Source organism: Lytechinus pictus, chromosome 1 (assembly GCF_037042905.1).
Source record: "Lytechinus pictus isolate F3 Inbred chromosome 1, Lp3.0, whole genome shotgun sequence".
Classification (NCBI taxonomy): domain Eukaryota; kingdom Metazoa; phylum Echinodermata; class Echinoidea; order Temnopleuroida; family Toxopneustidae; genus Lytechinus; species Lytechinus pictus.
The window spans coordinates 25,304,851-25,449,029 of NC_087245.1; the positions used below are offsets into that span (position 1 = coordinate 25,304,851).

Below are 144,179 nucleotides of genomic sequence, written 5' to 3' on the forward strand. Positions count from 1 at the left end.
CTGGGCAAAGGAACAAAAATTGCATATACATACTCTATATGCCAATTTTATATTCAATGTATTTAATAGAAATACTGTCTTACATATGTGGATTTTCATTGCAACCATTTATTCAGCTTTTGAATGTGAATGACGTTTTCCTTCGGTTATAACATTTTTGTTTGCTTGAAGTTAAAAAACATTTTTTGAGCCAGACACATTGTTTCTTTTGATTGTGTTTCATGAGTTGCGTTAAAATTGCGTTATTTCTTTTGAAAAGCATTATGACAACTTTCTGTGCAACATGCTCTATCGTTAAGTCATATCTTGCGAGAGCTAGATCCATGTAGAAAAATTTCCAATAGCAAATGACAAAGATTGGGCCAGCACACACAAAAGGACATTACAAAGGGTGGATAGAAAATCATCAGTCTTCATTTCATCAACATTCTGTGTATTTATAGACCATTACATCATCTGTATTCCCTGGGTATTGCAAACCAAGTTCAATTGTTGGTGTCCTAGGGGCATGAAACTTACTCGTTAGTGACCAGATGGAATGGTGTCCCAGAACCAGACCTGCCAACCAGTGCGTTTTAGCCGTATTTAGTACGTTTTTGCAACCAAAATACGGCAGTACGTTTTTTCTTTGAAAAATACGTTTTTTGTAATTTTTTTTTACTAAATCGTAATTTATTGAAAAAAATAATCTCTATTTCATAAAACGTGCACAAATATGGTTATTAGATCAATGTAATTTCAGGTAACTTGTTTTTTTTTTCAATCATTTTGTTCAAACCAGGGTGAAGATATACACATGTTTTAATGTTTTTTTTTTTCATCTGCAAGAGCAGTGCGCATTTTAGCTTGCATGCAGCTTGAACGCCGCGATGAGCGAGTGCGCCAAGCATTTTATTATGAAATACACTTTTTTGGGGAAAATACAGTTTTTTTTATCACAGAATACAGTTTTTCATTCCCAGAGGTTGGCAGGTCTGCAGAACTGACACACCCAGTCCAGCTGAGAGGACTCCCTCTCCCATTCATGATGTAATAGGGGAGGAATGTTTGACTGAATGAATGCAAGGAGATATCAACTCTTTTCGGATTTAATTTCAGATTTAGGACCCCGGGGGGGGGGGGGGGGGGGCCACTTCCATTGACGAGTGGATACCATGCGCGACCATGGGGTCTCAAAAAGCACCCTAAACACGTATTTTCCATATTCTGAAAGTATTGGCGTGTGAAACCCTACCCTTAACAAGTATTGGAAACAAAACGATACTCTTAATTGGCAAGTATATTCCCTGAAATGAACCCCTAAACAAGTACAGCGATATTTCATTGTACGTCACGGGTCCGTCGGTCATCGGTTTTACCTTTACACAAAGTTTGGTTTAGTACGGCCCCACCTTCCACAGCTCGCGCAAAGCGGACTCTAAACACGTGTTGGGGCAAAAAGGACATCCTTTATAAAACATTTTAATTTTGTTTTATCATCCCCGCAAATTAGACCCTAAACACGTAGCTTTCCTAGCGAAATAGATACCCTTTTTTCATTATTTTTGTGTTTTTGACACCCTTATCACGTTACGTACTTAACGTGCCCTATCTTGAAAAAGACATCCTTTTTACGTGTTTTTTTGGTCGCGCATGGTATCCACTCGTCAATGTAAGTGGCCCCCCCCCCCCTTGGGTTTAGGACTCAACTTGATTTCTTAAATTGTATGATCCCTCTACTGGCCATAAAGTAGTATTGCTAGAATGTTTAATTGAATGCCAATCAATCGTTTGAAAAGGGGTTTCATATTTAAGGCTCATTTTTATTTTATGTACGAGCAGCACTTTTGTTCTTATTACATATGATGACATGTGAATTGTTTCAATTATGCCTAGTATGTTTTATTGAGTCATAAATTTATGAAAAAAAGTTTTCTTGAACTGATATGAAAAAAAAAAACTTTTGAAATTATATCATTTATGCAGGGTATGTTTAAAATGAAATACATAATGTAATTTAGAACAAGAACCGTGTCTACATTGGACCCAGTAGACCTGCTAAAAACAAACATAATAAGTAAAACAAAGTTAATAATTGATAACATATAATAATAAAAAGAGTAGATAATTGATGTAAACTAGTTTTAGAGATGAATAAATACAGCAAATCTCCTAATAAACATTTGTTATAGATAAAATAACATTAATTTTTGTAATTGTTTTTTTTTTGTTTTATGCCAATGAAGCCAATCTTCTGTATGTGCAGTATGGGTTAATAGGAACCCAGGTGTTATGACTGAATGGTCATTTCTTTGAGCTTGATCCTATCAAACGACACTGAATTATTAATCTTCCATAATTGTGTTTGTCCAGCGGTCTGTTCACACTGTGACATGTATTAAAATGAATGTGCATGTAAAGACAACACCCCAGCGCCTTATGACTGCATTCTATGTACGCAATAGAAGATGACAAGTGGTAGGGACCCATTTTGTTTTTTTCCCTTAAAGATCCTTTTCATCAGAAATATATCACATAAATAACATAATGTCATATGTCCTGAAATAAATATTCTGGGTACCAGTATTTTTTTGTCTGTGAAGATGATTCTTTAGGTAATTTTATTTTTTTTCTTTTAATATATCAAATAGAGGAGTACACCTCACCTCACCCTACATTACAATGACATTACAATTGGGGTCAATATAAAATCTTCAGATGTCTCATGATACAAATTGTAATGATTTCATAAATTTCTTGTTTTTGTTGGATGTTTCTCCCAAATTTCACTATTTTGCATCTGTTTAATTTTCCATATTAGCTGGATTCCCCTTTAACAGACTTTAGGGAGAAGAGATACAGGAGAAGACAAGAAAGTATATACTAACACCTCAAATCAGGAAGAAGATTATATAAAATAAGGTAATTCCCCTAAATAAACTGAGAGGTAAAAGTTGGTGAAGGTGTATGAAAGGGTGAACTATAACCTCTTGAAACTTGAAAAAAAAAGGATTAATGGAGGCTTAGCCCTTATTTCCTTTCCCTTTATGATGATACGATAGACTTATCATACACCTCATTGTCTTCCCTCTGTACTTGTGGCTATGTGATATAATAGGAACAACAATAACAACAGTCCCAGCTCTGTTCTCTAGCTGTCTTCGAATTCAAAATAGGGGAGGAGCCTTATTTCTTTTGAGGAGCCCTTCCCGGTCCGAAGCACAAACTGAAAAAGATTACGCTTTAACCGTCTAGTCATATGTTATTGATTGGTAGCTCACTTGTGAAGGCTGCCTTTGACATGATGTCACACTGTTGTTCTGAAGCCATGCATGCACCTAATATACATGTGTCTTCACAAACTCGTTGCAAAACATATTTTTAAAGTTTATTATAGTGCGTACTGTTGGCGAGTATATGTTCTGAGTCATCGCAATATTAGCACTTGGCGTTCGTTCTAAACTTCAAGCGTAAAACAAAAGCCTTATCCAGGTTCATTTGTTGCTATTTGGACAGTTACACGTATTTGTGGAAATAATTTGAACAAGTATAAAGGTAAGAGAAAATGAATTCAATATGGTGCTCTAGCCAAAGGGAACTTTTAAAGATATTAGCATAGGCTACTTCCTGAAAATAAAATAGAATCTGTATAGGTCCCATATCATTTATTGTGTATTTATAGGAGAGACCAACCTGCCATTCACTTTCCAAAACTACTTGCTAAAATGGTAAACCATTGATTTTCGTGAAGTTATGTATAATAATATTGCATGATAGCTCACTCAATGAAGTCATTCTCCTGATTAATTATCATTTTAGCTTCTTTTAAAAATATGGAATCAATATTCATTCTAAAGATGAGTTCACAGCATAGCTGCCCCTTCTGGGCACTTTGTTTGCACCAAATTCATATTTAAAAAAATATTGTGTGATACATAGCTCACTCTTGTTGTTGTTGTTCGTTTTGGGCCTGTTTCACGCCCTTGGTAGACACTTGGTGTTGAGAACTCAAAGGTAGAAAAACTGCTAGGTAATTGTTTTGTTGGCTAGTGAAGATGCTGCTCTACTGTGCACGACACCTCGATCCTCACTCAATGAATCCATTCTCGTAAGCAATCATCATTTTAGCTTCTTTTGGAAATATGGAATCAAAATTCATTCTCCAGATAAGTTCACAGTATAGCCATCCCTTCTTTGTTTGCATCAAGTTCATATTTATTTTTTTGCCAGAGAGTTAGGGTGAGAGAGTGACAGGAGACAGGATCAGAGTAAGATCATGTTCATGTCTGTTCACAGTATATATCTCAAGTTTCTCCTCCAAACAGGTGTGAACGAATATTTGATATGCCAAGCTTTACACATGCTAATAGCCAGGTTTACACAGCAAGCTCTGAACATAACGTGGTCATGTTTTCATAAACTTTTGACCGAGTAGATCTTGGAGTTCGGAAATATGGAGATGCCCAAGTACTCAGTGGTTATTTCATTTTGGCTAGATGGTGAAGCTAAACATAGTTGGATGATTTTCTCTATAAATAGGATGTTGATACTTTTCTTTTTGTGTTTGAATGTCTTAATGGTAATTTTCAGTTTGGTAGGATTTCATCAAGAAAATTAGTACAGTAATTAGTTTTTTTTAGCTAGTTTGGTGGAAGTCGGGGAAAAGTTTTTAAACAAATACCAGAGATGCATGCTTGAAACCATGTATTCAATCATTTGAGTGCAATTACATGTATTCTTTTTCTCCCAAGTAATCTGTTCTTTAATCTGCCTGAGTAAAATCTAGAAGATGAGGATGGCATAAGAACATCGCTACTGATGATTGTCTGATGTCACAACAGGGAAGGAGGTTAATTTTAAAGGTTGTCTATTCTATTTGAAGAGTCTCATCTCGTATAATTGGGTTTTCTTGTTTTGAGAATGGTTTATATTAGTGCTCTTCTGTGAATCCATACTTGTAGCTGTTTTGAAAAAAAAATGGCAAACCATTATTGGCAATGATCGTTTGTTATGACAATCATATAATGGTAATGATAGTTATTAATAGCATTAACAATGATAATTAAATAAAAATAGTGATGATAATAATGATAGAAGATATGCTGATGATGATACTAGCGATGTTATGATAATTATAATAATAATACCCTACATTTACCTATGGTATTATGAGAAAAAAAATAAGATAAAATGATTATGTCTCAGTATAAAATTATCTTGAGAGAAATGAGATTATAATTCAAAACATAAATAAAGAAAACAAGTTTTTGATGTTTCACAAATTTACTGACCATTTTTTTTCTAGACATTCTGTAGTCATTGAAATTTGAACTTTTACCTAATTTACTTGCCTTGTCCTGAGTTTTGCAAGATACAGGGTATAATCTTTATTTCTTTTCATTTCTTATGAACATGAATGTACTTAGCATCACGTTGTCCCTCTTACAAGTTGTTTGCGGTAGTGATACATGGAGATGATTCAGTCCTGTATACATGTTTCTCATTTGCTGTGGTATACCACAAGAAATTCAACGGCAAATTACACATATCCCATACCATTGCCAACTAATGACACACACACAGAGTTTTTAAAGGGTATAGCGCTTTTCAACAAATGGCAGACAACTCTTTCTGAAGATTTCTGTATGTATTTACATTTACTCTGTGAGGTAAGGTATAAAAGGGGTTGGGGGCATGTTTACACAAATGGAAAACATCTCAGTCACTTGAAACTAAATGTCACTATTGCTGAAATATTACTCTCATAATTTTGTTTTTTATTAATGAGGGTATTATTGTTGAAATTATATAAATACTAAATTGATCTTTATTCTTATTGTGTGTGTGACAATTTTGGATGCCTTCAACCTCCCCTGACCAAAAAAAAAGAAATAAAGAAAGAAAAAAAAGAAACAATTTCACACCATACTATGTATTTTTCCCATAACTATCACCAAACACAGGGAACTGTATAGCCTTTATCAGGATTTTAAAATCTTGTAATATCATATCATTTGGGAAATTTTAGTTGATAAACTACGGTTCTTTAACGAGAGCCTACTCTATTGACACTTCATTCCAGGAAGCTATTTTGAGTTAACTTGTTACACGCCGGTCCTGAGGGGGGCATAAGAGCACCCATGATTCACCAAACTTCACCCCGCTGACCTACCTGTGAATAGGATAGGGTTCCCTTTACAAGCACCCATTTCAGACAAGAGAGAACTTGAAGAGATCTCAAATATTGTACTCATTGTATAGTAATAGAGTTTGTAGATTTGTGTTAATGAACCTAATTTGGTTTGAGTAATAACCTCATGCCATTGATGTAAATTGAAGTGGGGTATAGGAAGATGCATGGGATGGGGGCAGGGATGTTGGGTGGTGGAGGGGGGGGGGGTGATTCTTTCAGAATTTCACACTTACATCTACCTGTGATTTGAATAAAAAAACCGTGTTTTTTTTTTTGGGGGGGGGGCGGGCGTTGAAGTTGATATGGGACTTCCGTGGCAAGTTCTTTAAATTTTTCAGATTTAAAATGGTAATGTGTATTGCATAAAAAAAGAGATTCACACTTTGCCTCAGTAGTAGTCTTCGAACATTCTGACAACATTAATGCATGAGACCCTAATTCTTATTTTTCTGAATTGTTTCTGGATGTGATAGTTTTTTTTCTGGTTGTAATGTACATTTAAATCATTGTCATTTAAGAAAAAAAGCATTAATCTCTGGTCAAAAGGTCACCATTTAAAGAAAGCAATAACTCACAGAGATGCAAATCGGCTTACATTAGGCATTGCAGCATGGGCTGATTGAACCAAAGACATACATGGAGATTACAATCCCGAGGAGGTAGACGTGATCATGAATAATGTGCAACGTACCCTAGGTGAACCTCGTGTATGTTTTCTATACACCTGTGATTTTGGTATTCACTATGTCTGAAAATATTGCCATAAGTAATCCTTTTTCCTGAATCAGATTACAACTCTGACACCCCGGTGGGATAGAGAAGCCTTAATGCAAAGCTAACCAATCTCTCTCAGGATATACCAGTATATTTATAGGTTATCAAGGAAATATCTTTACTCCCCAAAAGTCCTAATGTTTATTTTTCAATTATGTTATAAAAAAAAAGAAAAGAAAAGCAAGCTGTAAATATTTTACTGGCATTTATTTCAAGTTTTGCTGTTAAGACCTGCTGGTTTATAATTTGATTTGTCATTTAGTAAAGATCTGAAATTGAATTGGAAAATGTCTCACCTGGATATTTTAAACATTGGATATTTCAAAAGCCTTGGGTAGACAGACTGAAAAAGGTGTAACATGAAAATATTCATTTTATTTGTAAATTTGGGAGAACAGCAGGTACAGGTCTCTTCTAACATGACATGATATTAGACCTTGTCGAATTTCTCGAGAGATTCTTTAATGGCCTGTACGTTTCAAACTGGTCATGCCTTGTCGCAGATTTAATAGGCTTAGCAGGTCATTAGCACCTTGGGGGCCATGTGGTAGAGAAAGGGGAAGAGATTGGCACCCTTTACACATCAGGTGTTGAAGATATATAAAGTCTTTACGATTCATTAATGTCCACCTCTAATAGGATGAGTGTGCAGAATGGTAATCTTAAAATGGGATAATTCTGTTTCCCAAATTGAAGAGAAAATGATGATTTAACTGGAGATACTATATGTCGTAACCATTTTCCTACAAGTCCTCGGGTATTAAACAATCATTACATGTGGCTTAAAATGTACAAAAGACAATTATATTATTTACAAGCAGTAAATAACTGTATAAAATTGTCCTACAAGTCATCAGGTATAAAACAATCATTTACATGTGGCTTAAAATGTACAAAAGATAATTTGCAAGCAGAAAATAACTGTACAAGTCATCGGGTATTAAACAATCATTACATGTGGCTTAAAATGTACAAAAGACAATTATATTATTCACAAGCAGAAAATAACTTTGTAAAATTTACTTGTTGGATTTTGAGTTCTAAGGGGAATTAAAAAGTCTTGCTGGTGAAATTGAAATAGCCATTATATAGAGCCAATGTTCAAAGATTGGATATTAGCTCACATGTTTCACTGTAAAACACAAGACTCAATTTCCAAATACCATTTTCAAGTGTCAATATGGATTTTAATAAAATTCATATGCAAACTGATGTCTTTAATGACTTTAATACAGTGACCATATAGTTCTTTTAGCCATGTGTACAGCAGGGAAATGGGAGTGAGAGAGCCGATGACTCCATTTTTACTGCCTTTCCCAGTAGCAAATACTTTAGAATAGATTGAATCATAATATTGAGAGATTGAATTTGAGAAGTAATAACTTCTACCATGTCTTATCAGATAAATTCAGTGGGTGGTTTGGGTGTAGAGGTCAGAGGGTCATAGTTGGATGGATATATGCTTTATCATTTAACCTGAACTTAGTGAGGGTTAAAAATGCCAACTTGAATTTTATGAATGTAGTCACTCTTCTAGAAAGGCATTTCTACAGTTTCAGCATTTTTGTTGCAATTTTGCTGTAAGGCATTTTATCACATGAACATAATTGAATACTACATATCATATCCCATTTTTTGAGAAATGGCATTTTCCTTTATCGGTGGGTTTCAGGAAATATTGGTTGATATGAACTCCCAGTAGGATAGATGTGGGTGTTTTGGGGGAAATGTTGCGTGGATACATCGTGAAGTAACTGGAATCAGCAATAAAGCGAATACCTTTCTTGAATTGACTGTGCAGCAATGTGGGTGAATAACAATTCTGCATGAATGAAGAAAAATAAAGTTAGACATTGCTTTAGTATAATTATTGCAATTATATACTGAGAGTGTACTGGGATTTTTCAACTAAGTTTTAGTCGGTCTGTTCCAAGAGAATGAACAAACCAAATCTAGAATGGAAGTATACCAGCCCCCCCCCAAAAAAAAAAAAAAAAAAATTATTACAAATTTCATCAGTCAAATTGATGTAGGGCAGGATTGCTTATAAGTCATGTTCACAGATTATTGATTGGCTATCATAAATAATTTGGACTGAGGAACCAATATAAGCAATATAATAACAAAGAACAAATATGAGCAATATAATAATGAGAATCACATGACTTAAATATATTTGTATGTAAATGTTGATTATATGGGATCACCCCTTCCCCTTTCCCCTCAACACCACCGTTATCTCTGTCCCTCAGCGTAGAGAAAGTTCAAGTAATGTTTCACCCCTCTAATGAAATGTTTCCTTCTGTGAGACAAGGTCATTCCCATTATGACCAGAGGGGTGTCAATCCCACTGAAACTCAGGGGACAATAGGATGTGTAAATAGTAAACACAGCTCACAGGGCACGTACGTGCATAGCGCCAACTTAATGTGTTCCGCCATCTTGCTTGTTGGTTGCCGATAAAATGCGCATTTTCAGATCTTTTAACGCTCAGTTATTATCCATGACTGAAACATTGACCAATCAAAAACTAGGATTCTACAAGAAATATGAATATTCATATACGAAAGTATAAACATAGATAATTCAGTTTTATGTGAAATTTAAACCCAATACTTCAAAATATGGTTAGTTTTATGTCTCTAAAATGACCCTTAAAACCAGAATTTTATTAGTAAAAAATAAAGGTTTTCCCAAGTTGCCATGGTAACGCGGTCTGAGATATAAAAGCTTAGCAAACACTTCATTTCAGTGATCGAGGATGTATTTGTTTACGGTATACGTCTACATAAATTATAACATTTTTTTCCAGACCATGGATGAACTTTCAAAAAGAGACATTTTAGGCAAGTTTTTACGATTTCCGGCAATTTTCTGACACAGGCACTTTGAAGAGGTAATTTTTACAGAATTAGAAGAAGACATCATGGATTTTCCTAATTATCACGACGGATATGCAACTTACTTGTAAACAAATCAAACAAAGTCTATGATACATTTTCGATAGTGCAAAAAGAGACATTCAAGTCTCTGATTGAGAGCCGCAGATTGAACATTCGCACGGCGCAATGGTAGCGTTTTCGCCGAATTCGTCGGGGCGAAAACTCCAAGAGAGCCGTACCACTCACCAGTCCCGAACGCTGCGCTGTATGTTTGATGATTTATCTGGTGCCATTTCGTGCTTATAAATTTGTTTTTTCTACAATGCCACTATCTCATTAAAATTGTTTGTCATGATAACATTGGAAATATTATCGTTTAATGGCCCAAAGGATCGACTGTAATAAAAGATACTTTGAAATATTGTCAGAGAGTGATTAGTTAGGTGATGTTTATGGTCAGAATTTAGTCATGGCTTCGGGTGAACTTACGCGAACGCGGTCACTTGCTCACGGGGCGAGTCGGCCTGGCCCTTTGGTGGAAGGCCGTTAGGCAACGTGCAGTGCAGCTAGAGCAGAGTTGGGGAGTTATAGGTATAAAAATACTTTGAAATAAGTAATCTGCAAATATTTTTGTCTTATCCCTTTGGATTACTTAGATAAGAAATTCAAATTCTCAAAGTTTAAATCAAATTTTAGACAGTGACAACAAAGAGTGGTGCTGTATGGGGGGGGGGTGGGTCCCCAATTCACGAACAAGAAAAAAAAGGAAAAGGTAAGAGAATCTTGCGAAATTGTTCAATTGGATTTTTGTAACCAAAAGTCAAAATTATGCTTATGTCGCTTGCTTGCAACTATATATTTTATAAATTTTGCCTGATACGCCATATCGTAGTACCCTCAATTATTTTCACTTGTTACGCCACTGACATGACTGATATAACATCTACATGTACTAGTTTATGATAACATTATTTGGTTGCGGGATCAAAGCATCAGCTATATAGCTAAACATTTATACTTTATGCCTGTTCAACTTCCAATACAGGTTTAGGCCTGTATTTATGAGATGTTAAGATCTGTGGGTGCCTTTATTATTTTCATTTTCAATTAAAACAATTATTAATTATGTATTAATTTAGTATTAACCTCGATGATACATTTTATTGTATTAAATCGTACAATTTCTGTTGTATTAAGCCCCTTATTAAGCCCTTTTAAAAACATGCTCAGTAGCAGACCCCCCCCCCCATATATAAAGACAATAGAAGTGTATATAGAATTAATTGAACCCCCCCCCCTTATTGAGGACAAAATGAAAAAAAAAATACTCAAAATAATCGACCGCCCCCCCCCCCCCTTTGACGAGGCAGCTGTCGGTGGCCTGATGTCTTCATTGACTTCTTTTTGCTTGTAAAAATAATATTAAAGAAATAGGGGCTACTCTAAGTGTCCCCTGTGAAAATTTATTTGGATCTGCAAGTGCATGAGGCTGCGCCCCCTCCAACGTCATAGCTACCCCATATCTTTAGGTTCTAGCTCTCATATTTTTCAGCTCCCTGGTTTTTTGGAAGAAAAAAAAACGAGGCGAAAGAAAAGAGTGAAATAAATGAAATACGATTAATCAAAATTTGAGTTGTTTGAAAGAATTATACTTATCAGAGAAACTAAATTAAATTCTACAACCATGAAGAATAACAGCAATCTTGATAAATTCTTTTTTTTTTTCAAAATCAGAACCAATCAACCTTTTTCTGATTATTCTGTCACTTTCCATATTTTGGAGAAAAAAATAAAAGTGTTCATCGACGCCCTGTACTGCATGATGAAACTGTATCCCCACTCGGCCCTCGTAACCCGGCCCCCCCCCCCCCTCTCCCTCTCCCCCTCCCCCACCACAATGCCCCTTGCTCATTTCTCTTATCTCACCTTGACCTTAATTAATTAATCTTAACTATTTGGCGGTACAGTCAAACGTGACTGGTCGCCATCATAGTTTCATCCCCAACAAACAAGGAACAAACAATAACAATTCTGTTTTTCGACCCAACATCATTCCTTTCAATGCGCGTAAGGCTATACGTGGGCATGCACAAACAACGTGGGTTAACAAAAACTGACCCGCGTTTGGACTAAAATTGTGATTAAAATAAAAATGTTATAAATATGAAAAAAATATGTGTATAATGAAGGATATCTGATAAACGGAAAAACATCAATCGCTAATTCATAAAAATGCTGGAAAAGATATGACAGAGGTTTTTAACAACGGTAATCAAGGGGAATTAGTGTATGGGTGAATGGCGTTCGAGCTTTAGCCGGAGAGGGCGCGGGCCAAATCTGCCTGAATCTGGCAATATGGCGTCGTCCATTAAGCTGACGTTAGCCAGCGGCGACTGCACGTACGTGAGGGAAGTTCTGTTACACAACACAGTCCGGGTTGGTTTCTGAACTGCGTGGTTTCTTTTTACAGGGTGTGCACTATTTCTTCCACTAAACTGTGCAGTGAGTACAGGTTTTATTCATGCTTTGTTGGTGTAGGAGTAAACATTGCTGTGAATCTAGTTCAGAGTTTTGAGCTTTCCAGCAGACATACTTCAATCGAATGGACTGGGTTCAGTATATTGTGAGGTTGCAAGCTTCTTGAAGTTACAGTTGTCCTCCAGACTTGGCCCTCTGACTGCCGCAAAGTGGTTGATCCACGCTCCTGCCCACTCAAGCTGTCTGCCAGCTGGCCGGCCCGGTAAATTTGGTTGGATCTTCCTCACAAACGGGTTTTTGTATACATTGGAGTCATATTGTGCATGTGCAGGCTGTATAAAAAAAAAGTGAGTGGAATATCATTGTTGAGTGTAGTAGGTATATATGTACATGCAGATTAGGAATATAAAAGCATTGGGTATATAAAAAAAAAGTGAGTGGAATATTATTGTTGACTGTTGTCTGTAGTAAGTATATATGTACATGCAGAACAGGAATATATAAAGCATTGGGTATATAAAAAAAAGTGAGTGGAATATTATTGTAGAGTGTAGTAAGTATATAAGCAGAATAAGAATATAAGCATTGGGTATACTGGAATATGAATATGCATGCATGTGCATGTAGGCCACTTTCAGTTTAATACCAGCTACAGGCTATTCAGCATTCTATTTCTATGCAAGTGACAGATACCGGTTTAGTTATGGGTAGTTGTGATACAAGTGGATATATTTGAAAGCTATTCAACTATATAATTACCTCACATACTGAAAGGGAAAGTTTATAGTAAGTGCTGAATATTGCAGAATTTTTAGCAAGCTACACTGAATGAAGGGTATTTTTTCCCCAGCCCAAGATGTCAACATTTTCTGTTATCTTGAATTTTTGCTCCTTGACCTTGTCATGAATAATTTTTTTGTATGCTTATTAAGCCTATACTATATGGATAATGATATAGACAAATAATTATATTGGACCTGGTGTTGTCATAAAGGCATAGACCTCGATTCACATACAAAAGCTGTCACTTTCCATTATCTCCTTTTGTAGTGATTTTCACACAAGATGTTCACCCTAGCTATTAAAGGCAACGTTGAAGTAGCCCTGCACTTAAAATAAAACATAGTAGTGAATACATTTACATCTTTGTTCAGGTATGATTTAATACAATTTCTGTATTTGATTTAGTTATTATCCAGTATATACAGTAGGCGGAGAGTACAAAAATTACTATCATTTTGGAATAAGAGTGGCATTGTAAAATATGCTTGTCGTAAATGTAGTCATGGATGATGTTGACAAATGATCACATGTAACAAACAGACTGTGTTGTTTTCCAGAAAACAGTCATTATACCAACGAGGAGTGAGTACAAAGTATACCTTTGTCAGTCAGTATTCATGACTGAGCTCAGCTCTATATTTCAACCAAGGATTTACCAAGGTTTAACCACAGGCCTGTGTTACACTGCACTTAGAGTTCATTCTTCATTTACCAAACACAGGCTAGAACTGAAGCCAGCCAATTAAACGTTAATCAGGGGATATTTTATGCAAATAGTCAATTATTATTCTGGGTGTAATAGACTAATGTATGCAATTCCAGTGTGCTGGGATTGTTTGCTCAATCTAGAGTAGAAAAAAAGGGGAAAGAATCACTTCTTCTGTTCCCAGTCATTCCAGTGGAACCAATTATTGCTGCATTCGGCATTATGCAAACTTTGTAAATTTACTGTCTGTCTAAAGCCAACAAAGATATGACAATGTATACGTGGGGCTGTAAAACGAGATAAAGTAATCTTTTATTTATTTACAGGAGGAGAAAAATTGAAATCGCTCACAAATTAAATGTTTTTATTCTAATGCTATAGGCATATATGTCATCAAGTCATAACATTTTATTTGCATTGGAAGTAAATAAATATGAATGGGCTCTGTATAATTGCAGTGCATTTATTTGTGTATGTACTGTAGACCTTACGCTCTCCTTGTTGAAGTGGGTAAAGTCCCATGCTAAATATAGACATAGTCTGGTAGTAATCATGTGGTAAAACTCAGTAATAAGTGACTGTATCATATGTATATAAGTCAACATGTATATTTATGAGACTGTGTTGATTCAGGCCTCTTAATTACAATTAGCATATAACAACTGTTTTGAGGAAGTGCAGAGTGACTGTATTTGCAATATGGGTCTAGGGGGTCTAGCCTTAGTATGCCCATGGACCCCAGTTGGTGATGTTGTATTTCCAAGAACCTTTTCAGAGGTGATGTGGTATTTCCAAGAACCTTTTCAGACGAGTGGTTTCTACATGTATATGTTACCAACCTTGCTTGTCTTGGTGCATTAACAGACTGAACTGAGAACATGAAATTGATATGTTGAATCATGAAACAGCGTGAGGATATCAATGGGCCTAACTAATAATTGGGATTTGGGTGTATTATTGTGCTGTTGCATGCACATCGCTCAAAAGCTGCGAAAGCTGTTGCAATTGCTGAGCATGCATTGCGATTCCAGCTTGCATACTTGCTGTAATACACAATAGTGCGATTGTTATACTCTGAAAAATAAATTCTGCATATTATTTGGATGAGCTGTGCATTTAATTGGAGCACATTGTAGTATAGACACAAGTTGATCCAGGCACCAGCTATACTGTACGTGTACCTTCCTTAAAAAAATCCTTGATCTGTCCATAGTACCTCAAGATAAGAGAAAACTTCTCTTTTTTTTCAACTGATCATGATGTCATTTCTGTACTATGTAGAGGACAAACTTCATGCTAGGCTGTCAAAAACCTGGGGTAGAGCCAGAACTCTGGGATTATCATCAGTTATGTATCTTAACATGATATTTTGACTAATTATGCGAGAAGATTGAAGCTGTCATTCATGTATTCGATGCCCTTGTAGTAGTACTGGAACAGATATCGCCTTGAAAATCAAGGACCAAGAGGTATAGTATTTTTGTTGTAATTTTATACCCCAAGAAAGATCTAATCTATGTGTATTGTATAATCTGTCAGGTAAACATGAATGATATATAATTCATGTAGGCCTAATAATCTGTCATAAAGTGGATTTTCTCCTTGATTTCATTCAAACAAAATGTATTTAAAATGACATGTATGTGCACTGTATGTGTGTGTAGTTTTATTTTTTAATCTTTTCAGTGAGTCTTCACTAGTATTGCTAAGTGCACTGTTTTTTTTTTGGGGGGGGGGGGGGGGTGGTGAGGGGGAGTCATACATGTCCATCGCATCATTGCTAGTAGGTCCATGATTGCATTCTTTGCTTCATTTGCTTGTAAACCAGGGTTCCAGGCCAGGGTTATCAGGCTAATATTGAGTTTTTACGACCAAACAAATATCTACAAACTCTGCTGCTGCTTCTCTTTTACCCTTTTTACACAGGATTTTCTTAACCCCGGACTATCGCTAACCCCGTACTATCCTTAACCCCGTACTATTTTTTTTCCTTTTCACACATGCCAAATTGTTATCGCTAACCCCGGATAAGGAATGCTTGCTTTTCACACACGAAACTCGCTAACCCCGGACTAGTGGTTTTTGTCGATCATTCGTAGTACAAGTACTTCACTCGTACCTTTTTACACACGCTAAAATTTCCTTAACCCCGTACTATAGGTGGGGCTAAATTGCCATTTAGCCCCACCTATAGTACGGGGTTAAGCTTAGCCCACTTTCGTTTTACACTAGCGATCTTAACCCCGTACTATCGCTCTTAGCACCGCAATTGCTGGGATAACCCTGCTTTTTTGCAGGGCCAAATAATCCCGTACTAAAGGTGGGGTTAGCCCACTTTGCAAAAATGCTGTGTAAAAAGAAAGTGGGCTAAGCTTAACCCCGTACTATAGGTGGGGCTAAATGGCAATTTAGCCCCACCTATAGTACGGGGTTAAGGAAATTTTAGCCTGTGTAAAAAGGGTATTTTACAACTCTTTGCTAGTCAATATTGCTGTCTGTCTAAAATGGTCTTATTGTGACTGGGCGATATTTGTTTGTCCGGAAGGCTTTACCTCCATTTTATATGATTACTTGTATAAACCTGCTGGTAGAAATCTATGGGAATGGTTAGTCCTCTTTACAAAAGGTTTAGTGAGGCATCCTTTGGGGGAGTCAATAGGAAACATTCCAGTAGTTCCATACCTTTTGAAAATTTATGATAAAGTGGGGAATAGATTTGCTATGGATCTGTATGATTTCTGTTTTTTGAAGTTGCGAGGTTATCATAGGTGAAATTTTCAGATTAGTTTGAAACCTTCTTGTTGTTTTCGTTACTTAATTAACCCCTCCCCCATGATTCAATAAAAATTAAGGGATTTTTATTTCAGTGGAAGATCATGATGATTTGTAAAGGGGGGGGGTCAGGTATTTGGATAACAGTATGCCAAATATTTCATATTTCAGTTGTCTATTGGCTCCAAGACCGAATTTAAAAAAGAAGGGGGTGGGGATAAAAAAGAATTTTCCATATTATCCGTCTTCATTCACTATCAAAGAGTATCAGGAGGTTAAAATAATCATGCACAATTTGTAAGGTTTGAATGTGTTATTTACCCTTTTTCTACATGATCTTACAAACCCCTATTTAAGATTACTTTCTAAAATCTGAAATGATTGATTTTGAATATAGATGATTTAAGTCTCAATCCAGAGTTTAAATAACTTTGAGTGTAACATGTGATCATTATTTTACCTCTTCGAAATTGATTTTTATTCCCATGTCAAATAGATTTCTTTAGTCGGTCTTCAGTCAAAAGTTGTATGTTTCAGCTATACCTGGGTTTCATGATGCCCAATGATATTGGCAAGGGTTTGCTAGAAAATTATGTAGACCTGCACATTTTAATAGGGAATACTAATTTTGTCTGTACAGAAGTCTAATGAAACAGTAGTAAAAAAATAAACCTCGGGTAATATCATATCCTGGGTGATAATACATTGCACTAAACATATATCAAAACTATCGTAGTAGAATCCTGGAAAAGACATATCACAACCTATACCCACTTTCATGACAGGATTTCTTGTATTTAAGGCCAAGTTTTGTCTATGCTGTCACATGATACATTTCATTCATGATCATGAGAAACGCAATACCGGTTGAGTGTCGACGGATGTTCTAACTTCTAAAACATACCAGGATGTAGCTTGTGTGTATGAACTTGAAATGAAGTTCATGGGCAGTTGATATGTATACCAGCAATTTTGCTCAGACATTTTATTTATATGTTCTGTAGTATGATTAGTTATATTTATTCGTTTCGTGATGGGGAAATGACTAGTGGTGAGGTCTATTTTACTGATACTATATAGCTGCTTTCAATTATCACCTTTCGAGCAATAAAATATGGATTTCAATGCGTTAACTTTAAACTATAGTTGCATGAAATAAAAAATTACTGTCTTTCGAAAGGTCAGAGTATCAAAAATGCAAATTCTGTTAGAGCAACGAAATGGCAGTTCTCTGAACTATCCTTTTTCACCCTCTCTCCCTCCCTCTCTTGTTTATTTTCTCTTCTCTCTGTCTTTTCGGTAGTCATCTGTTCAGTTTTTATTTTGAACTTATACAACAGGGCCTACAGTAGATGAATTTATTGAGAAAAAACACCAGAAATCTGAATAAGGGCAGTTGAGGCAAGAGTAAGGTCATTTCAGGAACTTTTGATTCAGTTTAAATGTAAAGTAATTGGTCCCAACTAAGAGGATCCAAAATTATGTGAGATCTTTCTGATCTTTGGAATAGAATACTCATGATTGAAACTAATTACCACACAGGATATGTAATATCCTTCCTTACACAGCTATCATAGAAAATTGGAAAAGATATATTTGTGCCAACAATATTCAAATTATTGACGTGTGTTTCCTGATGATAGTCTGTAGAGAACTTATGAATAATTTTCTGATTAAATTTGCATTTTATAAGTTTTACAATCAAGCAGAGTTTTTAAAACATGAATGAAATATAAAAATGTATCTAATTATATTTTTGTTATATTTTTCAAAATCAGTTCGATTACATTCTTTACCATTAAATATTTTTTATACAATTATTTTAGATTTGACATCATTTTGGAAACAAGAAAAGTTCCTGATTGTGTTTTATTCAGCATAATGCTCTCATTAACGTTTCAGCATAAATACATGTATGATCTTGATAACATTTTCTGAAGATTGTTACATGAATCAAAACAACTCTTGCAAAGTGATATGATTTATGTGATCAACCTCCACTATATGGAAGTCCATCCACATCATTTTTTTTTTTTGCAGGAAATTTGCACAATGTCCTTTGTAAACAAAGAGAAGCACACTGAATTGTCAAAACATTGATGGCTGTATGAGTTTCCATCTTATCTAGAAAACATCTTAAACATGCATTTTGTACGCTGACTTTGCTGGCTTTCCAAGTTTCCATACTTGCGAATGATCAAATCAATCGTAACTCTATCTTTACTGTATGCTCACTACTCTTTTCAGTGTTAATCACCTGTTGAAAGTTCTGTTGGGACTAATGTTCAGATTGGGAAGGTTGAATCATAGAGAGAAAACATACATGTTCCTTGTCATTGATGGTTGCATTTGATTGTAAATCAAGGGCTGTGACCATGGCCACATTATCTGGACTTTGAAAGCAGATGCTTTTTTTTTTGGGGGGGGGGGGTGTCAGAAACTTTAAGGATAAAGCCAGGTTTAATGGTATGAATTTATATTACAAAATGAATTACAACATAATCAAGCAAATACCCCTGCCATTACCACAAAGTGTTTGTAAATGATTTATTTGTATCTACAGATGAGTAGATATTTACCCTTTAAATTAACAAGGTAATCAAGATGTTCAGTCAATGGATATACATGTACATTCTTTTATTTTTCTTCCAGACCATAGTCTTACATCCACATGTTGTTTTTCAGTGTATTCTCTATTCAGCTAGTTTTGCTTTGTAATGTTTTGTATGTTAAGACTATTTCAAAACCAAATAATGTTTTGATAATCCTAACAACTTCCTCTCAAAATATGAATTGTTCACTACCACTACTTAAAGGAGAATGAAACCCTTGAAACCAGCTGAATCCATATTAAAGAGAAAAATCAAAGAAACATATTGTTGAAAGTTTGAGGAAGATTGAATGAATGATAAGAAAGTTATGAGCATTTGAATATTGAGATCACTAATGCCATGTAGTTCCTCCCATTGGCAATGCGACCAAGATCTGTGATGTCACACACGTACAACTCCCTCATTACTTTAGAACTTATTTCACTTATATTCTCACTTTTATAGAGTCTATCACAAGATGAGGTGTTCTATTTATGAGAGGACAAGTACAGAGGTTTCACAACTTTATATCATTGATGAATCGTTTGTCATATGATTAGAATGAGCAAAAAGAGATGTTTTGGGGTATATTTTCAGTGTCCAAAAGGGGAGAGTTGTTCATCTGTGACATCATAGATCTTGGTCGCATTGCCAATGGGAGGATCTCCATAGCATTAGTGATCTCGACATTCAAATGCTCATAACTCTTCTATTGCTAGTCCTATTTTACTCAAACTTTTGTTGATCTTATTCTTTGATTTTTCTGCTTTCACAAAAGCTAACTTGCTCCAAGTGTTTCATTCTCCTTTAAGTCAATGATGCCAATTTATCACTAATATTTCTTTCCCCTTCAATTGAATGAAAATTAACAAAAGGAGTCATTAAAAAGAAACAAAATTACATAATGTCCCATGAAATTGAATTGGTGTCATTTCAAATGTATGATGATCATAGACCTACCTATCGATACTAAAAGTGCAATTTGTAGTTTTCAGTTGAAATGAATCATTTGTATGGTACACTTTACGTGGGTAATTTCTCAATGCCAGTTTTAATGAAAAACCAACTAACTGATTTTGAAGCCATGTTTAACATCACATAAATGACCTCCCTGTATTCATTCACATTCTAGGTTTGCCTTCATTGCTATTGACATAAGGTTCTAGCAAATACTCAGATAAAGAAAGGCAAATTTGTTGTTTGTAATGTTTCTGTCATGCCAGTTGTATGATCATGTGATGATATTACAGGCTTCTGTATGTGTGACCAAATCTGAAGGTTATGCTAGATTGATTGTTCATTAATCAATTATTTCAGTCTGCATTCTGCTACATGGTATGAAAGTTTCACCTTCCTTTGTAAGACAATCTAGGGTCTTTCATACCGACACAATTGTGAAAGAGTACGTGGTAGTGTGAAAGTGAGTACATTTAGGGCCAATATTAATAAATCGCCTTTCAAAATTACTTGAAATTTTGCAGTGAGTTTTCAAAGCTCTTGGGAATGTTAAGCAGTTAGACTACTATAGTTACAGGTATTTGCAGGACAGTGGCGTACACAGGGGGGGGGGGGGGTTATAAGGGTTAACCCCCTTTAACTTTTTTGAAACCCACTTTGTATGCAGGGAGGTGGTCACCAGGGGTTCCAATCCCTCCCCCTAATAATTTCTTTGGTAAAAAAATAAATTTTGGGTAAAGACCTTTTCCTTTATCTTTTTTTGGCTTGTAAGTTGTAAACTTTTCATTCAGCTTGAAACCCAACTCCCTTTCAAAAATCCTGCGTAATCTACTGGTATAGGAACTTATGATGTGCAACAAGAAAACTGTGTACCCTGTACTCCAAGAATACTTCAATCTAGTTTAATACATATAGGGTTGCCACTACATGCAGGAGAATATTATCTGGCTCTGGGCAGGTGTAAATATACCAAATACTAAATAAGTTATCATAATGTAGTCCTGAGTGTGTAGATGTGAATAGGCCCTGTTTAGTTCACCCAGAGGATTATGGGTATAAAAAATATGGAGAAAAAAATGAGGAAAAAATCTTTTATCAACCTCTTCAAGGTCATCACTGTTGACATAGGTCACTCCCAGGGTTCCAAGGGTGAGATGGGTGACACACTTTGTCTTTCAACCTGTTCTTGCCTTTAAACACCTTGTTTGCTTCAATTTCAAAGAAATAAAGCAGAAAATTGAAGGAGTCAGGGTCAGTGTATGTGTGTACTTGAAGTTCTGAAGTGCATGTAATGGCCATTATGTAAACATCTGAAAAATTCCCAAATTCTCTGTTTGCTGAGAAAATAGTGTGCAAATTTGTTTTAATAACAGAGAGCCGCTTTAGCATAATTACCTTTACCTACATGTATTCCCAGTATTCATGCAAGGGGCCATCTTATTCCTTTCTATTGTTATGTTTGGTTAATAGTTACTCATAATCCTATCATCTATTCAATTATTATAACTTTTAAGTATGATTTATTTTCAAGCAAATACCTTTTTCTGAAGATTAGTTAAGCAAATGATGGTAACGCCAGACTGTCTGGCTGGCGGAAACATAATCAATTTGGGGATGATGACAAAATAGTATTGTTCCATTTTGACAGCTGACATGAACTTTGGGCTAACTGGGAGGGTTTAATGGAGTATTTAAATAATCTTGATTTTATTTCATTTCATTTTATTTCTTAATATAATAATTATTAATGTGCATGGACCAGGAGGGGTTTTAGCATGTTTTCAAGATAGACTGTAATTGCAAAACACAGGCTTCAGGTACAATCACTATATCTTTTTTTTCCATTTGGATTGTTGATTTTGATGAAATTCAACCATTTGTGGACTTCCTCTGTAGTGTAAGTTGGCCTATATCTATTTTAGCACTTTTCATAGGCCGATTATTGGCCAACATTTTTTAATCAAATTTTGGAATGGTGTAACAATAATTCAAATATCATAACCTTTGCATCATACATGTATGATGAGAACATATTCATACTTGTAACCAATGTACTTCTAATTTAATTCTTAAATTGTGTTGAATTGAATTGAATTGAATGGACCAGGCCTTTGTGTGGACATCATACATGAAGTCCCATGAATTGACTATGCTCTATATATTTCAAGGATTTTGAGAGATCGTTCAGACATTTTACGATGTCTGGACATCCAGAAACTCCTTGGTATCATGGCAATGAGTCTGGTAACTACAGGGCATTATCAGAAAACAAATATTAGAACAGACCAAATTATACCACTGTCGTATCTTTACTTTAGACTTAGAAAAAAATGTTTGAGATAAAATGAAAGAATGTAAACAGATGTCGTTCAATATGGTCCATGCCTAGTGTCAGGTTAGTCGGTATTCACATTTGTCATTTTATCATCCCTACTTTTCTGAGAATCTTTTTTGTAGGAAGATATCTTGGTTGGAACCTTTTTATTGTGCCTTATATCAGTCTAGACTAATACTTTTTTGCTTAAGATTTTTTTTACTGCTGATTCATACACCAAACTAAGGAACCTAAGCTTCCTGACCAAACTAGTTAGAAATATGACATTATGCCATGTATCACCCCCTTCAAAACGTAGTTGTATAGGCCTTGGCTTAGAAACATTTATCTTTTATTTAAAATTGCATGTCCTAAAGGTAAAGACAAGTGTCACATACTAGCCTATGTACCATATTCAACTTTTTTCTACACCCAGAGCTATAGTTTGAAATACAAAAACTGATCAATAATGCCATTTTATGTCAATAACAGATGATGCTCAAAACTATATAATTTTATCATTTACAGATGAACAGGCAAATTGAATAAACTGTCAACGTTAACTCAGATTTAACACCTACTTTGTTATTCAGCTGCTTCTGGTCTACATGTATTTCATAGTGGTTGTTTAGAAATGTTTATATTTTTTCCTGGTTTTGGAAGATCAATAAAATATACTAGGATTTGGTAACACAAGTCATATGGGTTATCATTTGAATCAGATGATCATAATGATTTTTCATTTACGGTACTTTTAGGTGTATGGTTGAGTTTGTTCTCTGCTTTCAGGGCGCGACAAACCCGCTTGCCCGGGGCAAGTGAAAACTTTTGTATATTCCTGCAATTGTGGCTGCCTTGTGTTTCATTGCATCTTGAGAAGAAAAATATCAGTTTCTTGTATGGACATTATTCATATCCAATGTTGGAAGGTTCTTGAGTTTATATACACAAATTTGGGATTACTAAATCATGTTTAAGATAAGCTGGGGTTAGGCAGAAAATTTGAGAACAAAAAATAGTATAGGGTGAGCGATAGTATGGGGTTAAAGAAAATCCAATTTAAAAAAACTTTTTTTATGAGAAAAATAATACAAATGTAGTTTAATCCCGCTACTGTACAATGGGAAATTAAGAACTGTGTTTAGATTTATAATTGAGATTAAATTGGCTTCCTAAGCTAAAGACATAAGTTCATTGACTTCAGGAACAGGACGATCCATGCAAAGCCTATGTGAATACAGAATTCACGATTGAGTGGGTTTATCTGCTGCCTTCTGCAACTGAAAGTTCCTTGTGCAAGCTACGTAGATGAGAATCACAAAATTCAGTCTTAGTCATTGCGTTGCATGGTTAACAGCTCAATTTTGTAAGACTTTGGGCCCGTTTCATAAAGGACTTGCAACTGTTGTAACTTTGCCGTTATGGCAACTACCATGGTAACAGGGCTCAGCAGCGAATCAAGGTTACCATGGGAGTTGCCATAATGGCAGAGATACAACAGTTGCAAGTCCTTTATGAAACGGGCCCTTGATATTAAGATGACATGATATTGAAAATAGGCCAGAAACCATGGAAGGTCCATGATGATACTGACAAGAAGGCGAGACACTCTTTCACCCTCCTTTCACCCTTGATCTTTCTGTATCCTGGGGAGCGTTTCATGAAAGGACTTGCCTGACCTTTTATCCGACAATTTTCATAGTAACAGTGCTTCTCAGCCAATCAAAAGATCTGACAACTTGTCGGATAAAATGCTGATGAAACGCTCCCTTCAATCAGTTTGGTCCTTAGTAGGTACAGGTATGTGTGCCACATGTAAGCCTATCTGCAGTTCATTGTCCGACGGTCTGGCCAGCCTGTACCTATGCTCAACTCCCTGTTCAGATCCGCTCTTACCTACTGTTTGAACATCAAACAGTAATCTTCCTGTGTCTAGGGCTTGGCACACAGTAGGTGGATTCGCACTGACTCCATCACCAAAATATACCTGTAATTTGTGGAGAACTTGTTCAGTCCTAAAAAATACTGGATGATAAGACCCTTGAGGTGTATTTTAAATTCACAAGTTATCAGAATGTTCAGTTGGTCTGAATCGTGGATGGTGGCGCACGATTCAAAATCACTAGTTCAGCAAACTAGCAACCCAAGCACTCAGCATACTTGCTGGGATGAGAAAGTTCTCGTAATTTGCTTTCCCAATGTGAGAATACCCTTGAGCTTGGAAACATCCCTGCAAAAGCTCCTGTAATTTTTAGGAGTACCTAATATCTAGCAGGTATTTTAGTTCAGGAATATTACAGGAAATTTGCAATCACACAAAATATCTGGTAGGGATCATAGGAACAACTGGTTCTAGGAGGCAACAGCTTATTTAAGACCCAGTAGTAACAGGGTTCTTATTAATTTCTTATGGGGTCTAGGGCTATGTAGCCCCCACTGAGGTTCAAGGGCAGCCCTATTTTCTCATCGGCAAATATCCTGATCAGAGAATACCTGGTATTCTCTGTTTTTGGGTAGGTATGGAAGCACCTACTGCTCTCCTTCATCCCAAGTGAGCCTGAATAGCACAGTCTTCAATCACCACGGCGACCGAGTTGTTGGATTAAACTTCCATTTGATATGGAATCAAATATTGCTCCTTTTTCGGCAGGACAAACTGTTTGCAGATCAATTGACACATAGTTGGGAGGTTAATTCCCTTGATATAGCTTTGTTATGTTGTAACAGTTTTGGAGGCACCCCTCTCCCTCTTGCACACGGCCATCTTCATGTAATCATTGGAAGTGTTATTGCTAATAAGTTCCTGTATATTTGTGTTGCGGTATTGCTTTGAGATATATTTATGTGTGCAAAGTCTGATAGATTGGCAAATTGCTGATTGGTCCAACGTCATTTGGTCCAATATTGTCTAATAATTATAGCTTGGATATTACAAAAAAAACTACATTTAGTATTATAGAACAAGTTATGTTGGACCATTTGGTCAATTAACCTTTGATTGTTGACATTTGATAATTTTCATCAAAATAAAGAAGATAGCCTAACAAACATAGAGTTTGAATTATGATTCCTATACATATTTTAGTTCAAGTTTATGAATGGAACAATAATGCACCAGACCACGTTTCTATGTAAATTCCAACTGTCTTCTACTCTGTGCCTGTTGTAATAGGAATTGTTAGTTTGTAGGCCTATATACCATACATGTACATGCCAGTAACTAATGTTTTTTATCACATACCATCTCATAAGTTAAATATATTTATTTTGGTGCACTCAGTCAAATCTGTTTATCTGCTATTATAATATTAAATTTGTTCTGTTCAATTCTATCTCTAATCCTTTGTGACTTGAAAGTAGGGTAATCTGGAGACGTGCATGTCCAATGAGATCATTATGACTCTGATTTCTATTTCTGGCTGGCCCAAGAAGGCAACTTACCAACATAAAGGTGATTTAAAAGGATTTTAGTGGTTGCTAAACATGTCAAGTATTTGCAAGATTGTATCATGGATGACCTCATCCAAATCTAATTACAAGATTTAAGACTTGACAGTATTAGTCTATATTCAGAGACAGTTGTCTGCGCACACTGGTGTATCCCCATGGGCCACTGTAATTTTGAATATTGGTGAATGCCTAGTCTGCTATGCAGACTCTGAATGGCTCGTGAGGTAGGCGCTGCTTACCAGCCTGAAAGGACGAGCCATTTCAGCCACAGTAGACCCAGTCTGCTATGCAGACTGCTTGAATCAGCTGTGGTACACACACTGCAGATGTGGGTCTACATTTGTAGACTAGTGAATGCCTGTATGGTCTGCGGCCCGTTGCAGAAAGAGTTGCGTTTAAACGCAAGCCAAAAAATCAATCGCAAGACCCAAATGCGCACTGTTCATTGGTTGAAAAGAAGTTGCGCATGATTTTTAGAGTTGCGATTGATTTCAACTCTTTCTGCAGCGGGCCCCTGGACTATCAGATGTGTGCAGAGAACAAGACTAGATGGGTAGAACTTGAGAATCTTGTGTTTGGGTGAACTCCTGCTGGGCACAAGGTGAAGGTCACATGACTAATGCTGCCATGGAAGCCCCCTAAATTTGGTTGTTTTTATACTTACCAACCATCTTCTTTTTTGGTCAGGAAACCCCCTGGTTATTCATGATGTCAGTTCAAAGAGACTTTAAAAAGTGGTTTTTATGTAAAATGGAAAACTCCAGTTAGGCAAAACAAACTAATTTCATTAGGCCTTAATTCTGAAATGGTCTGTACTGTTTTATCAAGTGCAGATGGGAAATAGTCTGGATTATTGTCATGGTAACAGTGGGTGATAAAACACATAAAACTTGAGGTTTTATAAAATGATTTGCACAAAATGAAGGTACTGAATGCTTTAAATTGACCAGATAGTCTATAGGCTTACTACACTAAAATCCTGTTCATGAAATCCAAAGTTTTTAATCAAGTGTGCTTAACTAGTGCAAACCAAGTCATCCTAATACCCGCACCCCAAAAGTCCAAGCTATTCTGGTCCTCATGCTCTCAGGAATGGTCTGCACCCAGTCAGCACCAACAAATTCATGAAAGGGGTAGGCCTATTAGCCACCATTTTTCCCCAATAACAAGTGCCCTGCATCATTTGAAAAATCCTGTATTTTTATTGGCCCCTCTGCTCTTTTCAAACCATAAAGGCATATTCCATCTCCCTTGAAACCATTTACTCACAGAATATTTTCATGTTTATGATCAGCTCCATGTAGGTAGGGAAAAATGAAATCAAGATTTGGAGAGAAATGGTATTTGTTTGCAATTTTTGACAGATAGTGCTTTGACTCCCCGACCTCCTGGGTGTTCCTGAAGTTGATAACATAAATCAGAATATCCTGCTGATAACTGATACATTTTATTTCTCTTAACCATCAAATTGTATCAACAAAATTTGGAGGAAAAGTTTATAGTTAACATTCCAACTTTAAAAGTATTTTATTCTGAAGAAAGTATCCCATATTCCCATGTTTTGAAGAGCTCAGTCTCAGGAACCTTTTCCTATAGGATTTTTTTTTTTTTTTTTTTTTTTTTTTTTTGGGGGGGGGGGTAACTTTATTGGTGTCTTCCCAATTGCAGATAGATCTTTAATAAAACTATGAAGCAACTGCAAATACAAATATCAAGTACAACTGATTTTCATATGCCTTTGCATATTCAGGTCTTGTCTTTTATTTACCTTGATTATTCCTATGACTTGGTAATTTTTGTTAGTAGAACAGGAACTGAAATATGAGATTGAAGAAATTATTTCCTTGCTACTGAATTGCATTACAAAGAGGAGTAGGTTATTCAGCAAAAGGATAAGTATATAAACTGTTGGAAAACCATTGACATGCTTTGTTTGGAGATAGGAGAATTATTCAACTTGTCCAACAGTTTAGTCTATGGATGAATAAAGTTTGCTGGTAGAAGGGTGAGGTGTGTACCTTCACCACGTTCTTTGAATTTTGTTGGTTTACTGGGGATTTTTTTAGTGATGGTCTCGGTATTTTATTGAGAGATTAGATGCAGTTACTGGTGGGTGTAACTGGTAAGTCTAAAAGAAAAGAAAAGGGATCTAGGGGAATTATCCCCCAAAGTATGTTTGCTAAAAAGGTCTGCTTTCTCTCTTTTTTTTTGGTGTGGTTTAATTGTGTATTAACTATAAAGGAGGCAAATGTAGATTTATTCTCTTCAACAAATGAGGTATAAAAGAGGCTCTACATGTATAAATGGCTGTAATTTTGTTCAATCTTTTTAAATGTAAGCTGTCACTTATCATTACATGTATCACATATTTAGGCCTATCATAGTGAAGTTTTTTAAAAATCTGTAAAAACATCCCTTCAATAAAAAATAGAAAATCATTCTTGTCTTCTAGCCCTTTCACCATTTGCCCCCCCCCCCTCTCTTCTGTTCTCACTTTTTGTTGTTTATATTTTGTGAGAGGTTTATCATATATTTTTAGTAGGCCTATATCTTGCTCATAGGTTTCTTGTTTTGAAACCCTATTAACTTCAGGAAGCAAGATCAGATTTCTGTTTTAGTGTCAGTCATGAGAGATGACCTTATACTGATACCCTTTTCGCTTGTAATCAAAGAAGAAGCTACTGGTATCTTTATTCATCCTATCATGGTTCAGAACCTTTTCAAACCTACCTTAGTCAGCAATTTGACATCAATCTAAGAATAAAAATATTATATGTTATGATTGTTTTTGCAGAGGGAATTGCTGTATTTAAATCTTCTTGACCACCAAATGTCAAAAATCCCTCTAGATGAATAAATCATGACTCTTTGTATAGCATCTTATTTAGAAAGCTATGGAAAGAGATCATATCCTGAAATTTTTAGCCCATTACTTGCCTGAGAAGGTGTTTTAAAACAGGACAAGAATAATGCAGATGTGTTGTCTTGTTTGGGCGCCCAATCAAAATTAATTGAAAAATCTGTAAATTTATCCAATAACCCACATTTTTATTTTGTATCTTTTTCATAACCAATATAGATCACACAGATTTATGTATTATGATTGGAATACTGGAATAGTGACTCTGACTTTGGGGGGAGATTTACAAGTACCAGGGTTTAAGAATTCATGTAAATTTTCTATAAAATATTATGCTTTCAAGGACAGGTCATGTTGACAGCATACTTGTTTGTTGTGTTTTCACTGCAAGGACAAGGACATCATGCCCTGCATATAGTTCACAGAAGGGGGGGGTGGGTTGTTCTTTAACAGCGATCACGGTTCTTTCCCCCAGTGAGAATGGGGTCAGATATTCTCCATAGTAATTGCTTGTAATGGTGGGGTGTGTCCAGGCAAGCTGTGATTTGGCCCAGGCACCCCTAGGTGGAGGTAGAGATGATGATGGTGACAGCAGTGCAGCTGTGTGGCAATTCACACTCCTATGCACACTAAGCAGTAATAGGCCTAGATGCATTCTGCTGTAGCATATATTGTACATGTATTATATTATAATTCCATGAAAATCAGTACTAGTATACAGAGTACGAAATGCAGCAGTGTTGCTATTGCACATAAAAAGAAAAAAAAATATCTTCTTGTCATGATTTCCAAAAGTGGTAGACCTAATTACCAACTTGACATTTAAAAATGAAAAGATTAAGTAAAAGATATATTTTTGAAAATTATTTTGCTTTGATTATCTTCACTATAAATTTTGCAAACCATGAACGATGATCCTTATTGAATTCTTCAGTTTTAGAAATGGCACTTTCTTTGAAATCCTTTTCGTTTGTGCATGCCGCCAAAGACACTGTCTATTTGTCTTCTAATGTGCACTTTTAGAGCTGGCTATGTTGCAGGGACACTTCCTTAGCAACCAAGAGATGCAGTTAGTCTTCCAAAAATCAGATACTGTTCCTGGTAAATATCACTTACTAGATGTGGAAAGGTGCCATCAGGGATTTTGAGGGTGTCATCATCTTTGCTTCATTGTGGTGTAAAATTCCAATGCAGCTGTCAATTTGTGTTGCATGGAAAGGTCATCTTGATCACAAGCTGGTCCATTGAAAGTTATTCCGCTTGCTTGATCTGAAATGAGGGTAAACTCATATTTGCCCCCATCCCCCCTCCACCCCAATCTCTACGGTATTACTCTTTGTACCCCCTACCCCATCCCTCCCTGAAATAAACTACTCTCAAAGGTTTTCATGAGCCTTTTACTCTATAAGGGTTAATCTGTTAAATGATTCAACTGCAACTGATACCTCAGAAATCCACATATTCCAATTATTGCAAGATAATATAGAAAGGATGAAACTAACAATAAGTTGGTGCAGGGAGTTTTTGAATGGGTGCCACTATATATTCCAATGTGTTTATGCAAGGAAGAAAATGATTTCCAATAGGTGGTTTCAAACCGCCTCGATCACAAGAATCCCCGTTAAATTACGAGAACATTTTTAGGCTAAAAAATACCCATTAATTATTCCTGCATTCAGACCGCCTCGAAACATACCCTTTCGGGATAAATTCCTGAAGTTAGGAGCATGCGCAGTATGGTCTAATAAGCAGGCAAGGCGCGAAATTCAAAATCACTAGCCCAGCAGCAACCCATGCACGGCGCCGCACCCAACGACACGCTTGGCTAAAAGTTCCCGTAATTTGCTTTCAGACCGCCAAAATACCCACGACCTTGGAAAAATCCCCGCGAAAGTTCTCGTAATTTCGCCAAGTACCTACTATTTATCGGGTATTTTCTTTCGGGGATATTACGCGTAGTTTGCTTTCAGACCACCAAAATACCTGGTATTTTCTGATCGGGGTAAATTTCCCGATCAGAGAATACCTGGAACTGGCGAACTTCGAGGCGGTCTGAAACCACCTAATGAGGAAGTGTGGATTTATCCTTTCCACTCGAGCGTGGCCCAGGTTATAACAGAGTTGAACAATTTCCGCAGAAAACCCAAATCAAATTTATAAGGTCACAGCTAGGCCAGATATTCATGTCAACATTCCTTTTCTAGAGTGAAAATCAAATGATTTTCATTTCATCAAGGGCATTGATCAAATGTCTGGTTGAATTCTGAACAGGATGGGTGACTCTTTTTATCAAGGGGCCTGGGATATACACATTGTTTAACGATAGAAAGGTAGATGGTACTAGACAAAATTGAGGAAGTAGAATTTTCCAAGCTTATATAATGATTATATAGCTAAAACAGGACACAAGTTACATGTAGTTTGTTTGATTTGAAAAAAAAAGGGGCGATTTAGATTAAAGCTTTATTAACATCAAATACAACTGGAATTTCAAATAGATAATAATGCAAATAAAGCATCCATGAATTTTGGGATTTCAAACATATCAATTGCTTTGCAATACATTTTGCATACAGGTACTAAAAGATCTTTGATGTATAGGCCCTTCTAGTTTGTATGCCTCCTGACTGATGTCATGAAGAGGCAATATCTCCGTTCATAGATCACTTGAGTGACTCTTGATGAAACTCTTCATGTGTTTTCAGCATTGTCTTCTTTCATTTACAAGGCTGTCATAAATTCGCTACATATAAAGGCGGGGACATTAAAAGAGATAGTTATTGTCTATTTATAGAAAAGCACTTGATCCAAAACAGAAATCATTTATGTTTGAAGAGTGTGATATGATATTGCAGTATTGGACAATAAAGAAGTTGATGTACTCTCTGGAATAAAACTTTCCTGGTGTATACTTTTGGAGTAGGCCTATCCTTAAACATGTCCCATGAATGGAATTAAATGCAATTTTAAAAAGGCTTCAATTCACTTTGTCATGAAATGTTCAGAAAATACTCTACTCTGCCTGAAAATAATCTTTGGTCCAAAATAAGGCTATAATGTCATTGCTGCTTTCTTTCCCATTTATGTATTTTTTTTTTCTTTTTTTTTTACAGTAATTTTCACTGTTCTCTTTTTTTCTTTAGAGGAACCACCCCTCGCCAATCTTTCTCTTTTTCATTTCCCACCAACTTACCTGCTGCCCAAGCATATCTTGATCTCTAGCCTGTCCTGAAAAACAACCCTGCTTTACATTTTATCTCGCTTCTGAATTCTAATAATAAACCCAGAAAGGTGAGATTTAAGGAGTGACGTATCCCTTATATTTCACTATCAATCTTCTTACAACTCAATATGAAGGTGTCGACCCGGTCCACATTCTGGTGTATTTGATATAAAGCCTTTTCTATTACAGGAATGGTATTGGCTTTTTAAGAGAGATTCTGAATTGCTTGATATACATGTAAGAGTTAGACCCCTTTTAAAAATAGCTATCAGCTGATCAGGGCCTATCTGCCCTACAAGCAGAAAATGATAAATAAACTGTTAAAAAATAAGAATAAATAGGATTGAATCTCAATCTCCCTTCCTCCCCCACTCTCTAATTTTATTTCTTCTTTTAACCTTTTGATTTTTCACCCCTTTCTCCCTCTTCTTTTTACCCCCTCCCCATTTTCTACCTATAGAGGCTTATCCCTCCTCTCCTCTAACACTCCCCCTCCCAACATTTGTTTATTTCTCTGTCTCTGTACCCTCATCTGTAATATAACCAACATGGCATCTTCCTGCATCCCCATTTTCTTTATTTTCTGAAAAATCTGTCACCTGAGTATTTTACATCCATTCCTTTCCTCTCGATGCCGAGATCACCAATACAAACCATCATTTTTTATTGAACAACCAAACAAGTGAGCTAGGCCTGTAGGCTACACACTCCATAACCTCTATTATTAAAAATCGTTATGCCTCCGAACGGGGCGGGATCCCGGAATACACCCCTGGTAACGTTCACCTCATCATGGAACATGACATTTCAATTCACTTTTCTCTCAATCTACCACGGTTTATTCCTCTGGCATCGGTGTACATGGAGTCTATTTTTGGTGATGGAACCATGCCGAAGCAGCACACCTAGTTCACTGTACTCCTTGAATCTTCCCTGGTTTCCCTTCTATCCAGATGTCCGTAGCCTACGGCGAGAAGAGCAGATAATTTCATTTTCTGGTGTCTGTAGTGTGTAAGGTGTACACTGTAACTCACCCTTGGCTCCAGATTTTTCTGAAGCTCATAACCAAACAGGCGAGAAGAAGGATTGAATTGGATTTAAATCATACTGCACTTAGGGAATGATTTTATACTTCTTGTTTACACATCATAGATATGATTTCCTGCCCTTCCTTGCATTGCAAGTGTTGTTTTGCTGCAGCTCTCAAGATTGTGTCGTGTATTTCCTTTTTTACTACCATCCTGACTTGAAGTAGTTTGTAAATATTTTTTGATGTCCTTTATTTTTGCTTCATTTATCATGTATGGTCCATCTTTATGCTCCTTTGTCATTTCTGTATAGTCTTTGTTCTTTTTTTCATTTCATGATGAAATACCACAGACAAGTGGTCTTTGTTCATGAAAGATATTAAGGTTATCTCCAAGCTTGACTGCAATGACTGAAAACGCATTATTTATCAAACTGAAGAGATGATACCCGACTTAAAGAATTTATTGTATATTACCATGGACCTACTAGCAATGGTGGGAATACAATAGGATGCAGTTAATAGTCCATTCAGAAAGTTATACTTCAGAAATTGTAAGTTTCCTTGTGGCAATCACTGCAGAAAGGACAGAAAATGGATTGCACATTTTGAATATGGTTCATCTATTCTATATTTTGTGTGGAATAAGTAGGCCATTAAACTGATCTTTTCAGTGAGTTGAATTTCAATTCTTGTCTGCCAGGTTTTGTTATGTATTGCCTTTGGTGTTTAACAATTTTTTCCATTAATAAAGCACATTTAAAAATTTCTCAGATAACTTCACAATCATAAACAACAACCACGAATGATTAATTAAACTTAAAGCAATTAAACAATTTTACCATTTTTGTACCACTACTAACAAGATGCCAATAATACGTCCGTGTTCGATTAGCTTGCCGATGATTTCTCATCTCTTTTCTATTGATCTTCTTGTGTCAGTATGGTTTGTTTAAGTGATGTTTAAACATCTTGTTACAGAAACCTTCGCCTTCACCCCCTGGAAGTGCTTCCTGAAGCAAGGGGCTAACTTCCTATAGACTATGATTAACCAACAACCAAGGTCATAAAGGGGTACAAAACTGATCAAAACAGCAAGAAAAATGGCACCTCTATATACTGTCCTTTGGTGTTTCAAGTTTGCTCTCTTTGTGTGGTGATATACTTTTAAATGACCAGACCTTATGGCCTCTTCTTTAAAAAAGATTTGCAATTGATTTATGTCAACATCAAAGCAACAGTGCTTTTGAAACCTTTTCTGAGGAGTAGGTAGGGCTAAGATATAGCACTTTATTCTAAGAACAAGTTTTATGATGGAAATTTGGAAGCGGATGATGGAGAGAGGGAATAGTGAGCCAGTGATACAAGATATATTAGAATGAAGGGAGATAGATTGAAAGAAAGAAGTAAAGAAAGAGAGTGAGTGAGAAAGAATGAGAGAGAAAGAATTATTAAAGAAGGATATTGAGAAAGGGAAAGGATTTAAGAAAACAAGATGGTGAGAACTCCCCTTCAAAAGAATATAGATTAAGAAAAAATAAACAAAGAAAGGATGAGCAATGAAGGAATGCCCTTCAGTGAGAGGAGTAGCCCAAGAATGTCGCCTTGCATGTGATATAAAAGCATTTATGTAGAAAAAAACCAATTGTGGTTATTGGGGTCCACATCTTTAGAAAAAATCTTTGAATTCATCTCATCATATCAATATTCAAAACAATAATTTTTTTTTGACAAATTGAAAATATGTTTGTATAATATGAGTCTTTGTCATTATATATTTTCATTTCACAACAAGTAAATGAGGTATTGTATGTTTGTAATAATTTCAGAATGATTATTGATCATCTAAAAATTGTCTTCCACTCCAGCCTCACTTATAGCTCATTGTCATTTTAATTTGTTATTGACTTACAGGAACAAGACACAACCAATCTCAGCAGCCTTTGAGGAAGCCCAGAAACCTGTGACTCCCAAAAGGGTGACATCCCAGAGTCTGAGGGCGAAGAACCCTGATAGGTTCAAGACCCAACCGGTCACACCCGATGAACTCCATAAGATCAGACAGATGATGGACCCAGTGCAGACCACCAGTTCTATCAAGGATAGGTAAGAGCGTGGGAGACAGTTCATGTGGCACATTGCAAGTAAAGAATGTCCTTTAGATAGGGTAGGCAGTTCATGCAGGTAAAGGACATCTATGAGAGAGCTGGGTAGGCAGTTCATGCAGGTAAAGGACATCTATGAGAGAGCTGGGTAGGCAGTTCATGTGGCACATTGCAAGTCAAGAATGTCCATCAGATAGCAGGATAGGCATTACATTTGGCGCATTGCAAGTAAAGGACTTCTACAGTGTATGAGCGAACTGGGTAGGCAGTTCATGTGGCACATTGCAAGTAAAGAATGTCCTTTAGATAGGGTAGGCAGTTCATTTGGCGCATTGCAAGTAAAGAATGTCCATCAGATAACAGGGTAGGTAGTTCATTTGGCGCATTGCAAGTAAAGGACTTCTACAGTGTATGAGCGAACTGGGTAGGCAGTTCATGTGGCACATTGCAAGTAAAGAATGTCCATCAGATAGCAGGATAGGCAGTTCATTTGGCGCATTGCAAGTAAAGGACTTCTACAGTGTATGAGCGAACTGGGTAGGCAGTTCATGTGGCACATTGCAAGTAAAGAATGTCCATCAGATAGCAGGATAGGCAGTTCATTTGGCGCATTGCAAGTAAAGGACTTCTACAGTGTATGAGCGAACTGGGTAGGCAGTTCATGTGGCACATTGCAAGTAAAGAATGTCCTTTAGATAGGGTAGGCAGTTCATTTGGCGCATTGCAAGTAAAGAATGTCCATCAGATAACAGGGTAGGTAGTTCATTTGGCGCATTGCAAGTAAAGGACTTCTACAGTGTATGAGCGAACTGGGTAGGCAGTTCATGTGGCACATTGCAAGTAAAGAATGTCCTTTAGATAGGGTAGGCAGTTCATGCAGGTAAAGGACATCTATGAGAGAGCTGGGTAGGCAGTTCATGTGGCACATTGCAAGTAAAGGACTTCTACAGTGTATGAGCAAACTGGGTAGGCAGTTCATGTGGCGCATGGCAAGTAAAGAATGTCCATCAGATAGCAGGATAGGCAGTTTATTTGGCGCATTGCAAGTAAAGGACTTCTACAGTGTATGAGCGAACTGGGTAGGTAGTTCATGTGGCACATTGCAAGTAAAGAATGTCCATCAGATAGCAGGATAGGCAGTTCACAGGGCACTTGGCAAGTCAAGAATGTCCATCAGATAGCAGGATAGGCAGTTCATATGGAACATAGCAAGTAAAGGACTTCTATGAGAGAGCTGGGTAGGCAGTTGATGTGGCACATTGCAAGTAAAGAATGTCCATCAGATAACAGGATAGGCAGTACATTTGGCGCATTGAAAGTAAAGGACTTCTACAGTGTATGAGCGAACTGGGTAGGCAGTTCATATGGCACATTGCAAGTAAAGAATGTCCATCAGATAGCAGGATAGGCAGTTCATTTGGCGCATTGAAAGTAAAGGACTTCTACAGTGTATGAGCGAACTGGGTAGGCAGTTCATATGGCACATTGCAAGTAAAGAATGTCCATCAGATAGCAGGATAGGCATTACATTTGGCGCATTGCAAGTAAAGGACTTCTACAGTGTATGAGCGAACTGGGTAGGCAGTTCATGTGGCACATTGCAAGTAAAGAATGTCCTTTAGATAGGGTAGGCAGTTCATTTGGCGCATTGCAAGTCAAGAATGTCCATCAGATAGCAGAATAGGCAGTTCATATGGAACATAGCAAGTAAAGGACTTCTATGAGAGAGCTGGGTAGGCAGTTGATGTGGCACATTGCAAGTAAAGAATGTCCATCAGATAACAGGATAGGCAGTACATTTGGCGCATTGAAAGTAAAGGACTTCTACAGTGTATGAGCGAACTGGGTAGGCAGTTCATATGGCACATTGCAAGTAAAGAATGTCCATCAGATAGCAGGATAGGCAGTTCATTTGGCGCATTGAAAGTAAAGGACTTCTACAGTGTATGAGCGAACTGGGTAGGCAGTTCATTTGGCACATTGCAAGTAAAGAATGTCCATCAGATAGCAGAATAGGCAGTTTATTTGGCGCATTGCAAGTAAAGGACTTCTGTGAGAGAACTGGGTAGGCAGTTCATTTGGCACATTGCAAGTAAAGAATGTCCATCAGATAGCAGGATAGGCAGTTCATTTGGCGCATTGCAAGTAAAGGACTTCTACAGTGTATGAGCGAACTGGGTAGGCAGTTCATTTGGCACATTGCAAGTAAAGAATGTCCATCAGATAGCAGAATAGGCAGTTTATTTGGCGCATTGCAAGTAAAGGACTTCTGTGAGAGAACTGGGTAGGCAGTTCACAGGGCACTTGGCATGTAAAGAAAGTCTATCCTTGAGCAGGATGGGAAGTTTATAGGACAAGTAAAGAAAGCCTAGGGGAACTTGTTTTAGGGAAGGGCTAGGAGGAGATGAGAAGTAATAGGATTGCTTAACTGACAAAGTCCTGTCTTTTGCCAATATGTAGGAATAGCCTTAGAAATGCAGCATCCTCAATAAGTCTGACATTCTGACTTGCAGACATGTGTAAACTATTTGTGATGACACCTTCATTTTGATGCTAACATAATTGTTGAAAATAAAAAAAATTATCCCTCTGTAAAGGAATTAAACCTGAAACATGTATAGTGCTCATTTGTCATAGGTTTACAAACCATGTAGTTTAGACTTCTATCACTTTTTACGGCATTCTATATTTTTCTTAAAACGTGGATAGTTCTAAATATTTTGCTTTACTAAGAAGTAGAGATTGTAAAATAAGAAATTCATTGATATTGCCAATTTGCCCTCTGGGTGGCACAGTTAACTGGTAAGGATCATTAGGCGCATTTATTACGATTAATGCCTCTCAAAGGTGATTCAATCATGGATAGGACAACACAATTATAATGGTATGGGCTGAATAATATATTGCCTTCTTTTCAGCCCCATCCCTGATAGATCTTTCAAAGGCTGTTGCACCGGAGTGGATTTACATTTTTTTCCTCGTTTGATGTATCGTACCAACATCAAAGTACCAACAGAAAAAAAAGCTATTTTGAGATCTTTTCAACCGCTCCCCCTGTTTCTCAACCTGTCTCCCACCCTCACAAAAGTGTTGTCATAAACAAGCATGCACCAATTTTCTGTTTTTTTACTTTAAATAAATTTGTATATGGAATGCTAAAAGGGAAATTAATTCAACCCAATTTGTACCCCTTTAGTGCATTTTTTTAAAATAATAGGGTAACACTGTTTAAAATGTACATGGTCACACTTTTTAACACGGGGCCATCCACCAATAAGAAGAATCCAGTTTGTAGATCTATTCTGCACATGATCAGAAGTCATAAGTACAAAGTACTTAAAATTATTCTTAAACTAGCGAAATCTTGAATTTATGATAAACATTGTCTATATAAACTCTTTATGACAGAATGTTTGGTTTTTAACAGTTTAGTCATTGTTTGAATTTGATTTTCCTTTTCGTCCATACAGATTAAAAGCCTTGCAGATAAATGGGGAGGAAGGATGGAAAAAGAGAATCAGCAAGTATGAGGACTCTCCTCAGTCAGGACTCAAAGAGAGATTAAATCTTCTCAACCATAACAGTAAATTTGAGAAGAATGATGAGGTAATTACAAGCAATGGTCCAATGCATTGGTATTGATGTCAGTATTTGACTGTTTAGATGTTCCTTGTTCATAAATATATTGCATATATTTGATCATGCTAAGAATTACTGGTCTTGTATTACATTTCAAAGCTTTGTAAGATTTATTTACTTCCAGAATGAATCATTAAATAAGAATGATAATGTAAGGTTCCCAGTCCCATTTTTTTTCTTCGTCTTTTTTTTTTTTTTGGGGGGGGGATGGGCCAAATACTTTGTTTTATATTTCTGTAGACTGTCTGAAGTAGTGATCTGTTTTGATCAAGTTTTTCAGTGTACAGGACAAAAATAGATGCAGCCATTTTCACGCCGACTTAAAACTGAGAAAACCTGGTATTCTCCGATCAGGAAATATACTCCAATCACACGATACCCAGGGGCCGTTTCATAAAGCTGTTAGAGCAACTTTGAGAACGACTGGTGAACCTTTCTTGTGCACATAACCATCGCCAACGAATATACCATTTTTACCACAAGAAAGGATCACCAGTTGTTCACATGTGTATTTGGGTGATCGGGTCGGTATGAGAGCACCTTTTCAGATCTGTTATCTTGCAAATTCATGAGCAATCATTATTGCAGCACTGTTCTCACAACCAGTCAATATTGTTTATTGGTAATATGGTGTTTGATTCTGTATGCAATCACTTTAGTTTAAAAAAATCAATATTTTAAAAATTGAATTGATGTTTTTTGTAGGTGGATGACTTGCCAAACAACCAGGGTAGTATATCAGAGAGGTTACAAGCCCTCAAGGAAGACGGGACGGCTTGGAGGAAGAGGATAGAGGAGAAGGATGTCGATAACTTCACTGTCAGCGGGAAACTGAAGCAAGCGGGTAAAGTGAGTTCCGATGAAGCCGAAACGAAACCACAAACCAAACTCAAGAGGGCAGGTAGCAATCGTAAACCCAGACCGGGATCATTTAGGAGTGAGTATTCAAATTTAGCTTTTATTCACTGTTTTTTTAATGCCAGTTGTATTGATCTTAAAGTGAGTTTGAAGAAAATCCAATAAAATTTACCACTCAAGTGCTTGTACATTTGTATACATGCAAAATATGCAAAATGATTCTGGAAAAAATGTGTAATTGCTGAGAAATGAAATGACAATTATGTGTACTTTGTTTTACTGATTTTGTTTTTAATCACCTGCATATTGATTGTTATCTTTCATTACAGTAACAATAAAAAGAACAGATAGCGATGCCAGTATAAACAGCGATTCACAATCATGTAAGTATTTATCTTTGCTTAATCTTTATGCATTACTACTAGAAACATACATGTACATGTCTGGGACCCCGGATCAGCTGTGGATGGAAAAAAAAATATATTGTGACCTTACTTTAATAAGTTATAAAAATGTGTGATAGTGGAGTATGTATTTCAGACTTGATATTAATTACTGTTTATGTTATACCTGTGGTAATATGATAATTTAGCAAAGTGCAATTTTAAGAAAATACTTCTGCAGTACTAGACCTTTGCATAGTTGTATAAAGCTGTTTTTATGATAATTCCAAATGTTTATTTGCCGCAGTTTCTAGGAAACACAAGAGGTCATATCAGGATGTCCTTTGGAAGGTGTACAAGTCATTGTTAAATTGGTTTCTTTTCCTTTTCTTTTAGCAAAACAAGAAAATGGAATGACGAGCAGTGGCCTTACAACGACGACGACAGAATCTGAGGACTCCGAGCCAGACTTCAGAATCATCAGAAAAACAGTTACTGTGATGAAACCAGATGATGAAGGCTTCACGGATTTCTTTGCAAGCTCGTCGCAGTTTATGGAGGAGACAATCACGCCCTCATCGACAGCGAAGACGACAACGACGATGTCATCGAAGAGCATCACTAAGAAGGTAGAGAAGGATACATTGCAGGTCTCAGTCTCTGATTTTGATGCCCTCACAGAAAGCACTGGACGCAGCAGGTAAAAACTTGTTTAGTTTTTTATCTTTATTAATCGTGGAAATTCCCTTTAACTTTCCTTCTTGATTACAAGAATCACAAGGCTTTTGTGTACTGAGTCAGCTGTAATATATAGTTTTCATTTCTTGGAATTCAATGCAAAATTTCCTGCAGTCTGTGTATACAGGCACAGCTGTTCATGTTTACTTTTCTTGTTGTGAAATGGGACTCATGAAAATGTATCAGTTAATATTATAAAGATTTTTTATTTTAGAAATGTGTAAAAATTTACATGAAAAGCATAGCAGAGTATAATATTCATAGGCCTGTGGGTCTTTTCCTAATGATTAAAAGTAGAATATACAGTGAACAAATTGACCTCTACACTAGAGGAACATTTGAGCCAGGTCGAAGTAAAAAAAAACCTACATTTTTCTTAACATTATGGTATTCAGACAGTTATCTATCATTTTAATCTTATTGTTTCTATATCTTATTTTGCAAATCAAAACTTTATTTCAATATGGTCATTTAACCATGCAGTAGTCATGTACATTTAGTTTGAATCAATTCTATAAAGTTGTTACCAATCTCTTTTTCTTGTTTGTTTAGTAGTATTAGTCACCAGAACTATTTTCAATATGTCTTTTCTTTGATTCTGTTTAGCCTTGGTGTAGCCTCGTCACACAGAAGATCCCTTAGGCCACAAAGAAGGACGAGACCTTCAGCAAACCCCCTAAAAACAATGAAAGGCAGGCCCAACATTGTATCCGAATACACAGAGGAGAGGGTAGAACTGGCCGAGGTCCCAGAGAAAAAGAAGTCAAAGTCTGAATGTAAGTGGGCTTTGTGAATGAAAATCTTGAATTTTAGCTTGTAGATATTGATGGTTTGTGTGCTATAATCACCTAATTTTCCGCATTTATTATGATTATATGGTAACTGGGAAGACTTAAAGATATATTTTTTGAATGATAGGAAGAGAATAAGTTGCATTACATAGAGATAAGAATGATGATATATTACTGTTAGCGCTTAGTAGATTTGTTTGTCTGATTAAGAATTTTACAGTTATAAACATTATTGTTATAATGCATTGTATGAAGAAGATTTTATTTGAGTAGTAAGAGAAACAATGAATATACCGGTAGCTAAATATAACATGAGAGGGAACAAAAACTATCAGAAACATTCCAGATGTTAAAAAAATTCTTGGTAGATGTATGTGTAAAGGCGGAGTAATTTCAAAGAAAATGTTTGCCTAGATATTGGTCAACATTGATTTATATCTCTCTTTTTTTCTAGCACGCAAAGAAAATGCAAGCAAGGCTGCTAGGGCGGGTCTAGCCAGTAAGGAAGACATAGCACAAGGGAAGACGAAGCTCACTACAGTGAAAGATGTAAGGGAGATGGGCGGTACTTTATCAGAGCTATTACCATACAAAGAACTCATGCTTATACATGTCAAAGGTAAGATAATAGTTTCACTTTGATTTTTTTTTCTCCACAATTTCATCATATTTACATGATAATATTCATTTTTACTATTGTAAAATCTGTGTATAAAGACTGCTCAAGGGTGCTAGCAAAAGTATTTTTTGTGTGAGCAGGCGGTCTTAATGGATAGGTTCTTATAGTACATGCTTCAATTTCGAAATCTATCCAAGGGGAACCAACTTGATATTTGTGTAGCTAGGTGGTCCCTTTTCTCTTTGGGGGGGGGGGATTGGTTAGTTAAGCTGGTTCTATTTAATGTAGCATATTAATCATATAACATATTTAACATATTTAATGTTCATGTTTAGCTCTTTTGAAACTGGGAAAAAACCAACCAAACACAAATTTTGATAAATGTGTAATTATAAGGTGGTTTAGAGTATATACTGACTCTTTTTTCTCCAAGGTGAGTTGTTGCTAAAAAATTTCATTCAATTTTTTTTTAATGTTTGGTTTCGAATATCATCCTCATATAAAGGGAATAGGTATATATATAGTTTTTTCAGAAGATAAGGATAAATATCTTTAAACTCTTTGTGCGCTGGACCATGAACCCATCTGTATTTTCAGGGAGGGAAACAATGCATTTTTTGTTGAGTGTGAAATGCGAAGTTCGCACGGCACCGAGTGTGCATTGGTGCGAAGTACGCGTGGAAAGGGTTAATGGAATGAAGATTGCCATGCGTGTCAACATAAGGATGTGATATAAAATATAAGACTCTGCTTAAAGCCAGCAGAGAGGTTACAGAGAGAAGTGTCTATGCTTCAAGCAAGTTTTTGCAAGTCAAAATTTCTGTTTGACACTAAATCCTATCCTGTCCTTGGTGGTGAACAGGTCGAAGGTTTGTCCAAGTGCGATTGGTTGAGCCGAAGATGACATCACTCAACAGCGGGGATTGTTTTATCTTGGTGTCACCTGCAGATATCTTCCTCTGGATAGGAGAGTATGCCAACGTCATTGAGAAATGCAAGGTGAGTAGGGGGAAAGGATCTTCAGATTACAGAATTAGATAGCTAGTAGCGGTGTTGCAAGAAACATGCAATCGATTGCAAGGTAGTCCTAAAATTAATCACAAGTTTGTGAATTGGGAATTTGCAATTGAATGCTGTTCTGCTTCTAGCATTGAAAAGTTAAAATTGATTTGCTTTTAGTTTAAATCGATCTGTCATTTGTGAATTAACAACTGAAATTTGGAATCAATTTCATAATGTTTCCTTGCAATAGATTACAAATATTTTCTTGCAATACCCCCAAAGAACGAGGTTAAAGGGAGCCAAACCTGATCAAGGAATTGCTCTTTAATAGATAAAATAATAAGTGGAGTAGTCAAAGTTTGAATGAAATGAGACACAAAAAAGCATACTCTTTGCTACTGGTATGATGAAGATTGTTTCTAAGAGATATTTACTTTTCAGAAGAGCAAAAATGATAACTCTATAGCACTCTATCCGATGTCTTTTCTTGCATGGGCAGAGATTACAGCATGGAACCTTATGTTGGGGGGGGGGATAATAGTTATTGTGTCATCTCCACCTCCCCCTCTGAATAGCTGTATGTCAGTGTCTCTGACCATGTCCCTTTGATATATGTAATGGCTTCACCTAGTAGATAGGAAAGGTGAATATTGCCCATATATGAAATACTAGGCCTTGTCACCCCGCCAATATGATTTTGAAATAAATTATAATCACTACACTTTAGGCAGAGCTGCCAACCAGTACGTTTTTGGCGTATTTAATTAGTTTTTGCAACCAAATACGACATTGCGTTTTTTCTTTAAAATTACGATTTTGTTTAAAAAAAATTATCATTTTATTATTATCATTTTTTTTTTACAAAACCGTAATTTATTGAGAAAAATCATCTCTCCATGTCTCTTTTTCATAAAACTTACACAAATATGGTTATTGGATGAATGTAATTTCAGGTTTTTTCAATCATTTTTTAAAATCCAGGGTGAGATATACACATGTTTCAATGTTTTTTTTTTTTTTTCATCTACAAGAGCAGTGCGCATATTAGCTTGCATGCAGCTTGCAATGAGCGCAGCGATTGGGACTCTTTTTTTTTCTTCAAATGTTAGCAGGCCTGCTATCTGCAAAGCAGTGCGCATTTTATTATGAAATACAGTTTTTTTTTTATCACAGAATACAATTTTTCATTCCCAGAGGTTGGCAGGTCTGTTTAGGGCATGTCAAATCTGATGACTTGAAAAGTTATTGATTTGATACTGGACTACTGCATGTATTTCAACCCCATAATAATCCAGATATTATTTTCTCAGAGTGTACTTGTATGATTCAGGATCATATATTTGTTTCAGAGGACATATAGTCATATCCTTTCCAAGTTTGAGTTGTGCCCCAAGAGAAAAAAAATTGGGTTAAAATGATGACGGTTTAATACATCATAAAATAGGGGAGCTGCAGTGTGACTGTGAGAGTGAAAATCCATGTAATAAACTCTCAATGTTTTTATATTTGCATAGATAGAAAATGGATTTTGACTTGTCCAACAGTTTGTACTTGGTAGAGAAAATGAACGTGAACATTTTTTTTTCAAAGTACATTACAAATGTATGATTTTATATTCATATGATTCATGTGAAAGGCAACAGGAGATTACACCTCATGTAATATTCATTCCGTCACTTTATATAGGCCACAGAGATTGCTCTGCATATACAACAGAAACGGGACCTAGGATGTAAAGCGCCCTCTGTGACGGAAATCCAAGAAACCAAACAGAAGACAAGTCATTCCAGAGGCTGGAAGAAGTTCACAGCGTTACTAGGAGGAGAGACCAAATATAAGGGTGAGCCATGGATCAAACCTTTGTTATCAAACCTTTACAAAATCATAGCAGTTACAAGTTTGTGAACAAATGAAGCTATAAATGTTAGTTGTAGACTTGGAAGACATTTCTAAATCAAAGATCTTTCTGATACTGCTTTTATCTTGAAGCTTGTCATCATTTATAATAACATTACAATCTTTGATTTTTTTAATTAAAAATTGTAATGTGGTTGAATTTGTAAGCCCAGTTACCATGTATGTAGTTTCTTTTGATAGCAAAATTACAATTGAAGGTAGGTTTTAGCAAAAGGGACTAGTTCATGTGTTTTTTTGTTTGACATGATACAATACACCCCAGCGTTGTTCAAAAAGATCATCTGAGTTTATATTTACACTGTGGAAAGAGGGGGTGATGGTGATGATGACAATTATGGTAGTGATGGTGATGATGATGGTGGTGATTATGATGGCGGTGGTGGTGATGGCGGTTATGGTGGTGGTGACGATGACGATGGTGATGATGATGATGATGATAATGATGTTAATGACGATGAGGATGGTGATGACAATGATAGTGGTGGTGGTGATGATGATTATGATATTGATGATGATGACATTTTGATGGTGGTAACTACCTCCTTGAACTGTTGATTTAGGGTAGTAGGTGGATTAATACTTTTAAAAAATTGACATTTTTTGTTATTTGCATAGATGTTGGAGCTCCAGATGAGGATGAAATGCATGAAATCTACATCACAGAGACTAACATGGTCTACAGGGTTGAAGGAGATAGTCTAGAGCCATACGAGGCTTACTGGGCATCACCGGGCAAGTTCAAAATGCTTGATACCAATGAGGTAAGTGTTACAATGGCGGGAGAAAGGATGGGGATTATGATGATGGTGGTGGTCGTGGTCGTGGTGATGATGATGATGATGATAATGATGATGGTGATGATGATGATGATTATGGTAATGGTGATGATGATTATGGTAATGGTAGAGAGGATGATAATGTTGATGATAATTTTGATGGCGATGAAAGATAATTATACTCATCACCATTTTGACCATAGTGAGGGCGGGGAATAGGATGGAGATGATGGTAATGACGATATCGAGTGTAATTATGATTACAAAGTGTTAAAAATTGAGCTTTTATTTCTAATCATATGACTGTATAAACTATTCTCATCCAGAATATAAGAATGTAAAAGCAATATAGTTTTGTTAGGTCAACAATCCAGTACTCATTATCTTTTTGTGTATGCAGGTGTTTGTCTTTGACTTTGGAAGTGAGATCTATATATGGAGGGGCAAGGCTGCATCCAAGAGGAAAAGGAAAGCAGCCGCTCAGCTTGCCCAGTTGCTATGGGAACGAGGTTTTGATTACTCCGAGTATGATGTCAATCCCATCGATCCCCATGATACCAAGAACATGGTGAAGAATGAGAGACCAGACTGGACCCTCATAGGAAAGGTATGTTAATTAATAAAAAAAATTGTAAGTATATTTCGACCTACCCTTTATTTATTTCCTCGATTTCCAAGAATCATATCTTCAAAGTATTGATTTGTTTTACCTAATTGTTGTCCCATACGTGCAGGAAATGCAACAGATTGAAATTCCATGCTTTAATTGACAAGTTACATCATATGTGCATGGATGTGCAGATATGACCACTGTGACCAATGAATGTAACAGGTGTATATCATTAAAATATAACAAAAGTCATATATAAATATTAGAAGCTATAAGAGTTCTTTCATTATCCTGAAACATTCATTATATCATCAATCTTATGAATAATACATTGAGTTGATATGAATTTATCGCAAACCAAACATCACTAAAAAGTTGCAATTTATTTTGTCACTGATTGTTTCTGTTATCAATCTATTGCAAAAAAAAATACATACTGAGGTTTAAAGTTACAAGTGATCATAAGATTTATAGGACCTCATTATGATGCAAGGTGCTGTACTGATTCTGATAATCTTTATTCTCTGGATTGTTTGTAAATGTGCAGGCTACACAGCACATGGAGACGATTCTCTTCAGACATAAGTTCATTGACTGGCCGAGGGAGACAGATTCATCAAAGAACGGCCAGGATGAAAACCAAAAGGTAGGCAATGCTACAAGTTAGCTACATGTACATGTACTAGTACTAAGCATCCTTGAATTTACTTTGAAGAGACTACTTGTTGATTTAATATTGCTCTGTAATGTAAAATGAAGTGTGAGTTAGAGATGGTTTTATATTTCACATCTTCTTACCAACTCCTGCCTTTCTCTTTTTTAATGTAAAAATTATATTAAATACTTAAGTTATTAGACTTAAAATTTTCTTTTATGGTAAAAAAAATACTGTGAAGTCCCAAGTTTTCCATGAGAAAATTAACAGAAAACACAATTTTCAGGCCTTAAAAATTGAGTAAATATTAATGCAATGAAAAATAATAAATATTAAAGCAAAGTGTTAAACAACAAAACCCTGCATCAGATGAAAATCTGCCAATCAACCATGTCTGCAGTGTTTAGCACGTGTTCACCATACAAAATAGAAACTTAAGGTTTTCCTGTGATTTTCAATACATTATTACTTTATCATGTGATCTATGCATGTCACAGAAGAAAACAGAATAACACAGACTTTGCATTTTTGAGAACTTAAGAATATAGAAAATTATTTCATGGTAGGCCCACATATAAAAATAACGTACATGTACTTGTAGAAGCAATGTCCCTTGTGTTCAGATAATTCAAGCTTCTTTGTTTCCTCTTTTTTTCTGAGCAGTCTGAAAAAATACCAGAGCTTGTTCCCTTTGATGCCAAACTCATGATCCAACCAAGTAGAGAAAAATCTGATCTCATATTGGAAGGAACCAATCTTGGAAGAGGGGACGGTAAGTCATCTGTTTTTGAGGGACAATGCACGTTTGTTTGTTTGCCGTGGAAAGGAATGTTGTCTTTGTCTTTTGTGCAACCTTGGATTGAAAAACAAAACACCAAAATGCTTTGATATAATTTCGATGATTTCAAATTAAATGTTTTCTTAAATACGTACTTCATTTTGATATTCCACTTGAAGTTGAAATCATCTAACAATTGATTTTCTTGTGACTCAAGATGAATTTCCTTGGCGGGGACATATGAATTGTTTAGAATAATTGTTGATCATTTTGTAGTATACTGTATTTACCACTGATACTTTAAACAGGAATATGTTTCCCCTACTATGTTTGTAAATTCGATAAAGATCTTTAGGAGACTTTGTTCTATTATGGGATATGAACTTCTTTGTTTATGATTACAGACGATACTATCATACATGTATGTCTACTGGATATATCAGATATCATAACTCAAATATTGTTTGAATCTTCAAAATTTATGATAAAAATTATTCAATCAGTGCTGAAACGTTATGTATGGGTTTTTGCAAACAATATTTCAAGTTTACATGAATTCTTAAAGTTAAGTGAATTCTTGATACAATCTAGATACTTTTACTGATTTTTGTGAAATTTCAGACTTTTTATTCAAGGATTCATTCGTTTTATAAGAACTGTGAGCACTTGTAATATTGACTGAGATAATAGAGTTTTCTGTTCTTTTGACAACTTGAAAGTATATAGTCTTTCACTAATGTTTTCCTTATCCCTTCTGGAGTAGAAAGCATCTGAACATTTTGCTTTCTCAAACCATGGAGAATTTAGAAAAGAAAGTACTGTTATTTTGAAGATTTGTAAATGAGATTGTTGAATCTTGAAATCTTAGCTTGCTGTAGGATGTCTCATGAAAATGACCAAGAAACAGCATATACCTGTGAGACTTGGTTTCTTCTGATACTGTGAATTTCTGTTAATCATCACTTTTTGTCTCTTATAACAAACAAATCTTCCACACCAACTTCTTGTTATTCTTTTGTTCTTTGTTAATGGCACATAATAAAGATGTTAATCATTCCAAATAATGATATAATCATGTCACTTTGTTGGTGAATTGCATTAAATGCACCAGGACTGGATACTTCGGGTGATAATGAGAGGGAAATACCAGGTGATTTTCTCTAATTTTTCTCTAATTTCTCACCCTAGAACTACCTCTCGCGTCATTTATCTTCACTCAGTGCACATCTTTTTGTTGACTCACCTTATAGTTTCTGTGCTTCTGATCAGAATCACTTTGTTTAACTTCAACTCCACCTTTTGTTTCTCTTCATCCGTTTCACCTGCTATTTTACTGTGAAAGTGGAATATTTGAGTGATCCCCAATAGTTACCTTTTTTCAGACATTCAGGTCATATTTCTAAACTGGTTTTATTTCAGCTGTGTTTTAAAGAAACAACAAATTTAAAGCTCATATACATGTATCCTAAACAATACAATAATGCAAATTTGAGGCATTTTCATTGATTGCCATTTTAGACCAGTCAACTTAAAAGAGTAAAGATTTTGGCAAATGTCCAGAGCCAATTTAATCCCGACCTTTTTTTTGGTGAGAATCCCAATAGGTTCTCTTCCAATATAGATGTAGGTACAAAAATGAGGGATTGGGAAACGCTTGCTTCACAGCTAATAGATGTGGCCTTTAACTTAAACCTGTAGTTCACAATATGGAGCACCACATTGTTTTGCTAAATGGGGTTAAAAGAGAATTGAGAAATGGTGTCTTGTAGGCAGGAAAATGATTTCAACAATTTTTAAGACCATTCAGGCAAAAATTTGCACTGTAGACTTTGTTGGTATTACACTTTGGAAAAATGATTGTTCACATCAGCTTTCATTCATGAAAGGAAATAACTCATATTAAAAAAAGAAATTAACAAACAATTTCCATGTTCATGTCTTTTATGTTTCTTTCGGCGTCACAATAGTAGTATTCCGCTTTCACATGAGCTATTTTTCTGTTTTATTTTCAGTTTTTGCAATTTGCTGAATTCCTCTTATTTTCAATTTAAGGCAGCATTTTTTTTTCAATTTCATTTTGCAATATGATTTGATTCTACTGGTATTGTATTATGGACCTCTGGTTTTATATGTATTGTTACATATTTCTGAACTAGTAAATTGACAATGTAAACATGTACTTGTAACTTGAAATTCTGTCCTTCGGAAGTAAATGTATGTTTTTATCTTTGATTCTATTTGTAATAGATTTATATAAGTTTTAAGGGTTACAGAGACAAATACTGATAATTTTCTTGGTCATGCCATTTAAATAAATTTGCATCGATCTACCCCCCCCCATCCCCCCAAAAAAAAAGGAAAGAGAATTTTTGTTTTTTCCAAGTTAATATTTTTACTATGAACAAACTTTGAGTTCTTAAGATTGTCAGCAAATCATCACGATTAAGCTTTTCTTTAAAGATTGCATTTTTAGATTTCATCAATATTTTTTTTAAGTTCAACATCTGTATCAAATGAAAACCCATTACCTTTCTTTCATGGTATATCATCGGCAGATTGGGTTTGTTTTGACAAAAATTAGTGATTACCAATTCATTTTCTAAAGTTGAATATATTAGTAACAGATGACATTAATGTACTTGTTCAGAAGGGTATCTATTCAGTTTGATGTCTTCCTACAATGTAAGATATAATGTTACGCTGTCATAAAATATTCAACAGAATGACTAGTGTTGAAGAATATTTTTGTATTTATAAGCCCTCTTGTCAATGTACACATATTTACAATCACTATGCAATGCATGCATTATTGAGTTAACAGATACTTATTTTGTTCTTATGTGGCTTTTTATTATTAAAAAAGGAATGGTTGATGGTACTTTAGATTATAGTATGCATGTGATTACATGTATTTGTGTTATGGAATAGAGGCTTTCATGTTGTGGTACAAATGTAGCATGCTCTTCAGCATATCCCTCGCTGCACGTATAGGCCTTCTTAGCCCCCTTTCATCAAAGTGTGATTAAGCTTGTTCTATTGTTAGAAACAAAGGCTTGAATTTGAGGAATGATAATGAAAGCTTTCTCGTTTAATGAAAGGAATTCTACATTTAATTTCTCTCAATAGTTATTCAGATCTATCTTTAAATATTCACAATTTGTGATCACAAGTTTTGGAATGGTTTAAGGATATTACAGGTTTTCTGTTTCTATTTTAGTTCATTGTCATTAGTAGACTTAAAAGAGCATTAACATTTACTTTGGAAGAGGTTTATTCTCACTTCATATTGCTATTATTTCTTCTAATCATCATTACGATAGGTTTCATTTATACCATGGTCACATTTGATCTACGGCGGCCGTACGGCGAGTCGAAAACAGCCGTTTTATTCATTTTTATTCAAACCATCCATGTATAGCTGGTACAAAAAATTTTGAAACGGCTGTTTCCGACTCGCCGTACGGCCGCCGTAGAGTGAATGTGACCAAGGTATTAATGTTATATTTCTGTAACTTCAGGGCAAAAATCAGCAAATAATACTAATAATTTGCATTTTATTTGATTTTTTTTTAATTAAAAAAACTGGTAATTTTGAGCAGTCATTTCCTTTTTTTTTTTAACTTCCACCATAAAAGTAATACAGTAACATTATTTACATAATTTTGTGTTCAGCATGTTGTCATTGTCAAAGAAGCATGCAAAATATGTTTGCTCATTTTTATTTTGAAGGGTTTACATAGCGAGTGTCGAGTGTTCATAGTTTTGATTTGCACATCCAGAAATATCATCTTTGATTTATTATATTTTATTACATTAGTAGTTTTTCATTGCAAATGATTTGCTTTACCCCTAAAGACCTTTGTGCTTACCAAGACACATCTTGTGATCTAATCTGAAAAGCAATTGGAGCCTACATCATGGATATTTGAAAATTGAAAGAATATTGTCAAATGTTGATCATAAAGATAATTGTTTAATTACTATATGTACCGCTCAAATTTTGGTTTATGTGAGCATTTCAAATTCTAAATCATGAACATAAATGCCAAATCAGCTTTAAAATCACCAAAATAAAATAAAAATGTTTTCTCACTTTTTGATAAGATTGTATTTTACAGAATTCTGCAACCAGCTTGGTTCATACAGTGTGAATTGAAATATTGAAATGTGACTTCTCTTGCGTCAAATTGTTCCAAAATATGTTTCCATAAAAAATCAATTGAATAGCCAATTTTGATTGCACTGGGCTTAAGTGTATCATTAATCCCATTGAGTCTTACTGATAACAACATATCATTCCTTATTCATCTGAAGTTATTATATTTCTTCAATTGATTGAATACAATTTGAATTTAACTACAGTTCCATGAGGATTTTTAATCATGTATTAATTTTTTGTGTGCACTCAAAACAAACTGTTTTAAGATGTAAGTTTAAGTAGCTCATACAATATAATTCAAAGCATTATGACACTGCATGAGATAAAATTGTGATTGGTTTTATTTTTGTCTTTTATGTGAATTTCTAGTCTGAATACCAACTATACTTGAATTTGTTAGAGTACAAGAATGTAATTTATTAATATTACCAGTGTAAGATACCAATCAGAGTAATTATTTTTCATATCATGAATTCAATCAAATCAGTAACTGAGTGCATTGAAAAAAATGGCTTAGATTCAATCTGTATCTGGTACAAATTTAAACTTAAAAAATAGCATTTATACTGATAATACACGTTTCGTGTATAGTACATGTCAAATTATGATATTGTCATTATGCACTTCCAGAGGACTTGGATTTCATTACCCGACTAGCCTGTAGGCCTTTTCATACAGTGTGCAAGACTTTTAAGAATGAATCTTGCCATGTCCGCATTTACCTCACCTGGGTAGAGTGCAGTAGCACTCAGACAAATTATTTGCTGAAGGATGTACTTATGTTCCAATCTGTGTTCACCTTTGCAGCATTCTTCAGCAAGGTCGACAGGAAGGGACAGAGGATCAACACGTTATCGGTGGTCGTATGGCATGTCTTAGAGTATGAACACAGCGTTGTAGGAGAAGAGAGCTTTGGGCAGTTCCATGAAGGGGATACTTATGTCATCAGGTGGCTATACAACGTAGAAAACACTGGTAAGTCTTAGTTTGAACACACTTATTGTAGTTGTGTATTAATATATGGCATCTGCCAGTGTATCAACTCACAATAATATGAGTGAGGGACTTGTTTCATAAAGAAATTGTAATTATGGTCAGAAAGTCATGATTATGGTAACTTTTTTTATTTTTATTTATTCATTTCATTTCCAGGCAAGAAAACATGACAGCAATAGAAACATTACAAAAGAAATGTAAAATTGAGCACCAGCCAATGCCTGGGGATCACCTAAAAGAATTGAAAATTCTGTCGAGAGGTTCTCCACATTGTCTGGTGTCTACATGGAATAACACAAAATAGCAATAAATTCAAACATGTAATTACAATACTTCTATATAAATTAACCTTCATCGTAATAAATATGAATAGAGAAACAAACAAAAAAACGAGGTTATCAAACTAATACTTTAAGAAAAAAAAAACCAACATGGCATATGGTTCAGCAGATGCTAATAAAAATATTCAAGGTTTCTATGTTTGTTATCCATTGACAAAGCTACAATGATAAAAATATTTTTCATGACATGTGTGCCAGCAAAAAAACCCCAAACTTGATAAAGTTTCATGAAGGGTATGCATTTTTAAGATAGAATGATTGATAGAATAATGCCCCCAAAACCCTACCATACATCCTGAATATTATTTGTTTGGTTGGTTTTATTGCTTTAATTGAAACGATCACTTTGGTAGATTTAATTGCAGAGATTGTGATATTCTATATTTTCTGTTTAAAGATGGAAATATATTTTTATAACACTTTAGTTTGCAATAAAGACCTATGAAAGTAATTTTATGAAATGGATTTTATTGATAATACTCGAATAGTATCATCAAAAGGTATCAGTATCATCAACCACTTTCCCCTAAGAAAAAATATAATTTGCATCATGGGTGAGATTGGTGAATATTCTTTAGAAAGAAATGCATGTACATTTATGCACATTTGTGTTTCAAATATTAACAGGTATGAAGAGCTTAAAGGGTACCGCATCAAGGTGGGGAGGGACCCAGGGGAGGGAGAGGTGCGCCTACTTCTTCTGGCAGGGGCAGCAGAGCACCATCAACGAGAAGGGGGCATCGGCCCTGATGACGGTGGAGCTGGACGAGGAGAGGGGTCCTCAGAAGCAGGTGGTGGAGGGCAAGGAACCGGCTGCATTCTTCCAGCTTTTCAAAGGGAGGATGGTGGTCCATGTGGGCAAGAGAGAAGACGAGCAGACAAATACTAAAGGTACAACATTTCAACATTTGAAATTGAAAAATACCCCCCCCCCCCAATGGGAGAGATACGGCATTCTCTCTTGGAATGAGTAGCAAACTAAGGAAAAGAGCAAAATCAAATCAGAACACTTTGCAGTGGCATGAAAACGGGGGAGAGGAGTAGCAATTGGCTGCCCCGTCCCCCTCCCAAACAAAACAAAAAAATGGGAAAAAAGGAAAGAAAGAGGGAGAAAGAAAGAAAAAATTGGTAGGAAACTAAAAGAATACATGCATATGATATGATAGGACCACATTCATTTACTTCAATGCAATCGCATTGGTGATAAGGATTTAGGAATTATCTGAGATAGGCCTGCCTGGCCATATCTGAATAAGAATTCCTCAGAAATTAAATTTATGAAATAAATGCTTTTTGGAACAGACATAGTGCTTCCTTTATACTTCTCCACATCATTGAAAGTGTTTATCTTTGTTAATGCAGGCCCCTACAGGTTGTACTGTGTGAGAGGGGAACACACCAAAGAGACTAGTCTAATGGAAGTTCCTGCTAAGATGAGGAGTCTACGGTCCAGGACCTCTTTCGTTCTTCTTACCCTCAGTGGAGTCCATAACAAGAAGGCTAGTCTGCATCTTTGGCATGGGGCCAAGGTTTCCAAGGCAACCAAAGAATGTGCTCAACATGCTGCTGCTGCTCTGAAAGAAAAGTGAGTTTGGGTATCTATCTGGTGTGAATGGATGATTGAATGAATAAATAAACAAATAAAATTACAAACAACGAAAATAGAAATACTATTTAAAACAGAATGTACTGTATGTAGATCTCTGTATGTTTCTGTAGCTGAGTGGTCCAATATGGACAAAAATCAGGGTTTCGGCAAAACACAACTATGCATTTTATTTGTTCTTTTATCTTGTATCATGTAAATGAAATGCAATGGGCATTATCTGTATGAACATGCGCACCTTCAAAACATTTCAATTTTTTAGATAAAGGTATAAAATGTTTTTGTTGTAGTCCTCTTTGAGGGCGTAACATGGACTTCCAAGCTTATTGTAATATAATTTTTCAGTACTTTTCAGGTTATTCAGTGAAAAATTCAAAATGACTGAAATACGGTGCTTATGATTATTGAATTTGTTTTTATTTATATTCCTGTGAAGCTAACTATGTTCTGTATATTCTGATTTTTGTCTATCATATTATAAAGTCTTCCACAAGAAGCGGGGCTATCAACCGATTGCAGCATCACATTAGAAGAGATGGAGGAAGGCAAAGAATCAGCTGCCTTCACCAAAGCTATGGGCAAAGATAGGAATACATATGATAGTGCAATGAGTGGTAAGTCTCTTTTGCTTCTCTTCCATCAACTATTTATGAAGAACAGATTAAAGGTAAAACAAAAGTAAAGGACCAGAATAATGTTAAAATGGTGCAGATAATTGTTTAATGCAAGGGAGATCCTAAGGTGCGCCACAACCGTTTTACACATTTTAGGATCATGGTAGATCATTTATAAAGCAATGGAATGAAAGAAGCTTTTGAATAGGCTCATATCAAAAAGAAATTGTATCAAAATATAATCATGAATTTTTCTGTGAAAATCTCATATTTTTCTACCCAATATTTTTAATTTCAATGGTTATTCTGTGTACTAAATTTACATATGAAAATTTCATATGCCCTTTCAGATCCTCTCAAGTACGATTATACCCCAAGATTGTTTAATCTGACCAGCGGCTCAGGAGTGTTTGTATCCAATGAAATTCTCTACCCTGCAAGGTCAGCAGAATACCCTTCTCCATACCCCTTCCTCCAGTCAGACCTGTATTGCGGGGAACAACCAGGTAAGATTCTTAAACTAGATAGATAATGGTGGTGATAAGGATCATGATGATGTAGTCATAGACAGTGATGTGAGTATATCGTGCTGATTTCTGGTGATGATGGTAGTGTTGATGGTGGTGGTGTTGATGATGATGATGATAATGATGATGTTGATGATGATGGTGGTGGTGGTGGTGGTGGTTATGATGATGATAATGATGATGATGGTGGTGGTGGTGGTGGTATTGGTGGTGGTGGTGGTGGTGATGGTGATGATGATGATGATGGTGATGATGATGATCATCATCATTATCAATATAGGATATAAAAACAAGTCTTTTAGTGTAAAACATTGCAATAAGTTATTTGATTACTACTTTGTGAATATATTAGCAAGAGCTTTGTGATGTTATTGTTTCCAAGAAAATTATTTATTGAGTTGTAGTTATGTACCATCTCTATTCATTTTCCTTTCTTTCAAATTCAGCTCTCTATGCCTTAGACAACCACTATGAGATATACCTCTGGCAAGGTTGGTGGCCCGCTGATCACGAGTCGGCCTCAGGGACGACCAAGACCGGCTCAGCAAAGATCAGATGGGACATAGACAGGAAGCTCGCAATGGAGACGATCATGGCCTACTGCAAAGGTGTGTAGATTCCAAATGATTGTACTACCATATTTGAAATAAAAAGTGTACACATCGCTCCAGAAATTCCGTGAGTTCTGCAGAATCAATGTTTAGTATTTTTTATAGTATTTACTGATATTTTATAGTGCTGGTGTGTACAGTGTGTATTTGAAAAGCTGTCCTTATTATGTTCTGAATGTGAAGGTTTTTTTTAATCGATTTTCTTATTCTTATTGCAGAAAAGAGGCCGAAAAACCCACCCAAGGCTTACCTGGTGTATGCGGGGCTTGAACCTCTAACTTTCACAAACCTGTTTCCTTACTGGGAAGTCAGAGAAGATGTCATGAAACTCAACAAAGAGGTAGGTTCAATGCATTATGTAATCTTCCAGTGTCGGATCTAGACGGGGGCACAAGGGACGAGCACCCCTTTATTTTTTCTGAGACTTGAACATGCACTTTCAATTGCTAAATCTAAGAAAGTTGTCATCGGCGCCCCCCTCTATTTCAAAATACTGGTTCTCCCACTGTTCCTTGATCCCATATTCATCTACTACCCCTTAGGCCAATAATGGAAGATGGTGTACAAAGAAGAATTAGTCATGTGTTTATGGTGTGTTTCATGATAAAGTATTTGAAGTGAAACGTGGTGAATTCTTATCCCCTATTATCACAATGTATCCAGCTCTGTGTATGATAATTATGATGGTTATGTTACTCTTGCAGCGACGCATTCGGGTACTCTGCTTTATTTGTGAATCATTTTCTATAATCATTCTTATGTTTTATTCTTAATTTCCCTTTTTTCAAGCCTTTGAGGCTTTTTAGGACACCTTTTTTTCATTATTTTTTTTTTTAATCTCATCTTATTGTTTCATGATTATATTTGTATATATATTTTCAAATGTATGATATTTGTATGTTTTACATGTATATATTGTTGAAAGAAATAAATGAGAGTATTTTCATTCTCCCTCAACTCAAAATAAGTTTAGGTATAATTCAAGCTATATGAAGTAATGGCTAGTGGCTAAAAATAGTGCCCAAGGATGAGCATGCATGGGCGTTGTTATTGTTTGGAACTCGGTCAATCAATTACAGTTCTCATTGTCGGACTAGCTGCCCTCTTAATGAATTTCATATTGGATAAGGCAGCATACCTCTCTCCAATCATTTTACTTTCTCTCCTGTTCTATCCTTCATCAGTCCTCCTCTCTCCATCTTCCACTCCACCCCACCCACCCCTCCCTCTCCTGCCTGATTCCAATACTTGTCTGGTTTGGTATTCCAAGAATGTACATACAACAGCTGGTCACCTTGGCTAAGTAGATGATTTAAAGACAGGGTCCTCCCTGCACGTCAGCAAATAGATGTATGGGTTTATTTTTTACCTGAAACAATGACCATAGGGAAATATGAGGGACTTTTTAATCTGATGAATTTCTACCCCCACCCCCTCATAGTGTATTCTTCTTCATTAAAATAACAATCAAGTGATGTAGTTACTCACTGCAAGCATACACTGTGAATTCAGTTTGAACATCTAGGCCCGTATTCTGAAGTCGGGTTTAACTTAAACTCAGGTTTAAAGTTGTGGTTTAAGTATGGACAGCCAATTGTTACATAAATCACTAACAGTAGAGATATCATATTTCAGCTCATTTGGCTCTCAAATCATTCATAATTGTCTAGGAAGTATATATAGATTATTGTCTTCACCATCGATGAATCAAGAAAGAGCACAGCAAACATAAGAAACGTACAACTTAATAAAAAAAATTGATACTTTTGGCTGTCCATACTTAAACCACAACTTTAAACCTGAGTTGAACTTAAACCTGACTTCAGAATACGGGCCCTAATAGTTTTCATTTGCATGCACACAAAAAAATGAGAGCACAACATTTTATGCACTATCTATAGATCTTTGAGGGCTCTCCCCAATTAAAGGCATGCAGTTTACAGTTAAAAACAATACACAATTGAGGAAATTACATGCATATAAAAATGAAATGCATATTTCTACTCCCATTATAAAAATTGCATCATCCATCTCTACTTGCATATTCTCTCAAATTATAACATCTCAAGTAGCCCATGTAGTGAGGTAGAAATTGAGCAAACATAGGGGGAGGTGTCTGATGTGACTGTTTGTTGTAATCATTACTCTCATATTATCAGGTCTTAGAACTAAGGCATCCTTTTGATTTTGAAGCAGAATTATAAACTTATTATAGTTTGGTTTATTAAAGTTAACCTTTCTTTCCACACTGAGGAAAAATGCCCAAAATGTTTTTTTCAACTTTGTTATTTTCCTCTTTTCCTCTTTTTTTCTGATCATTCCATAGAGTGGGAAGAAAAGTGACAAAGCCATCTTGGTGAAGGATGTACTGGCTAAACTAACCAAAGCGACGTATACCATGGAGGAGATTAGTAAGAGGCCATTACCTGAGGGTGTTGATCCACTCAAACTGGAGACGTATCTATCAGATCAAGAATTCAAGGTCAGTAATTACACCACATTTAACATTTATAAATATTTGTATTAAGTGTTACTTAAATGTCGCATGTTATTAGAATCATTAAATTATTATTATTTATGTTATTATTATCATCATCATCATCATTATTATAATATTATTTTTGTTAGTAGTAGTAGTAGTAGTAGTTAGTAGTAGTAGTATCATCACCATCCTCATTATCATCATTATCAATCATCATCAACCATCATCAACATCATCATCATCAACCTCATCATCATCATCATCATCATCATCACCACCACCACCACCATCACCATCAATTATATGAAGCATTCTATGATCACCTCTTAATCTTCAAATTGGCAATATCATCATTTTTCTGCCATTATTTCATCTTTATTCTTAGGCTCCTTCATCTGAAAAAAAAACCTCAAACATTTTTACCATAAAACGATATATACATGCATTAATATACTAATAACAGACACAGAATATGTAAAATTGTCAGTATTACTGAAGATTGACTGGTAATAAAAAAGTTTTTTCCCCAAAACACAGAATTTGTTCACTGTGTCTGGAATTAATCAGCTTGACACATTTGTTGTTTCAGAGTCAGCTTAACCTCTGGCATTCCCCTTTAGATTCTCCTTCTAATCTTGTAATACTTCCTATTGAAAGTGATAACATTTATTCTTTTAATTGGTGTAAAGTTTTCTAATTATATTTCATCAGTGCAAATGAGCATTTTTTTCAGATGCAATGATCTAAATATAATTTCAGTTAATCAAATTGTAAAAGGAAAAAAAAATTGGTTTAACTCTTACTATGCCATGCCCAATACCCCTATAGTGCCAGGGATATTCGAGGGAATCCTAAATTGACCGAAACGTAAGCAGAGACCGATTTTAAAACGGTCATATCTCTTTACCCGTACGTTGTATAATGAAACCTTCTACATATGAAATGATGCATGGTTCATGAACTTTATGATCATGTTATGACCTTTCATATTTGCAATCGGAAAAATTGAGAAAAGATGAAATATTTTACATAGTTTTTTTTCAATAAGTAAAACCTAGAAAATTACGGTTTCATGAACATTTCAAAGAGTAAATAACCTGAGTAATTGTAGAGATACCAAAAAATTAAGAGGATAAAATTAAAGTTCAATGTTTACCCTTTCAAATGACGTATCTATTGATGAAATTGAGCAAACAGAAATATGAAAAATAATGCTCTTTTTAATGAAATACTATTTTGCTATTCAAGTTATTTCCTCTGAAATGTGAGAGGGTTTATACACACGAAATAGAAACCGACCTTTCCAAAAAAGGGCATTGTCGTCGATCAAGTGACCAATCACAACACAGCTGCGATCCCCACGCAAACACACACAATAATATATTAGAGCCATGTATCTTCACAGTGCAGCCAACCGTACCCTTACATTCGTGTAGTCTTCAAAACAAGACCCTGTAATTTTTCAGAATGCGCGGTATTCCGAAACAACCGCTATGGGGGAAACAAAATTATTAGCGCAGTGTAAATTTTATGTCATTTCAATTCTTGTCAATATTGTCGTAATGCAAAACATGTTTTTAGAAAAATCGTAACCTGGATACGATTTGTGGTGTGCGATGCACTCAACTATATACTGTTTTGGATAATGTAGGCGATTTCTATCCAGTGTCGGCAACAGACATTTGCGACCCTCTCAACTATCGATCAAAAGCATGAATCAGTGTAAAGTTTGGCCATATTTTGTCAGGGTCGATTCGTCGTACATACTATACGGGCTTTCGTACTGTAACAAAGTTATTGCCAGTCAGAAGGAGACAAAATATAGAAAACTAAAGATGATATATTGAAATATAGATAAAGAGGGATCGGACAGATTCAATACTAACGGGTTTGGGGTGTAAAATCCCACAAAATAATATGGGCGTTTTTGGCAAAGTACACAGAACTAAGAAAAAATGTTTATTTTTCGTGAATCAAGAAGAGGAAATACAGATCAGTTACAAACTAAAAATAAATTCAATACAAATTTTCAAAAAGAAATTTTAGTTCTATTTGTTCTGTATTTGTGGTCTGACCCCCCCCCCCCCCTCGCCTTACAAAAAAGTGAGGTCAGGTGGAAATGTTTATGTTGATTTTTAGCCCTTTTTGTGATGACCAAGGTTGAATACACAATTAAATGTATTTATTACAAAACATAATTCTAGCATAATATTCATACGTTATCATTATTACGTAAATAACTGATCTCACATCTCTCTTTCTCTCTCTCTCTCTTTCCATCTATCTATCTATCCATCTCTCGTAATCTCTGATCTCTCTCTCCTTTCTTTTTCATGCCGTGTTTTTTTTTCACTTTTATTTTACTTTTATATCTTTGCATAGATTCTGTGCTTAAATGATAAACGATAATTTACAGTGAGCTAATGAATTATAATGAGAGTAACAAAACTACTACTACTACTACTGCTACTACACTACAACTACTTTTTACAGCAGTACAAAAACTGGGTGTCCTGGTCGGACAAATGAATCGCTTAAAATATTATGAACGTTGATATTTGTGAACACTCATTCTTAAACTGTCAAAAAATGTTAAGGTTGATCCGTTTTGAAGTAAGAGACCCCCCCCCCCCCCGGCTTCCAGGGTAACCAAAATTAAGATAAATATAATGAATAATTACGCAATTAGAATTTTGTGATTACAGTCATTATAAGACTGGTATTCTGACAATTTACAGACTGTAATCTGGGCCAACTATGCATCTCGTACATGCCAAGGAATGGACAATACATGCCGGATATTCTTTTTCGTGTGGATAATATCATGCAATATGAATATGAAAATATAATGGCAATTTTAGACAAGAAAAGGGCCCCATTGCATATTATGTCTTTGAATAATTGATTATTTTCAAACTTTAGGCTTCATTCATTCCGCAAGCGAGCAAAGTAGCCACCTGTCTGATAGCGACTGCATTTTTATTGTTCATGCCACCAAGTCATGAACAATAGATGCCCAGACTCCCTTTCACGAGGAATGTCTAATCCGCACTCCCTCCTGACCTATTATCGAGGAGAGCAATTTAGCACAGGATGTTCATAGAAATCGGGCCACGCGCGCGTCTTTTGATTCGAATACTTTCAAAGGTTCCGATACGCACAATAGCTTTTCTCTCCGTTGAGATCAAGATTAAGATTCCTCCGTCTCTTTCCCCAACACCTTCCATTGACTTATTGCCATTAAAGTACATAATTTTTATTCAAATATTTGTTTAGACTTTAAGACATTTAGCATCGACAATATACGTCAAATTTCCTGTAATCTAAATGATGATGATGATAATGATAGGGATGATGGTAAAGATGGCATGGATAATGTCGAGAATGAGAACAAGAAATCACGGGGAAACAGCACACCTTGTAGCTGAAGCCTATTTTGCATATTTAGAAATAAAGGATAAAGATAAGATTTATGATTGAAGAAATGTATAGGCTATATAATCCTTGACAAATCAAAAATACAGGAAATTGAAAGATAAAAGATGGAACATAAATAACGAAGCAATGGGGTTTGAAGGTAGAAATTACTAACAATTTGGAGAAATTTAGATCTTTATAATTTGTTGAACCTTACGATTGTTTATTCAAATAATATGTTTGTAATGGATCATCTATCAGAAAAGTAAGATATTGCTTTCGACAATATCAGAAATTATATTTTCTACACCTCTTTATTTGTGATATTTATAATTACCCCGTCATTAAAAATATCAATCTAGTAAGGATTAATTTTACTTCCCCTTCCCTGAAATAAAAATTAAATGGACATTATTTGCTGTTCAAATGATATATAAGTGACACCACTAAGTTTCTTTATACCGTGCATTGTCAATATTCATGCAGTAGGACTTATGCACAATCAACATACTCGATATGTTAGTACAATTTACATTTCCAATTATTAAATTTGCTTGATATATTATTTTTTTTCCATTTAGTAGTAATCCAGTTTATGCTTCCCGATTTGCCATATGAGCTCAGCGTGTAGGGGAATATACCCATTATATTTTTGCTGGCAAAAAGGGAGAAACAAAAGAAAGTGGAACATCGGAAGAAATTATGCATTGATTGATATAAATTATTTCTCGCTAATAAAACAAATGAGGAAGAATAAAAAAAAACGCATTACGGAAAATGCATGACATTCACAGAATTTTGTAAATAAAAGATTATGAAAAGTGCGTTTACTCGCTTGATTCGCTCACTCACACTTTTCTTTTTTTTTTAATCTTCCTTACACCCATCATATTTTTATTTCACCCTTGTCACATTGACAACATATATTTTGTTGATGATCAAAATAATATTTAGGTTTCTTACCGTAACCGATGCAAATTTGATGTTTATTTTTTCCACCAAAATTGGTACGTAATTTGGTGTTGTTATCAAATTTTCCTGATCCATTTTTTTTTTCATTTAGTAGTATATGATATCAGATTTGACATATGAGCTCAGCGTGTAGGGGAATTTACCCATCATCGTTTTGCTGGCAAAAAGGGAGAAACAAAAGAAAGCGGATCATCGGAAGAAATGATACATTGATTAATATAAATTATATCCCGCTAATAAAACAAATGATGAAGAATGGGGGAAAAAACGCATTGCGGAAAATGCATGACATTCACAGAATTTTGTAAATAAAAGATCATGAAAAGTGCGTTTACTCGCTTGATTTGCTCACTCCCATTTTCTCTTTTTTTTCTTCCTTACACACATCATACTTTTTATTTCGCCCTTGCCACATTGACATCATATATTTTGTTGATGATCAAAATAATATTTAGGTTTCTTTCCGTAACCGATGCAAATTTGATGCTTATTTTTTCCACCAAACTTGGTACATTATTTGGTGTTGTTATCAATTTTGCTTGATTCATTTTTTTCGTTTAGTAGTATATGATATCACATTTGACATAAGAGCTCAGCGTGTAGGGGAATTTACCCATCATCTTTTTGCTGGCATTGATTGCCCTTACACATTTTTGTACACATTGCCTATTGACTTGGGGAAAAGCGAAGATTTTACAAAATAACACGACTTTTTCCTCGTAAATTTCTTAACTATTCTGTTGATTTGAGAAGCGATACCTTTGTTTCTAGAAAGAAAAAATGTCTGCTCTTTCATATTTACATTTACTAAAAATCCTGAAAACACTTCAGTTTGGCGCAATTAGCAATTGATTCGGAAAACACCGCCACAGATCCAAATACCAGCAATGTACCAAAACGGCTCCGCCGCAGGGAGAGGTTAATTATCACTTTTTTTTGCTTCGTCCTATTTTATTCGAGGAGAAAATTGAACAATTCATATTTTTGTGAGAAGTTTGAATATGATATTAATAAGCGTAACAATATCAATAATTCTTTTTTTATAATGGTAGGGCTATAAAAACACAAACGAATATGAACCATTATTTACCTGATCTTAAGTTTATAAAGAGAGAGTTTTGCTGCAGGAGAAATGCAATTAATATGATTACAATCATTTTTATGACATAATATGTAATTATAATATTTATGACTGTTTTCACAAAATATTACTAAACTTTGAAATTCAATAACTTTGTTATTTGTTATCCGATTTTGATGAAATTTTCGGTATTTTGCTCAGTGAATTCTGCTTTGTATATAAAACTATAAATACTTTCAGCCGGGACCATCCCTTTTATACTAAAAAAGAAGGTGAAAGAGAAGAATAATGATAATAATAATTATAATAACAATAACAATAACAATAATGATAATAATAATTATAATAATAGTAATACTAATAATGATAATATTAATAACAATAAGAAACGAATAAATAAATAATGAGTGTGATGATTGCAGTGCGCAGACGAGAGTTGGAAATGACAGGCTTCTTTACTCATATATTTATAACGAGAACAATTTTGTGACAATGCTAAAAACAATGTATAAGACCTTTCCCCCGCCCCCCCCCCCCCAAAAAAAAAATCCCCAAACAGTGCACATTTGCAGGCAGAAAAAAGCCTTGACACAAGAATACTACCATACTGGCCTGCAAAAGACCCGATCGATAGCTCATGAATATTCATGTAACAATAGCGAATGGGCGAGTAGTGTTGGGTGAGGAACATCGTACCGCTCGGTCATTGGTCAATTCCGAGCTGAATGTCTTCACACATTCGCCGTTGCTCTGCCCATAGAAGTACGTGTATTGCTACACACAACCGTTACTAGTATATCACACGTGTCAATAGGGGAAATCTTGATTCAGATCGCGGCAATATCCGAAATCAACTCTTGAAAATAATGATGCAAAAATACAATTTTACTCAAAAAATGTCTATGTAAACCACTATTTTTTATATGATAAAATGAATGGTGAATTCCTGGCCAGTATAACAACATAAAAAACAGAAAATATGGTGTTGATTTTCTGGCTGTAAAATTGGTTTAAAAAAAAAAGTTCTCTGGGCACGCATACGTGCCAATGGCATTAGAGGGCTAAGGGCACGTATAGCTGCCAACGGCATTTAAAGAGTTAACTGAACTTTTTATGCACAATTCACTATTCTAATATTACAATTTCATTTCTCTTCAATTTCAGTCTGTCCTGAGTATGACCAAAGATGAGTTCTACAAACTGCCAATGTGGAAACAGAAGAACCTCAAGAAAAACAACGCCCTTTTCTAAGCAAACTGTTGCTATGCCAGGCAATATTTCAAAGACTTATGTTACATGTTCATCTGTGACGGATGGGACTCCTGCAACTGTCTTCAAACAAACCCAATATTTCAATCTGGGTATTTTTTGAGAGGTTTGAATGAGTGAGAATTATTCTTTGGAAGGATTTGTGTGGATGTACATGCTGTCTGCTTCCCTGTGAGAGGGCAGTTGCCGAATAGCCTTCCTGAAGACATCAACACTTAAATCTCGTTTGAATTTTTCAAAAAATTCTTTGAACCTTAATATTTACTTCTTAATTCTTTATTGGTATTGAGCCTCTACAGTGGAATTGGCACTCACAATGTTATAATAATTATGATGATGATAGTAATAGTATATATAATTATTATTATTATAATTATTTTGATGATGATCAGAGAGAATGCAGTCAATGGAAATGGAATGGAATGCATATCTAATTAAGGAGTACCTCGTCCTCTGTATTTTCCAACAATAAAATATCCCTTTCAAACCCCTTTTTTAAGCAATCTCAAGATTATGATTAATAGTATTTGTTTTAAGGAATTGTTTTAAGGAGCTTCCTGTGATTAATTCTCAATGAATAAAATGTCTTCCATCTTATTAGCTGAAATTTATTTCAATTGTGACTTATCATTTGTAGCAAATTAAGCAATAAAACTGATTCCTTTCGTTTCATTAAGATAAGAAGACGTGCAAGAGTATCACTATTTGTTTATCAAAATTATTACGGGCATTCTTATTTCGCTCTGACATACTGCTTCTGAATTGTATTTGCTTTTTGGGGAGCCTGCCAGCCATACTCAATAATAAAGTAAATTTTTGGAAACTTTTTTTAGGTGATTGAACTTAGTTCCTAAGTAATTTTGAGCTTGAACTAATCAATACAAATTCAAGATTTAGTTGGGCTATATACACGAAGTGCGAGATTCTTCTCTCAAAGCAGGAAACTTCTGTCTTGCTTTCATAGAAGTTTACTCTAAGGGTAGTACCAGCAGAATGGATTCTTTTTTCATGAGATGGGGAAAGGGTAGAAATGTCTAAATATGAGAGGTAAATGGCTATATATTGTGGGAAGTAAAGTGTCAAGAAATTGACTGAACTAGATCAAACAAATGTTGCAGATCTGACCAGATGATCATGTACACATACAAGCATCTGAGGCAGGGTCATCGTGTGAAATTGCCGAGATCAGTGTGATCATGATAACAATGATTATGATGTAAACAAGTCCAATCATGATGGAAACAAAATGATTGTGAACAAAAAAATTGTTGTGAACCAAAAAAAAAAAAACGATTGTGAATAAAAATGATCGTGGTTGAAAATGTTTTCATGTCAGTCTGCCAATGAAAAACACCTTGTGTGAGTGAAATGAATGAATGTAAACTGAAAGAAATCTGTTATATATTCTGCTCATTGTAACCCGGGGCTCTGTTACACTGTTCAGAATGATGCGAAGAGAATTGTAAATAGAAATGGCCAGAACTCCTTGAATTGACCTGGATATTCACATTAATCATTCAGTATCATTTCTGTGTCTTTGTGAAAAAGGAAAAAAAATATTTTCTTGCAGATGAATTTCTGTATATTCATTAATCAGAATTTTTCTTATATCTATCCTTATCACTGTCCTGAAAGAAAGTCTACTTACTAATTATAGTATTTATATATATTTACCATTACACGAGGGCAGGAAAAGGAATAGATTCATGATGGTGGTGGTGGTGGTGCTTTTTATATATCAGTGTATAGATGACGTGATGTGGCTACTCTCCTAATGCCCAAATAATAAAGAATGTTTTATTGTAACCTAAAGTGCAATCTGGCTTTGTATGGGTGCTTCATTACTTTATGAAATGTAAGGAACAGACAGATGGTGATATTTGATTTCAATCTTGGTAGTAATGTGTGTCTGATACATATCAGAGACTGGCATCTCACTCTTTTTATGATTTTGATATTGATTATCATGGTGTGCTTCCGACTAGCAAATCAAAGTTTGTGCATTTTATTTGTTTGTTATTGTAAATATATAATATTGAGTAGTTGCAGTTGATTCAGTACACATGTAGTGATATTGCAGTACAAGATATAATGTTATTTAGTCCTAATAATCAACACCAATCAATCGACAAGTTAGAGAATCGGAACTATTTTGATAAAATCCAGCAATTGGAGATACATTGTCTTAATACTTGGTGTGTATGACAAATCGGGAGTTGGAAGTATGAACAAAGCCTTGTTACATTCACCGATAATCATTTGAAGTTAGACAATTTTTCATGCAAACTAGTGCTGTATTCACATTTGTCAGGTGACGACTGCAGGAATGTTAAATCATGCATACATACATTTGTAAGCAAGTTATATATACGACTTGCTGATAGATTGAATTATAGACAATATCTTATCGAGAACAATCCAAATATGAATGCATTTATAAAAATATATATTATCATACATTTGTCAATGAATTTCTATTCCTTATATCGCAAATCCATTACTGAAACACAAAATAGGACTACATATTTGTAAAAACGAGTGTATACAGTATGAATCTTTTATTATAGATTTTTGAGATAGCATCACTGCCTATGATAATTATAGAATTTGCTTGAATGTTATTTGAATAGAGCAACCCTTTAATCCTGTTGATTGACCAATGGCAAATCAATCGTATTTATATATTTATTTTAACGTCTTTTAGCTTATTTATTTTGAATTATTACAGTGTATCTATGTCTATTGAAGAGCGTGGGAACAGGAAGGGTATTAATTTGTATATTTCACTACCAACTTTATGCTCTTCTAGTTTCTGATGAATGAGGGCGCCATTCATCAACCTCGATGATAGCTTTAACAAATCGACAAATACTTTATTACTTAATGTCAACAATGAATAGAACAAACTGAATCAAATCTTCTCGTAATATTTTTTATTATGCAACTCAGTGAAATGTTTTATACAAGATCATGCCTTGTCTTATTATTGATTACTGCTTTATGTAACATAGTTTGATTTTATCCGAAGACTTTGAAGCTTTATTGTGTTTAATGAATATATCTTGAGTTGTGCTATCTCTCGTGTTGAGGGAGACAGAGGGAGAATGTTTGTATTTACTGATAATAAAGTGATGTTTGTATTTTCTTGACTATTTTCCTGTGTCATGAATGCCGCATTTTTAGTAGGGCTTCTTGTATAGAGTTGTCTTCTTTCAATAAAAACTAGGAATTGTCTTTGAAAAGAACAAAGCTTGATTTTGTTATATCTTTTTTATTTTGTTTCGAGAGTATTGTGATGATATTTTGATATGCATCTTTCACCTTCCATTTTGGTTTTCATTTATTCATGAATATATACAGGCCAAACTAATGGTTTGGAGGTTGATTTCAACATTGATTCGTTTAACTCTTCTCTCCTTCCATTCTGGTACATGCACACTAATTTGGTCCACTTCAGTTCTTGACAATCGCTTCCTAGTTACTTCTCACTATATCTCTACTTCATCTTTTGAAAACTGCAGCGAATTTTTAGACCAAATTCGCGGTTTGCGGGTAGTGCATCGCGACGCCGATTACTTTTCATGAACTAATGTCATGGTAAAAAAATGGCTCAATTTCACTGTAAATATGGGGGTCCCTCTTTCACAATTATAACGGGGGAAAAGGGTGAAATGAGATGGAAAGATCCAGTAGACATAAAAATTGTGAAGGTGAATCAGTTTTAAAGCACGGGTTGGAAGAGCAAAGAAAGTTCATGGAATGATAATGTGATCGAGGCAAGAAATGATAGCTAGCTATTGATCTATGCATACCTCCTCCCCTCAGACATACCCTGGTATTACGCCGCAAGTAAAAAGCTCGTACGATGACGTTTCGTGACTTTTCTTTCTCGCGCAACTTTTTTTAAAGACTATTTTGCGACGCCTGCGGGTAGCATTCCCGAAATTGCCCAACAATTTTAGATTTTTTTTTGAAGGGGAAGGGGTGGGGGGTGGGATAAGCCACTCAAGGTTGTTTTAATATTAGCTCTTGAATTATTCAATTAGGAAAAAGTAAAGAATTCATATTCTTTTTCTTTTCTTCCTTCCTTTTTATTTTGTTTTCTTGGATGCAAAACCAGTTTAAAGGTGCTTCAACCAATCAAGCTTTAAGCTTATGTTGCAACACCTTTGTATTTCATTATTTACTTGTGTTTTATATATATTTATATATTATCTGTGTATTATTTTACATTGTACATTGTGAACATGCATGCATGAATAAATAAATAAATAAATAACTTATACCAGTTAATAAATAGAGGAATAGCTTTAGTTAAATGAGATGAAATGAAATGAAATAGTTATTAAAAATGGAAAACCATGGTGAGATTGCCGTTCCACGTCTTTCGTTGCGTTCTGACTAGTTGCCCTAGTTTTTTTCTAATCCCCTTGGATTAACGGCCATGAGTGATGTCGTAATTCTGCTACAAGGGTCCAGCTGATTATTCTGTGTATTCCCTGTGAGATCGTAAATTAGCTTCTGCAGACATTGAGCGCTGACGATTCAATACCTTGATACATTTAAAGGAATTCGCAATTAAAGCATCTAGCAGAGTAAACAAAGTTATAAATTAATTTCAGATTTGTCCTCGGTTACTTTATATAGCCTACTAGTACCAAAGAAGTGTAGTCGGTGAATTTAGAGATCGGGATTATTTCTTATATGAAAGTTTTCGAGTAGTAAAAAGATAAATAAATAAGAAGGAAAATGATGTAGGCCCGTTTAACTTGTTTTTTGCTTCATTGTGAATTTGAAGATTTCCCCTCGGGTTTAGTGCTTCTTGCCTTTCTTCATTTAAAATTTACCCACCCCTCTCCGATTCGCTCTCTCCTCAATTCTTCTTGGCTCGGTGTTCTTTGGTGTGTGTTTTTTCTAGTCCTTTTTGACCTCATATGGCCCTGTTTGGGTGTGAACGTTCAAGACCACATGTCACCAGCCTCACGCTCTGAGGGATGAGATAACTGATTGTTTCATTTCAACATTAACGATCAAAAATACGTTTCGAGCTTGATTACATACACCGCTCACTTCATTCGAGTAACCTTTTTTTGCTCTGCTACTTCGGCACAGATGAGATCAGATGATCAATATAGGCTGTCCGAATCAACGATTTCTGTCTGGAAATTTGAATGATTTGATGATTCAACTTTGTCACGTGTGTATTTGGGATTTCCCCTAAACCATTCAAGAAAAGATCACGGGAGGAAAACTTCAACTCTTTCTTGAGAATTTGTTAATATTACTGTTTGTCTGTTCAATGGAGAAATAGATTTCAGACATTGACGTGGTATAATGTGTCTACGGTCGACGTCATATGGCATTAGGCATTACAGTCAGTATTTGATTATCGACAGAAACTGTTTGCGAGAGTGTGTTGTCAAGCTTCGTTGAATGTGTACTTCTTTAAAGGTTTACGTAAAAAAGTCAAACTCTTACTTAGCAGGTCTTAGTATTACATGCATCATAATTATTTCGCAAAGGGTTATTTTACATTTTACTGTCATTGACGATGAAAGTGACATCAAGAATCAAGCGCGGTTTTTAATTCATTCAGTGACGCAAATGGTAATCTTTAGCGTCAAGTAGAAAAAAAAACTTTGATTACTAGCTTCGAAATTAATAACAATGCGATATGTCGGTTACAGTCAAACTGTTCGCCACAATCGCAACCTTGTGTCTCCTCCATCGCTGTTACCGTTGCGTCAGAAGATGGTCCCGTCTGTATCAACGCGCCAAGTACATGAACCAAAACGTCCCCTCTGTCCAACCTCATTGGTTGTGGGGCAATGTTTTTGACAACCCGGGAATCTTCCAAGCAGGTCTAGATTGGCACATCAAAGCAGTGTCGAGATGCAGACGTATGCTTGTCTATTGGGGGTTCTGGACGCCATGTTTAATTCTCAACCATCCGGACACGATGAAGGAAATCTTAAAGAGCTCCACCATTTCTCGACGGGTGAGAGGTGTTCTTCTCATAATTCTCGTTTTTATATCTCAATTATCATTTATCATTGTATAGGCATACTTTACCTCAATCGAAGAAGGGAGAAAATGACAGCTATTTTATACGAATTAAAAATAGTCTAAATGATCTATCGAAATTATGTTGAGAATATACTGAAATGGAACAGGAATGACAGGGTAAGGCATAAGAAAACAATTGTAATGAAAATGAGAAACGAGAGTTTATATAGGGCTACCTCAAAATTAATACGGAATTAGACGTAATCCATTATATAAACCATTTTTAAGAATTAGATTTATCATAGTGTTTATTGAACTCAGGTCCCGGCATATATACAGACCTGTTTTATGTTGACACTGAATCTCACTCTTTCGTTTTATCCATTCAAGCATTTACGAATTGTACTATTTTTGCAGTAATTTTCTGGTTTTACCAAATTCATCTTGATTTGATAGCCAGCTGGCCGGACTGGTTACCATATTCTCGGGGAATGGCTAGGCCAAGGTATCGCTACCTCTGATGGATCTCATTGGAGACGGAATCGTAAACTTGTGATGCCGTTTTTCCAGTCGAATTGTATAAGGAAACATCATGTGCCAGTTATTAATAAGGTATGGAACAATTTCTTCTTAGGGGCTGGGAAATGTAGTTGGGGGTCAATGTTTCATTTAGATAGTCAATGAGTTTCATCATAACAACAGGAGATAACACATATGGTAAAGATATATAATCTATATTTCAATTACATTCGTCATTGGAGGAGTCATTGAACCCGGGCATTGTCGGAATAGTGTTTGCTTCCAGTTATGCACACTTTCTCCGGCTCTCCATTTTTTTTGTATGTATCATCCTTTTTCCTTTTCCTTTTTACTGGCATATAATAAGAATGAAGAAGAAGTTAATATGTATTAGTTCCGTATGTTAACTTTTAGAGTCAGTGGTCTGGGTTTTTTTTTATTCAACGTAATCGAATAAAGTTTAAAATCAGAATAACGATACTGGCATACATGTATAAAAAGAATGAAGAAGAAGCTAATATGTATTAGCTCCGTATGTTAACTTTTAGAGTCAGTGGTCTGGGTTTTTTTTATTCAACGTAATCGAATAAAGTTTAAAATCAGAATAGCGATATGTGTTAGGGCATTTCATATGTAGGAAAGGGGGGGGGGGCGCAAAGGACGTATTGGTGACGAGACCCTTTTTTTCTCAATGGCCGCACCATGGTAATACATTTACCCGACCTATATGCCTATCTTTTTTATTCTCTTCTTTTTGTTCCCCCCCCCCCTTTTGTCTCACCTGCATAGCAGAGTGATACTATAGGCGCCGCTTTTCCGACGGCGGCGCGGCGGCGTCAACAACAAATCTTAACCGAAGATAACGTTTTTGAAATAACAGCATAACTTATATAGACCTAGTTCATGAAACTAAGACACAAGGTTAATCAAGTATTACTTAACATCCTGCTTGAGTTTCAGGTCACATGACCAAGATCAAAGGTCATTTAGGGTCAATGAACTTTGGCCAAGTTGGGGGTATCTGTCGAATTACCATCATAACTTTAAAAGTTTATGAATCTGATTCATGAAAATTAAGCATAAGCTTAATCAAGTATCACTGAACTGCCTGTGCGAGTTTCAGGTCACATGATCAAGGTCAAATTTCCTTTAAGGTCAATGAACTTTGGCCATGTTGGGGGTATTTGTTGAAAAGCCATCATAACTCTGAAAGTGTATGGATCTTGTTCATAAAACTTGAACGTACGAGTAATCAATTATCACTGAACATCTCATGCGAGTTTCAGGTCACATGACCAAAGTCAAAGGTCATTTAAGGTTAATGAACTTTGGCCATTTTGGAGGTAATTATTAGATTGCTGTCATAACTTTCAAAGTTTATAGATATAGTTTATAAAATGTGGACATAGGGGTAATCAAGTATCACTGACAAGTCTTGGGTCGCATGATCAAGGTCAAATGTCATTTATTGTCAGTGAACATATTAATGTATCTTTATATGAATGGTGTTTTTTGTGAATTATTTTATAGTAGTTTTCAAAATCAGCACTGTTGCTATATTGAATCGTGTGATGCAGGTGAGACTGCCAAAGGCGCTACACTTGTTTTCTTTTCACTATAACGCCGGCCCTTGATGTACTCACAATTAAACTAATTTCATTTTTTCCCAGGCTACTGACATTCTCCTAGATAAGCTTGCAATCAAAGCAGACTCTGCCACACCCTTTGACTTCAGTCACATGATGTTCAATTTATCAGGTGACATCATATACCGCGTGGCGCTCTCTCATGAGCTTGGTTGCCAGCAAGGTGGTTCCCCGGTTCTTGATTCACTCAATGTACTTACCGAGATCGGGACTTCCAGGTGAGAAAAAAATAAAACAGCTATGAACATACTTATTTTATTCTTTTTTCTTACTATTTATTTTCGGAAAGTTTCGTTTCATTAAAAAAAAAAGAAACATTTGTCATTTTCATTTAAAGGAAAATGGAAATAAGAGAAATAATGATATTATTGCTCTGTCAAAGAAGCCCGTGGGATCTTATCGGTGAAAAAAATGTTCCCAAGCTGATTTTAGTGGTATCATCTTTTACGCCGGTTTTAATAGGACACAAGCTTGGTTGCCAGCAAGCTGGTTCCCCGGTTCTTGATTCACTCAATGTACTTACCGAGATCGGGACTTCCAGGTGAGAAAAAAATAAAACAGCTATGAACATACTTATTTTATTCTTTTTTCTTACTATTTATTTTCGGAAAGTTTCGTTTCATTAAAAAAAAAGAAACATTTGTCATTTTCATTTAAAGGAAAATGGAAATAAGAGAAATAATGATATTATTGCTCTGTCAAAGAAGCCCATGGGATCTTATCGGTGAAAAAAAGGTTCCCAAGCTGATTTTAGTGGTATTATCTTTCACGCCGGTTTTAATAGGACACAAGAAAAAGTGATCAAACTTAGGTATAGGTCCCATGAAAATACTTAGGCCTACTTTTCCATTTCCATAATCGTTGATTATCTTTTTTATAATTCAAAGAATCTTGAATCCAATCATGGCGAATGACTTTCTTTTTCGGATGACATCGAAATACAACATGTGGATTGAAGCGTTGGAAGTGGTGAACAAACTTTCAGAACAACTTATACAAGAGAGGAGGCGACAACACACGCAGGAATCGTGCGAGGTGAGGGCCTTCTCATACACCTGTCATATTTTGGTTCCTAGTATGATATGAATCTATGCATAGGAAAAATTATACAGGACTTTCCAGAAAAGGGAAATCCATTTGGTCAGATGCATAAAAAGTATCTTTCGCTTTTGCTAGGCTTTTGCTTGATTCTGTATGCATAAAATGAGCGAGCAACTGCTTTTTTTCTAGTAAGTTCAAACAATCGCTAATTGACTGCTAGCATTTCTTTGACTGTTAAGCTATTGCTAAAAAGCATATGCATAAAGCGAATATTTCGTTTGTGCTTTTAAGCACTTGCTTGTGTTTTTCAAGCTCCGTCAGAGCAGCTTGAGCGTTTGCTTGATCAGGGCGTTCGCGGTTTGTAATCATGTTTATGCACCTGAGAGAGAACCCCAATGTGTACTGTAGCCTACATGTACATGTTTAATTCCTAAGTGCAATCCAAATGCCAAATATATAAATTTGTCAAAAAGAAACAAGTTGCCTTTTCTGTAAGTCGTGTTCGTACCGTGACGTCGCTATTGCTCAAACCGGCTTTGCTTTCTGAAGGCAAGAAAAGGATTCCAGCACTAGCAAAGTGTTATGCATATGATATTTGTATGAAATAAAGCAATTGCTGATGCATGATCTATTGCTTGCCAGCATTTGCTACTTTTTATGCATCTGACCCATACTCAGACCTCTCATACTTCTCTTATTTCTTACCTTTTCATCCTCTTGTTTTGTTTTGTTTTTTAACCCTTTAACCTTTTTTTTCTTTAAATTTCTTGAAATATCACAAAACTGGTCGCCCCTCCCCTGTCCTGTGGCGCCGCTCTCGAGATCTGTCCTTGACAATGGGTCAGATGCATAAAAAGTAGCAATTGCTTCAAGCAATAGCTAGTCAAGCACAAGCAATAGCTAGCCAAGCAAAGAATCATGCATCAGCATTTGCTTTATTTCATACAAACACTCGCGTTTGAATCTGCATCCAATCCCATTTAAAGATTTAGTGAAAGAAAAATCACAATAGAAATGTTAAAAATGAGCCATCTTTTTTCTTTCTTTTAAGCGTAATCTCATCCTTTCCAAATCTTGACCACTTTCACTGTGCTGCTAGATGTTGACAGTGAAATTTCTAGCTATTCTTGCTCATCGATGCGTATAATTTCAATATCATTATCATTATATCAAATAGAAAGTAAAACTAGACTTCATGATAGCGTAAATGAAATATCATAAAATCATTTTCATGGGTAATGGTGGGGAAAATAACTGAGATCCTCTGTTTTATTTTGTTTTGTTTTGGGTTGACCTTCTAAAATCTAAATCCTTTGAAATATATGGAATTGTGAATACTTTCCCTTTTAATGAAATGACAAATAAGATGCTGATACCCGGCAAGCTTTTGGCATAAGACAGATTAGTACGTTGAATTTCACTTCACACTTTATTATTACACCTCTCCACGAGAGATATGAAAAATAATATTCTATTTTAAATTCTCTTTCAATTAGGCAGCGACGAAATCAAGTGACCTGCTTGACACTCTTCTTCTCTCGACCTACTCTGATGGAAAACGACTAACGCATCGAGAAATCCGAGACGAGGTAACGGTCAATGAATATTCTTGACAATATTGTTTTCTACGGAGCCCGGGAGGGGACATGCATGACAATTTTTTTTTAATAAGTCGTTCCCACCACTTATAAGTCGTTCCCACCACTTATAAGTCGTTCCCACCACTTATAAGTCGTTCCCACCACTTATAAGTCGTTCCCACCACTTATAAGTCGTTCCCACCACTTATAAGTCGTTCCCACCACTTATAAGTCGTTCCCACCACTTATAAGTCGTTACCACCACTTATAAGTCGTTCCCACCACTTATAAGTCGTTCCCACCACTTATAAGTCGTTCCCGCCACTTATAAGTCGTTCCCACCACTTATAAGTCGTTCCCACCACTTATAAGTCATTCCCACCACTTATTTATAACTACCACGTGATGTCATATAATTATGAAGAAGGGAGCAGTACGCCGCGCCCGCTAACTCCGGGAAGCTCCGACGCCGACGCCGAAGCTCTCAAACCAAGCCTGGCGAAAATCATCGAAATCGATGGATATAGCGCCAACGTCAACAGACCCGGGTACCCAACATTATAACAACAACAAGAAGAAGACCGGCAGGAAGTTGGTTGGATATTCGATATTCGATATTAAAAAATTAGGGGTCTTGAAAGCTAACTAGGGGGTTAAACAGGTGCAGCACGTCTCGGGCAACCATAACAACACTGTCACTGGCCTGCCCTAGTAAGAGGACATTCAGGGGACAAACGTCAGTGAATAAAAGGGCAGAAAATTGTTATTTTTTTAATTTTTCTTTTCAAGGGGCCCCCAGGGATATCCCGACGGCCTAGCCAGGGTAACCATGTATCCTATCTTGTATAACTGGACTCGGGCAACAAGATATGCACTAGTTTAACCCGGCGCATGCACATTTAGGGGGCTCAAATTAAATAAATTAAAGGAATAAAGGGCTATTTATCGCATCTTTTCAATTTAAAAAAGTATTTTTTGCAAGGGGCCCCCAGGGATATCCCGACGGCCTAGCAATGGTAACCACGTATCCTATCTTGTAGAACTGGACTCGGGCAACAAGATAAGCACTAGTTTAACCCGGTGCATGCACATTTAGGGGGCTCAAATTAACAAAATTAAAGGAATAAAGGGCTTTTTATCGCATTTTTTCAATTAAAAAAAACATTTTTTTTTTCAAGGGGCCTCCAGGGATATCCCGACGGCCTAGCAAGGGTAACCACGTATCCTATCTTCTAGAACAGGACTTGGGCAACAATATACACACTAGCTTGACCCAGCGCATGCACATTTGGGGGGGGGGTAAATTAACAAGGAATACGGGCTATTTCAAGCATGGGGAACCACGGTCCCCCCATCCGTTAGGGTTGCCGCCAATGGGTAGAGTAAAAAACAACAAAGAAAGAGAGAAGACAAAAATAAAAGAGAGAGAAGCGAAAGGGAGAGATAGGAAAGAAAAGGAGGGGGAAAGGGAGAGAAAGAGAATGGAGGGGTCATATTATTGTATGACCAGGATATTTTATGATTATGCCCTGAACATTAGGGCGAAGCTCAATGCGAGATTAGAACAAAAAAGAGGGGGCACACCATGGCGCACGCAGCAAATATTTGCTTAATAATAAGTCTCGAGCGAGCGAAGTGAGCGAAAAAAATCACCTGTAATTTTGAGATTGATTTTGACATGAAATGCAGAAAATGACATCATATCTTTCATCTTCCTTTTCTTTCTTTCCTTTTATTATTTCTTTTTTGTTCTCGGTTGTAGAACTTTTTTTTTTTGGGGGGGGGGCAGTGCTATGCGGTTCGGGTCCGGGGCAATGACGACACCAGGGTTTTTAACCTAGGATGAGGCAAACAAACATTTTGGGGCCGGGGGGATGACACACATTTTTAAAAAAATCGAGCGAGAGTTGCGAGTTAATTTTATTTTTATATGCAGTCCCTACTGAATGAAAAAGGGACCTGTTAAGGATCAGCTGTTTCCATTAATTGGGTTATGAAGATGATATCTCACCAAATAAATAGTGCGAGCGCGAAGCGCGAGCCGAAAATTTTTGATATCCGGGATGATACCTGGCCGTTCTAAGCTTTTTTTTAAATTATGAACTGAATGGCTATCTAATTCGCTGAAAATATATCATTTTTGAAAATTATGAATTCGCAGGATAATGTATCTTGCTAAAACGAATAATGAAAACTCTAATAATATTGGATTTTTAAGCCCCATGTGAAAAGATAATCATTAATAACTGCGAGCGCGTAGCGCGAGCTACATTTTGAATTTTATATAATGGCCTGAAAGATTTATGTTAGTGACTAAAATTGTTGGGAGCTAAATGCTGTGACGGTGAATGGATGAGAAAATTGTTAAAATTTAAAGAACTAAAAACATTTTTGGAGAATTATATACATTTTTTTTCCTTCAAATTTCGGGGGGGGGGCTCAATGGGGCCTCCCCATTCGGTGGCGCCATGCACTGTTCTGGGGCGGAGCCCCCGGAACCTCGTGATATTTTTAAACATTGCAGATGGCCATTTTTTATCAAATCGCGGGTACATACACCACATATTATATTAAGTTCAACGCAGTTGCGGATAATAAACAAAATATGTTGAGGCAGCACACCAAAGCAAATGTGGAATAATTAATTTTGAAAAAGTAGCCAGCGAGCGAAGCAAGCCAGAAAATTTTGGCCTTTAAAATGATTTTGAAATCAAATTCTAATTATGTGATAGTAGCTTTGGAAATTTAGTCGATCAATCAATCAATAGATTTGGAATTAGTCACGCGATATCGTCTAAAAGAGACATTTTAGTTCATTAAAATTTATTGGAGGGGTATAACTCCTTGCTAACTAAATAAATTGAAGGCTAAACATGCAAAATAAAATGTCTCATGAGAATCATTCGAAGATCATAGGAGCTTTATACTCATATTTTATATCATGACAATACGTTTTGTATCGATATACGCCCCCATCTTTTCTCCAAGAGATGACGATCTACAACAGAAAGCTAAAGATATTCATTCGACCCAACCCATTCTCATTTTTTTTTTTGGTAAGTTGATTACAAAAAAGAGTATGTATAATGATTAGACTGATTATATAAACAAAGAATGAGCAACCACTGAACAAATTTTGTGCAAATGAAAGAAAAATACAGGTGTCACTAAGATTTCGGAACTATTTTATTGGCGGAGGAATTAGGACTTAGTATAATACTAGTAGATGAATAAGATCTGCTCATGAGATGCTTTAACGAGTTGCCCCCTAAATGTGCATGCGCCGGGTCAAGCTAGTGTTTATCTGGTTGCCCGAGTCGAGTTCTACAAGTTAGGATACGTGGTTACCCTGGCTAGGCCGTCGGGATATCCCTGGGGGCCCCTTGAAAAAATACTTTATTTTAATTATAAAAAATGCGATAAATAGCCCTTTATTCCCTTTAATTTTGTTAATTTGAGCCCCCTAAATGTGCATGCGCCGGGTCAAGCTAGTGTTTATCTGGTTGCCCGAGTCCAGTTCTACAAGATAGGATACGTGGTTACCCTTGCTAGGCCGTCGGGATATCCCTGGGGGCCCCTTGAAGAAATACTTTTTAAATTAAAAAAATGCAATAAATAGCCCTTTATTCCTTTAATTTTGTTAATTTGAGCCCCCTAAATGTGTATGCGCCGGGTCAAACTAGTGTTTATCTGGTTGCCCGAGTCCAGTTCTACAAGATAGGATACATGGTTGCCCTGGGTAGGCCGTCGGGATGTGGGGGCCCCTCGAAAAGAAAAATAAAAAAAATAACAATTTTCTGCCCTTTTATTCACTGACGTTTGTCCCCTGAATGTCCTCTTACTAGGGCAGGCCAGTGACAGTGTTGTTATGGTTGCCCGAGACGTGCTGCATCTGTTTAACCCCCTAGTTAGCTTTCAAGACCCCTAATTTTTGAATATCGAATATCGAATATTGGTCCAACTTCACACGCGTTTGAATATCGAACCTGAATATCAAACCAACTTCACAGTTTGAATATCGAATATCGAATATCCAACCAACTTCCTGCCGGTCTTCTTCTTGTTGTTGTTATAATGTTGGGTACCCGGGTCTGTTGACGTTGGCGCTATATCCATCGATTTCGATGATTTTCGCCAGGCTTGGTTTGAGAGCTTCGGCGTCGGCGTCGGAGCTTCCTGGAGTTAGCGGGCGCGGCGTACTGCTCCCTTCTTCATAATTATATGCCATCACGTGGTAGTTATAAATAAGTGGTGGGAACGACTTATAAGTGGTGGGAACGACTTATAAGTGGTGGTAACGACTTATAAGTGGTGGGAACGACTTATAAGTGGTGGGAACGACTTATAAGTGGTGGGAACGACTTATAAGTGGTGGGAACGACTTATAAGTGGTGGGAACGACTTATAAGTGGTGGTAACGACTTATAAGTGGTGGGAACGACTTATAAGTGGTGGTAACGACTTATAAGTGGTGGGAACGACTTATAAGTGGTGGGAACGACTTATAAGTGGTGGGAACGACTTATAAGTGGTGGGAACGACTTATTAAAAAAAAATGTTCATGCATGTCCCCTCTCGGGCTCCGTACTTATCTGCTTCTTCAAATGATACCTCATTCAAAGAAAACACCCAAGGAAGAACAAAAAAATGCAATCTTTTCCATGAAACTATTATTTTTAGTATTCAGATATGCCTACCGCTCGGCAAAAGACTTTTCGGTATACATATCGTGATATTGTTTATGTATCAAAATAAAAAAAATTTAGATGAAAGAAAAAAGATCCAAGCTTCGTTTCTTTCTCGGACATGTTGGATGCGCTGTATATCAATTGACCCATTTTTCTTGTTACGTGTTTCATCATGAATCCTTCCCGAACTCTTTTTTTTTAGGGTGTTGCAACCGCAGATGCAATGAATGATCTACTTGTTGAGCTGTTAAAAGCTCTTAGGATGAGGCGGATAGGTGGAGATGAAATTAATAATACAGTGACAATCTTGTGATTTTCTTTCAAGATTCTTTCCACGAATTTCGTATTATTCCCCTAACCAATACGTCACGTGTTGTCTCCCCTCAAGTAGACCAACTAACCTTACAAGAAAGCCTTCTTGTGGGGGTACACTGGCACACACACATGTATCACATACACCCTCATGCACACGCCCTTAAGTACACGCACATGCACACCCTCACACACAAACAATCACCCTAACACACACCGAACACAACATCACGAACCGCACACCCTCGCACATGGAAATACATTCTCATCCACACACGCACACCCCCACACACGCATCACACATATACCCTCACGTTCAAAATTTCACACTCCCGATGAAACATTCTCGCATTAATACACATCCATCCACCTCTCTTTACTCCACTGGCGTAGATGCATTACGTCGCAGTATTTAAGGGGGGTTGGAATGACAATATAAAAAATAAATAATATAGGATTTGTATAGCGCACTATCCACCTTGCTAGGTGCTCAAGGCGCTCCTATATTACTCCGGCTAAGTTAGTCTACCGTTCCCAGTGCGCACAGCTTTTTTGAGGAATAACTTACTGCTGGTGCCCATTTACCTCGCCTGGGTTGAGTGCAGCACAATGTGGGTAAATTTCTTGCTGAAGGAAAACACACCATGGCTTGGAATCGAACCCAAGTCCTTCAGATTGAAAATAACCCCTCCCCTCCCCGAGCAAAAGAGTCCGCTGCCAGAATCTACGCCTGAGTGTGCTTGACTTACTTCTTCCATAACCACATTTTCTCACTTTCTCAGTTTCGTGTCATCTTATACCCTCCTTATCGTCGTATTTTTATTTCCATCTTTATGTATATCATTATCATGTACAGTCAAACTTGGAGGATGGAGCTGAACAGTTAAAAATAACTACCGTCTATATAAACACACGGAAAACATAACCGGTTTGAAACTGTGTAAACCGTTCAAACCCCAAACTTCTCGAAAATTCACTTTTCATATATTTCCTTCATGAAATGCCCCTCTTCAATTTGTAATTCCTTGAAAGCAGTTTTATTTAGTACATAAGGGTTGTGCGTTTTATTTCTAGGAAGGGATGATCTTTCTATTCCGTTCAATTTCACCCTCTTATGAGAAAAAAGCGAAACAACATGAATTATTTGATTTCCTTCATAACTTTTCAGGTAAATACATGCATTTTCGGAGGCGTTGATACAACGGGAAGCGCCCTCACATGGTTCTTTATGGACATTGCAAAGCATCCTGACCATCAGACACAGGTACAGGAAGAGATAGACAATGCTCTCCGTGATCATTCAGAGGATGGCACTGACTGGTAGGTCCTTGAGAGACATTATTACAATTAAAATAATACCTATTATATCAGAAATAGGTTAGATTCGCCATTCTTTCATCGAATACTTGTCTTCCATCTTACGTTTGCATTGATAAGATTGGGTAATAAATGGATATCTGAATAACTGATACTAGATCATTCGGGTAAATCATGATTAAAGCGAATTATGATTAAACTTATTTGATATCAGTTGATAAGACTCGGAGGAAATAATTTTCCCGTTTCCAATTATGATAGGAGTATTACGTGCCTGACCAAATAATATTAAACGTGACTTGTTCTATGTTTTGTAATTATGGCTCGGTGACACATTGTAAAAGATGACAAAAGACAAGGTCATTTGAGATTATGATGAAAAATACGTGACTCTTTTTTATCTGAGGCTCGTTGTATTGAATGAAGTTCCTTGCATGGCTCACTGAAATTGATAATATATTGTCAATATCATTTGTTATTCGACATGTCAAAATGTTGTACATGTTACAAGTAAACGTCGTTCTTCATGTTCTTGTTGCCCTTTTGCCCTAATGGCTGAGGGTACAATTTAGTTATGCCGTTTTCAGGATTGTGAAATTAAGCATTTGCTTCAGTATATTATTTTGTAGCCTTCAACAAGCATTTGCTTTTGAAAATATATATGCCTCTGTGACTTAAAACCCTGGAAAAAATTGTTTTCCTACAAGCAATAATCATTTGGGATTCAAGCAAAATGCTAAGAAAGATACTTTTTGTGCATTTGGCCGATTATCGAAAATGGTCGAAATTATGTTATTTAAAGAAAAGTTTTTTTCTTATCTTTGTAATCATACAAACAGCACTATACCTATCAAGATGCTAAGGTCCGTATGCTGAAGTCGGGTTTAACTTAAACTCAGGTTTAAAGTTGTGGTTTAAGTACGGAAAGCCAATTGTTACATAAATCACTAACAGTAGAGATATCATATTTCAGCTCATTTGGCTCTCAAATCATTCATAATTGTCTAGGAAGTATAAATAGATGATTGTCTTCACCATCGATGATTCGGGAAAGAGCTCAGCAAACATAAGAAACATACAACTTAATAAAAATTTTGACACTTTTGGCTTCCCATAGTTTTAGCACAGAGTTAGACCATGGTCTAAGTTAAACCTGACTTCAGAATACGGGCCTAGGTAACCAAATTAATTCATGTATCATAGGTCCTACAATAATACAAGGTACAAACGAAATGCTTGTTTTATACGATGGCTGGATTGTAATGACAAGTGTGAATAGAAAATGGTACAGAATGAAGCAGGTTAACGGTCTTCTGCAACTTTATTAACTGGCATGGACATAGCGTGGAGACGTATAGAGATTCTCAGGTTCACTGTATCGTTCGGGGGCCAAGTTTAGCCTCTCCCTCCGATCAGAGACGAATTTCTTTGGATATTATATCCAAAGAAATAATTGCCTTTCAGAAATAAAAACAAATCGAAAACGGGCAATCGTTTCATGCAAATGAATTAGATAAAATATTTATAGATATGTCTTATTGTCATTATGCTTATGTCTTTCCAGTTATGATGAACACAAGCTCCCATACCTGATGCAGTGCGTCCGAGAGTCTCTACGTCTCCACGCCATGCTCATGCCAGCAAGGGCTCTGCTGGGACCACTCACCGTAGAGGGCGTCACAATTCCTCCGAAGACCGGCGTCATGATAGATTTTTACCAACTACATCACAATCCCGACATATGGGGTGAAGATCACATGGAGTTCCACCCTGAGCGCTTCGACCAGGAGATATCCGCTAAGCGCGACCCCCATGCCTTTCTTCCGTTTTCCATTGGTCCACACCAGTGTATCGGGCAGAAGATCGCAATGCAGGAGCTAAAGATAATTGCCATTCGAGTTCTGAGAAGATTCAGTCTCCGTCTTGTCAAGGAAGCTAAGACAAAGTTTCGGATTGTTGGTAAACCGGCTAGTGAAGTCGTATTAGCAATCAGACATAGAAAAGGTCCCGATATTTAGATTTCATCTGGAGCCGTGGAACGAATTTGAAGGGGGGGGGGGGGGCTGAACATGAAAAAACAAAAAAGTGCGTACGTGTATGAATACATGAACTCTGAATTAAGGTATATCCTCTTCTAATAATTTTTTTTTAGTTTGCCCCGACTAAAGTGAGTTGTTAAGTCTTTCAGTTTCCATACATGTTAAGTGATAAAGAAGATGCACGCGAAGATAAATTCATTTCAATTTTCAGTCAACGGCAGTAATCACTCTTAGCAGCGGATTCAGTGACATTGTAGTTGAGGAAAATAGGAAGATTTTTTTTTTCATAGAAATTTGCTTAATATCTCAAATGGTTATCCACATGGTGTCTGTGAATCAGTTCTCGTTAAATTTCCAATACGTGACGACGATTGAGAAGTTTTAATGTTAAACTCGGGAAGCTTTGATTATGTATTCTACACGATTTAAAACATTTTTTGCCACAATTGCGAATCAAACAAGTAAGAATTTAATGAATCTTCACATAGCTTATTTGAAGAATACAATGCAAATCATTTGTTTCCATTGCAAAGACAGGTGCAATATGTTTAAGTGGGGTTTATATTACTAACAGCAGGTTCAAATTAGGTGTCGTTTTCCTTATTTTGTAACGCGAGTATATAGGTTCCCCCTCTCCTAATTCCTATCGAGCGAAATGCGATGTCAGCAACTATCTTGATCTCTCTGCATCATTCTATACATGATTTAATCACCCGTAGGCCCCAATTTAGGTATTGTCAGGAATGGACAGAAGACGACACTCGGTTTCAAGTTCTTCATTTGAATAAATATTGTTGACCGCAATATATTCTGTTCAATAATTAGTGACATAATATTCGTTGCGAAATAGAATAACTTTCCCCAAAGTACACTATAGGCAATGACATGACGTACATTATGATCATTATCATTAAATCCCCGTAATATTGCATTTCCTCTTATATTCACTATTTTCCTCTCTATTCGCTTTAAGATGAAATATAAACCCAACGATGCAATATCAATTTTTAAACGTTTGTTGTTAGTAAAGTCCGTGGAATGTCTTTCGCGTTGGAAGGGGTCGATTTCTTTGAAATTTTGCGTTCGTTTGTTTTAATCAAGTTTAATCCCTCGAAAACGAGAACATTATTTCTCCCTGAGTCCCTCCCTGTCATAAGGGTGTCTGAACAAATAAAAGCTCCTGGTCAAAATGTCTTCTCTGTCGACTAACAACTAAATAAAAACGGAGTATCCGCCCTTAATATCCAGAGAGATTGCTTGTTATTACACCTTCCTCGCCTTGTTTTGAGTTTTTCCCTCTACTTTTTTTTTCCACTCGTACAGTAAAAGCCGGAAGGGTTCGTGGCAAGAGCTAAGGTAAACCAGTTACCTCACTTCTCTCCCCGCTCAAAATTATTCTTCAGAAGATCACTGCTTGTTATTTCAGTCATGTTTCACGATACGGCGAGACTGTACAATTTGCAGTCACCTGTTTAGCCCATTCCATGCCAGTACTCGCTAATTGCAGCATAATCACCCAATAAAAACGCAATTCTGCCGAGCAAATTGTAGACCCTTCAACCTGGATTTGATAGTGAAGCCATATTTGATTTTCCTCTCTTCTACATTAAACATTTTGCTTTTTTTCATGTGGCGACACCATTTTCTCCACATGTCATACTGCAATGGCGCCGCTATCGACGTGCGCCCCGCCTCGCATTTTCATTCAAAAATCAATTGTTATGAGCAAACAGACGATGTCGTACGGGCAAACGTCATACATTATTAAGATGCATTGTCAGAAACACCTGGATAGCATTTCAACTGATCACTGGCATACAACCAGGGGCCCTTTTCAATGATCAGGGGTCTTCTATGAGGGGGAAAACAAATTATTTCGCATTTGTAACTTTCTAATTCATTTTTCGAAATGCTGTTTCCAACAAAAGAGTGTAAATGTATGCTGAACCGTTTCTCTGTCTACTTCATGTCCTCAGGCATTGGCTTGTGCATTTAAATAACTTAATACTCTCATAGATGAGATGATACTGATAGTTCTTGAAAGATGGGCCATTATTCTGAGATATCGTTGAAAAGAATCAAATTACAAATTAATAAACAAATGTCAATAGATATGTAAATAAAAAAAATGAGTAAACATTAAAAATGAATAAATAAAATAGCTGAATATATATGAACAAATGAATAAAAAGTTACCTCACTCCAATTCAGTGAAATTCTGTTCGATACCATTGCAAAGTATTACAGGTAAACTTATAGAAGACAGCGAGTACACACTAAAATCGAAGCATCTGTGCAAATTAAGTGATGATTTGTTACGATGGGTCTATGGCAATCATATTATATATGGCTTGGGGTATATACAGATTTATTCGTTTAAGTATCAGCTGATGTGCAATTAGAATAAAACATAATAATAAAAAATGGCAGTATACATATTGATCGTCACGAACCCCTGGAACCGTTCGTGAAAATCCCCTTTCTCTGAACTTGAGGGAGATGGTGGGTTGTTCTCTTCGAAGTACTCAATGTAAGTGCCGTTTGAAAACCTGTTTTTTAAATAGGACAACTCGTTTTTCCAATTTTAAATCGTTTGAAAGGTTCACAACTTTGATAGGCAGGACCTTAACAAAAAGTTCAAACAGACAAAGAGCAAACCGATTAAAAACATGCTCTTAGGGTATTAAGACGCTTTCAGAAACAACATCGGCCAAAATAACCCTTAACAAATAGCCCTTTTGTCTTGATTTAAACTTCGTATACGGAAACAGACATTTGCAGCAGGTTTGTATCGTCTATTTGATTCCACCACAATCATCAGTGACTGCAAGGATAGTAAAGAAGAATTGTTTTGATTTTTAAGTTAAAAAAAGATGGTGAAAGGTTGAACAAAATTGGACAACTATTGGGAAAAAATGTATTTTCAAAAGTTGTAAAAAGTTGCAATCACTCTCCCTCCGGGGATTTGAATTCGGATGTATAAATAACCGGATTCTGGTGAGGGGGAAAATGAATTATTGAATAATTGAATCATTTTATTATCAAGGTTGAATTATTTTTATACATTTATCTCGTTAGCACTTTTTATGATGAACATCTGTCTTAAGAATATTTCATCAATTAAAATATGTGTTGGTTTAATATTACAAAATATGTTTGTTTACACTGAATGAATACATGCTTAGAATTCTGGACTCTTGACTTTCAAAGTAGAACACACGATTGATCAGGAAACAAAATGGAAATAAATAAAATGGAAGCTGAAAGTCAGTTTGATCCGTGGTACCGTACATCTTTCCGGGTTTTTTTCTTAGCAATTATTAGCGAGTTTTCTCATAACTATGCAGAACAAATTTTAGAACACAGTAAATGTATTGAAAATGCCTGTCAAATGACAATTAACAGCTTGGAGGTCTTTGGCATTAATAATTTATGAGTCGGCACAACATTTCGTGCTTAGTTTTGAACCTGGCGAAAAATTACAGATATGTCGTTTGTCCAAAGTCCAGGAAAAAAATTCTGTTTTGATTTACCAATTTTCGACAAAGATTTATTGGTTGCTCATTGTCATGAAGGTAATTTGACAATACATTTTCTATATTCGTAAACGCGTTCTGCGTGGCGGTGCGATAACTCGCTTCTGTTTTATTCTGCGAGCACAGACCCCGATTGGAAATAGTGTCAATTAAAGAATTGTAAGACGATTGCGCAGATTTCCATAAAACAATTTCTAGGACGTCCTATCAGCCCTGGACCCCGTCTTACAAAGATTATTTTACGATTGATCCGATCAACCTCAAGTGTATGGAAATCCATCAATATCATAATTTTTTCTTCAGGAACGTTGTACAATATCCTTTGTAAACAAAGAGAAGCACACTGGATTATCAAGTAAAATGTGAATATAATATATACATCATATCTAGAAATTATTCTAAATAAACATGTATTTAAGATGTTGACATTGTTCGCTTTCCATAGATGTGGTTGATTGGATCAATCGTAACTCTTAAGGGATGTTGCAAGAAAACATTTGCGATCAATTGCAAATATTCTGTTGCAATTTTACAACTGATAGATCAACGTTAGCTGTAGCAAATCAGATTAAACTTCTTGTTTCAAGGAGCAAATTAGCAATCAATCACTAATTTGCAATAAACTGCAAGACATTTAATTGATTTAGGGACCAAAAATTGACTTGCAATTGATCGCAAGTTTCTTGCAACACCCCATTAGTGTAAGACGGGGCACTGGTATGCATGCACGTAAAAATATGTCCCTATTTTGCTTTATACAGCGGAAGGTGTAATGGAGTGCTGAAGAGCGATTACTATTTATCTGAAGCTATTTATCTGAATAACAATAAACACACAATGACAGGCAATTTTGTAAATAAACGACGTCTTTTTCAATTTATTTGTGGGGAATTCTAAGGAAATATGAATATACAGCATTTATGAAATGTACAACCATTTACAATATTTGATCCTTCTTGGAATTTACTAGCAGCAGATTGCATGTGGTTTATTCTGCTACATGAATGCGATATAATTACACAATTATAGGCATTGTTACATAAATCCAGATCGTTGTTTTTTTTACTTCTTCTTTTTTTTTTATTCTAGACTTACTAAAGAAAGGCCTGAAGAATAAAGCGAGTATACCTTGATGAAATTAATGGATGTAATCAAATGAACTAGAAATAACGTTCCATTATACATAATGAAATTTGCATTCTTATCATGATTACAGATTAATACGTTTGGAAAAGGAATACCCGTTTAGATTAATTCTAAAATTTACCGGGTGACAGGCGCTAATTCTGGGGGAAAAAGGGACCAATGCCGAATGAGTAGGGCTTGTTCATTGAATGGTATTAAACATTTTCTTGTTTGGTTGGCTATCGACAATTACGACATTCATGCACTATAGTATTTAAAAATTATCTCGGATTATACATGTTGACCAACAATTATACATTACATAGTCATCTGATGCAAGCAACATCCATAAAGAAAATTCTTTTGTCAAATATACATTGAACTTTCCTTTAAAAGAACAGTATTGTAATTTACATATTTTGCATTTACTCCCACCCCAATCGGACATGCATCTTGAAATGGTACTCTCGAACTTTTTCCTCCAAAGAAATATGATATTGTATTTATCTTCATAATACACTTTATCGCCATTGCCTACATTCATTCAGTAATATAGATCTGTATTTTGTAGGGGGCACCTCTTTATAAACATACTTAGTTTTATTTGAAATAAAAAAAAATGAATGTCAAACTTTTTAACGAATTTTCGAATATATATATATTTTTTATTTATTTATATCTTGAAGAGTCATTTAGATTGTTCTTACCTATGCATGACTTGTTTTACTGATTCCTCACTTTTACACAAAAGTTAATTAGTGTATAAACACGTCAATTTATTAAAGATAGGAATATTAATTACTTTGGAGAACATACTTTCTGCATTATACAAAGCCCACCTTTAACAGTGGCAAGGCAAACACATCAAGACAAGGAATTTTGTTTTAACTCTCGGTGTTTCGGTATCGTTTTCCTGATTCCTCGGCGTTTTGTAATAATTCTTACCTTACTATATTTCTAATAAAGGCCTATTAAAACAAGAAGTATATACATATATTGTTGCTTCATCCAAAGATCGAAATGTTCAGTACTTATGCATGACTACAGCACACACCAAATCTTGAGTTATAATTTTTCTCCATTTCATATACATCTTTGCTCCAGTGCATCAATTCCTTTTCCAATCTGATAATTGACCAGAAATATCGTTTTTTTTTTTATTTGAACTGTTGTGATATAATTAAATCATACCAAATGTTATGATTTCCTTTTTGTTTGGTGCCTAACATCGAGATGAGATGAATATTATTGAAATGAAAATACATACTATTTCGCATTTTAGTTTTACTTTTAGTCCTTCTGAAAGATGCATTCATACATATATCATACTGACAAACATTTTAGTTACAGATAATTATAGATTTACAATATACTTTGAAATCGATTTATACTAAATTAATTCTACTCCTACTAACATGATTGATAGGGACAATGTGTGGGCAGAAAGGAACAAAGGCTTTACTACGCAATATAATACAGTATTATATGAGTGATATAATCAGCAAAATAGTTAAACATGACAATATTACAAATTGATAATGAAAAAAAAAAGAAATTCCAAGGAAAAAAAGGGCTAACGCTATCGATCTAATGACTGTGATTTCTTGGAACCTCTAATGCCGTAGTTGAAAAGAAAATTTTTATACATTATTTGTAGTAATAGATGACATTTGTACACTAAATGAGGGACGATTGTTCGTTTAACAGTATTTGAGAAATTATAAAGGTGAAGTACTTATGGACGTTAAGCTGCAGTATACAATGATCCTGCCACCTAGGGTAGTAAAAGTTACCCCAAACGAAAATGAAAATACGAAAGATAAGTAATTACAATATCATTTAATTTCACAAGGCCTTTTTCTGTGCACTTTCTTATTCAACGAAATGTCATCAATCTGTGTTCTCGAAGAGGTCAGCGAAGTCGGTAAACCTCTGCCTGGCAGGAAGTAGGTTGCCCTCTGACGGTGACCTCCTGCTAAAGATGGACCATCCGTAATCTGTCTTGTCCTTGGGTTTATCCGCTAATGACGCAAGGAGTCGCTGACGCGTTTCCGGCCTTGGTTTGAGCTCGAATGCCTCCTCCAGCGTCTGTCGTAGGTCATCGTAACCCTCGCGACCAAGGGGTGTGGCCGTGACTACCAAGAGTAGTGTGCATGCGCAGTAGAGGAAGGCTACGACCACGTGTGACTTCATGTTGTTGGTATAGTCCCTGATGTAAAAACACATACAAGTTAAAATGAGTGAGAACACCATTAGAACTTAACCTACTCCAAATTACAACATATACCGCATAAGGTCATGCGCACAAGAGCATGCATTTAAAACTGACCAATGAAGTTGCATTGAACTGGAAATGACAACTTGAGGTAACATCGATCAGTGGATTAGTGGTCCGAGATGCAGTGATACGCGTCCGGTGAGAACTAACCGAATACATTTGACATCAGATTGCGCTCCCCCTTTCGTGAGAGTAATGGCCGGGGGTATGACATAAATTTTAGCAATTGATTTTGGAATTGATTTCAAAATTTGATTACATTGATTATTGTGTATCATCAATCGTAAAATTCACGCATCATTCGCCGAGCTTTGAGTTGCAAAATGGTTTGCGTAAAGCAGGCCCATAAGTTTAAACATTTCATACGATAACTCACATTAGTACGTTTATCCTCCGTTTCAGAAACTACTATGACTTTCACGCACATTAACGCTAGCATGGGGTTCAACACATTTCCGTAATTATTTTCATTTTAATATCATGGTCCTATACGACTATGTGTCAGGACAATTTGTGCCATTATATCTAGATATTTTGCCAGATGTGATCATTCTATCAAATCAACATACATGACCTGTTGCTTATGAAGAGTTAGCTAATGAAAATCAATTAAATGAAACTTTGAACATAATTTCTAGTAAAAATAAGGAAATGGGCCTTATATAAGAATAATAAAATTGGGCAAATATACCATAAACACAAACGCAAATATAGACATATCATAACATTAGCGTTTTTAAAGATTTGTGCATTTTATTCCCCCAATGATATCTAAAGAAATACTTGTTTCTGCACGTGACAATTTTTTTGTTATTTAACTTTTACAGGGATTTCTTTTTACATAAGTAGCGAAATAAGTCATTTGAATAAAAAAAATGGCAATGGGTAAAATCGAAATGCATTTAACAGTAGACTGGCCGTTCGAAAATTTACTTCATGTTGATAATAACAAAAATACAGAGCAGTTTTGAGATAATTTATTTTTAAAATTCAATTTACTAGGAATCGAAAATTAATCTAACCGCAGAAAAGACTAGAAATATCAAGCTGCGGAGAACAAAACGAAATATGAGATGAACTTGAGAAGAGTTTGTGGATATAAGATAAGCCATTGTGTTCTCACTTTTTACCACAACCACTTAACATTAAATCCTTTGCCTAAGATCTGATGTTAAAAAAACGAGTAAAATTTGTGAGAGTCTAGTAGAGAGAGAGAGAGAGAGAAAGAGAGAAAGTATGTGGAGAGTAATGTAGAGAGAGAGAGAACAGAGAGAGTAGTTTTTCATCAGAAAATGAAAACAAGTAATGAGAACGAAAAAGCTGGATACTTATGTTGGTAAAGGTAGGCCTGGGTGAGGGTGTGGGTGTATGTGTGTGCGTGTGCGGATGTGTGTGTAAGTTAGTAGATATGATTGTAGGTGTTCCTGTGAGTGCGCTCGTGTGCGTGCTCGTTGTTATGCTCGTGGGTGTACGCGTGGGTATGCTCGTGTGTGTATCGGGTTGGTATGATCGTGTGTGTGCGCGAGGGTGTGCTAGAGGGTAGTAGTAGTAGTAGTAGTAGTAGTAGTATTTATTTCCGTATTAAAAGCATAATTATATACAATAGAATACGGTGGATAGCCCACATTCAGCTTGACTGTGCCAGTCACGCTGGTCTTCCGTGGGGTCCAAAAACATTCAACATTAACATAGCAGTTAGTCACAATAAAACCAGATTAAAATAACAGATGTATAGAAAATAAATGAAAACAGTGACGAACATAAATGATTAAAAATACAAATATCAACAGAAAACATATTTAGATAAAACACAGCAAATAGAAGAAAAAAAATGAAGGGGTGCAAACCTAACGGGGAAGGAAGAAGGGGTACCGGGGTCCATGTGCTACAGATCAACCATCCTAGATTTAAAAATAATAACACTATGGGATGATTTAATATGAGGAAGAAGGGAATTATAAGCCATGGCGCTTTTATACTTGAAGGATCTTTTGAAGTAATTTGTTTTTGGTTTGGGTAATTTAAATTTGGTTCCAAAACGGGAGGGATACGCGTGTGATACAAACTCAAATTCATTTCTTAACTATTTTGGGGATAGATTATTCATGATTTTATACATGAGAATAAGGGAATGATCGCTTCTTCTTTTGTCCAGCGATTGCCAATTAAGTGTATTATGCATTTCTAAAATAGATATATGGGATTCGGGTTTAATCTGAAGTATGATACGGCCTGCTGTTTTGTAGTTTTTTAAGGCGGTCTGTGTATTTCCTGAAGGATGCATCGTAAACAACACCACCATAATCATAGTAGGGGGATCAATGATCTATACATTAATTTTAGAATCGATTCACTTAGGGATCGCCGCAATCTTCCCAGAAAGCCGACTAATTGACCTATTTTTTGCAACATTAAAATTCAAATAATCATCATTTATCATGCCTAGGTATATGACATGATGAACTTGTTCTAAAAGGGTATTATTTAAGGACACATGAAGGATATTTTGTTTAGAAATCATATTCTTGCTTCCAATGAGCATACAGACCGTTTTTATTTGGACAGTTAACACTTAACTTGTTCTGGCACATCCATTGGTACATATTTTCTAAATCTGAGTTCAGGGCCTCGTTGATTCTATCAATGGAGGGGTGTGAAAATTCAAATCCGCATCCGCACACAATAGGATATGGCAGGTCTTTAATACATTTCACTAAATCATTGACATATAATGTAAAGAGCAGTGGCCCCAGGAGTGATCCCTGGGGCACACCGCAATTCATAACTGATTCATAAGAGAGTTCCGAATTAGTAAGAGTCCTAAGATCCCGGTTTGACTTGTAACTCCGAAACCATAAGGATGGTAAGCCCAAAATACCTAAGTTATTCATTCTTTTCATAAGAATATCACAATTCACGGTGTCGAATGCCTTTTTTTAAATCGACGAAGACGGCCCCAATGTAATGTTTCACATCGATTGGGTGAAACCAGTCATCAGTAACCTTTAGGAGAGTAGTAATGGTTGAGTGCCGTGGCCGAAAACCGGATTGGGCAGGTGTCAAAATGTAATTCTTTCGCAAAAAATCTAAAACTTGCCGTTGGACAGCCCTTTCGAGTGTTTTTAGATACGCAGGGCAAAATCGAGATGGGCCAATAATTCGAAGGAGAATTTTTATCGCCACCTTTGTAAATTGGGATAATCTTGGCTTTTTTCCATTGTTGCGGAAATATACCACTTAACAAAGATAAATTGACCAACTTAGTAATACTCATTGGTATCTCCATAGCGCATGCCTTCAAAACAAAGACAGACGTAGTGTTCCTAAGATTTCTGATGATTTTCAAGACATCATGTTTGTTCACCTGAGTAAATGCAAAAGTCTCATTTGTATGATTATCATTTTCTGTATGGGGGTTTATATCAGGTATTTCACTGACTAATTGTCTCCATACATTTGTAAAGTAAGTGTTGAATAGGTTAGCAGTTACAGTATCACAATCCGATTTAGACGAAACTGTAGGTATTTCACTTTTTTTATTTGGAATAATGGTCTTTAAGGTTTTCCATGTCTGTTTTGGGTTTACCGTAAAATTTGTAAATTAATTTAAATAATACCGTTTCTTTGGTTTCCTTACTTCATTTGTTAACTTATTTCGTAATATTCTATACTCGCGCATAAGTTTTTCATCTTTCAGCTTGCAGGCTTTTAAAAAAAAGTTTGTCACATTTTTTTCACGAGTTTGTAAATATTTGCATTCATCCAAGGGAAACCTTTTGTACTTATTCTTTTCGAACGATTTGGCATGTGTTTGTCAACAACTTGTAAAAACATATTTTGCCACAATTCGACAGCATCATCAACTGAATTACATTGATCTTTACTTTCCCAATTCTAGTTACGAATATCACTTCTAAAGTCATCACCATTGAGCTTGCTGCAACATCTGAAAGTGATAAATTTTTGGCTGAGCACAAATTTTAGAGTTCCAGGTCAGCATGGTCAGGAAGCTAATCGAATAGTCACTCATTCCGTTATGAATTACACCATGATTCACTATGTTTTGGGTGTTGATTTTTGAGATGTGTCGTTGTTGGTGATTGTGCAGTTATTAGATAAGCAATGTTGGTAATTTTTAATTGTTCAAACGACATTAAAAATAGCTCCCAGCTATGGTTAATCTTGCATTTGAAATGCCACTACATTGGTCGCATGTCCTATTTCAATATTTAAATCCGAGTATTCTACTTTTGAACTTTAAATATCTTCTCATCCATAACCGGGGGCAAGAATAAACCCAATTGTCATAGGAAATGAGATCAATGCTTAAAAAAAGGCACCTTCAAATACACCTTTGCCTTTTTCTAAATCCTAAGATTCGAAACGACCAAGGAGTGTGTTAACCTCACGATCCTGAGGCTACAGAGAAATCAATGACTGGTAACGAGGCTCATTGACTCCAAGCGCCAAAGGAAATCATATAAGAAAACAGTGGAATCTAGGTTTCTGTATTTATCCAACCGTTGAACGATCCCTGTCGAACTTAGGTGAGAAAGACAAATTGTGAAGGTATCTGTCTCATATTGTATCATCGCTGCAGCTTGCAGGATGGACGTGATACCTGTACTAGGACAGTGCATCGTAGAATTAGGCGTGACTGGAATACGAAATACCAATATATATACATAACTGAAGCCTTGATACCAAAGTCTAAACCATTCAGAAATACATTACTTCTTTTCGTTTAAAAATATAATTATGGTCATCCGATCTTTGTTTCAAATAAGATAATAATACAAATTTTGTTTTCTGTCATAAACAGTATAGTGGAAGAAAAACGGCGGACAATATTTATCAATCTAATGGGAATAAATTGAAAGACTACATGATCGAAATGTTTCATCCTTGGTAAGAATCAAGGAACTGTTTGAACGGGTTTGGTCTTGAGCTGATGCTGTTCAAAGCATCTGTCGTATGGTAGCCTTAAATAATGGAAAAATTTAATTTTCTTACCACTGTGATTTATCAGCCTCAGCATAATTCAACTTTTGTCAATAATGTTACGCATTATTGAGAAACCTATGTACTTTACCCTATTCCATTCGGTCGTTGGTCTTCATGTGTAGAACAGCTTTGTAGAACTGGCACCGTGTATGATCTTAAGTAAAAGGGGATTTTTTAAATCTTTTTTTTGCTGGGGTTTCTAGTATTCATATTCCCAAATTGTATCCTTTTCTATTTAACACTAAATAATGAATATCATAATAAGGAATAGAGATGCTGGAGATGCTGGATAATGTCGAAGCAGGAGGTCTTGGATCCCATCGACAACTACTCACAGTTTGCAATGAGCTACCCAGATGCTGTTCTCAAGATTTCGAATTTCCAGAAAATGGGGACGTGTCTCTTATGATGGTTAAAAAGTGCATTGGGTTCCTGGAGACCTGAAAAAATCGTATAAAATCGAATGAAGATTGGGAGGGGCTGGAGCTGAGTGACATGTGAACGATTGACCGCGGGCATCCACCGAAATGAAGCCACCATCTGATTCGATTATCGCGAGAAACTGACTCCATAGTGAGCTTAAACGCCACCGTGGTAGGGCAGTAGCTGAAGGGTAAGGCTGAATCCCTTATAAGACCCAATTCATTATGTAGGCTTCTCCCAAGCTCATACCACTAATCAAGATGGATATGATGTAAGATGACGTCGCAATCAACACTCTGATTTGGGGATCATCGTTCTCTGTCAACATGGTCAAGCCGTGAAATATCTTAATCTTGACATGCTATTAAAGGCCTATGGATAACGATGATATTGGCTACTAAAGACACAGGTCTACTTTCTACTACCAATGATGCTTTTAATGGGGGAAAATAAATACAATCATTTACAGGGGCCAACAAAAACGTGATAAAGAAAGTAACGGACAAAGTAGCATCGAACCCAAAATGATATTGATCCAATAAGTAGATTGATAACCAGGAAAAAAAGTGGAAAAGACGCAAGATATCATAAATGGACATAACATAAACTCTAAAATTGTTAAAATATACAGCTGAGATGCTGATAATTAAACTTTACGAACAGTCTAAGGAACATTTAAACCCGTAGTTTGAAAAAAATGAACTACAGTGACCTTTCTTCAGCACATACAAAACGGTTTATTAGAAACCATTCACTTGTATAAAACCAGGTTCAACCTTTCCCCAATGAAACTTTCCATACCGTGAAAAGTATAAGCGTGCATCACCTCAAATAAACATAATTTTCTCCCTTGACTGCATTGTATTTCTCAAAATTATTTATCTTAGAACAAGTCTGATACTGTATGCCTACAGCATTTTGAATGCAAAACTGTGTGTTTTGTTTTTAATATGTATCACCCAAAAAAGAATACATAAATAAAACAAAATGAAAAACCAGAAGTTGATTATCGACTGTTTCTAAATGGTATTTTACCGTTTTGCATCAATGTTTTGCATCAATGATTCTACGTCCCCAACGTTGTTTTGCTGCAACGATAGAACCAGAAATGTCCTTTTTTCTAATTCATATAACGTTTTCAATTTCATGTTTTAAAAACACCTCACTTCCCTTTCTGAATATAGACCGAATGAAATTATTTTTTCCCTCGAACTTTACCAAAATAACATCCCAAGAAAATGTATTTCAAGGGCAGGGGCGCCACTTAGCATTACTGTGTCAAGTGAAACCTGAGAGAGCGTAGGATAGTTCATGTTCGCATGCATAAGCTTTAAAGTGCTTTAGTGAATTCTTGATATTGGTTACGTTGTGGTTATGGGTGAAAGTGCATCAGTGGAAAGTAACGTGGTTAGACGTTTCGTGATGCTTTTCTCAAGAAATCAAAGAAAGAAAGGATGAAAACTTGTTCCGCATGACTATCTCTGCATGGCTTTAAAATGATGAGAGCGAGCTGGCAAACGGTTTGGATAAAAGTGCTCGTGCTTCTCCTCTTTTCTAGCCAATTAACTCCATGTGACGCAACCGTTGGCAATTCGAATTAATTGGAAACAACGGAACTGTGGGAATCAATTGATATTACACGTGGGCAGGAAACATTCTACAGACTGCAATCGAAGCCGAATTGAAAATGTGTAAAGATGGTTATTCGTTTATACACTCACCTATTGCCCTGTAAAGTAAAAGGGGGAATCACATGTAGTCATGAACTAAATTGTCTTTGAACAGACAACATCGTCTCAAAACAGAATTGTATGATGACTGGTTATTGCTGACGGGGACTTTGATGATGGAGATTCCCCTTTTTTTAGGAGGGGGGGGGGTCGTAAGATCATTTTGTTTTAAACTGACTTCTGAATTCTGAAATCTTTTTATACTTTGTCCAAAGACCACCCTGTTCCAGTAGACAAGGGACCAATATTAGCATAAAGTTCCTTTGAAGATCATGTCGCTTGGTTCATATTTGTTCTCTGTTATTTTTTTTTTACTCCTGCGATTCTTCCTGTCCCCTAATTTTTCTTAGTCGATGAGAGCATGAAATGAAATAATCTACAAAACAATTTTGTTTTACAAAAAAAATTTAGTCAATTTTAGGATGCTCACTGGCTTCACTCGCTTACTGCATATGCATTGTGGCGTGCACTCGTATTCTAAGCTACACAGGGGAAGCTACGAAAAGATGCAGATGATCGAGCCTAAGTCACGTCTTTCGGAAGTCTAGAAAAAGATATTTCAGATGCGTACATGCCTATAGCTGATAAATAAATGGTGCCGTGAATATTTCTTAAGCTATATTTCACTTAAGCTATAGTCCAGTTGGTGCCTGAATGATATTTTGGAATGTTCACATCCCCCTAATAATACTTTGTTGTCAATTTCTAATGGGATGGGTTTTGATTCGCTTTGTTGATATCCAATTTATTGTTCTTCTGTTCAGGAAGGCTGATATTAAAATATCGGCCTTACATCCTTCCCCTACGATTCACGGTTCGTCATTCCACTTCAACAAATATCAATCTTGTTCGAGCGAACACCTTTATGGCGTAATAATTCCCGATGTAAATGATGATCCTGTATGCTCGGAGATTGATATCCCTTATGCCGGAATATCGGTGATCAGTCTTTTGGTGCTGGACAACCACGTCCCCAATATTTATCTTTCTTCTTCACACAACCTGATACATGATCTAAAAATCAATGACTCTGTCGACAAAACGCCCTCAAACGTGTCATGTGAAACCCGTCTCGTGCAGCGAGCCAATTTTTGTGTTGTTTGTCGTCTGCAATAACGCCCAGGACAAACAATCACGCTCCCCTATCGATTACTAAACATAAATATGTTCTAGGATTATCCGCGAGGAACCTGTGTTTGTCCTTATTGACCCACCAACATCGAATCCCCCTACCCCACTTTTCTCTATCGGTCATCCCTTTTTTGCGGGGGATCTTATTCAGACTCCCCCCAATTCTCAATTCTTATGTGCGTCTTCTAAGAATGTTTATAAATCCCATTAGAGACAAAATATGTCACTAAAAAGATTGCAGAGAGAGAGAGAGAGAGAGATTTTCTATTATTAGTGCAACGGCGCCATTGAAAAAAAAATGATTATGCAATTTTCTTGTGGATCATATTTGAATGAAAAATTTCGACACAAATTGTTTTGTAAAATTTCATTCACTGAAAATTGTGCTTTCAACCCACAAACATGCTTGCAGAATGCTACTTTTATCATGTATACGGCTTCTAAGAGGATACTTAATACGGTTATCCTACACTTGAGGGAAAATACCTGTTGCCAAGTCTTAATGAAAACAAGTTTGGTCATCTTCTTTTTCGGATTATTGCGAACATTCATGATTACCATAGAATGTGTATTGCTCATTGGTGTAATGATCATCTTTTTGAGAAATAAATGATGTGGACCCCCCCCCCCAATTTCCATACACTTTATTTTATCTTTGTTTCCTTGAAAGTGTCCTCATATCTGATTTATATTTCTTTGTATGATGTTTAAATGGAAATGAAATAGAAAATTGAAGGAAAAAAAGAGTTCGTACAGGGATCGCAAGGGGATCTTAAGGAGATCGTATGATTCTCGCCCAGAGACTATGTGTATAAGGTTTTAGCTCTAAAGCCGCCACACGGGCTCTTTCTATGGGGACTTTAATCGTCGTAGGCCCCCTCAGAGTTATCCTACAATGAGAGGGAAACGATAAGCTGACGGCCATGCTATGATGATTATAGGCCAATGTAATAACGGGGCATGAACTTAAGCCCCTTTCACAATTGACGTGCGACCTGTTTACGACCGCCTGCAACAGTTTTTTCTTGTTGTTGCACGATCGATCTCTTGGTGTCTTGCGAGCACTCTCAGTGGTTGTAGACGAACGCACGAATTTGAGGTGGTCGGAGGTGGTCGTGACTGGTCGCATCTGAATTTGAACATGTTCAAAATCCAAACGCGATCAAATACGATTGATTTACTCGCATCAGGTCGTACCATCGGTCGGGCGATCATCGTGTGAGTGTTGTTCAACGTTGTACGACTTGGTGCGAGAGGTGACACAACTACGTATAGTCGCATATAGTCGACTGGAGGTCGTACAACACTTGCACATGCGCTAGATACCTACAGAGACCAGTCTTGCGACTGGTTGCGATAATATAAGACTGTTGCAAGACCGATCGAAATTACGGCTTACAACATTCCAATACCGTTGCATTCGCATGTATGCGACCGTACAGCCCCTTTCACAATTGACATCCGACCAGTTTACGACCGCCTGCAACAGTTTTTTCCTGCTGTTGCACGATCGATCTCTTGGTGACTTGCGAGCACTCGCAGTCGTTGTAGACGGTCGCACGAACTCAAGGTGGTCGTGACTGGTCACATCTGGAGGCTCTGAAAAACAGTCGATCGCACACGTGACACACGATGTTAGTCGTAAAAATCGCAATTTTCGTTGCAAACTCTGCAATTTCAGTCGTGAATTTCACGCTTTTTGTGGCAAACTTTGCACTTACATTTGTAAATTTCGCGACTTTCGTTGCAAAATAAATTTGCAAAGTTCACGAGAGTCACTGAAGTCGTGTGTGATCGACCGTAATTCAGAGCCACCCTCATGTCCTCATTGGCGACACCATGCAGAACCAACATGGTGATTGTGTTACCGCTCAAAAAATCGGAACTGTAAACATGGTAAATACGCTTGACCGGTAGACGAAATATTTTAGCTGATCATGCTTATGGTGTATCTCTGGGCTCATATTGGATGGGTGGGTTCGGTTTCATTAAGTGAAATTGGTAGTATGACAATGCACCGTTGCCCACGTGAACGGAAGGTGAAGGACCTACGTCATTCTTGAAGCTTTTTATCTTTATCACCCAAAGATCGGATGTTTCGTGTTGCTAACCCAGTGCCTGAAAACGGGTAAATGTTTTTTACATGTTCTAAATGTTATTGAAATATTTTTAATACTAAGCATAATGGCGTATTCGCAGCGAAATACGGGTAAACATCTCGGTAGAATATGATTTTATGATTTTTTACAATTATAATACTGTAATATTACAAGTTCGATACATTACAATTGGACGCAAACCATTCAAATGCTTGCTATATTCATACTAAGGTCTCTACTGCAACCAGTATAAGGTTGGATTTACATAACAAGTCCTTGGAACGATGGTAAAGCAAGCAATATTTGTAAATGAAAGATAAATTACGCAAAGCGGTCCGTTTGGACTATTTTAATAGAATTGTATACCGATGTATTTTCGACCATTGTTTCAAGAAGATGAAGATGAAGATGAAGGGGAAGAATATCATATCATTGTCCTGTATTGGGAAGGGGAACGATTCCTGGACTGAGGTACATTTCGTATCCTTGGTCTCAGTTTTCTTCAGTCTAGCTAGTGTCGCTTCTTAAGTATACATGTGATTAAAAAAAGAACGATAGTAAACTTATGTCCGCAATTCCGAGTCTCCAAGTGTCTGATGGAAGCTTCCTATGAAGTACAAATACTAGTCAAGGTCAATGACACTTATCCAATTCAATACTGCTACGTGATACCCTTAATCAATATCGCTGAATGCTATAAGCGAGTTTACTGAATGTGACGTTCTGATTGCTTTCGCCCATGAAAGATTTAGTCCGACCAGGGTTTCATCAAGGTACATAGTAGTATTTTCATTTTATGGCGGGGAAATAAGGATAAGTTTATGTGGCCTTCTTAAGGCGCGATCTGACTGGCGTCCTATGTCAGATAGGCATTTGTATCCATCAGGTCCTTCGAAAATCCAGAATAGTTTAATACGTTGATCAACTTAAATGTATGTACTCGTGCAACAACGGGACCAAGGAAATGACCGATAAAATATACTTCCGAGAAGATGACGTACTTCTGAAATGATCTGTCGACTGCAGTTATGAGAGTGTAACGTAACAGTGAAAGTGATCCAACAAACTGATGCAAAATAGTACATTCCATTTACCTTTCTTGAGGCGGAATCGGATTGATGTGTATCAGATTAACATTGATCGTCTTTGTTTGGACATCCGAGGTCCTGTCACCTACGGTGAACAAAGAACCGATCGTCTTCTGATTGTTTGTCACACTGAATTAATATTCTCAGAGCTTCCCCATTTCAGAAAGACTGGTTGATTGAAAAAAGGAGACAATGATTGGGAAGCGTTTCATAAATTCAATGATCGTTCAAGTCGAATCGATTTTCACTCAATCAGATTCAAAGGGATCCAGTAGCCAATATAGTCTGGTCTGTTAGCGGAATTATGTGGACACGGTGGACAAAAGCATGATTTTTTCTCCAGACCTCTGTTTATGTATGAGAATTAAAAATGGGGTATGCTCCAAAAAATCTGGCTGCAGGAACAGTGAAAAAATGGGTGAAAATGTCAGAATTTATGAGTTTAGATTGGTCTGATATATAGACTAGCGCTAGTGCAAAACTCAATAGCAGTGCATTATTTTGCATTGGTTTAGTTCTTGAATTCAGACCCTTTTTGAACAGATATTCTGTTTGTCCTCACATCTCAATGCACTAAATATCTGAATGCAGATGCTAAACAAGCCGAAGGGTGGTGGTGGAGGGGGTTGAATGTTGGTGTGTATGTACATATTTTGGTCTTGGGGTAAAGATGTGCAAGACACATTTTTTTGCATGTGTTGGAAATTGTGTTGCCATGGTAACAGTGTATTATGGCAAAAATAAGGTACAAATCTTGCAGTTAGAACTACTTCCTCTGTTGTCACCCGATTCTCATGAAATTTGGCACACACATTGGTCTTGAGGTGAAGATGTCTAAGGCACATTTTGTGTGTCTTTCAAAAATCTTGTTACCATGGTAACAACATATTATTTGGTGAAAATTGGGGAAAAAATTACAATTCAAACTGCTTCATCAGTTTTAAATCAATTCTCATGAAATTTGACACACACATTGGTATTAGAGTAAAGATGTACAAGGCACTTTTTGTGATTGTTTCAGAAATTGTGTTGCCATGGTAACAACATGTTATATGGCAAAATTTAGGTAAAAACCTTGCAATTTGAAAAGTTGGAAGAAATATTCATCTTTGGGTAAAGATTCATATTAAATTCTAAACTGCATTAAAATATATGAGTGTGGGGGTATTAATCACCTTCAGTAATATTTCTAGGTTTTGGGGGAGGAGCGGGATTGGTCCTTAAAATCTGACCTCAAAATAAAGGTTAAAGGCGGTGTCCATTAGCACTCTTGAAATAAGCATCCCCTCAAGGGCATAGGCTGGGGGTACACTGGGTGAATGTGAAACCTTCCGCTCTGGCAAAGGAGTTCCAACACTGGCAAGCAAAACAAAATGTGTACCCCTTCTACTTTCAACGGCTGATTTTCCGAACCTTAGTTCCACCTTCCCAAGATGTGCACCCCTCCCCATACCACTTCTATCTCCCTATGCTCAACCAGTCTACACCTTTGCCCCTCAGGGGTCTTTGTATTTTAAAGCGAGACATTACTCCCTTTTTTTTTGGGGGGGGTCTTTAGAAAATGACCTCATAAAAGTAAAAGTTAAAGGATTATGACTAAGAACTTAACCCCCCCCCCCCGCAAACAAATGGGGCTGATATATTTTTTGAGCAGAAAAATGCCCCCCCCCCCATTAAAAGGTAAGAAGATTCATTTGCACTTCAGAGTTCAGACCATTCATTTGATGTTTAATGCATTCTGCTTTGGTAAAAAATTGTTTACAGTAGCCAATTAATCATTGTTTATTTATATTCTCATACTCAGTCTTTTATTCATATTCCATTCCTACTCTTTCTTTTTAACTATATCACATCACTCTTGATTTTGAGCTTCACCATACCATCTTATGTTTCCTCTCTCCTTTTTTTACCCTCTCTTCTCTCCAAGTATATTTTTTCTGACATATTATAAAGTGAACCTTTAATCATGCAACTAATTATAGAAATATATATATATATATACAAAAATCTCTGCACTTGTTTTAGAAATTCACTTGCAAATCCATGACTCAATAGCATACCATATCAAAAATATGCATATGTGCACAATAATTTTTTGCCTTCAATTTTATTTCATTTAATTTTTTCAGTTTAATTGTCAAAAAATGAATATTATGTTTCAGTAGCAAAATTGTTGGATGCAAGATCTGACTGTCACAAAAAATGCAAATAATTTTGCATTGGAGTAAGGACGAACGTATTCACTGTTCATTGAGCAAATGATGACTTTTATTTCTCTACATATATTCTAGTCATATCCCTTTCAGATGGTGGTAACTGCAGGAATGGGAAAACTCTGTGATATAACTAAAATTTTCACAGAGGATTTTCGGAAAACAACTAAATCCATTTTTTTTTCAAGCAACAGTTATTCCATTCTGAATGCTGCAACTATGAATTTGATGCACCTTTACCGAAATATAATATCATGACAGCCATTTCTTCAATTCTTTAAACTAGACATTAAATATAGCTAATAGTATTATTTAGGACAGAGTGTAGCCAAAATAGAGTTTAGAAGATTATGAAGAAAAGAATAAATGTCATGGTATTATATTTCAGTGTAGGTGTAAGCATTCAAAATGGAATAATTGTTGCTAGATAATAATGAATTAAAATAGCCAAAAAAATGTACTTAGAGAGGGAGAAAAAGAGGGGGGGAGGAGGAAACAAAACAAGAAGGTATGGTAAAGCTCTAAAGTGCAAAAAGTGCAAAAAGTGATGTAAGAAAGTCAGAGTAAACACTGAAATGAACAAAGACTGAGTAGAAGGAGATAAATAAAACGTTGATTAATTGGGCACCGGAAATGATCTTTTATCAAACCAGAATGTTTTAGGCTTTAAATTAATACGCTGAAGTGTAAAGGATTTTTCTTCCCCCCCTTTTTTTTTTTTTTTTTTTTTTTTTTGGGGGGGGGGGGGTCAGTTCCTAGTTGTAATTATTTCCTTTTACTCTTTATGTGGCAATTTTCTAAAGGCCCCCCCCCAAAAAAAAAAAAAATAAATAATAAATAAATAAAAAATGGAAGGGGTGCTTTCTTTAAGAGTGTTTAAGTTCCTAATGGCCATGTCCTTTAACCTTCTATATTTTTATATTGTAAGTTTTTAAGGACCTCCTCCGCCCCCCCCAAAAAAAAGAACCTATAAATATTATTGAAGGTGATTAATACCATGAATACCCTGTGCTATTTTATGATGTTAAAGGGGAATCCAAACCAAATAAACACTTGTTTTTATGAGGAAAAGAAAAAATCAGACAATAGGTCAAGGTTTGAACAATATCGGACAAACCATAAGTAAGTTGTGAATATATAAAAGTTGTAAACATTGGTAATCACTATATACCCATGAAGACTTCAAATTGGCCGCACATGTAATGTCATAATGATGTAAGGGAAGGACCACTCTTCCATGTACAGAAATAATTAATTGACTAAAATGTCTTTTTCAAAAGTTTTACTTCAAATTGTATCTTTCTTTCATGAGGACATTAAAGCATTATACTAACAGGTTTATATTACGGCCCCAATGAAATTTAGGAGAAAAACAAAAATCAAAGTACAAGGCCAATGGGAAAGTTGTCCTTGCGGCCTCACCCCTTGTCATAATTTACTTACCCATTATCAATTTGAAATCTACATACTAGTAGCCTTAGGGATCTTAATTTTAAAGCAGCCATAACTTTATTTTGCTTGTCCGATTGCTTTCAAACTTTCACCATTCTTATTTTTCTCCTTTTCCACACAACATTTTATGACCAAGGCTGGATTCCCCTTTAACACTGAATGTGAATCTTTACCCAAAATGAATATTTGTGTAAACTTTTCTGAGCACAGGCTGAAAACTGAGAAGTAGATTGATCCACAATTGATGAGTTTTCCCTGCATTTCTGGCTATATGTGGTTATCAAGGCAATGCACTCTCTGACAAATGAAAAAAAAAGGTTCTTGCACATCTTTATCTCAAGGCCAATGTGTGAGCCATATCATGCATGAGAATTGGTTTGAAACTGATGAAGTAGTTCAAATTGCAAGGTTTTTACCTAAATTTTGCCATATAACATGTTGTTACCATGGCAACACAATTTCTGAAACAATCACAAAAAGTGCCTTGTACATCTTTACTTTAATACCAATGTGTGTGCCAAATTTCATGAGAATTGATTTAAAACTGATGAAGCAGTTTGAATTGTAAGGTTTTTTCCCCAATTTTCACCAAATGTTATGTTGTTACCATGGCAACAAAATTTCCGAAAGACACACAAAATGTGTCTTAGTCATCTTCACCTCAAGACCAATGTGTGTGCCAAATTTCATGAGAATCGGGTGACAACAGAGGAAGAAGTTCTAACTGCAAGATTTGTACCTTATTTTTGCCATAATACACTGTTACCATGGCAACACAATTTCCAACACATGCAAAAAAATGTGTCTTGCACATCTTTACCCCAAGACCAAAATATGTACATACACACCAACATTCAACCCCCTCCACCACCACCCTTCGGCTTGTTTAGCATCTGCATTCAGATATTTAGTGCATTGAGATGTGAGGACAAACAGAATATCTGTTCAAAAAGGGTCTGAATTCAAGAACTAAACCAATGCAAAATAATGCACTGCTATTGAGTTTTGCACTAGCGCTAGTCTATATATCAGACCAATCTAAACTCATAAATTCTGACATTTTCACCCATTTTTTCACTGTTCCTGCAGCCAGATTTTTTGGAGCATACCCCATTTTTAATTCTTATACATAAACAAAGGTCTGGAGAAAAAATCATGCTTTTGTCCACTGTGTCCACAAGTAGGGTGTTTTTGACGCTAACAGACCGGACTAATAGGCTGAAAGTTATCAGCAAATTTCAATAGCAAAGATGGTTCTTCAACCGCGATTACCACTCTATCTTACGACGTGTGCATTAGACGCAATGGCTATTGGAGGAAAAAAGTCCTATGTTCGTGTCAATACCAAAAATCATGTTGCCTGAATGAGATATACATGTAAGATATTTCTATATGGGCCGACAAATAAGTTTGTAAATTTCTATAGCTGATTTGCATATCAAGTGACATCTTCTCCCCTTTTTTTTGCACCCAGAAAGGTTTGAGGACTTTAGGCGGACTTCCTCAACAAAATCCCAATCATGGATTTATTTAACACGGGATTACAAAATCAGATGTTGATTTTTTTTTGTAGTCCTTATTCTTTTTTCAGTAATTGTTTATCAGGTAATGGTTTTAGTGCTTCATTTTCCCACTCCGTACACCCACCTATCTTGCATGATTCAGTAGCTAAAGAGATTTTAAAGGGTTGTCCATTTTGTCCAGAGATGTTTCAATGTTCCACGTGGGGGATACCTCCCTGCGTAAGGAAAACGTATTCAACAAGCGTCACTTTCTTCGTAGATGTAATTAATTCCTTGATAAACATTGCTGGAACATGCAGTTCATTTAGCTCTGACTGCTAAAATTAAAGTAATTGCCAACACACACAAGCAATTTCGTGTCGAAAACATAGCAATCGACTCGGTTGAAAAACAACATTTCATGAGTTCACCAGAAGATGAAACTTGTCTCTCCTCACTGTTCGGTTGATGAAGTTTATCCTATACATTCTACCTACATGCTGTGGGGCTGTGACAGGTTTTATCTGATAATTGGTCGTAAAGTGGATTTCGATGAGTCGGTCGTAGCCGGTAGGATACCCGACCCTTGCTATACGAGATGTAATTAGTCGGTTGTATCAGCTGCTTGCTATGACATGTTAACGAGGGTCTCCAACTCCATCATCTCACTTTGTAAAACTTCACTTCTTTCTCATGAAGATATTTCTAGAGATAATAAGCTTCTCTTTTCAAGTAAATAGCACTTAATCGTGCTTTTGTGTTTTTATCTTAACTATTTTATCTTTTATTATTATAATGCGCAGTTGAGTATATACAAATATAGAAATTGCGCAATATAAATGTACAATTATTATTATCATTTTAATTAAATTAAATATTTAATTCTTTTGGAATCAGAAAACGTATTCAAAGAAATTAAGACAACAGATTGTTAACTCTACTGTAAAGAATTTACAGTATAGAAGGTGTGGGTGCTTGATAGTGGTTCAAAGAGAGAATGGTTTCGGCCTTGTCCTTCGAGGAAATGATGGCGCCCCTTCCTTCCATCTCATAGAGTACCAAGGGGCCGTTTTACAGAGCTGTTCGTAAGTTAAGAGCGACCTAAAGAACGACCGGTGCTCCCTTCTTGTGGTAAATGATATTCACCATTAAACGTTCATCGGTGATTATTAAGCGCGTAAGAAAGGTTCACCAGACGTTCTTAAATTTTCTCTTAACTTTCGAACAGTTTGATAAAACACCCACCTTAATGCTCAGCAGTCTATATCATTTCTTAACACTCTCGTGTATAGACACAGATCAAACATTTTGCGGGACGGAATCTTTATCATAACATTGATATTCATAATGCGCTTAAGGACGTTCAAGATGTATGATTACTCTGGTCAGCGGGTTCAATCAGTCATTCCCACACACAATGTGTGACATCCTCCACTCCCTGGGGAGTATTTCAGCCAGTCGCCACTGAGGCACACACAGTACTGGACAAACTACAATGAATTTCACATCCTACCGGGTACCCATTAAGCTTCTGGGTGGAGAGTGGCAAAGTGTGGATTAGCGCCTTGTCAAAGCACACTATATAGGCTGTGGTGGGATTCGAACACACGACCTCTGATTACAATGCGAATGTCAGAACCAACTGCGTACCACATGGAAAGCTCACGAATAAGAATAACGAATAAGAACTACATTATTTAATCCCACTGTCACGGCATCAATAAATACAATCTAATTTGATGCTTGAATTGTTGTAAACACCCTATACTTGTTTTCTCTTTGTATTTTTCGTGTATACTTCTTTTGTCGAAATACCGAATGAAATAATAATAATGATAATACTAATAATAACAATAATAACAACAACAACAATAATGATAAGAGCAATGATAACAACAACAATAATATTAATAGCAACAATGAAAAAGAAGTTGTTGTAGTAGTAGAAGAAGTAGAAGATGAAGATGAAGAAGAAGATGAAGAAGAAAAAAAGAATGTCTTCCTCTTGGAGATAAGCATTGCAGTTAGGAATTACATTGAAGTCTGACAATGATGAAACAAGCCAATCAATAATACGATGGAAAAAGACAAAGACCTAATGCCCACTCCTTATTTATCATACAAGAAATCGACATGCTATATGAAATGCTGCAACCAGATACTACTTATTTGACCACGGTCTGTCATGTTAAATTCATACAAATAAACACACTACACCGAAAAATGCTCTTAGGAGGTATCTCAAGCATCTTATTGGTATACTTGATATTGCATTTCTTGGTATAAAAATATTATATTTTAAATTTGATTGTGATGTTGTGCATGCTGTCATATATTTTTGCCAGATATATTACACAATGAATTCGAATAAGTAATAACATAATGAATTCCGGGTGAAGGGGGCAAGGTATATCACCCACTTTTCGGAGGGGACATAGCAAGTACAGATACCCCCTTAAACAAATTCCGGGAAGAAATATTTATTTTCATCAAATTATTATAATATAATTGTTTAAGCCGTGTCGATCGACCTTTCTCATGTTAATATGCCGTCAAAATGCTTGAATGAGCTCAATTTTGCAATCGTAATTTTTTTTATATCTCACTTGGTCGCTCCATTCACTCGCTGAATCTTGTCACAATAATTTGAGCATAATTTGGACCTACTAAGTACCCAATATGGTTTTGTTGCGAAGGGTGCAAGCATTGCGTCACGAGATAATGAATATTACTAAAATATGCAGTGGCGCAATGGACTATAGGTCACAGCATGGCGCATGACTATGGCAAAATTTCATCCTTTAATCATCCACCAAAGATTTAAATTGTGTCACTATCATGATTTTTGGGGCATCTCATTTTGACACATAATCTGTGACAGTAGATTTGGCTTTTCTTCCTTTCAACATTTCCGACAATTCTTATTTGGTGAAATGCACCCCTGGCAAATTTGCATTTAAAAATATGTTTAAAATATCGGTTGTAAGTAAGGTATTGATCTTAAGGTTTACTTTTATTCCTCTTGGTCTAGTAATATCTAGAACAACGTATTCATGGTATTAGCACAATAAGCGACACTGATGTGCTGCCAGTATGGGGCATCGACATATTGTCATCCATTAGATTAAGCTCAATCAATCACAAACTCGTCCAGTACTAAATTCTTCCAGCATAAATCCAGCGGATAGAGCCTCACATGAAATGAATTTATTTCCCAATATTCATTCATCTTAAGTATCTCAAATCAATCACAAAAGTGTAGTGGTGGCTCGGTGCAAGATTTTTTTACCGAAATTTAAATGGTAAAGCTGCTGCAGGTGGTTATATTACTACTACTGCTACTACTACTTCTACTATACTATTACTACTGCTATCACTATTCCCCCCCCCCCGTTTCTCCCTCTCCTTCTCATCCAAAACGAAGCCACTATTGTTTTAATTATTGCATAATTTTCAGCAACATGCATATCGAGATAGAGTAACTTGAAATACACAGTGACGAGAGCACATCAAATATAACACTGTGATCAAAAGATACCTCATCATATAATTTTCGGGAACATTCTATAAAAAGAACTCTGATCAGCAATAATCATGAATACAAATAATTCTATATAAAGATTTTGTGAATAATTAAGATATTTTTTGCTTGTAAATAGTGTAATGTTCACTAAAAATGATCGAAATTTTCTGCAACAGCAATAAATAGAATTAGTTCTGAATTTGATGTACAATATTGAGATTTAGTTAAAATTATTGTTTAAACTATGATAATGACATTATTTGGGGCTAACCTCGATTAGCATCTTGCTATTATGTTAGCTCCAATTACCAAATGTTTTGTTTATATGTGATGTACTATTCCTTGTAATTGTACCTGACAGTGATATTAGGTAATTAATAAATTCAAACTGTGTGATATGAAACCCACTGCGAGTTTATTAGAACCCATGTCGGACCATCATTCAACACGATCAGACTCCACAAACTTGCCAACGATAGCAACATGTTTTCTTCATGTAATTAAAGATTAGGAACATGTACATGTTGATCTTAATTCTATTCTTAACTGTCAATCGCTGGACGATTTCTTGAATAACTGCTGACATTGCCTCGAGAAGTGTACATGTGACACATTTGCAACCATTTCTTCCAGAGATACAGATCTTTCTCGCTTCGATTACATACTACGTGATCCACCTTTCTAGCGATTTATTTGTTGAATTATTGGACACATCGAATCCATTATTTCGAATCCGTATGAAGTTAAGTATTGAAATTCCCCCGAGGGCAGGTGTTTTAAACATCGATTTTGATGTAATCCAGTTACAGTGACGTCTAATTGAAATACTTGATATACTAGGAATCGTGAAATTTCGACAAACACGACGTGTCATACGGTAAACAAATAGCACATACAATCATTCACCTTCCCATCATGCAAAGTTCTAAAATGAGTCTTCATCAGCATTTTTGCCACTTGGGGAGTTCCAGAGAAGCCTTTGGGGATGAAAAATGTTATTTGGGGTTTGAAATGAATTTAGGGATTTTCGTTTATTATGGGGGTTTTGAAGGTTTTGGTTATGATCATTGAGATTCGATATTTATCAGTTGGGGGCCTTATATAACGCTAATAGTTTACAATCTACTGTAGATAGTTAATGGTTTAATGCATATAATGTACATCAGCGCATGTCTTAGGCAATTCAACTGATTAATTCAGTACACTGAACTTAGTTTTACGATAGTGGTGTGAACAAACGAGCACACTGAACTAGTTGTGGGTAATAACCGTAATAATTAAAAGTCCTCACTTATTCAGAAATTATTGTGATTTGAAAAAAATGAAAATTTGGGGTCCAATTTGGGGAAATTCAAGTGCCTTTTGGGGAAATTCTTTAGCACGGACCTGGTAACACTGGTTTTTATTCGTATGTAATATAAATATATTATTCTTTGGGAAAGTATAGTGGGGATTTTTTATCCGAGATTTATTATTTACGTCTGGGACCGACCTTTAACGTCACCATCCGAAAGACGTGACCAGGGCTCGAACCTCTGCATCATTTTGTAACTTCCCCACATAGCTTGTAACTTCCCCACATAGCTTCCCCTACTGGACCTCTAGGAAGAACAGAGCCATTATATCAATGGCTCTGAATAGAGTGATCCATCCGTACATTTTTATGTGCATGTTTATATGTTTATATTTAATATAATATCTTGTGAAATGTATTTTATTGTGATTTTTATACGGTAAATAAAACCAAACCAAACCAAAAAGCTTGGATTACATGCGCATGCCACAACGCCCAGTTCTGAACGCCCAGGTCTGAATGGCACCTTTGTTGTATATATAGAGGTTATAATAATAATAATAAAGGTATATTTACCCAGGGTAGCCACTTCAGTTCCGAAACTGTTCTCCCAGCGGGCCCTGCTATTATTACCCGGCTAAGCTAGGCTACCTATTCGGTGCATTAGGTTTAACCTAATTCTAGAACGCTTTCGGAAAAGAGTAACTTTGTAGATTTAATTGGTTTCAAAATTTTGTAATTCATTATCTCTTTCTCCATCTGTATTAATACTGATTTTTAATCACGTATTCTACTCATGTGTTAATTACGCTTATTTAAAATGTTTGGACACAAAGTATTTGTGTAAAACTAACCGGTTTCAACCCCGCTGTCCCCTTCGAACAGGGGTGCGTCCAACCTGCTAGAGGTAATAAAGCAACAGAAATCCAATGACTTGGCTGCCGTGTAATGATATGTTGTTGGTGTCTACCCTTCGTACCCTTCAGGTCCATATTACCCTCATTCTTAGTGTGCGGATCATTTGTTAAATACTGAGAAAATATGCTAGACATAATTCTTCAATGGACATTCTTTAAGATTGTAGAAAAAGATCCCTGCCGAAATACAGGCATAATAGCCGCTTACATAAAGGAAATATGTCTTTGATCTTGTGATAATTACTTTTCGCTGCCTCTTGTGGGATAATATGAACAGACACATTGCTCATTTTAATAGGGTTTAATAGGGAAAAGGACAAATAAATGTTGCAATATTTCTTGAAATATTATTTAAAATTCCTCAAGTGGTCGCACGTGTCGAAAAATCTCAAATGAATATATTCCAATTTTTTTTTAATGTTGGAAGTTAATAATGAAATAAAAAATTGTCGAACTCTGATTTTTAAAACATTTTACAGACTCGCACTTGGAAACCAAAGGAAGGGGGGGGGGATGAAGTGAGGGAAACATTCTCTACTATGATGCAGAACAGTCAATAGGGGCCTTACATAACGATATATTATATACATGGAACGAAGGGGAACAATGCAGTTCACATTTGGATGAACGAAATTCTAAGGTACGGTAAATGTAACTCATTCTACATTGTATTTATATTATCGTGTTAAGTGTGAGCATTATAATTTAGACAATTAACCCAAGGTTTTGCAAACATGCTACATTTTCCTGCACCAAATGTGAATTGAAATAACCCGATTCAAAGTAAGCTTAACAATTCAAATTTTTATCAGTAAGCTGGTGTGTTATCGCTCAAATATCAGAACTCCTTGTTAGTATTGATGCAATCAATTTTAAAAGCATAACAAAATCAATTAGGCCATTACGATATTTCAGGAAAGGAAGAAGAAAAAATACCATTAACAAGTTAATTCAATGATTCAAGTACATTTCTCGTTATTAATTGGAATAACACTTCTTGAAATAAAATACACAAAATAGTAAAAAGAGATGGTCGCAGAACCATTCCAAAAAAAAGGGCGTGAACTTATATTCCGGGCAGAAATAAAGGAGTACACAAAATGGAATAAAAAAATCATTATTTACCGAGTGACGGGAAGAGTATCACATGGTGGCGAATTGTTAGCAAAAGAAGGAAAGTGGCCACATAATAGTGGCCAGTATAGATTGAATTCGATCATGAACTACGGTCTGTTCGCATTACCAAGGAAGACCAACTCATCTTAAAAACATAAATCAATGACTAAATTGCAAGACTGGCTCATTGTTGAACATCATCTCACATTGTTTTCTTGTCTCCGATAATGCCCTAACTAAAGTAATGACACTTCAAGCACTTGTTTTATTATCAATTTGGGTATATGTATTGCTTGAAGTTTATGACCGTGATTCTGTATATTTTGGGTAATGGTGGAAATCTGGAAATCTGCGATTGTGAGGAAATGAACCAGATGGTTCTCAAAGCTCGCCTATGAATGACTGCTTCTATAACAGAATTTCGTGTTACATGATACAGTGATATGTCAGGTCATCAGGTATTTGCTTGACACGACGAGGCTCAAAGTGCACCAGTGGGAACGATCATCACGAAAGTCTTGAGGCAGATGGGAGAAAGTGTTATGAAGATGCCTCGATCTATGTAACGTGAGATGGGCAGGGAATCGATGGGGTTGCCTCACTTTTGAAACCGAACTCTTGTTTCCTGAAATAATAGATGGTATCAGCCTTACAGATGATGGCGTGGCAATAGCCCAAGGCATCCTGCATCATCCTCATTGATACCTACTTATAATTGGTGTAGCTAAGAAGGTGTCGGCAGATTGGACCTTTCTACCACCTCTCGACACCAACAAGAAAGCCACAATCCGCGGTGGATGCCCTTAAGCTTTTCGACGGTTGTTTAACGTGTCATAACCGTAATATCTAACTGACGTACTGGGTTAATGCAATGAAGCATGATAGAACCAAATAAATTGATAAATGTATTCTGTCTGTTATATATTTTGTATGAGATATTAAAGACAACAGACTAAAATTATGAACGTCGTCGATACGCTTTGGGAGTCGGCGGTCCCGCGAATATTCCGAACTTTTCGCATTTACCACGGAGACACTTTCTACAACGCACCAATTCCTTTGAAAATGCAAGTCAAATTACAATGGAGAGCTGAGAGGCTTTTGTCGAAAGTCGGTGGACCGGGATAGCATTGGAATCTCTTGAATCTGGACAACGACATATTTGCAATTGTTCGTCCGGTGCAAATCTTCGGATGGTCTGCTGGTCCAGTCCACCAACTTTCGACAAAAGCCTCTAAGCTCTCTATTCTGATTTTGATTATATAATCAAAGGAATCGACACGTTGTGATTTTGATCACAATAATCAAAGGAATCGATGCGTTGTAGAGAGTATCTCCGTAGTAAATGCGAAAACTCTTAAATGCAACCTGTTTGTAATTTGTTGCGTCGGGAGTCATTTTGAATTTATTCTCCTAATGATTACTTCTAACATTGGCAATGAAAATCTACTTGAAAAGGTACAACAGAGAGCAACCAGACTTCTGCCTCATTTCCGTCATCTAGACTATCCTGAAAGGCTGAAGGCTTTAAAACTGCCTATTCTATCATATAGGAGACAAAGAGCTGAACTGATCCAAATATACCAAATTTCAAGAGGACTTGATCCAATTGACCTAAACAACTTCTTTGAGATTGATGTTTATTGTAGAACCAGAGGTCATAGCATGAAATTAAGAAAACACAGATGGAAATTGAAAATTAGGCAAAATGCCTTTTCAATTAGGAGTGTAAAAAAATTGGAATGCTTTATCCGAGGCCGGAAGCAGTGTCAATATGTTCAAGTCAGCTATTGAGAGGCACTGGAAAAACCATCCACTAAAGTTTGTACCCTACCAGAGACTATTTAAAGTGACGAGGGGCAAATAAGCTACAAGCTTTACATCCAAGTAAATCCAAGTAAATACTGTTCCCCCCTTTTACATGGAGGAACATTGGCCTTTGTCATGAGCTCTACATAATTACATGCATTCCATAAACATCATCATATATGTACATCATTGACTAAACAAGTTGAGCTTTGCAAACATTTCTTTTGCGCGCAATAACAAGAATAATGGAATAAACAATGGTAAAGAAAAAAAAATCAGAGAGCAATTCCTTCGTAGTATTTTGTTCGGGGTCACTTCACCCCTTTATGGCAGGATAAAAAATGTCACGTGTCCTCCAGAAAATGAAAATATTGGTTTTCTCATGATGGTTTAGTGGTAGAGCGTCCCCCTCATGAACGGGAGATCGTGGCTTCGATCCCAGGCCGTGTCATGCAAAAGACGTACAAAAATCTGCATTCCTGTCAGGCGCTCGACATATTTAAATTGAGAGGGGTAATGATAAAATGATGTTATGCAGGGTCCGCTGGGAGAGCAGTTGATAAGAGCTGAAGTGGCTACTCTTGGTAAATAACTATTATTTCTATTATTTCCCTCTTTTTCAAGATATATTGAACAATAAATTTAAAGAAACCTTTATTTGCCTTTGTATGATATGTTTTGTTTCCCAATTAAATAAGTACAATTCTATGATGGTTTGAGATCTCACCGAAAATAGTGAAACATTGGGGGAAAAAGAAATTTGTTTGAAAGACCTTCATGATTTTTTAACATCTAGTTGGTGATGAATCGACGAATTCACAGATGAGGCACATTTTTCTGGTTGTTTTTCTTGTTCAACAACCTATGGAATATCGAGTGAATCTATGGGCTTCTAGACGCCGAGAAAAAATATCCCTCTCTGGGCCAAATCTGAACGATGCACCAAATTATCCCTCAGCAAAATGAACTTGAAAGCTTATCCACATACTCGGGTATCCAACTCTATCGCATCATTTTCATTTCCGAGAGTGACGTTGCCACGGGGAAAAAGACGTTCGTGGCCTGCAAGCGCGAAATTTGTCACTGAGCACTTAAAATAATAACGCATACCCCTCTCCCTTTCTTACATTTTGCATAGTTTCTCAGATATCAAAACTGGGTTGAATATATTTAACCCGACAGGTACGACTCTGGGTGATACTAATACCCTCGTGCAACGAGTTCAAAACCTCCGGAAATGGTTAATGGTGATATAGGTAGCTTTAATAGACCATTTTGCTGAAAGATATGAGTGTAATTACAATGATTCCTCCAGTTTTTAATAAAAACATCGTTGTCAAGTGGTCTTATGCACTTGTATTCACACATGAAAGCCCAGGGTTTGATTCCCGGCATGACACTTTTGCCCTTGAGCGATCTCTATCCGTTACTGCTCTTTAATTGTACATTGTACATTGTGGCGGTGCCGTGGCCGATTGGTCTACACTGTTAGAAAATTTATCCTTAAAATAAAAGATGTTCCTTCAGCAGAGTCTCGAGAACACCTGTAATCTTACCAGATTGCGTAATCTTACAGGAAATTGGTATTTGGTGTATGGAACCTTACAAATTTCCTTAAATAAAACACCCTTTTCCCCTTTTTAAACAGACCTGTTCTGTTAAATTGCAGAAAAATTCCTGTTTTATGAATTTACAGAATGATTCTGATTCTGTTATTGCTTCCTGCAAAATCTTCTTTTTTCTGTAAAATCAGGTTTTTTTTAACAGTTTAGGTCGCCTGACTGTACATTGAAAGTTTGGGGTTTGATCCCGGCCGCGGCACCTATGCCCGTGAGCAAGGCATTCAATCGACAATGCTCTTTTATCCTGCATTCAAATAACTGCTTTACGCATCCTTGGTGACTAGGTATGCACATTTTTTTTTCTAAAATATAGGCCTGTAGATTTAGGTATTATTTATGCCAGGGATATGTAAGCACTAAGCGAAATCAACCTGCTTTCCTTTGTCCCCAAGATCGAAGCCCATGGTGTAATTAATTCATTTTTTTAGGAGCACAACATGATCTACGCCTATGGGGAAAATCTTTAATATTTTTGAAAGAGCGAAAAAAATCTATGAAAATATAATTTTTCATAGATTTTGACATAACATTCAACAAACTATATCATATTTCACAATTTTTTCATCTTTTATTTTGTTTTCTCTGTTTTTCATTTTCTTTTTTTGGTCATGGACCCCCTATTTGGACAGAAGGGGGGGGGGGACATTTTGGACCCTCATCCATTTGTAAACCTTCGCTCGAAACCGCCGATAAGTTATGCCCTAATCTGAATCCGCTAACCCAGCTGGTTTGATAATAAATATGATTAAAAAAAAAGGAGTTATATGTTTTAATGATAATAATATGCAAACATTTATATAGCGCTTAATACAAATGTTTCGAAGCGCTGCAAACTATTACCCCGGCTTTAGCACGGCTACCCTATTTGGGCACATCGAGCATTCAAGGAATTCCTTCCTACCGGGTACCCATTTGCTACACCTAGGTCGAGAGTGGCAAATGTAGATAAACGCCTTGCCAAAGGACGCTAGTGCTGCAGTGGGATTTGAACCCCGGACCTTGTGGTTCAAAGTCCGAAGACTTACCCACTGAGCTTCAACACCTCTACGTTTTAGCCACAACACTTCTAAGTTTTTAGAAATCGTATTTGAGAAATTGTTCGCCATTCCCGGAAAGTCTTTAAACCCGAAGCGATTCGATGTCTCAAAGCTAAAGAAAAGCGAAAAATAGTCAAGATGATTGTGAATATCTCTATCATTGTTTATTTTTTGTTAGAGCCTCTTATTTTACATCGTGTTATTTTGCAGCGGCTTGATGATGTCGTTTCAAGCGTATCGAGTATATTTATTCCAGGTAATTCCAGGTATGTGTAAGAATGCCTCTCAGAAAGATGGATATCATTACTTTACAAGATATTAAAAGTCGATTTTACTCAAAGATTCTGAAATATTAGCGAAGTAAAAAAAATGACTTAAGAAAGGGAAGGGAAGAGGAAGAAGAATGGAGCTATCAGGGTTTTAAGTACACTGCTTTCAGAAAGACACAAGCAAGGTATATGAAATCTAAGATGATGTTTAATGTTTTTCATTGCAAAGATGCACAATAAGCAACAAATGTGACAGATTGTTTTACCTTTCAAGGGCGTGGGCTGATTTGAGCATGGAAAGGTGCACATCCTGGGGAGGTGGAAATAAAGTGGTATGGGGGGTGCGAGGTGGAATTAAAGTTTGGAAAATCACCTGTTGAAAGTAGAAGAAGGGGTGCAAGTTTCGTTTTGCTTGCCAGTGTCGGAACTCCTCTGCCTCAGCGGGGGGACGCACGGGCACCCCTAGCCTAGCCCTGGCCTTTCTCCCGATACAGACATGGAAGTACATCATGGTTGTTCATGAACGCCTTAAGCATTAAGTTAGTTGCATATATTGCTCTTCAAGATATCGCATACAGGTAAGGAAGGGGGTCAATTTCTGTGGCCTTAATCATTTGTGACGTTTACAAATGGCCCTGATTTTGTAAATGCACTTAGGTTCACCGGAAATCATAAGTAGAATATCAATTAATGTGTATTTATTTTCAACGCGAATGATGTGAAACGATTTGCTAGCAGTTTCAGGACAATGTAATTTGGGGTGCCAAAACTTTAAGTAAGCTGTAGTAGACTGTTTTCCAACATGTTTTCTTGTATCCACATCAAGCAATGTGAGTAAAATACAACATGATTTATTCCAGTTCCCAATTCCATAAAATGAAATATGAATATCCGTACACCCTCATGACGTAACAAACCATTCGATGCAAAACCTCCTCATTCACGATCATCTACTCAGGAATTTTGGTCTTCTCTCTATTCTGAAATATGAAGGCCCTTGTTCGCACTTCAAGGACCGCCATCGTCTCACATGTACGTTCTTTTGGGAGCCTTGATAACAGTTTGTTGCCATGGTAACTTTTCCTAAAGTGATGCCGAGGAGACGACTGATCACATTTCGATTCTAGGTCCAGCTTGAATGGGAAAGAGGCCCTAGGACTTGGACACGTATCTAGTTCAAAATTAGTGAGGTGATCGATATTGCACATCCAATTCTCTTCTTCACAATCTCATATGTAGTATTATCTCGTTATCTTCCTGTTAAGGAATGAGGGAGAATAATAATTGTGACTCATCCGCGTTCATTCAAGTGATATATCGGAAAATATACATTTGCTGGATTTTCAGGCTCTAAATAATTAATTTCTAGTAGTCGAATTAAAACAGAATAAATGAACTAACCAAATTGATAAATGAAGCAATGAAGATGATTTTTGCTCTCTTTATTTTGTTTTGTTAACATGATTGCGAACCATCTTATACTATCCTAATAGAAAAACACAAACATTTATTGATCCTCGAGTACAGTCTTGGCCTCGGACGTCTAGTCCTTGGTCTAGTCACTGACCCTGTCTTTTGCCTCGGACGTATATTCCTTGATCCTCTCCTTTGTCTTGGACGCGTAATCCTTGATCCTGTCCTTTGCCTCGGACCTCTAGTCCTTTATCCTGTCCTTTGCCTTGGACCTCTAGTCTTTGATCCTGTCCTTTGCCTCGGACCTCTAGTCCTTGATCCTGTCCTTTGCCTTGGACCTCTAGTCCTTTATCCTGTCCTTTGCCTCGGACCTCTAGTCCTTTATCCTGTCCTTTGCCTTGGACCTCTAGTCTTTGATCCTGTCCTTTGCCTCGGACCTCTAGTCCTTGATCCTGTCCTTTGCCTTGGACCTCTAGTCCTTGATCCTGTCCTTTGCCTCGGACCTCTAGTCCTTTATCCTGTCCTTTGCCTTGGACCTCTAGTCTTTGATCCTGTCCTTTGCCTCGGACCTCTAGTCCTTGATCCTGTCCTTTGCCTTGGACCTCTAGTCCTTTATCCTGTCCTTTGCCTCGGACCTCTAGTCCTTTATCCTGTCCTTTGCCTTGAACCTCTAGTCCTTGATCCTGTCCTTTGCCTTGGACCTCTAGTCCTTGATCCTGTCCTTTGCCTCGGACCTCCAGTCCTTGATCCTGTCCTTTGCCTCGGACCTCTAGTCCTTGATCCTGTCCTTTGCCTCGGACCTCTAGTCCTTGATCCTGTCCTTTGCCTCGGACCTCTAGTCCTTGATCCTGTCCTTTGCCTCGGACCTCTAGTCCTTGATCCTGTCCTTTGCCTTGGACCTCTAGTCCTTGATCCTGTCCTTTGCCTTGGACCTCTAGTCCTTGATCCTGTCCTTTGCCTTGGACCTCTAGTCCTTGATCCTGTCCTTTGCCTTGGACCTCTAGTCCTTGATCCTGTCCTTTGCCTTGGACCTCTCATCCTTGGCACCATACTAAAGTCCTTTGATTGGTTTTCGGCCCCGAAATTCTGAAGTCCTTATAGCTTTGGGCAACCAGGCACTGTCCTTGCCCCTGGCCTCAGCTGTTCGGCCTTGCGCGCAACACTACCATTTTGAGACAAGTAATTCTAATTACTTTTCTACAAAGTTATCGAGCGACTTACATTCTTTTATGGGCCATAGTAGGTTAAATTGACTAAAGGCTTCATGGTATCAGAACATCTGGTAGTTTCCGATTATTGTACACATATCTCAAACGTCATTCTGTTTTTATTCCCAATTTCTGATTTGTTGTATAGAAATTGGCACCTTCATCAGATTAACTTGATTATCGTAGCATTTTGGGGGATACTGACTGACATCATTCCTGATCTAAGCATTTATTTATTTTATGTATGAGAATGTGATTGAAGCTCTATCGTCGAGCTATCGCCATCTCGATCTAAAGTAGATATGAATCTATTGGTATCGTATATCATTTCCATTTCATATTTTATGAATCACTTATTTGGCTATTAATTTCAATGAGCTGTTTGGATAACACCTTGATATAAAAGTTCCAGGAAAACTTCGTAGATGAATAGTTTATCAATCAAAGGCTGATCCAGAGGGAGGGTAAGCCCCCCCCCCCTCCCACAATGACTTCGCAAAACAAAAGAGGAAGAGAAAAAATAAGGGAGAGGAATGAAAGGAGAAAAGGGAGAAGAAAGATAACAGGAAGGGAAAACAGGAAGGGAAAACAATAAAGAAATAAGGGAAGGGGTTAATTTGAAAATAGAAATACTGTCAGGCTACTAACTCAATAGAAAGAAAACTTGATTATTATAGAATGTTGCCATCATCGATTTAGTAATTTCCGGTTTGGTAATGTGAACGTTACCCTCTTAACAGAACTTGCTATCTACTTGAATTAAGTCTCTTCTTATTACATGGGCATATACAAGCACACTCACACCCACACACACACAGAAAACCACTGATCCTTTGAAAGTGATGCACTTAAATATAAAACATGAATCAATAGAAAAATATAAGTTTCATGCAAAATTATCGCGCAACAGTCATAACCTTTGTGCGGTTAGGTGTAATCATCCTTTAAACGTCAGTCGCATGCCAAACACTTGTTGTGTCTCTGATCGTTATTTTTCCCGTCCCCATACAGATGCTAATCAAATTTGGACGAGAATTCCTCAGCCGCTGACCTATTTTCTCCATCTTCTGAAACTTTATCGATATCTTTCCGCGCCACCAATCTGCTATGGTGGTTGATTGAGTGCTTGAAATGGTCTTACATCATTCCAACGACCGCGCACAAGCTCAAAACTGTCATCAAGGTAAGAGCAAAAATGGGAATCGGGGGCCACGGAACGATTGTGTTGAAGGAGAAGGACGACCGTGCGAAAAATACACGACCAGGGGCCCGTAACACAAAGGTTAGCAATGATCGTGGAACATTTTTCCACGATTGATTGCATAGACTACAATGTACAATCAATCGTAAAAATCAAGCGTACGATTAAACGCTAACCTTTGTATTACGGGACCCAGATGGTATATCTGTACACGTTTATTGAAGATTTTGGGGGTTGAAGAGCCCCACCCCCATGGTAATAAATAACTGTTACAAAATTGGTATCTAAATCATGCGTGCTGAAAACGAAAAACATTAGTATGAAGACAGACACACATGATGGGAGGTAGAGAAAGAGAGACAAGAGAGAGAAAGGGGGGATGAGAGAAAGACATTTTTTTATAATATTTATTGTAATGTAGTGGCACCGGTCAGTGCCACGATGTTTTGAATTTTGAAAAAAAAAATACTTTTTTGTGGTTACAAGACCATGTCATGACTTTTTATACTGCTTCCTTCTTAGCGCTTCTTTCTGTATCCACAGTTTAGATAGTTCTGCGCGATTAACGTAATTAGTTGGTAGTAGCTTCGACCATGTTCAATAATACATCTTTGGATTTAAACATGTCTTATCCTTCCAAATTTATCAAATAACACTCAACCATAGAGATTGATTCATGATAATATAACTCATTGATTATTATGATTACGCTTTTTTTGTTCTCTGTTCTAGACCGGTGCCCGATGAGGTTCAAAACTTCTTACAAGCTTCAACACTTCAATATAAGCTTGATCAAAACAAAAATGATTTTTTTTTTATTCGTTTGCACATTGTGTATCATTCGCCATTTTGAGATATCAACCCAACCACAAAAACCTTAATCACCATCCACAGAAAACTACAAGCAAATTTACTTGTTAGTTTTTTTCCCACATTTACATAGAAAAGAGAAAGGAAGACAAAGAAGTACATTAAAATAATTTCAAAATATATTGATTCCTTTATTTGATTGTTAGTCACTAAAATGATTGAATTAATTAATCACCTAAGTGTAGAGAGAGTTAAGTTATTAATACCCTTTTTTTATTTAAAGTCCGAGACGTCATAGAAGTATTATATTTAGGACGTCATTTATTCAGTATTTAATCAATCTACATGTGCTTTTTAATTTTTTTGTTCATTGCCTTGATCAAGGTAGGCCCTTTAAAAAGAGAGTTTTTTTAATCAGTACCGCACATTACATCGTTCATCAATAGATCCATCCAATTTATCAATATGCCTGAAAAGTGAAATGGAAAGAAAAACAATGTGTCTGCCTCTTCAACCACGCATTAGGCTAAAATTTAATGTAATTTTCCACCTTGGATAGCATAATAGAAGCTTTGAACGGCTGTTGTCAATTAATCAATTAATAAAACTAAAATCCTTTCTTTTCGAAGATAATCTCTTAATCAAAGTGCATATATCTCAGTATCATTTTCTCTTTTAGACTGTACGAATAAAAACACGGTTAATTATTCATCACCTTTTTTAATGTGCAAGAGGAGAAAGCAAAGAAAAAATGTCCTTTTAGTGATAGGATTAATTGGAATTGATGGAGTACTTTGTGAATAAGTAAAGATTTCTTAATTTGTGAAGAAGACACGACTTTACTTTGTTCCGAAAAAGAAGGATGACTGAGATACAATTTCTGAAGCAATGAGTTATTAGATTGAATGATATGTCAACGGCAGAATACCATTTAGATAAGTTTGTAATTATCATTGTTAGTTCGGTATAATATACAGACTCATTCTCAGAAAGACATACAAACTTCAGCAGAGAAATCTATATATCCTACCAATTAAAGCTGAATGGATAACGGAAAAGTGAAAAATATCATACCAATTCTTATTAAACTAATTGATGTACTCTAAAATTTTGCTGTGCATATATGAATAAGGAGAGGGGAGTAGGCGGATTAAATCATCCTCTCCTTCCGTTTGTTCCTTCATTTCTCTTCACTTTTAATTTTGAATTGCCAAAGGGGGAGGAAGGGGGAGAGGGGATGGACCGCGCTATCTTCTCCCCCTGGATCCACCTTTACTCTATTAACTATTCATCTACGAAGTTCTCCGGGATCGCTTAATTCAAGGTCTTATCAAAACCCCGTCTGTAGCCACCAGGAGACTCTCGTGGCCTTCATTTTCTGTAAAAATGAATAAAAATGCATTTGAAGTTGAATATAAAAAGTAAAATTTTGAAAAAAGGTGTACGAAAAAAAAAAATGCATGGAACTGGAAAGTGATATACGATATTAGTATCTTCACATCTACCATAGATCACCATTATTATCTATCTATCTATCCCTATTCCCCAGCCAACTTGATATTTCATTTCATTCCCAATGCATTCATTAACTGTTTTGAACTTTATGAAATGAGTTTGCCATGTCGAATAATCGTTTCCCGTATAATGAATAGCCAACAGTTTACTCTTTTTCTTTATATATTATTCAGAATAGACTTTTTGGCGGAAGGGAGTAGGAAGGGTGGTTAAATAATGCGGCAAGAATTGGAACTATTCGAAGAGACCTTGGACATTTTATCCATGACATTTGTGTTTTTACACTTGGGATGGCATTAGCCACTTGTCTTTCATAAAATGAGATGAATAATAATTTATTGTAATACAACTAGATTAACCAAATAAAGTTACAAATCGATTGAAGTCAATTTATTAGTATAATAATAACTTTAGATGTGTATTGATTATTACTTTTGATAATATTATATTTTGAAGAACCGGAAAAGTTTAAAGGCGTGTAATTTTAGACTAGTTTAGTTTCCTTCTATTCAGTACTTACGGTGAATGATATGCTTTGACCATTCTAATGAGTAAATGCATTCTGACATTCATGTTTTTACCCAAATATCTCTTATTAGCGGATCCTATAGAGGAAATACTGACTGACATTTAAAGCCATTTGTTGACCTCTTAAGTATACATCCCCCCTGATTCGTGCAGTGACCTTACACATGTATAAAGCTTTACCCATCTGTATCATTGCTTGACAAGACAGTATATTAAACACAGTCATGCTGAATTTAACATTTTGTTCACATACATGCATTCCTACTATATGTATTTATCATATCTGGTAGCAGTCATCTTAGAAATGGGAGCATTTTTTTCATTTGATCTATTCGTTTTGTTTTAATTAATTTTGTTTATATTTATTTATTGTATTTTATCATGTATCCTTCTATTTCTTCATTTTTGTATTCTGTTTCATTTATTAAATATATTTATGTATATGTAATGTATATATATAAATGAATATATATATATATTTATATATATATATATATATATATATATATATATATATATATATATATATATATATATATGCATGTATATATGTGTATGTATTCATTTATTTTTCAAAGATTTATTTATAAATCAGTTATAAACCTTCTTATAAGTTTTACGACAAGGAATATATCTACTATTGCTCTGAATTGCATTCAATGAAATCCATGCAAGTTAAACAATGATGGGTCCTGTATCTGATAATTACTTTGAAAATATCAGCACTTTACCAAATCGACGTTTATTTGCAAATTTAGCGATATATTTAAAAGAAACATCGACGCGTCGTCTCGAACGATAAAGGAAAGCTGCGACGGAAATGATCTTCACCGTATATTGCCTCATATCCGCATGCGTTTTGATAAATTTCACTTAAAAGTGGTTAAAAGAAGAGATAGTCATGCAGAAGACTACCCTTTCCCCATTTCACATCCATTAAACATATGTAATTTATTTTTATTCGTTCGGAAAGGAAGTGATAAAAAAACGTATCCGTGGTAGAGAGTGTTACATGGGTGCGTGAATGAAGCGTAAATATTGAAGGAGGCCGGTGAATTAAAGTCTCAAGAGTAACTGAATTTAACGGCTTGTTGCTCAAGTCGTTGTATTACGGAGGACGGCAGCTGAGTAAATATGCAGACTGTCTTAGTACCCTGCTCATCTCTTCATCGCAGGATTCAAGGCCTTGTCAGGTAGTGGTGGTGGAGATGCTATGGCCTAGTCTCACTGTTTAAGCTCTCTGGCGGGAGAGCGAGCCTACACGGGGAAAATGATACAATAACATTTGAGCATGCGTTGTAACGCGTCTAGCAAGACGGCGCCTTTAAAGGGCTTCGGTCGCCCCGCTCGGTTGTTATTCATTGATAAATTTGTATATTAAGATGAGATATACCATCAACATTTTCACTTTTTTAAGCACTGGTGATTATTTCAAGATGCATTTTTAGGGCTTCATTTTTACATCTCACAAATTTTATAGATTCCTTTCTCTCTCCTTTTTTTTTGTTCAAATCAATGTTTTGCCTTTTAACGGATCAGAATCTTTAGGTTGTAGCTTTTTTTTATAAGATAATAATCGAGTTGGCTTTGGATTTTTGTTTGGAAGTCAGATACATTTGTCAGCCTGAGCGCACCTTAATTCATGTATTTTTACTCTTAAATGAAATCACAGTTTATGCCTCAAGATCGATTGGTTGATGCCCTTCCTTTCATGTTGTAATACACACTCAACCATGTGAAAAATTGTAACCGGCAATGGGACATTACTGAATCAAATCAGAACTAAACTTGTCTTAACGGTTGCAAGAGCATTAAATCATAGACTCTTTCAATTCGTTTGATTATTCCGTTTGGAAGGTTTAATGTGTTTGTACATGTTTGTCATTCCTTTTGAGCGTTAGGAGTCGTTTGAAGAAGAATTGTCTGTAACAATATATTCTATTTCACACTTGTTTGAGAATAATTGATTTTCCATTTTATTTCGCATTAACACCGAGAATCAAGTCTTTAAAAATTCTTATCTATCTTTAAAACAATGATACTGAATTATTTTGTAAATAATGTGAAATAATGGGCCGTTTGTTTGTCCTTTAATACATATCCGTTCAGTGAATTGATATTATAGACGGCTGTCTAAATGGTTTTGCTTTCAAATTCACAGTTACTATACCAAAAACGATTAATCTAATATAGAAACACTAGACATAAATGAGCGAATCAGAAGAAAAAACAATGTATTAATTAGTCTTTTTATAATTTGTATAAGGTGGACATAGAGAAAGAGAAGGAGAGGATAGCAAGAGTGTATTAAAGTAAATAAAATGTAAAAACACTGCTGAAATTGATTGATGGAAAGATAAATGAATAGATATAGATCGAAAGTAGCAGACAAGAAAAATCATTAAAGCAGAGATGCCCCAGACGAATACTAAAATGAATAATGTTTGAAAGGAGATAGGAATGTGATATTTGAAATAATGTTTGACGATCCTAGAAATAATTACTGGAGTTTGTAGTCGCCCTTAGCCATATGCCATGACCTAATATTGTATGGTGCTATTGTTCTATAGTTATATTAATATGTCCTTTTCATTAATTTATTCAATGTTAATAATTTGAAGAAAAAAATTAGGTTTGATGATAATTATGAATATAATTATACTTGCAGTTGCCTCCTCTTGATGTAGACATTAAGCGCTTTTGGTAAGGGAAACAACTAACTTTGAATCATAATATTTTATACCATAACTAAATTGCATTTTTCATGTTCGTAACCCAATCATACCCGACGCTATCTATTGGGAATATGAAGGAGCTTACCCTTTATCCAAATCCTCACCTCTGCTACGTGCATTATGGAGATTCAATCACCCTTATTTAGCCTATATCACCTGCCAATATCATATTCTTAAAGTATAATTCATTTTGTTAAAGGCGTCCATACTAAACTAAAATCCGAATTCATGAATTCCCGGGCTGCTTTCTCCCCCTTTCGTCATCCTTGTGCTTCTTCCATTTTCAGAGCAATGTAAATATTTTTCCCCTTCAGATCAAACTTTTGAGAATTTTGATTAAATTATAACTTCAATTATACTTTCTCTCTGGGTTTTTCGCGGGGAAACTTTTTGGATATTGTGATTAGCCCCACCCACTCAATAACGATGATGGCAAGCGTCTTTGGACTTTGATCACAAGGTTCGAGTCCTGCTGTGACACGAACTGAATCTCACAATGTATCCATTAATATGTAATTCTTGGATAAATGAGAGCGCAAATAAATAGAACAGGGGTAGAGCAGTCGCGTAACGGGGGGGGGGGGGTGGTCAGCGGTCCGTGTCCCGGAAAAAAAGAGCAAAAGTTATCAGGAATAGGGAAAATTATTATTTTTATCACCAGTATCATTTTCACTACCATTGTTATTTCAATTTAGTGCGGTTGCTTTACTGTTTTATTATCATACGATTATCACTATTGCAATTTAATATAGATGGTAAAACTGTTGAACTGAATTTAAACCTCGATAAAGTGTTTTCGTGCTTTCGTGTTGAACGGTGCATTGTATTGATTGATGGCATTTAGGGTAGCCCAATAGATATTAGCATCGCATTTTATCCTAATTGTGAATGCGTTTTAATGAACCGCCCCTTAGAAGAATGAATTAGTCCAGTTTACCTAATTGAACCTCCTCTTTGGACCGTTAAGAAAAGGCAAACATTATTCTACTTCTTCTATTTTTTCCTAGATAGCAACCGTCTGGGAACATTCTCCGCGGAGAGAAGACTTACCTTTCCCACCTTTGCCGGGACGTGCCCTCCAGCAAGGAGTTCATTGGCTTCGGGTAAATATTAGATTTAATGAAAGCTTCAGAAACATCTCATCTCTTTGTTATGGCTTCGACTTGCTCCACATACTCGACAAAATAATGGATATATTTAGCTTGGAACATAAGGGGATGAGTCCCATGTTTTATTGAAGGGGTGGGGATACGCTATTTTATATAAAGATGTCATATAATATATGTCATTTTTTATATTAAACATTATGAATATAATGAATAAATAAATGAATAAATATATATATATATAGAGAAAGAAACAAGGTTGATACTTTCATGCTTTAATCCAACAACATTTATTGAAGTCCACAAATTTTCGACGAGTAAATACCGTCTTTATCAAGTGATATATATCAGATATTTCGACAATCAATTAATCAGACTCTACATTAATAACAAACTTTAGAACTGTGAGAAAAAAATAAAGGGGACCATGCTTAATCGCCCCCCCCCAAAAAAAAAAAAAAAAAATCATAAAAAGTAAAAATGCTTTCGTACAAAATAAGATATTTGAATGCGTCTTGTATATGAGTGCGTGAGTATAAATGTAAATGTGAGGCTAGTCGGGTGGGCGAGTTTTGTGTGTTTGGGTATATGTTTTCGGAGTGTAATAGGGTGCTTGCATGAGAGATGTACATGAATGTATGAATTTCAATGTATGTATCTAAGGATCTTATTAATTTTGTAAAGAGAAGTTTTCCCCTCGACCTCAATGCGATCCGTTAGTTGGATTATTAGGGTTTGGTAGATAGAGAGTGCGTTGATTAATCGGACTTCGTGCATAGGATGCCGTCATTGTGTTCTTTTCGTAGAGGAAAACGAATGCTCCCGGGCGTTAGAAAGTAATCATTTAGCATGTGCTTTATTTGTCCGTTGATCACAAATTCTATTACTGGTGAATACTATTACCTTTTAACAAGATACTAATCAGATGATGAGGGGGATGGTGCCAAAATGAAATGTTACTCGAATATTATAGACACAGATAAAGAAATTGGATACATTTCAATAATGTTTTTATCAATTCACTTTTTTGAAATTATAATCCCAAAATAAATATTTCAATGTTATATTAATCATGATAACGATAGAAAATTATTTATTAAACTGACAAAAGAAAAATATTTCCTTGCATATTATTGGTTAAAATGTATCATAATTTAAGTCTTATAATATTTTTCTTTACAGTCTAACTCTGTAACGTGCACATTGATATGCAATTCATATTTTCGTTGTCACCAGATGAAATAATTATTTCTAATAATCCTTGCTAACCAGAGAAAGGCAGTAATAACCCTTGAAATATTGTCACTCTCATCGTGCATTTACTAAACCTTTTAACATACGTGTATTGATGATATATGAATGTATTTTCAAATATAGGGTAGGGTGCTATGAATATTTTCAGATTGTGACCAAAGTTTATAACCTACATTTAAAGATGAGAGTTAGGGGAACTAGAGAGAAAGAGAGGGGGATGCTGGGAAAATAATCGATCGTATTTGGATGCAAGTTCGCCTTATTGAATAATCTAATTCATTATCATAATTGGAAGAGAGTAGAACAAGGACAGATGTTAATCTTTAATGTAAATTATGAATCTGACTTGGTCCACTACCGTTTCCACTTGAATGAACTTTGGCGATGGCAGAAGGGAGAGACTTGGAGAGACGTGCATTCCTATATATATTTTGAATTATTGTTTAAACTATGATGACATTATTTATTTGCTGCTATCTACGATTAGCATCTTCATACAATTTTTTCCCCGGTTGCCATTTCTTGTATAGTATACGATGTGGCGTAACTACTTGAGAGTGAGATTCGGTAATTAATTCAATTAAGTTCAATTCAACCATAAGTCTCCTTTAATCCTTAATGAGGCATTATCTTGCCTGGCACTGTCTAGTTGATGATATTATATAATTACATTACTTCAATTGTTACACATTATTCCACTGGACGAAAAACATTCTTTGTTCCGTCGTATGAAATTTTCTCAATATTGATTATGTCACAATGCATATCTATTGCCCGATAAATATTGTCATTATTATATAAATTATGAAAAGGGTACTTCTGAGTTCTGAACGTGTCTTCGTGATGGTTCACCACATTTAACATACCAAACCATAACCACGTATTTAACATTCACACAAAATTATTCTTGAGGTTCACAAAGGAAGGACACGCTAGCTTTAATATGAAATTGTCTCACGACATAATGTCGACACCTTCAATTTGATCAGATGAGTTCCGATACGTCCTCCATATTCTGAAAGGCGTATTTTTCACGTTATGACGCGGATAGTTCATGACAGTCTCAAAGGAGCATGCGTGTGCCACATATACGCATGGACATTTTATTGTCTGCGGAATATGTCGTTGGGCTTGAAGAAACTATCGTTAATATAATATGGTATCTGTAATTGAGTAATTACTATTGCACACTGTTCACCCATCCATCATGATTGTCAATATTCCCAGATCCTACGAGACTGGTTTGATGGATTATCATAATATTACAACCGAGACCCAATAGAAGTTCTACACGCGTCTAATGGGAAGGGGTCCTTTAAATTGTTAAAACAAAGAAAACACGTGATTAAGAGATGAGAGCAAGAGTCTCTCCGGGAGAATATGCTTTCCCCATTATTACCGTGACATCCGATGTCCTAGGGTCGTGGTACTTTGCTTCTGAGGTGAAAAATTCTTTCTGTAATCGCATTGTATCTATTACAAGAAGACTCAAAATTCTGAATTCGATCTTATTTGAATGTCCTGAAAAAAAGGTTGAAACGATTTTTTTTTTGTTCGATTCTTGACCTTGATCTTGTTTATCATTATGATTTTCGATTTATCAAAAGTAATATTTTTATTTCATTCAATTCCCTACCGTATGTCTCCCAAAGTGTGTGCATACAATAGTTTAGACGTATACCAATCACATCGATCCTTCTCGCTTTCGAAACTGCTTCAAACCAATGGGCTCTGATCTTTTGGGTACTTGATCTGCTATGATGCTATCGTCGTTCTCTATTAGCTTATGTACAGACATGACGAACAATTTGGGAAATATACGAAAGTTGATACTATAAAGAGAGGTAAGAGAGTTCCTCGTGAGTAATTTGGAGATTCGAAAAGCTATAACACAAGATAAATGTATCCATCATGTCCAAGGGTAGAGCAAAGGATATCTTTCAGGGTTGCAGTTATGAACATGCATTCCAAGAAATATTAACGATTCTAGCTATGATCTTGTTCTAACTATAAATCACTACTTCCGTTTCTATTTTTATGTTCCAAATACATCTAAAGTTTGATTTTTTTCTGACGTAAATTAATGTGCAAGGTTCTAAAGATAGAATTGACACTGTTAAGGGGTAAAATCTGAAGAGTAATGCTTAGTTGTTTGTTGTATTTGTGGCCTCCTTTCAAAGCGAATTGCAACGATACGAGATAGTGGTTTATTTTCATCTAGAATTATTCTAAATTTACTAAATATGTCAAATATTATATATTTTCTGATTCAATGTCATATTTTAGACCTCCTGCAAGAATCTGTGATCGATATTCGCGGGTTTTCTCGTCTACTACCAGTACCGGTCTTTACCTTTAAAGAAAACCATACCCCGAATGTTGTCAGTAGAATTTTTTAATTGTAATCTGAGCAAGTTTTCCAATATACATGATATAGGATATCTTACTTAATAATCAGGACGTTCCGATGTTTCCATGGCTATGAGAAATAAAGCTACTGATTCTGTTTTCACAATAAGAAATGACTGAATTCCAAATAAATGCCCATACATAATTCAGAGCAAATTTAACGTCAGGTCCCACATGCTCAATACGACTTGACTCTAATCGTTGAAGAGGTTTCGGCCACTGATACGAGAGGATCAATAGTTTTCTCAATTGCCATCCTACAGGCTTTGTTGGCGTTGAAAGTAAAGAAGAAAAAAAAAAGAAGAAAAAAAAAGAGCTTTCAAATGCAAGATTACGATGGGAAATGCGGTCATATTATGTGACCGTTTCTCGGTGAAGTGTTAGATCGAGATCCCCGATGAATATACAAAGGCGATTTGTTAAGACAATCAACGTTTTTGGTTCAAGCCATGAGAGGTCTTTTAAAGGGGACTTCCACACCACAGGCTTCGATGAAATACATCGGGAAAGGTGTCTGGAACGGGAAGGCATTTAGACCGACTATCGTTTTACCTGATATTCAGGAATCCCCCGTTCCGTTTTCGAGCTACCCAGGGTATCACCGGATTAGGAAGGCAATTAAGGATAGCCGTAAACTAAGAAAATAAGAGTGTAACGCATGACGTAGGCGCACTACTTGGTAGATATAGACGGAAGTGGATTTTCCTAATCATTCCCGCGAGCTTCTTCTTTTTTTTTGAGTGGGGACTATCCTCATATCGGGTCGTCGTTCTTAGCGTGGTTGCTAGCGGATTAGAGAGAGTGACACTTCGAGAAGTGACGTGATGTCATCGAGACATGAAATTATTAAATTATTTAAATGGAGCAAATTGATCTAATTCGATATGGAAATACTCAATTTTGCCTGCCCTGGTATCCGATATGATAGTTTGATCACTCTTATCACATTAAGGTCGTGTGATGCAGGGATACAAATGGCGCCATGACTACGCATTTGAACGAGGCATCCTTAAAAGTTTTACTAGAAGGCTTTCCCTTTTTATTTATGGTAGAACATGATACATTAAAGGTAACTCATGGATCCCGTACAGGAGAGGACATGGAGTCAAACGTAATTCAAGAAAAGGTTTTATTCTAATGACACAATCGAGTGAGTCATGGTTTGACTCTAGAAATAGAAATATCTCGTGATTTATTTCTACATTCAAAGTTTTTTTGAGATAAAAGGGTTCATGACTGTACCGATAATGACGTGCTTTCATAACACGCACTTTCATGGCGCTGCTTTCCGGTGTGCTGTTTCCAGACAAATATTGGTCCCTCATATTCAGTTCACCCCCCCCCCATCGGTCCAGGAGTCGCAAATTAGTCAAAATGAATCATTGATGAGGTCTAAAATGATCATTATGCCACATGAAAATCCAATTTCCCCTCATTCAAAGCCGTGACCTTGAACAACATTGCGGGTTTCTTTTGATGTTTGGTGTTCTCCCTATTTTTGAGTCATAACTAACTTCCATTGATTCTCTGGTAAGATGATTATTTACATCAATATGGAGGTCTGGGCCCCGTCTTACTAAGAGTTATAATTGATGCGATCAATCTTAACTATAGGGACATCCATCAATGTCATATTTTATTTCTGCAGGAAATCTGCACAATGTACTTTGGAAACAAGAAAAGAGGGACATTAAATTTATAAGAAAACGATGATTGTATGAATACATCATATCTAGAAAATATGTTGAATAAACATTCATTTAAGATGCTGACGTTGCTGGCTTTCCATAGTTGTGGTTGTTCAGATCAATCGCAATTCTTTGTAAGACAGGGCCCATGTCTCTCGCCTTTGAAACAGAGGGCCGTGGGATGAGAACATGGCGGGATTTCCTTTAGCAATACATGGGATAATATGAAGTGCGCCCTTGAATAGGCAACTATAGATAATCGGCGCCTCATGAATGGTGTATGTTATTAGAGCAATACATGTATTCCTCTAATAACATACAGCATTTATGAGGCGCCTATTATACCCGTGATGCATTCCCTTCTTATTTTAAAATACAGAGTCTTAAAAGATTTCAATCCGACTTCTTTGATACATTATTTGCAACGTGAACATCGTGCAAAATTCGATTGGTTGGTTGTTGAACATTATTTCATCTATTGCACTTAACATCTTTAAGTTCATTAAGTTCACATTTTCAACATCATGTTTTAAGCAACTTTTTTTTCATTCTAGCAGGATGGTGGAACAAAACAAACCGTGCGTCAGAGAACAGAGCAATGCTAATAATAATTCAAATCTTGTTGTTGTATCTGGTGTACAGTATTCGAATCACCGTTTCGTTAGCACAAGCCTACGCCTCGGGGTAGGCGGCCAGAGACGGAGCGCTTGGTAGATTGATATTAGGTTTACTCAACCATTCTTATAGAGTCTCATTAATGTGACTGACACTCTAGAGTGCAATGTAACAGAGTTTCATCTATTCTAATAATGTTTTCACGCGGTCAACAACGAGCTCTACAGGGCTTAACCAAGTTTGAAACAATTACTCTTACTCTTTCATCGTAAAGCAAACCTTATATTTTTTCTGAACTCTAGGGTATACGAAAACTTGTTTTGCCCCTCATATCGTAAAATGTTATTTATTTATGTTAATTATATTTCATTTGATTTTATACAGAATACTCTTCAGTATCACCACATAGTCACATAAGTAAAATGTTGAAATTTATATCAAATTTTATTAATGAGCGAAGGTATCAAAGGTATCACAGTGATGCCAACGTGAACCAATCATATTAACAAATGAGCTGTCAAATGACTGGGCTTTTGATTTGCTTATTTTTCCGCATTATCAAACAACCATTTACAATTTGAGCCCAATTTAAGAAAATTGACTTTTAATATTTCGAATGAGAGTAAAAGGCTTCAAATGAGGAAGGAATTGACTCAAGTCAAATACGGTCATGTCTTGTCACTTTATAGCGATACAAAGTACCGAAGTGTTTGATCTGCTGACGTATTGCAATTTGGCTAATTGTGCAATCATCCTCCATAATTGGGTAACATTCAATGCGATATTACATGGAAATTTATTTTTTATCGGGGTACCGATCAAAATGAAATATCTAAATATCTTTTCGTTTTCATGTGAAGTTGCTTCTCCATCATAGAGAGGGGTTTCAAATTTCAAGAGTTAAGACCATTTTCAAAGAAAGAAAACAACACAGAAATATTAACACACGCAAAAAAAATCGAATTCCCACATATTAATCATGGTAATAGCGGCTGAAAAAAAAAAATCGACGGCCACTACAGTTTTTTTAAGATTCGAATTTGTTATGATACTCGAATATTATTCACATAATTCACCCTTTATCACATTGAATTTTCTAACCAAACTTTAGATTTAAATCCCTCGTAAATTGTAAACGCATTCACTTGCAGTATTGCCCTCTTTCAGGTAACAATTCATATCCTTATTATATTTAACCAGAGTCCTATTTTCATTTTGTCCTAATTATATTTCTATTTATTCATACATCTTTTTATTTCTTTATCTATTTATTCATTCATTCATTTATTTATTTTCCTGTTCTTAGACGACGGAGAAGGTCCGTCATCCGATCGGTAAATTTGTAGGCATGCATTCTATACATTAAATCACATATACCAAGAAACTGCCCGGAAAACAGCCAAGAGAAAGCTTTTTTCACTTTGATTTTGACGTGACGTACATATGAAAATTGAACGAGATCATTTAGTGAATGTGAAAGGATGCGACGCCAGTTTTCATATGCGTATAACAAATAAAAAACAAATATAGTAAAGGTTACTCTCAGTTCAGACCACCGTACAAAAATACAATTCTTAAAAAAGCTTGATTCTCTCAAATAAGATAAAGTGTAAATCCTGAAATGAATTATATCTGTTCGAAATTTGCCGGTAACTATTTTCATAAAGCGGAATAATTTCCCTTAAAAAGGCACTCGCTCCTTTGCAGTCATTAGTTCCACAATTTACTGGTCGTTCTCTTTTACACATTTTACCTCCATCTTTTCGGCTTTCAAAACCATTTTTTTCTTTTTGTCCGTTCCTCTCTTCTATTTCCCTTCTAATTTCGTGAACGTTATCATCCATCATATTTTATTCATGTATTGTTATTATTGTATAACAATGTTTTGTTTACTTATCTGCCCTTTTGCAGTGTCCCATTTTTAATGTATTTTCTTCTCTATTTTGTTTGATTTTAGTAGACGTGGATATAATTTTGTTAAGGATGAGAAGGATATGCACCTCCTCCTATAACAACACACCCACATTTACCCGTGCATCTTCACACATGCGCACCCATCAACACCCTCTCAATAGGAAGTACTGAGCCACGCCACATTGGACATTTCATTTTACAGAGCGTGCCAAGGTATCAACACGCAAGCATGACAAACGAAAGACACCAGAATCAATCACATTGCATTGGGTTTGACAAACAAACAGCCTTAACTGAATAAAAACCCTGTTATTGAATAATGATCTACCAAGCGAATCTTTAATGTTTTCTAACATGACCAACATGAACTCAACGACACATACACATGAGAAGTGAAAAAGATTCGTTTCGTAGAAAATAATTTCCACAAATCACTGTTCCTTATTTAGTTAAGGCCTTAAGGCCCTCGATACCTTCACTCACTTCAAAAAATTCATATGATTTTGAATTGAATATCGACTGTTACGGTCGATAATGTTCGCACCTTGAGACAAATACTTCCGCGCACTAAACTTTCGACAACAACTTACAATCTCTTCGTCGTATTTTCATCTCTATTTTTCCACCGTCTGGTCTTAATGAAATGAAGTGTTATCCGCCACTTTTTACCGTTGTCAATTACACTCTCATACAGAAGAAGGAGACAGATGGAGCCGGACTAGAGCTAAAATGTCACTTGACATGCCACTATTTCCATCGGTCACATGTTTTATTTTGATCTGAATCGATATGGTATTGATTTCCACTTTTCCCTTTGACGGTTCTTGCGCTATGGGCAATTGAAACGAATGAAGAGCACAGAACGCAAGTTTCAATTTCCAGTTTCATCGGCCTCTTTCCTATCTTGTCTTAAGGAAAGGTTATCACGTGTTTACAACCAGAGAGCGTGATGGAAAGATGAAATTTTGTTTCAATGAGAGACAGAGAGAGCAAATATGAATCGAATAGCAAGCTTATTTCGCGTCTGCTGTAATTGTACAACATGAAGTTTTTCACCGCCAAAATTTACATTTTCTTTGACTATTCCAAATGGAATATTGTAACCATAGCATGCCCCTAGCGAATGTGTAAGGATCAAAGATTCCTGATTTCTGTTTTTATCGAGAATTACTGGAACTGCTCAAAGTTTCACAGAAAAGCAATCCATAAATGCGCCACCTGTATTATCATAATAATTGCAAATCTGGAATCTGCACAAAACTAACTCAAGACGAAACATCTGAAAATCAAAAGTTACAAGGTGATATAAGCTAGCTACACCAAGGTTGCTACTTATCTATGAGACCTTCGTACCCCCCAAAAAACCGCTTCCCTCGTTATTGTAACACAGTTTCTTTTCAGGGACTTACATTTTCGGGGAACATTCCTCGACATCTAAAGATCAAGGTTGCTGTCCTCAGTTGGGTCAACCCAGTGTATGCCTCTTTATCGTGAGGACAAGGCAGTGTCGTGAGGTCCCATAATTCCTAATTCGTGACTCCCACCATCACCTTCTGCTCACTGACGCAAACATGGTTCAATATTAACACGATCAAAGAGAATGTATAAGCCGAGTTTACCTGGGTGACGGAGTCCTTAATGATATTATTGCCTTAAGTCAGCTTGGCTGGGTCGGCATAGCGATATGTCCATGAGCTCAAGGAGACATGGATAGGTGACCGATGAACTCCAGGCCATTTCATTAAGCTGTTCGTACGTTAGGATTAACTTCACGATGTTATAGCTGTGTGTTACAGTTGTGCGTAAAGTCATGCATAACGTCACGAACAGCTTTGTGAAATGCACCCCTGAACTTCAACAGAAAACATCTTTTTAACTGACAAAACAAGTGGCAATCGTCAGAAGATCGCGTGAGAAAGTCATAACGAAACGAATCTATTCGAAGAACTCATTCTATAACATTTAAGTTTACTGATTTTAAGAACATAAATAATCTCTTAAACATGGTGATATTTGGGAGAGAAATCTATTGATATTATAAATGGATCAAGACCATAATGACTTTGTAATAAATGACATTGCCATATAAGCTCGATTCTAAGTTTTCCTTTGTATTGTATAGTTCCGACATCTCATAAGATATAATGAGATAGAGAGGGAAAGAGATATGCCATTGCTGTGGGTGTTATCGCTTTAGTCACCAGAGCATTTAAAAGTACTTTTATAAAAATCTCACTATGTACTCATTTATTTTACCTTGGTGGGTAATGGCAAATTATTTCATTTATCCGGATATATGGGGCATCAGTAACGGGACTGGATGTTCATCTATATACACATGTTCATGTTACGAATCTTCGACTGCCCCAAATTCAGAGCATAGCAATTAATTTGTATGACTGAGAGCAAATACTGATCACTGCGATTAATCGTAGAAAATAAGTCATATTGAAAATGTATGAGCTTTGTCTACCGGGGTCTTAATCAACTCATCGACTCATCAGAACTTTAAAGGCCACCGCACACCTTGCGATTAGTCTGCTACCCGATTTTGGAGTAAAACGTAGTAGAATTTGATGCTAATATTGAGACATGGAACATCTCACTGTGTAATGTTCTAAATCATCGCACGAATATATGTTCAAATCTGTGACAATTATATCATCCTTATCACAATAAAAGTGAATATGATATTTAGTCATAATGACGTCATAGCAGACGTACGATTGGCAACGATTTGAAAAAAAATGGCCTTTACTCCAAAATAAAGGTTTGCAATCTTCCAAAATTATTGCATTAGTATTCTTTCAGATAATTTGAACCTCAAATATCATGAATATAAAGATACTTTTCATTCACATTTTCAGAAACTGAGCAAAATGCGATCTGTTCGAAAATCGGATGGTGTGCGGTGGTCTTCACATAAAGACTGTGGAACAAAAAAATTGGAGGAGTAATTTTTCTTTCGAAATGTGAAAGACATTGTTCCAACATCAGCTGCATTCCCTTGTCAGTTTTAATATCTCATGATGGGACTTATGTCACAATTTTATCTCCTTATGATAAGAAAATCGATATCATCCCTTAATGTCATTCATATCCATCTTCTCACAAATCTACTTAGCAGTGAAAATGCTAAATTTTCTCATTTCAGCAAATCAGATTCCTGGCATGAAACCTAATTTGATTTGTATTCCGTTAAGTCAAGACCAATCTATTAAACAGAAAATTAATCAAACGGAGTAAAAGTTTCTCGGGGAATCCGTTTAAGTCATGAAATCATGAAATAAATAAATTTTCAAGGACATTTAAGGATTTCAGAATGTACAGTGCGTCCCACAAAAAAGGAAACCCGTTTTCAGAGACAGATAACACAATTATTGAATTTGTTTTGACTATAATTTTGATATTCATGGTAAGAGTAAAATCTCATCTTTAATATGAGACCAATATCCTAGCAAATCGTTCGTGCATGGCAGATTAAAAACAATAAATGCTGAGGGAATATGTATCCACTCATTTTAAGGATCAGTGAGAGAAACGTAATAAAAAAATACAAAAGAAATGTTAATAAGCCAATCGTCGAATAAGCACGGACGCCGTATCACGAACCAATCTTGTTCAACTTTTCTGCGCAACCTGATTTCGACGTTAAAATTTCAAACTCGCCTTGCTCATTAATGCGTGAAGTGTTTGTCTCACATTAGGTTATCAAAATATATAGAAAAATAATTGAATGGTATGATGATGTAAATGAAACATCATGATTCAGTTTCCTTTGAAGAAAAGAGACATAGGAATCCCAGTTTCCCTTTTCTGAGACGCACTGTATAAGTTATTTGACTTTCTTTGATACGAGACAGTCGTAGCCGAAAATACTGAATAATTTACTCTACTAATAACAAAGAGAATATATTGGCAATAGTGGAAAAAAATATCACACTTTCAAGTAAAATTGAATCGATAATCTCAAAAACCTTTATCATCAGGACTTTAAAGTTAAGACGGATAATGATATTTCAGAAACACTAATTATGCCTTTTCCTTTTTGCAGAGCGGCTGGACAGATCTTTCCAATATTTCCATTCTTGTGATGTTTTATAATTAAGGGTTTTGATGCACATCTCAATTATTAATTGCAACTTGTTTTTATTGGGTGAAAAACAGCTGCTTTCATTACAGCCTTCAATATGTATTACTTTACAGCGTGGGTAAAAATTCAGTTGATTCTTTCATGTTTAATTAATTCTTTTTGTCTGTATGATCCATCTTACCATGACAGTTTTCTTATCGGTGCCTTAAAATGAACCGAGGGATAATAAACCAACGTGTCATTATATCTCAATAATATTCAGTCTAGTGCAATAGAGAGAAAGAAGTGTTGCTTTTACCGCAAAGGTGTTTTCGAATGTGCATTCATATTTAGTTTAAGCGGCGCGGTGGAAGTCTTTAAATAAGATCGATGCTAAGAGCATGGTCACCGTCAAGTACATGTAGGTTCACGCTCACGTCAGGTAAATATCAATTGTATACATTTAAGACTTCAATAAATATATTTGGGGGGAAAATATTGATGCTATTATCATTACCGGAATAATTGTATTGTATTTATTGTCCATTCATAACAAAAATGCAAAATACAAGCAAAAGTTAAATCAGGCATAATTACAGAATAAAATGTATACTTAATGAATGGGCGGATTGCCCACTCAGAGTGGTAATTATTACCACTTTGTTCTGTCTAGGGGTCCAGCGCATTGACAAATGATAAAACAAACTAACATCTTCAACAAGCAGAAAACAGAACATAACACAAAATGTAAAGTGATAAAAATGGGACATAAAACAAAATTTAAAGTTATGAGTTAAAGGTGCAAGCATACCCTCTTCTACCCCCCCCCCGCCCCGTAAAACAACACATTGCTCAGAGATCAATGTAATTTGAAATCTTAGAGCTCAAAAAAGTATATTAAAAAAGTGGTTAACTGTGTGATAAAGATCATATCTAAAGGTAAGTCGCTATCTAGGCGTGCATTCTACGGCAATATTTCTGTATTGATCAGGCAGATGACAAAATATATCCCCAAGGGTAAAATTAAATGAAGAAAATGAGTTAGGTTACAAGGAATAACGACCACACAAAGCTGCGAGTTTTTCAAAGTATCAGTAGTCATCCCTTGAACTCGGTATCAGTAGTAGATGGTGTTCAAATGTAACTTGTTAAGTGTCTCGAAGTCTTTGTGAAACTCTTAGAATAAGACTTAGTTGTATGCATCCTGATCGCGTGCAGACGATGCATCAAAGTGTTATCAGTTCTTTTTTAAAACAGTGATGCTGCTGCGAGGCCTTTAGAGTTTAATCTTTAAAGGAGAGTTTAATTTTTAATGCTATGTCTTAATACCCCCCCCCCCCAACTTCTTTCTATTTACAATTTTGATTAGCAATGATCTTCCTTTGGCAGGGCAATGTTCTCCCTAGATATACATACGTACCTCTCCTGGGAAGAGTTAATAATACATGCAGTGTCGTACT

The 144,179-nt window shown here is 36.1% G+C and overlaps 2 protein-coding genes across 4 annotated transcripts; both read left to right on the forward strand.

Moving 5' to 3' along the window:
• The first annotated feature begins 34,905 nt into the window (after positions 1–34,905).
• Positions 34,906–69,184, forward strand: LOC129259840 (supervillin-like). 3 transcript variants are annotated; one of them, XM_064099015.1, is made up of 23 exons: positions 34,906–35,095; positions 38,565–38,700; positions 39,439–39,670; positions 39,921–39,974; positions 40,371–40,674; positions 41,319–41,488; positions 41,958–42,122; positions 42,985–43,121; positions 44,811–44,964; positions 45,657–45,802; positions 46,218–46,424; positions 46,975–47,073; positions 47,746–47,854; positions 48,729–48,776; positions 52,827–52,994; positions 53,984–54,247; positions 54,719–54,941; positions 55,446–55,576; positions 55,927–56,082; positions 56,550–56,711; positions 56,933–57,054; positions 59,041–59,196; positions 65,831–69,184. In XM_064099015.1, the coding sequence occupies exons 1-23, from the start codon at positions 35,055–35,057 to the stop codon at positions 65,915–65,917; spliced, it is 3,471 nt and encodes a 1,156-aa protein (XP_063955085.1). In that variant the 5' UTR covers positions 34,906–35,054; the 3' UTR covers positions 65,918–69,184. The 3 variants fall into 3 exon arrangements, with proteins under 3 accessions (XP_063955085.1, XP_054753989.2, XP_054753990.2); XM_054898014.2 differs by lacking the exon at positions 48,729–48,776 and adding an exon at positions 48,972–49,010; XM_054898015.2 differs by lacking the exon at positions 48,729–48,776.
• Positions 69,185–69,921: 737 nt separating this feature from the next.
• On the forward strand, positions 69,922–89,467 carry LOC129264916 (cytochrome P450 4F12-like). Its single transcript, XM_064099025.1, has 7 exons — positions 69,922–71,933; positions 72,398–72,553; positions 74,131–74,324; positions 74,994–75,141; positions 76,644–76,736; positions 82,896–83,047; positions 84,609–89,467. The coding sequence occupies exons 1-7, from the start codon at positions 71,610–71,612 to the stop codon at positions 85,060–85,062; spliced, it is 1,521 nt and encodes a 506-aa protein (XP_063955095.1). The 5' UTR covers positions 69,922–71,609; the 3' UTR covers positions 85,063–89,467.
• Positions 89,468–144,179: the final 54,712 nt, after the last annotated feature.

Excerpts from the sequence above, each read along its gene's own strand:
- LOC129259840 (XM_064099015.1), top strand. The coding sequence starts at position 35,055 with ATGATGGACCCAGTGCAGACCACCAGTTCTATCAAGGATAG. Across the intron at positions 39,671-39,920 it reads CAGACCGGGATCATTTAGGA|TAACAATAAAAAGAACAGAT; the intron begins GTGAGTATTCAA and ends CTTTCATTACAG. Across the intron at positions 39,975-40,370 it reads AAACAGCGATTCACAATCAT|CAAAACAAGAAAATGGAATG; the intron begins GTAAGTATTTAT and ends CTTTTCTTTTAG.
- LOC129264916 (XM_064099025.1), top strand. The coding sequence starts at position 71,610 with ATGTCGGTTACAGTCAAACTGTTCGCCACAATCGCAACCTTGTGTCTC. Across the intron at positions 72,554-74,130 it reads ATGTGCCAGTTATTAATAAG|GCTACTGACATTCTCCTAGA; the intron begins GTATGGAACAAT and ends ATTTTTTCCCAG. Across the intron at positions 75,142-76,643 it reads ACACGCAGGAATCGTGCGAG|GCAGCGACGAAATCAAGTGA; the intron begins GTGAGGGCCTTC and ends TCTTTCAATTAG.